At 45.5% G+C, this 105,604-nt stretch overlaps 1 protein-coding gene across 4 annotated transcripts; it reads right to left on the bottom strand.

The window, feature by feature from the left end:
* Nucleotides 1-32,693: 32,693 nt before the first annotated feature.
* Nucleotides 32,694-82,966, bottom strand: HNF1B (HNF1 homeobox B). 4 transcript variants are annotated; one of them, XM_073235260.1, is made up of 9 exons: nt 82,139-82,880; nt 77,448-77,647; nt 72,558-72,822; nt 70,865-71,100; nt 52,446-52,606; nt 47,643-47,775; nt 43,834-44,028; nt 41,361-41,479; nt 32,694-33,650 (listed from the first exon to the last, which is right to left on the bottom strand). In XM_073235260.1, exons 1-9 carry the CDS (start codon nt 82,480-82,482, stop codon nt 33,630-33,632), a joined length of 1,674 nt encoding a protein of 557 aa, XP_073091361.1. In that variant the 5' UTR covers nt 82,483-82,880; the 3' UTR covers nt 32,694-33,629. The 4 variants fall into 4 exon arrangements, with proteins under 4 accessions (XP_073091361.1, XP_073091363.1, XP_073091362.1 ...); XM_073235262.1 differs by having other exon boundaries at nt 72,558-72,744; nt 82,139-82,879; XM_073235261.1 differs by lacking the exon at nt 41,361-41,479 and having other exon boundaries at nt 82,139-82,912.
* Nucleotides 82,967-105,604: the final 22,638 nt, after the last annotated feature.

Below are 105,604 nucleotides of genomic sequence, written 5' to 3'. Positions count from 1 at the left end.
CTTTGCTTCTTCTAACTCTGGACCTTTTACACAATCTCTTCTTCTTGGCATGTCCTCTCTCTTTTTTCCATCCTGGAAAACTCCTTATATTCTTCAAAACCTCTCATCTGTGAAACTTACCCTGAATGTCACCTCCTTGACACAGTCCATTTTCTATCTTTGAGTTCTTATGCCACTTCATAAATACCTCTATTTTAGCTCTTTTCCTTTTGGTTTATAATTCTGTTCCCACATATGTCCTGCACCACACTTTGAGCTTTTTAAGAGCTGCATCTGTGTCTCATTTATCTTCATATTATGTTGGCCTAGCATGGAGCCTGTTACATAGTAAGTGGCCCATAATCCTTGCTGAATTAATGAAGTAAAATAAGATAGACAGAGATCCCTGAAACTGCCAACCTTGTGTATTTATGAAAAGACCTATGTCTTTTGCTTGGTGCTTTGTAATAAATTTTGGCTAAATGAATGAACAAAGTCACATGGAAACTGTCAGGCTTGTATCACTTCCAACCTTGACAATGTCCAGCTGACTCATAAAGGACCATGCCCTCCTGGGAAAAACAAAACAAAACAAAACAATTTAAAACCATCGTCAATAAAAGTGGTGAGGAAATTGGATCATGGTTTTGTGTAACTGGAATTTCTCCCAAAACCAGTATGGTCTGACTGGTAGACACACATGGTTTCTCAACTGTAGCAAGTGAGAACACAAAGTCTCCAGCCCTGCAGTGGGAGCTGTTGAGATACTTTGTTACGCACAGAATGATCACACCAATGCCCTAAAAGGATGTTTTTGAAAATCTTTTTCTCCTTCACTCCTTGCTTATCTCTCAGCAAACTTTGTTATTGTTGTTTTCACAGTGTGCTCAGCATGGACGAGGGCCTAGGGATGTAGAGATAGCTAAGACACAACCCTTGTCCTCAAGGAGCTTAAAGTCTACTAAGGATAGAGAGCTCTTTTCAAAAAGAGAAAGAAACTTCTCTAGGCACTATAGTATGAATTATAGGAGGTAAGGGAGTAGTTGCTCTGTGGTGGCTTTGTGGAAAGTTAGGAAAGGTTTGTAGAGAAGATAAAGTTTGAATATACCCTTAAAAAATAAGATGCAGACAAATTAGGTGAGGCAGGTAAAGCTATTCTAAGTAAAGGGAACAGTAACAACAAATGTAAGGAAGCATGAAAAGAGCCTGTTGCGTTTGGGGATCTGTTAGTGGTTCCACAAAACTGGAAGCAGATGATGTAGCAAGAGATGGAGCTGGACAGGTGAGTAGGACCAGCTCGCATACACCATACCAAAGAGTTTGGACTTGAACTTGTAGGAACTGAAAGCCAGTAAAGGAAGTTAAGCTAGTGATATAGACAGTTTATAATTTTAAAAAATGACTCTAGCAGCAACATGGAAGGGAGGCAAGTCTAGAGTCAGGGAGACTAGGAGAATATTGCAGTAGTTGTCTAGTGAGGGAAGAAGGCAGTAGCTAAAGGGTAGAGGATAAAGGAGCAGATCTAAAGGACATTAAGGTGGTAAAGTTGATAGGTCTCTCTTAGTGATTGGATGTAGGAAGATGGGGAGAGGAAGAAACTTAAGATAACTCCCAGGACTCAAAACTCAAGTGACTGCGTGAGAGTGGTTCTGTTCAGGGAGGTGGGGAATGGAAGGCTGGGTTTGTGTGAGGACGATATAATAAGTCTACTTTGGAATAGGTTGAGTTTGAGATGTCTGTGGGACCCCTACGTGGAGTTTCTATTGCTCAGGAGCTGGAAACTTCTAGATCACAGCTTTAAGGTCTTAATTAAAATATAAATCAAAGAGAGGGTGACCAGCTATAGATAAACCAGTAGTCGTTCACACTTAGATAAAAACCTCACTTTTCCCGAGGCTGTTTTCAATTTCAAATTCTCAAGATTTACCAATACTCTAGTACTTTAGAAATCCAAACTTTTATACTTTTTTACTTATCTTTTTGGATTAAGAGTCAACAAAGTACACTTTTCAGTCTCTAATGTAGGTATAATGCAGTGTAAATGTAACTACTCAGATAGTCTTGCAGTCAAGAGAGAATTCAAGTAAATCTTGCCAGGACCAAAGCTGACCTCATGGTGGCACTCCAGCCTTGACATAGTAAAGGACTCTGAAACCATCTTACTAACCTCTAAGGGGACTGTCCACATTGAAGTAAAGAGTTGGTATGAACTCTAGGTCCGTAGGACACACAGTTAAACTTCCTGGGAAGAATTTACAGCCATGCTCCAAACCACTTACAGGAAGGATGTGCTTTTCTGTTTTTAAATTGGCTCTGACCTAAGACTGGACCGATAGTATAGGTATATAATATGATAGAATGTCTCCATCCAAAAAAAAATTTTTCATCAAGGGCTCAAAACTGACCAAAATAGTGTTCTCATTATCATTTATTAATAGCTACCATCTGTTGGTGCCTACTGTGTGCTGCATACAGTTCTGGGTACTTTTCATATTACACATGCCCATTGAACACTCACAACAACCCCCATGGGATTTATCATTATTTTTGTTTTTCTGAGGAAAAAAGTGAGGCTCAAAGACAGAAAGTAGTGTGCCTCCCACATAAAATAGGTAGTAAGTAGCCATGCTCCAAAACCTGAGCTCTTTGAGCAAGGCTGCATTGCCTCTCGTATCATTGATGTGAAGAATAAAGCAGCAATAAATAAAACTTTTTTGGGGTGTGTGGACTATTTGGCATGATGTGATTTAAGTAGTATCATATTTAAGGATATCTAGTGAGGATCCCTACTGTGAACTTGAGGCTTCTTCATGAAGCTCTTCACCACTTATGAGAAACATAGGATATTCACATGGTCATAAAGTATGTCCCACAAGGTATTTATTAATTACAAAAAGAAAAATAGTAAATTTACAGTGGAGAAACCTTGCAGCCAATTCTACGTTAATGAAATAATAATAAGTATAAATGATAGAGCAATGTGGTCAAAAATCAATATTTGTGCCACAGAGAGATTATTTTATTTTTATAGTGGAAAAAACAAAGGGGCATGGGAGGATTTGTTGACAGGATCGGTCAGCAACAGAACAGAGGACTCATTTCTATCTTTGATCTCCATGTGTGAAAGCCCAAATCCCATAAAGGTTTTCCAAATGAAACATCTACCTTTCTAAGGGTTAGAGAGTTATCAGTGAATCCTAGACTCTATATAAAGGGAGACTCCCAAAAGAGAGATACAAATAGTAAAACTCCAGAATAATGGTATTACACTGACCAAAGACTGTAGAGGTGGGAGTTAGTTGTCCTTACTCCTACAATGCTTAATCAAGAGTGTCAAATCATATTTTTAAAGCATTTTTTAAATGCCTTACAGACTTCAAAGCTGTAAAGCTTCTCTGGATCTCTTGGGATTGATGTCAGCATTTTGTATATCCTTAGTCTAAGATAATTGCCCATCTGCTTACTTTCTGAAGAACTGTTCTTTTAGTGAGAAGGAGAAGATATCTGGAGAAGCTTTTTGTTTAACATGTCCGTGTCTGCATGATTTACAGTATAACTCTAACCAGCCCTGTAGCACCAGCAGACCAGCTTCCTTCACTATTCATCATGTTTCCAGTGACTTTAGATCATCAGCTCTTCTGGGAGGAAATACCTCCTCCTTAGAGATGTAAAAATATTATGTCTCTGATCATTCCCACAGGAAGAATGGTATTCATCCTTATATGCCTATTGTTTTCCAGGGGTCAGGAAAATCCAGATCTAAGGGATTTTTTTCCCTCATTATTTTTGTATGTCATTACTCTTGGAGCTAAAATCTAATTAAATATATCTAACACTTCTTAGGAAGAGTTTTGTTATCCAATTGCTTATAATCACCAGAACACATTTGTTAAAATATAATCATGCTACTTAAAAGATGTACAGAGTTGGGTAACTCAAAAATCTAAAAGAAAAACACAAATGTAGACAAATACACAATGAACATTATTACAAAAATCTACTTTAAGTCTCTATATTAAAACCTTATTAGGTATCTAAAACACTTTTAATGTGTCTACTTTTGGCCCAGTAATCCTACTCTAAGAATTTACCCTAAATATACACTTCCAATGAGGTGAAAATATATATGCACAAGGTTAATTATCACAGCATTGTTTGTATTTGTAAAATATTGGAAACAATTTCAATGCCCATGTAGAGAAGAGTGGCTGAATAAATTATGGTACAGGCACATAACAGAGCACTATATATCTGTAAAAGAGAATGAGGAAGATGTCTGCAAACTGATATGGAATGATTTCTAGGAATATTATTTAGTGAAAAAGCAAAGTACAAAAGAGTATATGCTATGTTTTGTATAAGAAAGAAAGGAACATGAGAGAATATCCATGTGTCTGTTTTTGACCAAAAAGGAAAACAGGAAGAATAAACCAGAAACTAAGGAGACTAGTTACTTACAGGAGGTGGGTGGGTATAAAAGGGTAATGGGTGTGGGCACTGAGTAGAAGATGGAGAGTGGCATTCAATATTCCTTTTTTTATGGTTCTGTCTTTTGGAACCATAATAATGATTCATATACTAAACACACACACACACAGACACACACACACACACACACAGCAGAAAATCCTAAAAATGGAATACAGACAAATCAATCTAAGAGTTTCAAATGAATAATATATAATTACATTAAAAGCAGGTGAATGTATGTGGAAGGGGAACTAACTCAACCCAAATAAGTTTAGAATGTAATTTTTTAAAAATTATATACACTTGAAATAAAGAACAAATTAACTGTAAGTGAATATTAAACTCTAATTGGTTTGTTTTTTTGAAATGGTTGGGTTTTTTTGGTAGCAATTCTAAAACTACTTTCTGTGTATTCTTGGATTGGGTAAATAAGTAAATATATTATGGACAATGAAATTCAATTTTCTCACTGAGAGAATTACAAATATGGAAAGAGAGAGAAGTGTAGAATGAATCCTATAGGGTTGGATTAGAATTGGACCAGACAGTATAAACTCATAGTTTTTAATATAAATAGATATGCATGTGTGTATTTATATAATTTCCTAGCTTTGTCCATTGAGAAAGCCCAGAAGCAATGACCCTCCAGGAGCAATGAGTACACTACTGCCCAGAACTTGTTTTAAAATTTTTTTGCTACTAAAAGAACCAGGGTTCCTTGGAGAACTGGCTGATCCCAAAGCTAGAGCTGGGAAAGAACAAGAGAAACCTTGAAAACTGTATTTAGTTAGTAAGTTAGGAAATGTTCAAACTATGGTGGGATGTTCAGCAATACTGAAAGGACCTACTAGCCAAATCTGGGACAATTAAGCATAAAAATAAATAATGATAGTAATGTGTTATAATCCATTGAATAAAGTAAGAATACACAGGTATTTAAATAAATAAGAGAGTAAGAAAATAAACGTGGGAAAAGGAAAAGTGAGTCCTTACTGTAAAATGTCAACTAATAAATGTAGAAGGGAAGATGGAATTAGAAAATCACTATTTGGCAACTGTTACAGTAATAATTGAATCATCAATGGATGGAAAACTAGTGGTTGAAATTTGGATGAGAAACAGGATATTTACATTGACACAAAGTATGTTCTCACAAGATACTAATTACAAAGAGAAAAGTAAATTTGGAGTGGGGAAATCTGAAGGAAACCATGTTCAACAAAATGATCAAAGTAAATGATAAAGCAAATGTGGTAAAATATCAGTGTTTGGGAAATCTTGTACTATTTTTTACAACTTTTCTATCAGTCTGAAATGTCATCAAAATAAAAAGCTGAAAGGTAATTAAAGCACTTCTAGGGAGTTTGCTAAGCAAGACAAAAGCTGTAATCAATGTACAGCCGGTTAATTCTGCCTCCCGCCACAACAGAACAGCTGATGGAAAACCATTGCTGGGGAGTAGGGCATGTGGTAGAGCAAAACTTTATTAGGTGTTTCCTCACACAAAGTGTTTTTAAAAAATATTTTGCTTTTTAAAAGAGAAAGCCTGTTTGAAAGAGTTTTTGAGAGCAATTTTTAAAAACTCTCTGTTAGGACCAGAGACAAATTCTGCTATTAGTTGTTAAACAAACCCAAAAACTCCATGTAGAATTCAATCCCAGGAGACCTAAAAAATCAAAGAAGTAAAAAAATAAAGAAAAGGAGTGATTCCTGTTCTCCTCCAAAATAGTATATTTAAATAGAAATTTCTGATTATGATGGCAGTTACAAAGTTTTAATGTTTCTGATGCAAAACTGTTTTTCTTTTTCTACCACGTAGAAATAAGATTGTTGAAAAGAATTGTCTTAGGTAATGAGGTGATAAACTTGCCAGATACTATTCTAAATATTGTTTACCTATTAGTCCATTTAATCTCACTGCAACTCTGTACAGTCCATACTCTTGTTTAGACACAGTTTACAACTGAAAAAACCAAGGTCCTCAAACTTGCGTGATGAGCTGTGCTTTTAGTGTCTCAGCAATTCTCTTCATAGCAACTCAGGCCAAAAGAAATACCTAATTATTCCATTTACTAAGTTGTTTGATCCAAGTATCTTAACACATATTTATGATTTCACAATTTAGTAGCCATTAAAAATATATTTAAATTTTGAGAAATATGGTATTCCTATTTAATTTTTAAATAGTCACAATTACTTGTTATTGGCATATATGAGCCTGTTGAGTGTTGCACAACTTCTCAAACCTTGAGCTCAGATTAGACCCTGCCATACTCATTTCCTGTTCCATACTGATACTCATGAGTACTTGTTTCTTGTCACAACTACAAAAAAAACCAGCTTTGCAATGATCTGACATCATCAAAAGGGTAACAGTCTGATGTTGAAGCCATGATCTACCTCATACACTCATCACTGTGTTGCCCTTGAAAATTGAAATAGTGATGTGATCTACTCAACACAGTTGTTGAGTATCACTGTATTGACCTTGAAAATTAAAAACGTTCTATGTTGCCCCATGGGCTTCCTGCTATAGCACTGTGTGATGCCTTGGGGTCCAGTTAGAGAACTATGGATCTAACAGAATTATCATTCAGTTTTGGGGACAAAATTCTTAGGGAAAAATAAAAACTGGAATGTCATATTTGATATTAGTGAATTAGTGTGAATGTTAACAAATTGTATAAAGAGTTAACATTTTTAAAATCTTGCTCCCCATGTATCTTTTAAATGTATGTCACTTGTTTTGTTTTATCTAATTGCTTTGGAATAGACTTCTATTTTGCAGATAACAAAACAGAAACAGCATCACCTGGAAAGAACAACAAAATATTATATTAATGTCACAGAAGTCAAAGGTAAATGCTTGCATTAAAGGAGTGGAGAACACGAACGGTACATGGCAGATGTTTCAGCTGATAAGACATGTAATAAAAATTTTTATACCAACAAGTGCATAAGGTGAACTCAAGGAACTTTGCAAGTTTAACTGAACCTCTCTTCTAAGCAAATTTATTACTTGAAAATTTGAATGTTTTAAACTGGTGTACAAGGAGTTTGGTTGTTTTACAAAGGAATGTTGAGATTCCTTGGTATGTTTAAAGTATGATGTGGTTCACTGAGATTAAGATGGTACCTTATTTTTTTAACACATTATTATTTTATAAAATATCTTTGCTTTTTATGTTGTGTTTTGAGTTTTTTATCTTTTAGGAAGATAGGAAGCAAAATATTCACCTCCTAATTATATGCAAAGGGAAAATGAAGCTCAGAGAGAAGCAAGAATTTATTTAGCACCGTGCTGTAAGAAATTAGAAGACATCACCTGCTCATTTGGGTTATAAAAAGTCATGTAAAAAAATCATGTATGACATGTTAGAATCTAACAGTTCTTTTCACAATAAGGTGATGATATATAACAATCAATAAATAAAATAAAAAATGCCAATTTCTACATGACCTGTGTTAGAGTCAGTGTATGTGATTTTTGCTCAAGACTGTAAGTCTCAATACTATTGACTGTACTAACATAGTCAAGATAATGCCAGCCAATAGTATCTTATGGGTGATGTGATTGAAATAGGCTTAATGAGAGATGGAAGGAAATGTTCACTCCTGTTTTATTCCTATAGCCATGATAAAGGGTTTGCTTTGATTAGTGTAACTTCAGCTTATATCAATAAATAGCATGAAGAACCGAAAAAATTTCACTTCACTTTGACATCATCATTTTGATGGCAGATTGACCCAACAAAGCTGGGGTTCCCCGAACATTGAGTAAAACACCTCTGAGACATCTTTGCAAAGTTATTCTGCATCCCAGACTGAAACACTGTGATTCTATCTTCCTGGGGTCCTCTGCTGATCAGAGAGAAATTGCAGAGTACCACCTCCACAGCCAGTTAGCTGCTATCTTGCTCCCCTTTTTTTCGTTGTTCAGGCTGAGTACCTGGGATTATTTAAGGTAGAAATAAAGACACTTCCCTGGGTCCTTGGGAAAAGCAGGGAAATCTAAGACAATCTCAGTAGAGAAGTGGTCTTTTCATAGAAATGAATACTAGGTCTATTGTTCCTCAGGTGTCCTGAACAACTGTCTGCAAGACTTGTGAACAGTATTTCACTATCTAAAGTTTCATTTAAATATCATGATGAATTGGCTGCAAAAAAGGATGGGGAGGCATGTGGAAGGGTTTGTATAACAATGAACCATAAATCATCTCTGGTACAGTGCTCCTATCACTCAGCCTGTGGGCTTGCCAGAGGAGCTGCAGGGAGAAAGATGAGAGGGAACAGGGTCTTCCAGCTGTGGGGCTGCAGCATCCCTCAAAGTGGGAAAGCCATTTACCCCCAACCAAATCCTTTCTGACTATCATTCACTTATTCACCCAGGAAGTCTCTCTCAACTAAGTACCTGCTATGAGCAAGGCACTATTCTACTTGTTGGGGTGGGAAGGAGAAGGGAGGGGGAAGTAGTACCAACATGGGTGAGATACAGCACCTGCCTTGCTATTTATTAGACATGTTTATGGCAAGGACTCTGCTCACTCCTTCAGCATCAACACTGGTACATAGTTAGGGTGTACCTCACTATATGAACAGATGTATTTTAGAGACCTTCTGGCATTAAAGTGAATTTCCATCAAGTGAATCTCCTACATTCTTCTTAAAACTGTCCTTCTTACTCTCATGGGACATGAGAATTAGTTTCCTCCTTCCCCACATTCCTGTAGCCCTCTCCTTCTGTGTATATAGTTCCTCAGGAGGCCTTTTTGAGGAACTGTCAAGAGTGGAAAGTGGAAAGAACCTGGGTTCTGGAGGCGGGCAGGCTCAAATTAGAATCCCAACTCCACTACCTGTTAGCCATGTGTGATCTGGGTTTCTTAACCCCTCTAAGCCTCAGTTTCCTGCTCTGTAAAAGGGGATACAAATAGTTTCTAGTTATTAGAACTCTGTGAGGATTACATGAGATAAAGCATGCCAGCATTTAGAAAAAAGCCTGCAATATAGTACACGTTCAGGAGTTGCTATTAGGTGCTGGTCATTACTATTAGGTGCCTTACTGATGATCATTTCACAGATGAGGAAACTGAAGCTCATAAAACTTAAATAACATTATAACATGGAGAAAGTATGGCCCTGCCTTAGAGAACTCTGGAGTCATGTACATCTCATTCACTTTGTTTTTTGCCATTTATTATTTATACAAATAATTGAATTTCTCTTAGCCTTCTTTATTTATAAAATGGAAATAATTGCTAGTAATATCTACCTCACTGTTTATTATGAGGATTAAATGAGATGATGTGTGTAAAGTGCTTGGCAGATAGAATGCACTCAGAAAATTGGAAGCCACTATTACTACCATAGTTACCCAGTCAACAAATTGCAGGACGTGAATTTAAATGCAGTGGATCTGACTCAGAAGTACTTGCCCTCTTCGAATAACTTGCCACCAGCTTCACTGCTCTCTGAGCTAAAATTCTAGACTTGGCAGGTACAATCAACATTTGAAAGGCTTTTTTTCAAATGCAATAAATTAGTTTATTTTCCTCTTTTGATGAGTGTTTTATATTTTTTCACAAATATGTACTTACACATCCATAATGTTGAACTAGCCTTTCCCTTCTCCATCAACAGAATATATATACATACATATGTGTATATGTGTGTGTGTGTGTGTGTGTGTGTGTGTATTCCTCTCCACACCCCCACTGCCTAATCTCATAGTGGAATAGCCAACATCTCAAAAGGAACATACTACTGCCTTCACCCATATGGACTGCTCAAAACACGCCTTTGGAAGAAATCATCATCCCAGAGAAAGCATTTCAGGGATTTTCTCGCAATAAGGAATAGGATTAAAACTCAAATTCGTGGATGAAAACCAAGTGAAATGGAAAGGCAAGAGCTTGCCTTCTTCCTCCAGCAAGCTCTGCCTTGGAATACCACCCCTCCCCATCACCAAGATGGGAGAGAGCCCTGCCTAGGGTCAAGGAGTGGTGAGCAGGTTAGCAACAAGGGCAAAGAGGGGAGGAGACAAGAGAACAGAAAGTGGAAGCACTGGCTGAATGCCTGAGCATGTTTCTTTGCTGAAAGAGAATGGCAGGACAACATTCAAACTGGGAGAGAGGAGGGGGCAGGGGGAGAGGACAGCTAATGGATGGGGTGGCCCAGCAGGAGTCAGAGGTCATGAGGGCACTCAGTTAACTAATTGGCCACTCGGTGCATATTCACCTTCTGCTTCTAGCCTACAGCTGGGCCTTGAGAGAAAACCCTGGGGTTGAAGTTGGTCTTATTTATTTATGCCCCAAGATTTGAGGTCAACTGATGAAAAGCAACTGAAACCAAAAGGTGAGACAAGAACCCTCTTTTTTTTTTCTCCAGAAACAGTTGACCACCTTTGCAGAAGGGACAACCTTCTGTACAGTAAAATGCTAAGGAATCCACTTCATTCATTCATTCTTGTATGCATTTATTCATCATCGTCATCACCATCCCCATCCTCTCCATATGTTAACTGGATGCCCCAGGAAATGTTAAGCTAGTTACATTTTGGATGGGAGAGAGTTACAGACACCTTTAGCTTGGAACATAGATGATCAGAGGTAGGCCTGGGCTTTAGGGATCATTTAGTCCAGCTCTCTGGTTTCATTCTTAAGGAAATGAGGAAAGCAATCTGCTCAAACTAACAGAGAACATTGCCAAAGAGGGAGCAGAGCTCAGGTCTTCTCACTCCCAGTTCAGAGATTTTTCCATGACACTTTCCTCAGAAACTGTGAAAACTTGTGCAAACTGGTGTGGTTAATAGCTCAGCCTCTGGGTCAGACATCCTGGGCTAGAATGCTGGATACTAGCTCTGGGGCTTTAAGATAGCTACTTAATCTTTCAAAGCATCAATTGTTCATTTGTAGGAAAACAGGGCTGGTATGTGGGTTAAATGAGGTAAATGCATATAAAGTGAGCATACTTCTATAAATGTGAACTATGACTCTTACTGCTGCTATTACTCCAAAGCCTAGGAGAGACTGTGCATATGATGATAAACATGTAACACAATGGATACCAACTCTGTCTTCCCCTATAATTTATAATGCCTTCTAATGGGTTGGAAAGCAACCCGTTCCAAGATGAAAATCCTCATTATCCTTCAGTTAAGAGACTTAAGAGGATAGGCAGGAAATTTTGGAATTCTGTCTAAATTTTCTACAGAGCTGTCCAAATTTGGAATGAGCTGACTTGTGATGAATCAATACATACAAAGGGCTTAGAACAGGGCCAGACACATAGCACCCAGTAAAGCTTAGGTAGTGTTGACTGTAATTATTACTGGGAGGAAGGGAGTTCTTTGCTACTTGCTACTGCAGAAGTTCAAGCTTAATATTGGCTTACCCTCTGTCAGAAATTTTGTAAGGGAGATTCATGGATTGGATGGAGGTTGGCCAAGATGAGGTCCCAGTTCTGAGAATTTTCTTATTAACTTCTATGTAATTTAATAGAAGCAGTTTGTCTAGCTCTTCCCAGAGCTCTGAAGCAGAGCATCACTCTGGTGCCATTGCATATGGACTCTGGAGCAGATAAAAAGATGAAAATATGAAAGAGACATAGACCCTTTATGAACCTTAGCCCCCCCACCCCACAATGGGGCTTTACGTTATGGATACCAGAGTGTCACAGAGTGGAGACAATGAGCTTCTATCCCAAATTTAATTTTGCAGCTCCCTTTTGTCACCTGTTCTCTGCACTTCATTCATCCATTCATTATTGTAATATAATTTACAATAAAATGACAGTTCTTAAGTGTTCAGTTCAATGAGTTTTGATAATTTGTATATGTTCATATAACCTCAATTCAAAACAAGGTACATGACAGTTCTACCGCCCCAGAAAGTTCCCCTCGCTCCTTTCCATTCAGTCCCCCCAATCCCCCTCTTCTCTCCCTTTAGCAATTCTGACTTCTCTATCACCCTAGGTTTGTTTGCCTGTTTTGGAGTTCACATATTTTTGTATTTGGCTCCTTTTGTTAAACCCGTTTTTGAGATTGATTCACATTGTTCATATGTCAGTAGTTCATTCCTTTTTACTGAGTACTATGAATATACCACAACTTATCCATTTTCCTGTAATGGACATTTGATTTTTTTCTAGCTGTTGGCTATTATGAGTGAGGCTGTTATAATTATTCTTATATATTTTCCTGAGCCCCATTGCATTTATATTTCACTCATAAAACATATACAGAATAGTTCAAAGAATGGATACCCATGTACCAGTACCCATGTTTAATAAAATTAACATTTTGCAATGTTCATTTTATAAGAAGAAGGTTTACAGATTTAGTTGAAACCAACTCCATAACCCTCCTTGCTCCTATTTCACTCTCACACTTCAGAAGTACCACTTTCCTGAAGTTGGTTTGGGTCTGTTCTGTGTTTTTGTGTGTTTAATATAATACATATGTATGTCTGGATCTGTTTTCATCTAATATGCTGAATTCTTAGTGGACCCTTTCTGTTTGGAAATCCATGTCCTCTGAGAAGTTTTTCATGTATTATTTATCTGAAAATTTCCTCTCTTCTGTCTTCTCTAAACTCCAGTTATTCAAATGTTGGACCTCCTGGGTTGGTCCTCTAATTTCATTTCTCTCCTGTGTTTTTTTCTCTTTGTATTTTTATTCAATTTCTGGAAATTTTCTCAATTTTATTTTCTAATTCATTTTTTCATTGATGTTATCATACATATTTTAAATTTCTAGTATCTTTTTATTTATTTTTTTATTCTCTGACTTATTTATTCCTTCTATAGTTTCCTGCTCTTGTTTTATGGATGTACTATCTACTCTTACCTCTCAAAGAAAAATAATTATAGTCCTTTTTATTTGTTTGGGTTTTTTAAATTTATTTGTTTTTAGTTTCTTGCACAGAATCTATTTTCTTCCAGGTGGCTTTTTCGTGTTTGTTTTGGTCTCTAGCATTCATGTGAGAAGCCTTCCTTAGGAGTCTGGTGATCCTTGGACGCTCACGAATATTTAAACTTGGTTCACTAAAAAAATTGATTGAAGGCTCTTAGCTTGAGAGTAGGGATGGCCAATTATAAGGCTCACTGTAGGGTTACCTGGCTGGGCCATTTTCTTGGGGGAACACCTGATGTCAGAAGTGTTAAGCTTTTTCTCTTGGACTTATCAGAATCCCTAAAGAAGCATTTCTCAATGTCTTTCCTGGAGGGTATAGGCTCCCTTCACTTCAGCATGTGGTATATAAACATTCACTTAATCCTCTTGTTCTCCATATAAACTGCCCTCAGCTTCATCTGTTGTTTTCTTTTTCAGAGATTTTTAGTTTTATTCTTTTCAAAGTTCTGACTGCATGGAACAAGGAAGGAAATTTGGGAAACCTATTGGCTTTTCAAGATCTCCCTCCAATCTTGATATATTTCACTCCGTCCTCATCCTCACTGCCTATTTATTTGCTTTCTAGCTTTGAAAATTTTATTGCTGTAGCTCCTCTTCCATTCACTTTATCCTTGTGAATTTAGGCATTATGTAAAAGAACCTTTACTGTCATCTTAAGTTTTTGGAAGAAATGGCAGTATGCTTAATCTGCCATCTCTTACTGTGATTTTAAGTTGCATTTTTCAAAATACTGGTGAAGTTACGTACCTTTGCTTATATTTTTTGTCCATTTGTGTTTCCTTTTCTGTGACTTGCTTATTCATATTCTTCATTCATTTTTCTCTTCGGCTGTTGGTTTTTTTCCTATTATTTGTTAGAATTCCTTATAAAATCTGGAACTTATCCTTTGTTGATAATATTCATTGAAAAAATATTCTCCCACTCTGTGGTGAGACTTTCAGCTTGTTTATAGTGTTTTTTCATTTCAATATAATTAATATATTAAATATAGTAAATCTCTATTTTAATATAGTCATATTTATCCTTTATCCTATTGTGCTTTTGGGGGTCTTGCCTAAGAGATCCTGCCCTACCCAAGGGTACAAAACTATCCTCCAACATTTTCTTCTAAGAGCTTTAAAAACTTACTTTTTCACATCAAAACCTTTAAGTTGCTTTTTATATTTAGTGTGAGGTAAGAAGCTAATTTTATTGTATTTTTCCATATTGATCATTGTTTCAGCACCATTTAGGAACTGGCCATCATTTTCCCAGTGATCTGTGATGCCTGCCATTGCTGGAATATACCAAGTTCTCATAGGCATGGGTCCATTTCTGAGGTCTCTATTCCATTCCATTGGAGCTCTGTGTCAAAGTCACACTATTTTAATTACTACAGCCTTATTAAATGTTTTCACATGTGGTAAAGCAAATGCCTCCTCTGCCTTCTTCAAAATATCTTAACTATTCTTGGCTCTTTTCTATCATATTTTCAGATTAGCCTATAGGCTTCCTCTACACAGATACAGCTAATTTTGGATTTTTATTGGAATTGTGTTGAATTTATAGAGTAATTTTGGACTTAAAAAACAATATTGGGTATTTCCATCCATGAGCATGGTATGTTGCCCTATCTATTTAGGCCTTCTGTCTGCCAATAAAGTTTTATAATTTCCTCCATTGGATCAACACTTCTTTTATTATATCCATTGCTACTACCTTTTAGTTTTTGTGGGTATGGTGACAAGAACTCTTAAAGGTTACATTTGGTAATTAGTTTATGCAGTTGCATAGGAATGCTTTTGATTTTTTGGTATACTGATCCCAAATTCAGAAATCTTGTACAATTTGTTTAATCCTTCTGATGATTTGCCTATAAATTCTTTTCTGCAAGATTGCTGGAAATCTATCTTTAAGAGGTAAGTAACTTGCTTAAGACTACACAATTAACAGGTGGGAGACTGAAACCAGAATCTTCTGATTCCCAGTCGAATGTTATTTCCATGATTCCAACTTTCTTTCTAGCTATCTATCTGTACTAATGCTTGTGTACCTTTCTCAGATAACATACTGCATTTTAAAAGAGATATTGTTAAAACAAGGCCTTTAAACAATTAAGTGATTCTAATAGCAGGAGTTCTCAGCAGATACCCTATTTCTCCTAAACAGAAGACAGCCTATTTATAATTTTTTAAAACAGATTCATAGACTCTTATTGTTGAATGACTTTTTACCTTATCCAGCTCCCCATTTAATGTAGTTAGCACTATACTACATCTCTGAGAGATCGTCCTACAGCCTTTACTAACTTCTGGGGTGGGTTCACCTCATTGACAACCAACTGAATAATTCTTATGTGGATACACAATCTGTCCACTCATCCAGAAAGCAGCGTGTTCTCTCCTCTAACACCTCTTTCTGTATTTTTCTCCTGAGATTTTCTCTTTGAATCTATTCATCTCTAGGATATTTGCTATTGTCTGAATGAGGTAGTTTCCAGACTTTTCACTGTCCTTATTATTTCTCCTCCTAGTGTTTTCTAGTTGGTCAATATCCCTCTTGAAAAGTGATGCCTAGAGTTTAACTTTAAGGTGGGGTCTAATTGCAAACAAAGTGGGACTATAATGTCATGTGACATAATCTGGACACAGTTCCTTCCATTGATGCAGTCTAGATTTTTGTCATTTTAGCAACTTTGGCACATTGTGGATTTATGTTAAGTGAGAGGGTTAACTAAATCTGTATATTCATTTGAACTACATTACTGAAATGTGTTATTTATACATTTAAAAAGAAGAAAAAAGCCCTGAGAAATATATATGTATATATCTTCATTAAATTTATTCATTTGGGTTCCTCCTTCATTATCAGCCATCTACAAATGTGATAAACATGCCTGCTGTATAGAGTGAGGTCTGCACTGCAGAATGCAAGGAGAGGCTGTCTTGCATTGTCCAGTCATTCAGGCTAGAAGCTGTAGTGGCTTATTTGGCTATTTTTTTTTTTCTTTGGTCCCTTGTTCCCTTTCCTGCAGCACTTTGGAGCTCTCTAGGTCAGGACAAGGTCTATGGGGAGGCAACAGGGATAGAAATCTACTCTGTTATGGAGTCAAATGGGGCAGCATCTGAAGCTTGGAAGCTGCCAGCACATTACCAGGAAATACCTTGTTGGTCATGGGCAGATTAAGTCACTTGGGGCTGCTCTCCCAGGGCAGGATAAATTTAGAGCATTGATACTCTGAAATTTACACTATAAACTTAAAATTCTATTTCTTACATGAAACCAGAAATCTCTTAAAACTTCTTAGGAAATAGGAGAACCACAGGAATGGAAAGGACGGCAGGAGTCAGAGTGCTCTGCTCAGCTTTATACCACCTGATTCAGTGCAGCTACCACCCACCCTTCTATCTGACGAGAACAAATGAATTTTGGGATATGCTGTTGAGACTGAAATCCTACCTACCCAAAGTTCCCTTGCCCTGTCCTGCTTACAGATCTATACTTACAAATCAAAACCTTCCCTCACCCAACATATGTTCCTCATCTTCACTAAATATTTGTGATTTGGCCTGGACAGTTTGTACGAAGACAGTGCTGGGTGACTCTGTACGGACAATGCAATAATAAAACTTAAACGAATAAATGGCATGCACTATGTGGCACTCATTTTCTAAGCTCTTTCTATACGTTAACTCATTTTGTCTTAAAAATAGTCCTTTGTGCTAGAGATTATTATTATCCTTGTTTTACAGATGAGGAAACTGACATTAAGTGCTTGCCCAAGGTCACACATCTAAAAGGAACAGGGTGGATTGGACTCCGGGTGGCTCAGCTCTGGTGTCTGGGCTCTAAACCACCATGGGTGCTGCCTCTCTGTAGTGTGAAGCGAGCTGCAGTGGAAATCATATGCATGGGGTCTGCAGCCCAAGACCTGGATTTCTACCCAAAAAGCTATTCTTTGCCAGGTGATTTCCTTTGATTAAAATCACCAGGAACATTACTTTGTTAGGGTAGAATCTTCCAGTAGGTTTTAGCCCCTTTACAGATAAAGAAGCATAGGATTGGAGTATTAAATAATGATCTCAGGGTCACATAAAGAGTTAAGTGACAGAATTAGGATGGGAACCCAGCTCTGGGTGACTTTGGTGCCCACACACCTTCCCCTACTCTATGCTGCATCTATTGTGGAGCCATATCTTCAGAAAGGGCCTGGACACTCTCAGTACCATCTTTTGTGTAGAGTGGAGAATGTGTGGGGACCATTCTTCAGGGAAAAATCGTCATAATCATCAGAAAGTCTTGTTAAGGGTCTAACTAGGTGCTGGATGCTACAGTGTGGGGATTACTTTTCAAGTCTCAAAGTGAGGGTCCCTGAAAACATGTGTGTTTCATCACTGACCTGGCAGAAGAAGCTGAACAGTAAGTAAGCCTAAGTAAGGAAGTCCTAAGATAGGTTTCTCCAACTCTAGAGCTGATTGGTTAAATTAGTTTACTGCTTCTCATACACCTTTCTTTGCTCTTACTTTTAGATCAAACATAAACATTTGCTTCAGAATGTGAGTCAATGGCATAGTTCCTAGAGAACCATGTTGGTGTCTGGCATCACTGTCATATGCACATTCTGTGTACACCTGTGCATGGGCACATGCCCACTGCTGGCATGGATAGCACACATACCCCAACACCACATTTGCGATGAGCAGTCACTGGAAACAAGGGGAGCCTCTGGGAGAGCAGTGCGTGGGGTTGGGGCCTTGGTCCAGGGTGCATTGATGTGGCCGGTTATATCTTGCCTTGCTGGGTGGAGCCTGCTCTCTCTGAACTAAGTCTCAGCTAGGGCAGTCTTTCTAGAGGTGTATCCAGGGGTCTGGGGACACCATTCTTATCAGGCCTGCCCAACACATCCCCTGGTCTTAGACTGGCAGGCAGGCTGGCAAGAATACCCCTCTCACAGCCCCTGGGTAGGGTGGTGTGTGTCCGGCCAGCAGCTCTACAGCAACAACGCTAGGGATGCTTCCTTAGGACAAAAGGGAAAGCGTGTTGCTGCCCCGTGGCCAGGCAGACAAGCAGCTGGCTTTGAAGTCCCAGGGGGGATTTGCTCAGGCTGGGGTTGGGAGTCTGAAGGAGCGACCTGCAGGCCTCCCCAAGCCTGGCTGTGTTTGTTAACTCCGCCTGCCCGCCCAGGTCTGCTGTGTTTGATGTCAGGAGAAGCAGGAGGAGGGGAGGCACACTGGGTGAGGCGGGGGGGGGGGGGGGGGGGGGAAGGAGTCCTTCGAGGGACATCTTTCAACTTTTGCTGAGCCTGAAGTCCTGCTAGGAGCAGAATGCCCACCAGGCCTGAGTCCAGAAGAGCCAGTGACAGCCCTGCGATGGAAGGAAACACCTAGACCCCTCCCTTCAAGGTGCTCTGCTTAGGTGTGCGGTTTACCCTGGGCGCTGCCTTTATTTGGGCGGCATCCTGTAAAAATGAACGTTGGGGAAGACTTGACAGAAGAGGGGCCCTAAGGCAGCACCGGTGCCTTCGGGGGCCACAGGCGGGAGGTTCCCAGGTGCACAGGCCTCCTCCGCGCCTTCCTCCCTGCACCGACGGCCTCCTGAAGCCCGCCCCGCGCCCCACCCCTTGTCCCCTCCGCCGCCAAAGCGGTGCTGGTGCCACGGTTTGCCTTTCCCCAGGGACAGAAGCTGTATGTATGGCGGAGTCACTGGCCACCTGTCCCCTCCCCCAAGCAATTAAACGCACTGGGTGAGGAGCCCCGTGGGTGGGGCAGAAACTTCTAGAGAGCAGAAGCCTGGGTAAGGCAAAGCTCTCCCTGGACGGTTTCTCCCGGCTTGCCTCAGGATTTCACTCCGTTCCAAAGTCTGTCTATAGCATTTCAAGCTTGGGCCACAGGAAAGGAGACAAGAAATAAAGCCTTATTATTAACCATACAATAGCCATGAACAGCTCGTCCTCTCTCCCTCTCTTACTCTCTCCCTCCTAAACCCCGCCTATCTGCAATGAATGTGCACATTTCTATAAGATCCTCACCCCCACCCACAGCCCGCTCCCTAGTCTGCCTCTACCTGCCGACTCCCCCTACCCCTGCTATGCTGTCATTGAGAAAGCTTGTTTACGATAAGACCTTGAAATCTGGAGTTATAAATCCTTCCAGGAAGGCCACCCTATCTCCATGCTAATGCTTGTGGTGCCGCTGAAAGGAGGCTCACCTGGTTGTGACCCATCCCCTCGTACTCCCCGGATTCCCTGCTCCTCCTCTGCAAACACTGGACAATGGGCAAATGGGAGTTACTTGTCTCAACAGGTGTTAGCCTGGGCTCACTTTCCTACAGGGTGATAGGGAGGTCACCCTCTAGCCCACCCACTCTGGGCATTCCAGTGATTGTGAAAGCCCACCTTTGAATATGACCCTCCCTTTGGTCTCCATGACTTCATTTGCATGAGGCCAAGCCCACCACAATGGCATGAGATGTCCTCACTTTAGCTCCTGAGTCCACCAGTCCAAGAGCAGGCAGCACTTGCATGGTCTGGCAGGGACCTGTGCTGCCTTAGTTTTTCTCAGGCCTCTGTCGTGCAATGGCACTTTGTGTAGTAGTCTTGCATACTCAGCCAGAAGCCCCTTGAGGGAAGAGATGGTTTCTCATCCATCGCTGAACCCCTCGGCCCAGCAGATTACACACACATGGATATTTGGTAAATGACTTAGATGAATGCTGTCAAACACATCACCAGTAAATATTTATCGAGTGTCTTATGTGCAATGACTCTGCCATGGGTTAGGGGGCACAAAGATTAATTATTAGCTGCCATTCCCACTCTTGGGGGGCTTATGCTAGACTCAGAAGACAGAGAAGCTTTACTTGCCAGGAAGTCAGAAGAAGGAGCTGGAGCTGGGGACTCCAGGGAATCCTCTTTGGCAACCAAAGTTTGCCAGAAAATAAACTTACTGCAGGTACACCCAGACCCAGATACCCCTTCACTGTTGATCTCTGTGTATCCCAGGGCCAAGCTGTTAGCTCCCCAACTATCTGCACATGTAGCTTTTCCCTATGTGATTTCAGTGTCCTCGTTTCAAAATACGAATAAAAGTGAAAAAGTAAGTCTCTACTTGGAAAGAATTTGTCAACCCTTTAGCCCTGAGGATAAAGCAAGTGAAACTTGTCCCCACTGAGCTCCAGCTGGAACCACACTTCTAGCTGTGCCCATGCTGTTGGGTTTGGGCTCCCCATAGATTCAAGGCCAGAGCTGCCACTGCCCTCAGGGGGAAGGAAGGAGGAGACAGAGGTGTTTGCTTGGAGTTCAGTTAATGCCATCACATCTTAATTGAGTGCCTTAAATGTTTGCTGAGTGCTGGGTTGGCCATGGAGAATAGAGGAAATAATAATGGGGGTATAACCCCTCCTCTTGGACGGGGGTCTTATTTCTCCAAGAACCTGGGAGAAGAAAGACAGCAAGTTGATCTCTTGGGATCCATGGGTCAGCCCAGGCGATGTGAGGGGCTGTTGCTGTGTCTCATCAGGGAACTTTCCCCACGCAGAGTGAGGGTCTGCAGTGTGCATGGACAGTGGGGGCACTGTCACTGGGTGGCATTTTCTGTGTGGCTCTTTTAAGTCATTGCTTCTAAAACTCCTCTACTGAAGTACCACATTAGTGGCAAAGAAGAGTGAATTCATAACTTCTCCAGGGGCCTGGAGTTTTAGATCACTGCAAACAGGAAATTTCTTTGAAGCCCTATATTTTGTATTAAAACTGAATGTAAATTTTATACTTTCTGCCATGAACTATCAATTTGCTTTTATATAAAAATGCAGCTGAAGTTACTTATCTCTGAATAAAATTGATGCCCCAGGAATATGAGCTATTTTTCCTGTGGCTTCTTATATCCCTAGGCTCACTGCCCTATACCCCAGCTTGAGAAACATGCCTTTTAGGACATCAGACCCATACCTGTACAACTCCAATGTGGGTCTCTAACACACTTGCATGGCCCACACCCTTGATCCCCAAACACTCCTTTGGGTCTGTTCTCTGCTGTTCTGGCCACACGCTCCTCCAGTCTGACTCCCAGTTACCAAAAGGTCACCCTTTGTCTCCGGGCCTATCCTGGTGCCTCCAGCAGGATCTGGAGAGCAGTGGCCAGTAACAGTAGTCCTCAAATGTCCAAGGGCAGTGGCTTTAAACCTTTGTACAGCTTCTTCACAGGGAATGGGCAGGCAGGGGCAGCAGTAAGCATGAGTTTCTGAGGGAGGTTGAAAACAACTGTTCAAGTGGATACATAATGAACTAATTATCTACAGGGTCCTTGGTTAGGTGTTGTCCTTGCAACTGCCCTGGCAAGACTTTAGCACCACACCCCACCTTGCTTGCCCTGACATACCTGCTCCATCTGTACAAGGAAACATGGAATCAAAGCTGCCTGCGTATCTGATGAGGTTGAAGTTAGGTTATCTGAAGTCCATAGTAGGTTTGTTATGGATTCATAACATCAATGGTTTTCAAATTTTAGGAGTACAACCCATTGATTTATTCATTCATGCATTCACACATTTCTTTTTTCATTTCAACAAGCCTTTCTACAGAATGTACTATGCGCTGGGTATTGTATGAGATACTGAAAATACAGTGGTGAGCAAGAATGACATGGTCTGGTCCTCTTTAGAACTTAAAGAAGAGGACACAGAATTAAATGACTGAACTCCAGGGAAAGGGTGAAATAAGCTCACATGGGGCACTCTTTCTGCTGCTGACCACTCCTGCCCTTGGACATTTTGCCCAATGGCATAAATACACAAACAGCAGGTCCTGGATGAAGCCAGGGTAATGGTCAATTGTCTGTCATTTCTCATATGAAGGTAAGAAAACATAAAATGAAATTCTGTCCCAAGTCCCCCCACCTGCTTAGCTGCCCCCAGAGACAATGCACCAAACTGTAAGTATACAAACACACTTGAGGGTAAGGAAATTCATGATTTCACTTAATCCTCACGTCAGAGCTGTGACACAGAGTGGCACGGTTCTCTGCCATTTCACAGATACAGAGCCTGAGGCCTTAGAGAGGTGAGGCAGCCTGTTGATGTTCACCCGGCCAGGACAGAGCTGAGATGGGGTTTACAGAGGAAGTGGGGAGGAGTGAGACCCAGGCGAGACCTCCTGAGTCTAAGGAACAGCGCTGGGTTGGAGGCCTCTAGTAACTTGCCAGACAGACCCCCATGGATCTGGAGACACTGGCCACCGCCCCTTATCTTTCCTCCCATGACAAGTGCAGATCTGATGGCTCTCATGCTAAAAACTCTGGACTCTAGAACTCCCCTAAGAGCTGGTGGGACAATGGAAAATGTGGGCTTTGGAATGTAACCAAATGACACATAGCCCTGTTCCCTCCTCCCCAAAGACTGACCAATGACTTCTAAACAAGTGACTTGAGTGTTCCTAAGAAACCTAGTGTGGTTCTGGCCACTGCCAGACAAGGTATTGTAGCTCTTTTCCACCCTTCACCTTTGCAAGTATCTTCATCGAAGCCTGCACTGCCATTTAAAGGAAAGTTCAGCTAAATCTGGAGTAAGTTAGCTTGTATAGCTAATCATGTTTAGGGCCACCTATGACATTAAGGCCTCCAGGAGAGTCACCAAAAAGTCTGTGAGGTCTGCTAATTCCATTGCAAGCGAGGAATGTGTTTATTCTTCCAAGGGGCAAAGATCCCCCACTCAAAGTGACGCTGCCACATTGTGTAACCAGGAACACGAGTTGTTACTGATGTAAACAAATGGCCAGGGGCAGACCTGCCAGGAGCCTGGTCTCCTTTTCCCAGAGGTGTTTCTTATGAATGGTTGTGCCCAGTGAAGCAATTTCCTGCCCTGTAAACTTCTGCCCAGCAAACCACATCTCCTATCTATCGCTGCCTGGCTCTGGGTCATAAAACAATTCCCCAGAGTCCAATCAGAGCCCAAGCAGGAGTCCTTGAGTAACAGGAAAATTACCCTCCACCTGCAGACGTAATGACACTTTGCAAGCTAGTGGCTTTGCAGTTTCTGAACGTAAACATCACATGCCTTACCCCATGCCTTACCTCTGCTCATCTGAGATGAGGGGCCCACGTATTTGATTCTCAGGCCCTGGTTCACTCCTAGGAGGCACTGGCTGGCTAGTGACCCATTACCTTGACCTGAGAACCCTGCAGCCTGGAGAACTTATTTCACTATGTCAGAGCACGATTTACAGCACCAGAGTAAGAGAAGCTCAGGCAGAGTCCCAGGCATGCAAAAGACAGAAGATTTGGCCTCAAACAACACTGGAAACTCACTGATTTGGACATTCACTTTGCAATTTGTGGTCCTGCAACCAGGAATGTCTCCCCCATCTGCCTGGTGAACTGTCACTCATTCTTCATGACACAATTCAATCATCTTCCAAGGAACCTTCTCTGATTTCCACCAAACAGAATTTCTTCCACTGTCCTATGGCTCTACCTTCCAACACCTACACACTGCATTACAATCACTTGCTAATTTGTCTGTGTCCCCAGCCAGGCTGGGAACTCCTTCAGGCCATCCTGGAATCCCAAGCACCCACTGGATCCCTCAGCACATGCTACACTGGCTCAAAGTCAGTGTGCGAAGAGGCTTGTTGAATGAATTAGTGAATGAGAAAGTATCCTATGTCTCTCCACTACATTTAGATGCTCTGCATATTGAAAATGTACGAAGAATACAATCCAAGGAATGAGGACCTAGATTAAGCTGGTGAAGAAAGGCATAACCTAACGTTTCTGTTTTGAGAAGTTTGTGATCGAGGTCACCTTTCTTCGGACCATAGGTATATTTGCAGATGGGGTACAGAGATCAGACCCAGGGGAAGATGGAAGTGGCTTGTTGAAGCTATTGTTGGTCTTCCTTTTTGAGTCCCAGCCCAGAAGCCCAAGTGGGTTCTGAGCTGTCTACCTAACCCTAGTGCCACACTAGCTGTAGGCATTACCCAGGATGTCCATCTTTATCTCTTTCCTTTCTCCTTCTCTCCATTTGTAAGTAATTACAATGACTTGCTCCTTCCTTAGAAGTCGGGGAGACACCAGAGAGTGGTGGAGATAGTGGTGGCAGGTGTGCATTTGGGGCCATTTTTCAGACATAAAACTAATAAATTCCATTGCACACATACACACATTCATTCATTCAAAAAATATTTACTGAGTGTACAATATGTGCAGGTACCAGATGCTGGGGACAAACTAGTGAACACAACCCCAAGTCCTGTCTCTGCTAGAACTTACATTCTAGCTGGGGGAAGGCATTCAGTGACAGTGAGGATGGAGCCCAACATGTTTTGTCAGGGTGTGGTCCTGGAAGGACTGGATGCTAAAACTAACACAGAGCACTTTCTTACGTGCCGGCAAAGGGCACTTTGCATCTCCTTTAATTCCTATGACAACCCCATTTTCAGATCAGGAAACAGATTCAGAGAGGTCAAGCAGCCTTCCCAAGATCACACAGCTAGTAAGTGGTAGAGCTAGGATTTGAACCTAGACCTGTCTGACTCCCCAGCCTGAGCTCTTAACCACACTCTATGTAGATGCAGTAAATATTTACTAGCTGAACAAAGGGGTGGATGAATGGTTAACTCTAACTACAGTGGCAGCCTGTTGTTTTGCTTCTACTATAAACACATGAGCAACATGTTTAAGTTTTTCATTTACTTAATGATTCAAGCTTCTCCAAAGTGTGGCTCCTGTTGAAAATAGATTTCATAAAGATGAAGAAACAAGTATTTTTCTTGTTACCTTTCATGTTTCCTGGGCAAGGCTATCTGTTTTACAAATATAATGACTATTTTTTTCCAGTTTTATTGGGAAATAATTGATATACATCACTGTGTAAGTTTAAGGTGTGCAGCATGATGTTTTGATTTACCTATACAGGCACACCTCGGAGAGATTGTAGGTTTGGTTCCAGACCACCACAATAAAGCGAGTGTCACAATAAAGTGAGTCAAATAAATTCTTTGGTTTCTCAGTGCATATAAAAGCTGTGCTTATACTATATTTAGTCTACTTAGTGTGCAACAGCATTATGTCTAAAAGAACAATGTACATACCTTCATTTAAAAATGCTTTATTGCTAAAAAATACTAACCATCATCTGAGCTTTCAGTGAGTTGTAATCTTTCTGCTGATGGAGGGTTTTGCCTCGAGGTTGGGTGGTGGCTGTTAAAGGTTGGGGTGACAGTGGAAATTTCTTAAAATAAGACGACAATGAAGTTTGATGAATCAATTGATTCTTTCTTTCACAAACAGTTTCTTTGTAGCATACCATACTGTTTGATAGCATTTTACCCACAGCAGAACTTCTTTCAGGATCCGAGTCAGTCCTCTCAAACTCTGCTGCTGCTTTATCCACTAAGTCTATGTAATAATCTAAATCCTCTGCTTATATTGATAATTTCAATAATGTTCAGTTATTTGAAATTCAAAATTTGAAATTATTTGAAATTTTGAAAATTCCAAAATCTTTAATTATTTCAATAGTCCTCACAGCATCCTCACCAGGAGTAGGATCCATCTCAAAGAGCTACTTTCTTTGCTCATCCATAATCAACTCTTGTCCATTAAAGTTTTCTTATCAGAGTGCAGCAGTTCAGTTGTGTCTTCACGCGCCACTTCCAATTCTAGTTCTCTTGCTGTTTCCACCACATCTGCAATTACATCCTCCACTGAAGTCCCAAAACCCTCCAAGTCATCCATGAAGGTTGGAATCAGCTTCTTCCAAACTCCTATTCATGTTGATATTTTGACCTCTTCCCATGAATCATGAATGTTCTTAATGGCATCTAGGATTATGAATCCTTTCCAGAAGTTTTTCACTTAACTTCACTCAAATATATCAGGGGAATCACTATCTATGGCAGCTATAGCCTTACAAACCATATTTCTTAAATAATAAGACCTGAAAGTCAAAATTACTCCTTAATCTATGGACTGCAGAATGGATGTTGTGTTAGCAGGCATGAGAACATAATTTATCTCATTGCATATCTCCATCAGATCTCCTGGGTAACCAGGTGTATTGTCAATATTTTGAAAAGATCTTTTTGTCTGAGCAGTAGGTCTCAACAGTGGGCTTAAACGATTCTGTAAACCATGCTGTAAAATAGATGGGCTGTCATCCAGGTCCTGTTGCTCCATTTGTAGAGTATAAGTAGAGTAGATAATTTTTAGGGGCCCTAGGATTTTTGAAATGGTCAATGATCATTAGCTTCAACTTGAAGTCACCAGTTGCATTAGCCCCTAACAAGAGAGTCGGCCTGACCTTTGAGGCTTAGAAGCCAGGCATTGACTTCTTTCCTAGCTGTGAAAGGCCTAGGTGGCATCTCCTTCCAATAAAAAATTGTTATACTCTAGAAAATCTGTTGTTTAGCATAGCCACCTCCATTAATCAACTTAACTGGATCTTCTGGGAACTTCCTGCAGCTTCTCCATCAGCACTTGCTGCCTCACCCAGCACTTTTCTGTTATGCAGGTGGCTTCTTTCTTTAAACCTCATGAGCCAACCTCTGCTAGCTTCAAACTTTTCTTCTGCACCTTCTTCACTTCTCTCAGCCTTCACAGAATTGAAGAGTGCCAGGACCTTCCTCTGGTTTAGGCTTTGGCTTAAGAGAATATTGTGCTGGTTTGGTCTTCTGTCAAGACCCCTGAAACTTTCTCCATATCAGCACTAAGGCTGTTTAGCTTTCTTATCATTCATGTGTTCACTGGAGTAGTTTTTAATTTCCTTCAAGAACTTTCCCTTTGCATTCACAGCTTGGCTAATGTTCAGCACAGGAGGCCTAGCCTTTGGCCGCTTTTGGCTTTGACATGCTCTCCTCACTAAGCTTAGTCATTTCCAGCTTTTGATTTAAAGTGAGAGACATGCAGCTCTTCCTCTCACTTGAACACTCAAAGCCATTGTAGGGCTATTAATTGGCCTTATTTCAATATTATTGTGTCTCTGAGAACAGGGAGGCCTGAGGAGAGGGAGAGAGATGGGGAATGGCCAGTTGGTTGAGCAGCAGTCAGAACATACACAACATTTATTAAGTTTGCTCTCTTACACGGGCACAGTTGGTGGTGTCCCAGACAATTACAACAGTAATATCAAAGACCACTGGTCATGGATCACTATAACAAATATAATAATAATGATGATTATGATGATGAAAAAGTCTGAAGTGTTGCAAGAATTACCAAAACGTGACACAGAGACACAAAGTGAGCAAATGTAATTGGAAGAATGGTGCCGATAGACTTGCTCCATGCAAGGTTGCCACAAACCTTCCATTTGTAAAAAAACATAATATCTGCCAAGTACAATAAAGTGAAGCATAATAAAATGAGGTATGCCTGTGTTGTGAAGTAATGATAAGTCTTAACTGAAAAGTTGTATAAAAGAAACTATAACATTAAGTTCTCTTTTCTGGGTGTGTGGTGAAGTCACTGTAATTGTTCCTATAACAACCCACAAAGGTATCAGGTCCTAATGCCTGGGAACTGTAAATGTTACCTAAAAAGGAAAAAGAGTCTGCAGATGTGATAGAGGAAAATTACCCTAGATCATTCATGTGGGTCCTAAATGCAATCACATGTATCCTTATGAGGAGGAGGAAAAGGGAGATTTGACACAGGCAAGAAGGCAAGGTGACCACAGAGGCAGGGACTGGAGCGACGTGGCCACAAGCAAAGGAACCCAGCAGCCGCTGGAAGCTGGAGGAGGCAAGCAACAGATTCTCCCCTAGAACCTCTGAGGGAGTGTGGCCCTGCTGCCTCCTTGGTTTGGCCCAATGATACTGATCTTAGACTTCTGGCTACCAGAACTTGGAAAATATATTTCTGGTGTTTTAAGCCACTATCATTGTGATAATTTGTTACAGCAGTCACAGGAAATGAATATAGTCTCCTGGAGAAGGAGGCAGCAGGGAGAATAAATCTTTAACCACAAGTATAGGTGATTCAGAAACACACTCCAGCATCTTTTTAGCCAGGATGAGCAAAAGAAATCCTGCCTTGGAAAGCAAAGGTATAGGGATCCCCTATGAAAATCAATCCACCTCCTTCCCCGCCTCCAGCCCCTGTCTCGGCTTTGTGTTTCTTTCTAGTACCTATCAATACCTGGCACATGGTGTATTTATTTATTTTGTTGGCTCCCTCCCAGTAGAACATGAGCTCCATGGGAAAAATGACATTTTTAAAGCTGCTTTTCTCCCCATGCCTAAAAGAGTATGTAGTACACAGTAAGACACTCAATAAACATTCGTTGGCTGAATGACTGGAGGTCACGTTACTGCTGCCTGGAAGCCCTGACATCACATGAGGGACGTGATGACAGCAGACATCACAGCGTGAGGCACTGCCACGATGCTTCCTAAAGGGCCACTTGAAAAAAAATACCTAGATAGAGCCTTTGTCTAGCTTAACACTATTTTAAAATTTTCCACAGCATCAATTTCTATTGCCTACTTTGTTCAGGCTCCAGACTGTAGAATCATTTCCGATGCCTCTCTTTCTCATATACTCCCCATGGAAACCAACAGGAAATCCTGGTGCCTTCAAATCCTCCACCTTCAAGACAACGCCTGCAGTCGGACCACCTCTCATCACCACTACCTTCAGCCTTCATCTCAGGCTTGGATGATGGCAAAGGCTTCCTGACGGTTTCTTTGCTGTCACTCTTGGCCCCTCCCTGCAACTCACTGGCCAGAGGGATTGTTCTAGAACACATGTCAGATCTTGTCATGGCTCTGTTCAAAGCTTTGATGGCTCCCAGCTCCCTCAGGGGAAAAGCCAAAGTCCATACACCAGCTTACAGCAGTCCTTACACAGGGTGATGGGGCCCTGTGTCATCTGCCATCAGGCCCTAGCACTCCGGTCACCTCCCTGACCCACCATGTTCCCTCTCACTCTGCTCTGGCTAATCTGGGTGCCCCGCTGTATTTTCCATAAATTTTTACAATTATCAAATGTGCACACACACATTTACTGCTTGTTTCCCCCACTAGAATGCAAACTTCATGAGGGCAAGGGTTTTTATCTGTTTAGTTCACTGATGTATCCTCACAGTCTGTAACAATGGTGCTTGGTACACAATAGGTGTCAGGAAATATTTCTTGAATTAAATAAATGCGAAACATTATTTTGGACTAGACGATGTTTCCCAAAGCAAAGGGATACACAGAAGGTCTTATAATAGCTCAGGAAGTCAGGCATGCTTTCCTGCTACTGGGATTTGTTTTGTTTTGTTTTTTGATCTTTTAAAAAAATTAGCTTTATCTTTTTATGTATTTCATGATTGGGAATAATTTAATGTAACTGGTTTATTAAGGATATCTAGACAATAGGACACAAGAAAGAAACCTGCATTTTGGGACTATGACAGCATGTATCTGGAGAGAAGATGAAACGTGGAAACTGCAAAGAAATATCTTGTATTTGTGTTGTACGATCTGCTGGTATAGACATGCATAAGCAGATGCAGGAAGCCTGCATTTGGTGCATCCTGCTGTTGATACTGGCCCCTTCGTGTTTGCTCTGCTTATTCTTCCTTACAAAGTGTTTCCTATAAATATATATGCACATACCACTGTACACATAACCAGGAGAAAATGGTCCTTCAGGTATGCATGAAGTCCTGCACACCCCAAAGATTCATTTATAAAATACAGACATGTTATAAATCTTGGCTGACAATCTAATATTTGCCAAACTGGAATGACCTCTGCACCAGAGAGGGGCAGGCAGGAGGGAGGGAGGAAGGAGCAGGCAGGAGGGAGGAGGGAGAGAAGGGCTTCACAGGCTTTTGGTTTAGCTGATCGCAAATTCTCATGAATGTTCTGCCTGTTTGGTATGGTTAGGAAGCATCAGAAGTATTAAAACATGAATATGTCATGTATCATTGCATGGTCCACTATAGGCCATGTCTTATTTTCCAGAGCAGGTTTCAATGGCTTTTCTTTGAATGAATTCCTAATCCAAGGGGGACACATCAGCCCTGAGTTTCCTCGGGAAGGAGCGTCCTCCTGCCTCTATGCAACCCACATCCGCGCTTGCGCTCTGGGCTCCTCCCCCGTGACGCCCCTCCCACCCTTCGGAACACAAAGCCAGCTCCAGGCCCCGCCTTCAGGCTCTCTGTGGCCCTCACACTCCATCACCAGATCACCACATTTTACCTTCTTTCCCTAAGAAGACAAAGACTCCCCAGGCAAGCCTCTCCCCTCTCCTCAGGCCTTCCCACCCTGACTCACCCTCGGCCACTGCTGGACTTGCCGTATACCATAGAAATGAACAAAATAATTTTACCAAGAACTGGCAGTTTTCTTTACCAAGTGTCAAATTTGTGATGAGGTAATCCGGAAATATCAACCAAGCACAGAAGACTACATGAAGAGGCACTCTGGGATGAGAGAATGTGAACACATAGCACTCACAACCTACAGACACTCTTCTAAGCATTTAACCAGTATTCACTCATTTAGTTCTCAACCAACCTTAGACAGTGGGCACAATTATAATCACCCAATTTTATGTAGGACAGTGGGGATGAGGTTCAGTGGAGAACTGGGGATTCTAATCAAGGCATTCTGGCTCCACAAAGAGTGTCAAAGACCTGCCTCCAAGTGTGGTCCAAGGACTCAGATCCCCTGGCTGTCCTCATTGTGTCCTTATCCACCTGAATCCAGCAGGGAACCCTCAGGTTATCTCTGCCTTTGGGAGGAATACTTCATTGTTTGATATGGAAATGTTTAATGTGTTTTGTTTTTAAGCCAGGTTTTCATTCCTTATCCATGGATATTAAAATGAAATCTGACTTCCCCAGAGCTCGCTCTAGAAAATGACAGCAGGTCATGGTAAAAACGGAACCATCTATTTGTTGGCATGGGCTTGGGGTATAAAGAGAGACCCTGGAAATGTTGGCCCATAAGGTTCTGGTGGAAGGAACGGGGATTTTTAGTTGCAAATGAATCTTTAAAGTGAGTCATTCCTCCCTGGACCCATACACAGTGGGCCTCCTTGCCCACCTTAGAGCCAGTAGGGAATGGTCCCTGGAGGTTCAGCAGGCAGTATTGACCCTCTTGGGGGCCTCAGTTACCAAGGTCATTCTCTACATGTTTTGGTTCACATAGGGTATGGTTAAGTAGTCTCTAAAGACTTTCCCACCCGACTCCTCTCCCCATCCCCAACCTTCTATCTCTGCCCAAATGACCTCCCGGATGAACAGGGCCTTCTAGGTTCTCAGGGATAGTGCAATAATGCGAGGTCTAAAATGTGTCAAATGTGGATACTTGCTGTCCCAGAAACAATGAGAGTCCAGATACAGGGCTCCAGCTGAAGCTGAGGTTTGAGGGCTATCTTCCCTTCCTCTCCCTGGAACTCAAAGGAGCCATTCAGTAGGTATCTCAACTAATGCTGGGGCATCTGGGCCTCTCTTGCCACATGGGTCTTGGTCTTAGCCCCAGCCCTTCTCAATCCAACCATGAGTTTTCTCTTGACCACTTCAGTGTAAATCACATTGTCCAGGGGAGCCAGGAACCAAAGGAGGTCAGTATTTCCATATCTATCCATCCTTGCCCTGGGCACACAGTAGTACTCAGTAAATTTTCCCAGCTCACTGAGAATTGCATCTTCTACTATATTGGGATTTTGAAAAACCTGTTGTTCAGAGCCTGCTCAGCACAATTCCCTTGCTTACACCTTGCCTGGGAAATCCTCTGTCAAGAAGCAAGAAACCACATGCTGGTAGGTCTATTCTGTACAAAAGAGTAGACACCAAAGAGGATAGTCCATCCGCCCTCCTGGAGTCAACATTGGATTATTTCTCACAAAGTCCCTGCTGGCAGAGTGTCCAGGCCTTTGGCTTTTCACCTTTTGGACTACTTATATTCATTAGCATTCTCACCAGAGAGGCAACCCTGGACAGGAGGCAACACCCACAAGAGCTCATTCTCCTAGGGACTAACAGCCCCACAGAAGGGAGGAAAGGCTGGAATTCATGCTTAAAATGAAGTTGAAGAGTTACCACCAGCTTTCCATTCTTCCTGCTTTTTATGTCTTCCTATGATCAATAGTCACCAAGTATTGGCTCTGTTACTTTACTCCTGTGAGTTACAGGGCTGAAAAAGATGTTGGCTCTCATGATGTGGCCAGATGCCCTCCAAGAGGCATGTGGAGTCTGCCTGGGGATATTGACTCTTCATACCTTAGCAGTAAAGCCAGCATGGAGACCTGGGACAGGCAGCAGTAAGCCCAGGGGTGCAAGCGGAAAATTCCAAGGAGACCAGGGGCCAAGGCTTCTTGGTGGAACCGTGGCAGGGGAAGTATCAGAGACAGAAATATGAGACTCTGGGCAGTGATAAAATAAATTGTTTTAATGGGAGGCTTTCTGAAAGGCCAACTTTTTCTTGTGCTATCAAACAGTGAGTTTCCCTGCCTTGGGGTGTCTTGGGGGTGTACTGGCTGAGCTCCTAGCCCCACCAGAAGCCAAGACGTTACTCTGACACTGTGTTCAGCCCCTCCAGGGATCCAGAGGTGTGTCTTAACAACAGGAGATTAGAGTTAGCTGGTAATCAGTCCAAAACATACAGTCCCTGTGTGTGTACAGGCCTGAGGGAGGGGGCAAAGGCTTCACTTCCAACTTAGGATATTTCTCCATGGGGAAAGAGGAAGGGAGCAAATCACTTTGAAAATTCAACTCTGACCTTTGCAAAGGAAACTAATAGACACTTTTGTATTATATACAGGGCAGAGAGGAGAGGAAGTGGAGCGGAAATTGCACTTAATTACAGTAGTTTATAGTTTACATCTATTGGACAGATTTGCTTCTTTAAAAGAAATCTCAAGATCAGTTGGGATGGGGTCGGGGAGGGAGTTTGCTGATATTTACAGTGTGTTTGGCTCAGTTCAATAGCACGCGGCCTCCTCTCCTCCTTTCAGTAACAGATTCAAGTTTTCACATCAGTTTGTTCGATGAAGAAGCAAATGTAGACAAAACAGCTTTCTCTCTTCCTCTTCCATGGTTTCCTGTCCCCGGCCTCCAGCGTGGATGGGAGCACGTGACATGTTGGGAGAGGCATCGTGACAATACTGCATAAAAGGGAAGCTGGGCTTCGGCTCGCACCTCTCTGGAGTGGACTGTCTGAGGAGCCAGCAGAATGTCAGGAAAGCAGGGACCTCTCACAGGTGTTTGTCAGGTCGTTGGGCTTTCCTGTGACAGCTGCCCAGAGGGGGATGGTGTGGAAAATCGGGCCCTTGTTGCTGTGCACAAAGTAAGTGATGGGTGGGCATCACCAGGCTTGGAGAGGACACTGCAGAGAGAGGAGAGAGAGCTCAGCTGTGTGCATTTGGCAGGGCCATGGGCCATTAGTTTGACTTCTCCAGGGAGCTGATACCAACTCAGGCAGCAGAGGGCTGGGAGCGGGGTCGCTGGGGACCTAGTGCCTGCTCAGCTCTGCAGTGTTGGTCCTGAAGCCCATCCCCTTCAGGAAAACCTGGGAGCTGGCTCTTCCTGCCACTGCAGAAGAGACAAGTAAACTGCTGCCGACCTTGAAATAGTCAGAACTCGCAGACCTTTATCCTGAGGCTGGGCTCCTCTTTCTGCAAAAGTGGTTTAAGGGCACTTGGTGTGGTTGCAATGGCAGCTGGATGGGGAGCTTGTGCCTCTCACGGAAGTAAGGATACTCTTCCTAAGATCTCTAAGAGCAGAGGTCCCCTAGATCACTGCTTCCCAAACTTTCATGCACCTACAGGTACTGGAGATCCTGACTTAGTAGGCCACGGGGGGCCTAAGAACCTGCTTTTCTAATCAGATTCTAGGCTGTGCTAATTCCACTGCCTGCTTTGAGCAGCAAGGCCATAAAGCACATGACAAAAATCACCACTCACTCAAATGATCCATCAGGGAAGGAGGGTGGGAAATTTCAAGAAACTCAGAGGACTGGAGCTGAAGGCCTGTGATGTGAGGCTTCCAGGTGGGCCAGGGCCAGGAGATCCCAAGACGGATGGAGAAACCCGCTGGGAGGCATCATACTGCCCATCTTGGGGGAAGTGTCCCCTTCCAGAGCCCTGGACCTCAGTCACTTCAACTGTCATGGAACATTCTTCCTCTCAATTTCCTTCCAGGAAGCCTCATTTTGCTTCCCTCTGTCCCCTCCTTCCCTGCCCCTTGTTTTGGCATCTAGAGGAAAGGTTCTGCCTTACTCTTTCCACAATCACCCTCAAACACACATGCACACCCCCCGACCACTAACACTAAAGGCTTCTTATCCCATTAATCAGTGCTCCCAGTCATAGCCCTGTATGAAGTTGCCAATACGTCCATTTTACAGATTAGGAAAACAAGGCTCAAAGAGAGTCAGTGAACTGCCTAGGGTTTCAGAACTAGGAGCACGTACAACCAAAAATTAAAACCAGTTCTGGGTGACCTCCCAAAACGTGGTATTTCTATTATGCCCTGAGGTTAAGAGTTTTCTACTCGCTTTACACTCTTGGTCAAGTTACTCTCTGTGCCTCAGTTTCTTCACCTACAAAATGAGGTATTAAGGGGTTAGGTGAGCAGATACACATGAAGTATGCAGAATGGGGCTGGGCACAACAGTCTCATTGCTGCCGCCCTGCACAGGGTCCTCTGTCCACACTGCTCTCGAGTGCTCTTCAGAGTGGGCTTGAGCTTATTCATTCTGAGAGACAGGCTTCTGACCCTCTTAAATTCTTGAGGCCCCCTGGTCAGGGCCCTCTGATACCCTTTGCCTCCTCTTCCTCCCTCTACCCACCCCCATTCTTGAGGCTCTTTACTTCCCACTATCAGCCTTTTTCTAATTTTCAGATTTCAGGTGGAGGAGAGAGAAAATGGCTTGTGACCTTGCAGGTTTCAATAGAAGAGCAAACAAGAAAGGCAGATAAGGAGACGCCAGCAAGATTCTATGACCTGTCATTAGGGATGGGCTTCCCAGCTATCAAATGTTTGCTCACATAATAAAATGGTGGCAGAGCCCTAAATGTTGTCAAAGGAACTAGAGTTATTTGCCCCCTTCAGAGTCTAAACACAAACAGTTGATAAGGGGTACACTGTGGTCCCTTAGAACTGAGGCCCAGCACACCCAGCCCCACGGGGGCCTTGCCCAGGGGATCTCTGAGTGAATGCGGAGCCCTCTGTCTGAAAGGTGTGGTAGCTGTGCAATTGTTAAGGGCATCCTCATTTTAAGAGCATTTGTTACATAATGTTAATAGCTAACATTTCTCAAGGTCCTACTGTGTGCCAGGCACCACACTAAGTAAGGGTTTTACTGTATTTTTGCATTAGATTCTTACATAAACCCTCTAAGGCAGGTAATTTTTACTCCTTCATTTAACACCTTTTTGAGAGTCTTCTATATGAGCACTTTTTTAGATACTGGGGGTGCAAAGGGGAAAAAACCCTGTCCACAACCTCACAGAATTTATACTCTAGACAGCGTTTTGAACAACAAACAAATGAATGCATATATATGTATATAGTAAACTAGCATTTTAGGTAGAGACGATTACTCTTTAGAAAAATAAGCATGGGAAGAGGTTAGGGTGACCTCAGGAGAAAGGGAATGATTTAGGGAGCAGGATCCAGAGGGGCTGTTTGAGGTGGTGGCATTTGAGCTGAATGAAATGAGGGAACAAGCCTGTTAAAGATGTGCACTAGAGAAGGCGCCAGGCACAAGATACCTCAATGCGGAAGTTGTGCTGCAAGAGCACTTCAGGTCTACTCAGCTGCAGCTGGGGGAGAGAAGGAGGAGAGGAAGGAGGCAGGCCTGGCAGGGCTGGCAGCGGTCTGCTCACACGGGGCCTTGGAAGGCTCCATCTGGTTGCAGCGAGAAGCTACTGAGAGTTTTGACAGGGGAGTGACATGATTGATTTCCCTTCTTAAGAGATAATTTTGGCTGCTGTGTGGTGAACAGACCATACCCACCATTGCGGGGCAAGAGATGAAGCAATGGGAAGTGAGGGGCTGCTCAAGAGATGAGGGAGAGACAGGAAGGAGCTGGACTGATGTGGCTGTGATAGGTGGTCAGATTTAGGATGCATGGGAATGATCCCAAGCAGAGCCTACAGATGGACTAGATGTGGGGTGTGGAGAGAAGACTCAGGGGGACTCTCAGTATCTCCCCTGAACAACTGGTACCACTTTTGGAAATGGAGAAGTCCAAGGAAGAAACAATTTGGGTAGGGAGAAATGGGGGCAAATGCAGAGTCCCTATTTTGGGCAGGTGCAATTTGTCATATATATTAGGTGGGCATATGTACATGCCAAAGGTGTACTGGATTTTTGAGTGGGTACTCAGGGCAGAAGTCTGTATTGGAGACAGAATGATAGGATCCATCAGTGTGTGGACCTGACCCAGAGCCTGGGACTAGAGGAAACCATCCAGTTGTGAAATAGGAGAGAATGAGCCTCGGGGTCTCCAACAAGTAAATGCCGGGAAGACGAGTTGCCAGCTAAGGAAATGAAGGGTGCCACAGGAGGAGAACCAGGAATGGGTAACATCGTAAATTCCAAGGGAAACAAAAGGGAGCAATCAGTTATGTCAGAGACAGAGGCTGGGCTCTGACAACTTGGAGGCCCTGTGAGCTGGACAAGAGAGGGTTCAGCGGAGGGTGAGGGCAATGGCCAGTGGTCTTGAGAGGGAACTGGTGGGGGAAGAGGGGGAGACAGTGCATACAGAACCCAACTCTATTATTATTAAGTTAGATTACTTATAGCTTTATTAATTGAAAGTAATGATTAATATTCCGGTTTTACAGAGGAGGGAACAGAGGTTGAGAGAGATTAACGAGGAACTTGTCCAGGGTCTCACAAAAGAAAAGCTATGGTCCCACCTTACGAGTGCAGCAAGAGGGAAATAAATGCCCTTTGCCATTTAAAATCCTCCTTCTGAAGCTCAAGTGACATTCTGACTTGCCACCAGGGGAAATCAAGTCTGACCCAGCTACCATGGACTGCGGGGACCAAGCCCAGAGTTAAGTGTTTTATAAACTTACTTCATTTAGTCCTTTCAATGATCCCATGAAAGAGGAATCATTATCTTCACATTACCCTTGAGAGAACTGCAGTTCAGAGAGGCTAAGATGATTCTCTGAGGTCACACAGGCAGACAGTGGCAGGATTTTGAGCCTGGATCTGCCTGCCTCCCAAGATGGTGCTGTTAATCGTCAGACCACATCGCTTCACCACCAGTGGAGACAGTTGGAAGGGTGGGGAAAAGCTGCAGGGGATTTACGACGAGGCTGCCCACCTCCTTGTCAGCACCTCTGAGTGGTGCCTGCTCTGGGGGCCCTCTACTGACCTCTCTGTAAACTAGGAAGTGAAGCAGTGGGCAGGGAAGTTGTGAAAATAGGAGTCGGCTCAGGGCCTGCCCACACTTGTTCTAACCAAGGTCGGTGCTTGCTGTTAAGTCTTGTTTTCAGACTGGCAGGACGTTGTTTTTCAGGAGCTCAGGCACAGACCCACTCAGATGGTAACTGGCCAGCACTCAAACATCGGAGGCAGATGGGGAGACAATTGGTCTGAAAAGAACAGATAGTGGGAGCTGCAGAAGGATTTCGGGGAGAAAGGCCCAGCCTGAGCTTACTGAAACATGATCCTCAGGGCCCCAGGGCACCTGTCTGGACACTGTGGAAATACTGTGATCAGACAGGCGCAAGGTCAAATCCCGACTTCAGCCTTATACCTGCATAACCTTGGGTCATTTTTTATGAGTGATTAAAAAATGGATATTAGAAGGTGTGTGTTGTTAAATGGACTTGGAGAAAACCAAAGCTGAAGTCCAGCTCAAGAGTTATTATTTGTGTGAACTTGGACAGATCTCTCCCCATCATGGGACCTAAGTGTTTTCCTCTGTGAATCAGGCATAAAAATATCTACCTTGCAGGAGAGGAGGGAGGGTTAGGCAGGAAAGATGAGATAGAAAAGCATGGGAGTGCTGCTTGACACATGGCAGCCACTCAGACCAGTTCCAGCATCTGTCTCCCTCCCTCCCTCCTATTTATGGAACACCCACTATCACCCAGGAAATGGCTAAACACCAAGGTCTTGGGTGCCCTGAGAGGCCCCTGGGAAGTAGACAACAGGGCATCTACATGTCTGCAGGAGAATGGGAAGCAATGAGTTAAATATTGCAGACAATGGAAAGTGTCTCCTAAAGTATGACAGACAGAAAGGAGAAGGAACAGGGAGGGAGTTACCACTTTGAGTACTTGACTATGTATCAGCCACTATAAATATTCAGTGAGATGGGGGTGGAATTTTCCCCGTTGAGATAAAGAAACTGGCTCACTTCAGTGAAATAACTGCCCAAAGTCACGAAGTCACACAGCGGATGAAGGAGCTGGGATTAGCCCAGGTCTGTTGGCTTTTCCTAGCACCCTAGTAAGCCTTGCCCAGGACGTATGCTTTGGACGGAGCAGTGCGGCGCGGCCCCACTGGCTGCCCACGTCAGCACAGGAAGGAACCTGAGAAGCTCTGCCTTGGGGTAACTGCTTAATCCAGACCTTCCCCCTGCGCATATTAGACCAAGAAACCCCGCTTTCCTCACACCATGTGCAACAGACTTGAAACTCCTTTTGGAAAATAACGTTAAAACAGAGAAAAAGCAGAATTGCCACCAGGTCCCTTTTGGAACTCACTCTGACGCTCTGCCTACAGAAGAGAGTTTGTAGCCCTTCCTTCACTTTGACCCCCTTGGCCATCGGGACAGCCCTTCACTCTCACCGTACTTCATTCCACCTCCCCTTTGGTGCATAGGAAGAACATCTCCTGATCAGAATATAGTAAGTGGGCTTCATTGTCACTCTTGTTCCTGGCATTTAAAGACCACAAAAGCAGCAATTCCAGTGGGTATTTACAGGTGGGTGACTGGAAGGCAAATACTGTTTAAGTAGCAGGAGCCTAGGATTTAGAGTCAAAGAGCAAAGTCTGGAGGTCTAACTCTAGGATTTATCATCTGTGTGATCTTGAGCAGGTCACTCTCCCTCTCTGAGCCTCAGTTCAGTTCTTTGTTCTCTTAAGAGGTTTCAATAAAAAGAAAATGATGAGACAAGTGTCCATGAGAAGTACAAACTGTAAAATGCTACCTGAATAGTTTTATCTTTACTAAGTATAGTCATCATCCTCACCATCCCAGAAACAAGTCTATTGCCAGACTCGTGAAAGGTCTGGGGACTTGTAGGCAACGTCACAGTAGCTCTAGAGGGCTGCTCATGCAGCTTCAAGGTTGGCTGGCCCCTCTGTCCAGTGGAGGGGAGAAGCCATCTGGGGGCCGGTGCAGCCTCTCATGGAGCATCTTGAAGCATTTTGATTAAGAGACCATTTCCGGAATTCAGAGGACTTGTTTCAACAAGCAAGCATCAAAGTCAACTTGGGAAAGACAGGAATAATTAATCACGGCCCTGTCTTGGGCTGACCAAGCGGCAGATGGATTGATAAACCTTTCAAAGAGGAAGGTATTCCCAAGCAGGGCCGCTGCGCCTGGCTGCCCCCCTGATTGAGATTTGTGAGCACAGATAAATGTTTTCCCTGCTCACTACAAAGAGTGGGAAATTGCACGGGAGTCGAAGGGAAGGGCAATGGGGGGCTGTCCTTTCATCTTCCACTGGGTGAGAGAAGACTGGCAAAGCAGGTCCCACACACCTCTCCCTGTCCCTCAATTCCTGGGCCCAGCTGCCTGTGTGTGTGTGTGTGTGTGTGTACATGTGCCAGGCACTTAATCTATGTGTGTGTGTGTGTGTGTGTCCATGTGACAGGCACTTAATCTATGTGTGTGTGTATGTGTGTGTGTGTGTGTGTCCATGTGCCAGGCACTTAATCTATGTGATCTCATCGAATCCTCAGAACAAGTAGATAGTATGACTCTCGTTTTAAAGATGAAGAAATGGAGGTTCAGGGAGGTCAAGGTCACCAAACAAGTGGCACAACCAGGAAGAGAACTCACCTGCTCCACAGCGCTGCCTGGCCAGGGAGAGGCGTGGGCACAGGGAAGAACAGAGAAACTGAGCCCAGGAAAGAACATGCTTGGAAGCGCACAGCAGTGGATAAGGTGTGATGTGTGGGGCGGAGATGGATAAAGACCATCGACAAGACCAAACTCTGCTGAGAGCCTCTGACGTGAAGTTCAAGGTTATCACCTACTTATCTGGTGATCAATACAGGCCAAACAGTTCCCACACTGCACAGACCCCCAGCTCCTAAAAGGCTCTATTGTATTATTCTGGAATTGTCATCTGTGTTCAGACATCCTGTCCTGCTTCTAACTCTTGGTGACCTGTGACAGCCTAGCTGCACACACTGCAGCGAGGAGGCAAGCCGCCAGCTGTCTTCCCTCCTCCAGCACCTCCACATGGAGGTAGGAGCTCGTCCCCAACTAAAATGGTAACTAAGCCTGTAGATCCCCACTTCTGGGTCACCAGGAAGCCAATTCTAAGTTTCTTGACTAAATACCAAGTAAATGCTGGCCCCTGAAAGGCCAGGCTGTCCCCTGGGGAGTCCCTGTGCATGGCAGAATTGGGTCATTCTCTAGAGCATCCAGCATTCTGGGCCCAGCATGGGTCCCGGACTGGGGGACTCTGCTTCAGGACCCCTGACTCACTGCTCACATTCTCCATTGATTTACTTGTGGAAAATCCTTAAGGATCCTTCCTGCAAAGCATGAAACTCCACACAAGCTGTGAATTCCTGAGCCCTCCTTGGAAATACCTTTTCCCTGGATCACTGATCAATCCATGGGGGCATAATTACTCTCTGAACCTAAAGGCTCTGTATAACCAAGGCTCCAGCGATTCACCAAACTTCAGTCTTCATCTAGCACTCTTGTTGGGTAAGCTGGGGGAGCAATAAGCCCCTTTAGCCTTTGGCCTGTGACTCTAGGGATTCCTTTCATGAGGAACAGGGAGCCTCGGAAGGACAGATGGACATATGGCTGAGTCCACATTTGCCACATTGCACATCAATAGCCTTAGACACCACCCCCCCAACACCTTCCTGCTAGCTTTACCTGTTTACTGGAAGGCATGTTGGTGAGCGTACTGATGCTGCTGGTATCTGTGACCACCATCGCAGATGGAAACCGGGAGGTATGGGAATACTGGGGGGGTTCCTGCTTGTGTGTGTACACTGGGGAGACAATGAAGACAAATCAGGGTGCAGATCACACAGGTGTATGCACAGCCACAGACTCCCCATCCCACACCACAGCTCCTGTTCACAGCTTCACAGGGCGGGTAAAAGGGGGTAGAGGGAGTGGTAGTTTGGGGAGGCAGTATGATGTGATAAAAAGAATGGCCATGTGTTTAAATCCTAGCTCCCTAATCAAATTACTTAACCTCAGTTTCCTCACCTGTAAAATGGGAATGATACCTGTTACAGGATCAAAACAAATCATGTTGGGATAACTTTGTACAAAATAACTAACTGAACAGCTTTGCAGAGTGCCTACTATGTAGTGGTGGACAGCACTTCTGTGGTGGGATTACTTCGATTCCCCTGACTTTCTGTAAAGCATTAGATGCCTAGGCATCAACAAGTGACTCATAGGCACCTGAGATTTTAAATAAAAAAAGGTTCCAAGTGGCTGGCAAATATGAACAAGCTGGCCAGCACATGCTTACCCTTCTGTCATGGCTCAAGCACCAAGTCTCATGCTAGCCATTGTAGATGGGTTAATAAATTGTAATTACACATGAGTAATCAATGGCATAATTCTGGGATGTTCCAATTTGCACTAAAATGATATCATAGCCTTTTGACATCACAGAAATGATAAATAAAGGACCATTATCTATCACAGAATAATAGATAAAGGGAGACTGGATTCAAATAAAACCTCCAGGAGCATGTGACTCATTTTTCAGTTTTTCTAGTATTCATCCATCAAGTTTAGAACCTTTTGACTCATACTAGTCATCCATAAGATTTATAGAAATTCCAGGTCATATGACCAACTAATGAAAGCATGTGGATGCTTGGCCATGAGGGAGGACCAGGTTGTTCTACCAAGGAGCACTCCAGTAGGGAGCAGGGGTAAAGGTCACTGCCTGCCGCCTCAGCTTGCCTTTCCCAGAGGGAGGCTGGGGCCCCACAGGCTCTCTCTCTGTAGCAGCTGGGCCTTGGCAGTCCACAGGTCACTGGTGGCCACTCTCTGTCCGTTCCACCCAGCCCTGGCCACTGAGGAATCCTGCCTAGTGAGAGGGCAGAGGCAAGTGGCAAATACCCTTCCTGGGTGGATGGGAAATCAGGCACATGTGGTCCCAGACCCTGCTACAGGCTGTGGCAGATTTTTTTAGAAGCTACACACACAAAAAATGTGATTGGAATGTGAGATGGTGCTTAGAAACCAGCTCTGCAGGCCTGAGGCAGACTAGAGCCCTGAGGACAGAAGAAGGCTGAACTTGACTGTTCTTCCTGTGATCCACAGCTCTGCCTGAGGCAGCCAGGGGAGAAACTAAAATCCTCTTCCCCATTCTCGCCTCCTTCTATTAAGGAGTTTCTTACTAAATAATCACTTGCACTTCTGTACCTCTTTGGTTACCAGGCACAATTCATACCTATTTTTATTTCAACCTCATAATCATTCTACATGCATATTATTTCCATTGTATGGATGAAGAAATTGAGGCTGAGAATGGCTAAGCAACTTACCAGTGGTAAGTCTCTGAGCCAGGATTTAAATCTAGGGCTGCCTGATGCTAAAACTATCACTGAAACATAAATAAAACTATGTCTGAAGCAGGGAAGCCATCCTTTCACAATTTCTCCCCAAACTTGTAGGCTGGGGGGTGGGGACCTGGGGCTCAGGGCTGGGGAGGGTGGCAGAGATGTAAGGGCTGGGGTAGTGGGCCTGCAAGTGGTTGAAGAGTAGACTTAGGGTAGGTGTAAAGACTGGTTGTGAGAAATAGCCTCTGTATATGGGGCAGGAATGCCAATGTTCCTTGTGCAGAATGACATGCTGGTGGTAATTTTCACCTAAGTTCATGGTTCTTTATTTTAGAGATGTTTAACGTAAACTTGATTAGAGGGGTGTGTAAATTGGAGGGCATAGGGACTCTAAAAGATTCTTCAATTTCAGGTAAAGCAAATAGGGTGTAAAGTATAGGCCAACTCTGATCATGGGGATTTTGCATTGAGAAGGCTAAGCTGAGGCTCCTCGGGAAAAGGTGCTGCAGTTGGCTGGTGACATCTTTCGTGGGTGCCAGCGTGGGCAGCTGTGACACAAGCTTCACATATATGCTACCCTTGCTCTCAACCTCCAGTTCCTCTTCTAACCTTCCGCTGGGAATCTCAGGGGGGGAATAGACAACGAGAAGAGGCACAGCCCATATAGGTGTATGCTTGAGAGACTGTCTTGGTTGATGATGGATAGGGAAAAGTGACCAAACCAACATGCTTCCAAGAAGGTTCAGACCCAGACCAGGCAGCAGGTGGCTGCTGAGGGCCCCGCGCACTCCCTCCCCAGCAGGCCTGGTCCTTACTGTGCGGGTTTGGCAGCTGAGTCACAGCCGCCATGAAGGGCTGCTGGGCCATGTGGCTGCCCGGGCTCTGCTGCATGAGGGGCTGCTGGTGAGGGCTGTGCAGCTGCTGGGGGAACTGGACGGGCTGCAGGGCTGCCAGGCTGCCGGCCACACTGTTGATGACGGGGACGCTCTGTGCTTGGGATGTGTTGAGGCCTGTGGGAGCAAGAGAGAGAGATCAGACATGGAGTCAGGGATGAGGAGAGGTCAGTGGATGAGAATGGCACATCGACAGCTCTTGCTATGTGCCAGGCACCCGGCTGAGCCTGCTACACAGGAGAATGTATGGGAAATGATTTTACAGATAAAGAAACCGAAGCTTGACGAGATTAAGTGACTGCTCAAATTCCATAGTGAGTTATAGATGGAAAGGGTTTTAAACAGATCTGACTGAGGCCTAAGAGTCTCCCAAAGTCATCCTGTGGCCTCCCAAACTTAGGTGCCTTGAGGCTGTCAGAGCCCTGGGAAAGCTGAGTCTACTTGCCCACTCCATCCATGCCAGACTCTGAGAGGGGCTTGCCCTGCGCCCTCAGGGCAGGGCCAGGGGTGTCCACTCTTAAGGTGCAGATTATTGCCCAGATCTGTCTGTCCACGAGAGGGCAGGAGTGGGCAGGGACCCACATTTTGATTAAAAAACAACAACAAAAACCCCCAACCTCCAGTCCTGGGAATATGAAGCCTGAAGACCCTCATTTACCGGACTTATGCAAAGACCTTGAGAGAGGTCAGGTGCTCATTTCCTTGACTGGATCAGAGAGAGAACACAGCCAGTCAATGTCAGTTAATCTTATCTGACAGCGTAGGGCTTGTGGCAGCAACTGGACAGGTATGGGAAGGAGGAAGTAGTAAGTGAGAGGTTGTCAGTTAGAGTGGGTCCTGCCATCTTTCTGTTCTGGCTGTATGAGGGCCTCTGTGTTTCTGCACTGTCTCTTTAACCTGAGTCCTCTTTAGAACCAGGGCCAGCCTGCAAAGATTGGGTCCCCGCTACCCACCCAGCAGCTGCTCCCTGGGTGGGAATTTGGGGAAGCCATCTCAGGCAGGGTGGGAGTGGAGACAAGAGGATCAGAGATGAGACACCCAATTTCTTTCCTTTGACCTTGCTTTGTGGGAAATGGGGAGAAGAATGGGATGCAGAAGGAAATCCAGGGAAAGGTCTCCCATAGGCAAATGCAGACGGACACCTAGAGAGCCTTGCCTGAGGTGGAGAGGGTTCCTAAGCAGACTCACAGAAGCCCCCCGTGGAGAGAGCACAAAGGCCTCAACAATCGCCTATGCAGAGCTTTAGCTGATAGTATTATCAGGAACCTAAAAGGCAAGGCCCCAGAGCAGTAGTGAAGGGAGAAAAAGCCTCTTCCTGGCCCTCCTGGCAGGGGGTGAGGATGGGGCCTTGGATCAGCAGAATGGTGCTATTGCCACTTCCCCAGGGGCTCAGCTTCTTGCTAAGCCAGTGTCTCACCTGATACCCTGATACCCTGTTTCGCTCTCCTACCTTCCAACTTATGGTCTCATCTCCTAGAAAGCCCCATGGTTTTGCCATTTTCTCAGGAGCCCATTACTACTGCTCTTTTGAGAAATCTCTGCCGAGAAAAGCAAATTATCCTGTCTGGAGTGGAAGACATTTGACGACATAGTTCTGAAACCTGCCTGTGCTTTAGAATCACCTGGGGGGAGCTCTTTAAGAAATACACATTCCTAGGCCCCACCCAAGACTTAATGAGTCAGAACCTTCAGAGGTGAGGCCCAAGAATCTTATTTTCAACACAGACTGTGATCCTGATGTGCCTCAATTCCAGGATCAAGAGCCACTGATGTCATTCTAGCTCCTGTGGAGTGTAACTCTTGGCCTTTACATCTGTTTTCTGGGCACTGGTTCCTGCTTAAGAAGCATGCTATCCAGCTCAGGAGCTGAGGAGATAACAAGGAAATGGCACTGCCAGGTAATTTGTCATCACATCCTACATGGGCTCTGAAGCCCTGAGGCAGGCCCTGAGGCAGGGTATACTCAACAGGACGAGTTGGATAAACGATGATGACTGCAGTTAGGTCCTCAGCCTGCCACCCCGTATGGTAGGACCACTGTGTCTCAGCCAAGTTTTCTGGCCATTTCCTTGGTCTTGATGCTCCCACCACTACAAATACATACACACACATGCCCTTCTAAGGGTCATGCTCTGGTGTTGGCCAGCTGCGGTAGGAGAGTAAGAGTATTGTGAGAAGGTAGAGAAGTATGGGTGGAAGAAATTAGGAGGGACAAAACTGAAAAATGTGTAGTAGTGCCAGGGAAGATTTAGTTCAGAGAGTACCTAAGAAAATATGTAACTGTGTGTGCCAGCCAAGGCTAATGTGGGGAGAAAGAAGGTAAATTGGATGGTTTGTACATCATTTTGGTTATGGAAATAAAGAGGTGGGATATCTTACCCATGGGCCTTTTACTCAAATGTTCTGGAAGGCAAACTGGCTGGTTTCAGGTATCCTATCTCATTTTAATCTCATTCTCGATCCCTGGCATTCATATGTTTACCATACTCCTGGAGAAGGCCCAGTGAAAAGGCAGTACATCTAAAATAATTTTTTATTTTATGAGTCCTCCAAAGGCTTTTTTATTCCCATTTCCCTCTGCAAAAATAAAAGCAGAGTGTATCACTTTCAGATGGCTAAGAATAGAGCAAGAGCCACACATACTCATTCTGTCCATCTCTGTGCCTCCCATGGGTCTAGCCCTGTTTTGCCCTCAAAAAAGCTCATAAGTCATCCTCTTCAGAAGGGATCTGAGTTGCTACCCCAGCTAGACCTGATCTAAGGAGAGAGGAGAGAAGGAGAGGAAGAGGCAGGACAAAACAAGGAGGTGGTCAACACGGGCGTTCGGCACCAGGGAGGCCACAAGCACAGTGGGCAGTACCAGGTTGAAAGAAAGGTGCACATTGTGCCATTGAACACATCTTACTTCCCAGGAATACTTTGCAGGGTTACAAATGAAGGCTGAGCCTGAGCTGTCATGATAAAGCTAAAAATACTCTGAAAACTGTTCACCTTTAAAACCCTGAGAGAGGCACGCACAGACAGCCCACCTCAGCCTTCCTGTGCCGTAACGGTCCATCTGTGATGGGGCTCAGGCTTCCTGTGGAATACAAGCCTCCTAGAGCTCGAAGAATCCCACCTTCCCCAGGCACGGGCTTAAATAACATATTCCTCCTTAAAGACTCAGAGATGCTATGACAGTTCCCCTCAGAGTTCCTTCTCACTCTATTTTCAACACTGGCCAAAGAAGTCTCCTGACCACATAGAATTCTCCATTTAGAAGGAAGCCCATCAGGTCTTCCAACACAAGGGAACATCAGCACAACCTCCTGGAAAGTCTCTCATATACTTAGGAATACAAATGAACACTAGGAAGAAGTATAAGCTGCAATACTACACACATCTGTTTATAGACTTAGAAGCATGTATATACACACTGTCATCTGAGCACCTCAGCGACCCATTTTACAGACAAGGAAACTGAACCTCATAAAGGTCAGTGATTTGACCCAGAAGGCATAGCTGGCATGCCACAACCCAGATTCAACTCTATTCCATAATTTCTCTCGTTTATGGCTAAACAATCCAAATACTATTGAGGAGAGAAATGAGGCTCTAAACAAGCTGAATCAAATCTACAAGTGGTGGGTGAGTTTGAATGGGGTCTTTTAGAAGCCATTTTTAATCAGTTGACCCACTTCCCATGTTTCTTTTCCCTGCTCCCAAGTTTTCTGATCAAGAACAGATCTTACTTTGTGCAATGGCCATGACTCCAGAGAGGGGGGTCATGATGAGGTTTTGAGATTGCTGGGGATTATGGTGGGACAGGCTGTGGATGTTCGTCAAGGTGCTGACAGGGGGCAACCCACCTCCTGAGACTGAGATCTGCCGGAGAGAAAGACAAGAGCAGCGTGAGTGCAACCGAGACTGCAAAGCGCAAACTCCAAAATGACACGACTTAGCAATTCCTTGGCACAGCTAATTCATGGATTCCTTCATTCATTCACACAATAACAGTTTTAAACACCTACTGTGGGATAGGCACGATTCCAGGTGCTGAAGATAAAGCAGTGAGTAAAATGACCAATAATCTCTTCCCTGACGGTGCTGTTGACTACCTTGGAGTTACTAGCCTGCTTTAGAGATTCTTCTGACCTTTAGTATTATATGATTGCTGCTTCCTTACTTTGGAAGTACCCTCTGTTCTACTCTCTGCCTTCCATCTTATGGGTGTTAAAGACACATAATGGCTAAAAATAATGACTGAAGAAACGTCCTGGGTTCCCCAGTGAGAGCAGATGAGGGCCCAGGCTGGGGCACAGGGAAGCTCTCACTGACTATAGGTCATGTAAGCACTGCTCACATGTTAATTCACAAGCCTTACTACAGTCACATGAAGTGGATACTTCTGCCATTTCCAACTCATTGATGAAAAACCCAAGGCTCAGAGTAGGTATATGTATGTTGCCTAAGAAGAGCCACTAGCAAATGGTACATCTGGTATTCAAAGCCAGATCTAACCCTAGAACTCAAGTCTTACCATTCATAGAGGACTTTCCTCACTCTCGTAATTACTACGAAGGTTTGGGGGAGATCAGCCATTATTGGGCTTCTTCAATTTTTCTAAATCTCCATTATTCACTAATTTTTTTTTTTTTGGTCAAGGATCTGATATGATAATGACAAAGCCACCAAACAATCCTTGGGCCTTAGGCACCCCCATTCTGTTTCACCATTATTTTTAAAAGACAGATTAGTAACAAAGAGCTACTGATTTTCATGTGTTTACTTCGTACACGGCCACTTTGAATCCTTTTATCTAAGGTTGAATCTTTCCATTTATTCCTAATTAATGTCTTTCCCTTATTGATTTTCTTCATTTTTCCAAGCATATAATGTCATAACAATTATGCTGACAGGGTCTCTTCCTTGCTAGTACTAATATGTGTACATGTCTTACTGTGTTGGTTAGAAATTTCTAAAGAATATTAAATAACAGCTGTAAGAGATGTGCTTTCTCTGATTCTGATGCTATCAGAAATACTTCCAGTGTTTCCCCATTAATATAAGGAGCTATCGGTTTTACACACACACACACACACACTTTTTTCATGGCAGAGGAGCTTACTATTTATATTTTTAAGATAATTTTTAAAACCATTATTAAGAAACACATCCTCCTGCATTCTGAATTAACCCAGACATCATTAATGGCACCAGGAACACTGAGAGATGCTTACATGAGACATTTCCCTCTTCCCGCCTCTCATTACTCAGAGCTCCACAGATTACAGGCCTCACACCAGTGCCCAGGTAAGACACTATCTCCTGCCCTGCCCTCTGGTCAACCCCACAGCTTCCAAGGTTAATTTGAAAAAGAAAGAAAGAAAGAACCAAACAGGTTTGTTTGTGTTTTTAAAATGAGCATCAAGAAGTGAGTTAGAGGTCACGTGACCAAGAAGGAATTCTGACCACATCAAACAAGAGAGAACCAGCCTGTTCGCTGGACTTGTTTTTCAAAATGTCAGAGTTATAAAAAAAAAAAAAAAATAAGTAACCTGCCTTTGGACTTCCCTTGGGTAATACAATCCTTGGAGAAATCAACGGAGTGACAGTAATCTCTGCCATTCCAATGTCTGATTTTAACGGTGAAAGAGAAATGTGGATGCCAATGATAAGACCAACTTAAATGGGTGGGCATTAGAGTTAGTCAAGGGCTTTCGCTGCTTGGCTGCACTACATGATGACTGTACGCATAGGGAAGGCATTCTTATGATTGCGCCCATATTACAAATTAAGAAACTAATCCAGAAGAGTTGAGAGGCTAGCCTAGTGAGTGAGGAAGCCAGGCTTCAAACCCAGTTTGGCTGGAGTTTAAATCCCATCCACTTACTATTTTGGGGTAACTTGGGTCGGTTCCTTCCTACTCTACAATGCCACCATTATTTTCCATTTGCTTCCAGGACTGACAGAAGCCAGGGAGCAGCAGAGGCTGTCACGATCCTTGCAGTGATAATTGGGAGAGTGTGAGTTCATGAATGCCGAATGCCATTTGGAATACTTTCACTACATTAAGTGCTTTCCTGCCTGCAACCTGTGAGGTTAGTCTTATCGTCGCTATTTGCAGACAAGGAAATGGAAGTTTAGAGAAATTAAGAAATGTGCCCAAGACTTGGCTATCTGCCTCCAAGCCCTGAGCTTCTCACAGTTAGGCCATACTGCTTTGGTACTGTGAAAGCATCCAGTACGTGCTTTTTAAAAAAAGCAAGTTTCAGCACACATAAACTGCAGCCCTGAACCTGGCCAGCTTTCTGTCAATGAATGCAGTTTGCACATGGGGTGGGGGACAGAGAATGCACAAGAAAGCTCAATGGGATCAGCATTTTTTCCAAAACTAATCCCTGGGGGAGGATTTCAAATGCATGTTCTATAGAGTTAGCACACAGGAAGTGACCATTCCTTGTCCAAGGCTCACTCAAAGAACAGCAGAGCTATGAGCAATTTTCATACCAACCCCACGATGCAGGCATTATTAGCCCTCATTTTACAGATGAGGAAATGGAATTTCAGCAACGTCCTTCCTACTGCTGACAACTAACAGAGCCCAAGACTTAGATACTGGTTCCTGTGCCTGTGTTATTTTTAACCACACTCTGCTCTTGCTGTGGGGGACCAAGACCGGTGATGGGCTTGTTATATATTAACAGAAAGCACTCCTGAATTTGGGCAACCAGTGATAGTGACATAACATATGAACCAGGGTGTTGGAGACTAGTGAAAAGCTGGTCACTGCAAACAAACTTCCAGGTGTTTGCTAACGTTGAGTGCTGTCTTAGTCAATCATCAATCCAATAATATCTGCCCATTAGGGCACTGCCAGGCAGAACAGGAAGAAAAAAGCATGTCTGCAGGCTGCCTGACAGCAGCCCTGGCCTGGGGGAGGCAGTGTGCCTCAGGAGGAAGAGGGGTGGGGGGAAACCCCAAAGACCTTCAAGCAATAGGAGCAGAGACTTGGGAGTTTTCATCCACTGAGAAGTCATGACCTCTACCACAAGGCCCCCTTCCCCAGGGAAGCCTGGGCAATCCTTACCCTGAACTTGTTTGGGTCTCAAAGTGACTCTTGAGAACTCATGAAGACTTGTCTGTGCTTCTCATAAGGTAGCCGACACAAACTGTTCTTCATGAAGAAGCGCTTAAGGGATGGGGAAAAGGCAAGGGGGTCGCCCAATGCCTCCCCCAGGACTGCGCTGTCCTTTAGTCTGCAGAGAGCACCACCAGGGAGAGCGCTCAGCCCCTGGAATGAGAGCTGGCCAGGCCCGCACTCCCCCTGGAGACTACACTTTATTTTTCCTCCAGGGAGCTGGGGACTCAATCACCTGTGACTCACCATTCCTGTGTTGCCTACACAGCACACATGTCAAGGCCTAAATTGGCATCTGCTCCCAGTCCCCTTCCCCCCACTCCGGTCCCCACCTGCCTCTGGGTCAGACACCTTAAGGGAATGTGTGCGGCTCCAACTTGAGGGTGGAAGCCAGGAACCTGTGGCTCCTCCCCTGCCTGAAACCCAAAGAATAGTTTTCCATTTCCTACCCTGACCAGTGTCGTAATACTTGCTCTCCCTGCACCTGTGTTGCTAGAGGATTAGAACCTTGAAAATTCAAGTTCAAATAGTCTACTCCTCACCAGGTATGCTAAATGGACATCTGGGTGTGAGCTGTGGTTCTCAATGCAGAAAACTTCGTCTGAGGAGAGTAACACTGACAGTAACAACAACACTGCCATGCATTGAATATTCACGATGTGATCCGTGTGCTGTGTATTTCCAGTGCTAACCCATGTGTTCCCCCAATCCTATTGTTACTACCCCATTTTACAGATGAGAAAAAGACCTAGAGCAGTTCAGCAACCTGGCCCAGGCTACACAGCTGTGAAGCGCTGGAGCTGGGATGTGACCCAGCTCACAGTGACTTCAAAGTCGGTGCTTCTCCCTCACCCTGTGAGCATCGCCCCACCCCACCTGCCATTCTGTGCTGTGATCTTCTCTGGCATGCCATCCAGAGTCCTTCAAACTCCTAGCTCAAAAAGCCTTTCCTCACCTCCTGCCATCCACCAAATCCTGCCTTAATTCTTCTGGCCAGCACTGGGGGTGGTGGAGAGAAAGAGGGGACCTGTTTCAAAGTGAGGTGCTCTCTGGGTTAAAAATCTGGCTTTGGAGGCCTTAGGGGGGATGAATGAACATTTTATCAACACAAATGACATTGGCAGCCCCAAAACAAATAGTGTCCCACCCAGCTTGCTCCTTTATGAGGCATTCAATCAATAGAATGAGAGCAGAGCTCTGTCAGATTTATTGGCTGGGTTCAAAACGAACGCCTCTTCCACCCTCTGAGGGCTGGGTCACCAGTTCTACCTTTCCACTCCAACTCTGGATGTCCCCCATTTTCCCCTGTGGGGCTACAATGGTTCATTGTTTGAGGCAGGCCTTGTGAGAAGTTGTGTTTGTTTTGCCTCTTATCTTATCAGCTCCAGAGCTACAATGGCCCAGGTGTACTCACCATTTTACCATCAGGTGAGAGGAGATTGTGGCCTGGGTCCAGGCTGGTTGGAGAGACTTGCTGTAAAACCGACTGGCTGGTCACCATGGCACTGCTGCCATGGTGATTGATTGTTGAGGAGGAAGTGACCTCATTGTTTCCCTGCTGGCTGTAGCGCACTCCTGCAAAACAGGGCAGACCCAACGTAAAAGCAAATGTTAGCGCCATGGGCCCCTCGGATGCTGACTCAGCTCCCCTTGTTTTTACAGGAGGAGGATAAGAAAACAAAGTTGCCTTCTCTACCCCTGTCTACCCACAAGAAATGAGAAATATTGCTGTCTTTCTCTAGGGTACAGTTGGCGTGGCCTCTACTTGAATTCTGGAATGTAAGCTTCACAAGGGCAGGACATTTTTCTCTGGTTTTGTTTGCTGCTGTATCCCCAGTGCCTTGGCACTTGAAAGTCTCTCCATAAATATCTGTCAGATGAATGAATGAACAAGCAAGTAGATTCTGCTCAGTGTTGTTTCAGCATAATTCTGTCAGGATTTAGGGGTTGAGATTGACCTTCTTTTCCTGGCTAGAGTATTTCTTTTGTTCTTCAAAATGCCTTCCAGAAATGTTTCCCAAGCATCTCTTGGTTGTGTGGAGCTGCAAGGCATGAGTAGAACCACTTTACAAAGAGGACCCTTGTAAGGGCCATAGCAAAATGCACCAGTTTGTGTGCACCACTCTTTCGGCTGAGTCCAAGAAGCCGGTGGGGACACAGGCAGAGTAGGCAGGATGGGCTGCAGCTGGGAGTCTGGCTCTGCAACTCACATTCCTTTGAAGGGTCCCACCTGGCCGACTCCCAGGGCATGGGGGAGGCACATCTGCTGGGAGGTAGGGCTCGGGGGGCGCACTCCTCGGTGGGAGGTGGTGCTCAGTAAATCACTGCAATTTGGTCTGCAAAGGGGGGCAAACCAAGCATGTTTGAAACCTCACTGCTCTGTCTCTCCCTCTTGCTCAGGAGCCAAAACAGAGGTCTGTGCTCATGAAAGGGAAAGTGCTGGGCAGAGACCGGGCAACTGAAGGATGCTGAAGGGGTCCAAGTCCTGTTCTGCCCAGTTCCCCAAGATGAACCATCACTGTATAAAGTATACTGATTCTGTTGGTCTGCTGCCCCCCTGCCCTGACTCCTGCCCTCACTGGAGCCCCACCATCCCAAGGAGGCTACAAAACACCCCCAGCCTCCTCCCCAGGGGCCCCACAAGCTGCTATAACCAGCAGCTTCCAAATCACTAAGATGAAACTTGCCAAGAGGAGACCTAAGCCAGTTATCCTTGGATTGTCCAAAGGCTGTTACCCAAGGCTGATACAACCTAGTGCTTAAGAGGGCTGGGAGCAGACAAACAAAGGCTAGGGCAGGCTTCTGACCTTCAAGAGCACCTTGTTTGACTGTAAGTGGCTTGATGTGTGCCCTGTGGGCTACTTCTGTTGGTTGTTTTTCTCATCCTTGGATTCAAGGGGCTGCTAGTGGGGGTGGTGTTGGCAGTGGGACAGCACTGGATTTCAGTAGTTATTGGTCTGGGGCACTACATTTTGGGAGGAACAGGAACTATGAAGTGAAAAAGAAGAAAGGCTTCTATGTCTTCAAATCAACACCCCCTGCCCAGCCCTGTCCATCTCCCTGTGCACCTATCTGTAGCCCCCTATGCCTCCTACTTACCACCCTCTACTCCATCCCATTGGAATATATTAGGTCCTTTTTCTCCACTCACATTTGCCACTGGGTTCCCAGCAGGATGCTTCCAACAGCTCACAGTGTTGTTATATAGAAGAAGAAAGATCTGAACTTTGCGAGCTCAGAAGGCAAAGCTACGTCCAATGGAAAAGAGGGAGGAAGATTTTAAATCAATAAAAAGAAGAATTTTCTAACAAGGCAAGACGGTGAGAAGACTGTGGGCCCTGGAGTTGGACAAACTCATGCTCACATCCTGACTTTGCTCTTAACAGCTTGGTGATCTTGGGAAAATGACTTCTCTCTCTGCCTCAGTTTCCTCTTGTAAAATGGAGAAACTGTTGTCTTCACAGGGGCTATTTTTTTATTAGAGGCAATATCTATAAAGCTCCTAGCATAATGCTAAATAAACAGCAACTCTGCATGGGGAGGGGGCTGGTGTGGGGATGGACCCCAAGATATTTGCCTGAAGACTAGAATTCTAGACAGCTTAGTGCAGATTCCAAGTACTGGATGGAACTACTTTCCCATGGAGAATAGTTCTCAAAGAATCCTGCTCTGATGGACCCACCGATGCTTTGCCCTGGAAGCAATTTGGGAGAGTGGTCTGGCCCCTGCCCTCTTGTTCTGTCCTTTTAGAGGAACTGGACTTCACCCTGTTTTTCTCCTGCCCTTTCTGACTCCCTGACCAGCTATTTACCTCCCCAAGATGCCCTGCTCCTGAGAGAGTGGTGATAACGCTGGGAGTTGGGTATGTTTTCACCTCCCAGCCTGTCCCCATCATCGATTCAGTCTCAAGTCAAACAGACTCCAGTTTTGGCTTATTTAATTTGGCTGCAGGAAGAGGGCCAGCCCTCTGATGATCAAATATGGGTCGTGGGGAGTCTTCTCCCCTACCACAGGCTACATAATTATTTATTTAAAAATAATTAACCAAGGATATCTGTAGGAAACAAAAGACTTCTTTACGGGGGAGCCTGGCAGGAGAGAGTCAAGAGCTATTTGTTAGAATCCAGGCAGTGTAGCCCAAGGCTGCCGAGGTTTTCAAACATTGTTTTCTCCCCCAGCAGAACTTCAATATATGAGCCAAATAAGGGTGCAGCTGCTCTGTTTAAAGACAGATGGGCCTAGACCTCTGCACCTTCCTTTAGAGACCACTGGCTGGGGGACACCACCTGGCTGGAGTTAGGGGATCCCCGTTGGATCTCAGCTCTGCCCTCAACGCACTGGGTGACCTGCAGCCTCCTCACCTTGAAGCCAGAGGACTGCCTGCGGCAGGGTGGGGCCGTTATCCTGGGTAGCCTGGCAGGAAGGTGGTGCTCATCGGCTCCAGGTACACCTGTAACCTTTCCCACTGATGCTCCTCTCTCCAGGAGTTGGGCAATCACTCTGGAGCCTCAGCTACCCTTCTTAAATGGGGGTGTGGAGGGAGGGGGTGTATCACAAGGTATCTCCTGGCGACATACCAGAAATAGGTGTTCTTATTAGAGGAAGGATAGGCCAGGTCCTTATGTATTTCACAAACTCAGAAGAGTGCTTGAATGGAGAACAGAAGTGGAGTAGGCTCCACAGCCTGGCGACCCAATTTTAAATTCTGACTCTGCCATGTGTTAGCTGTGTGACTCTGGGGAGCTTAACCTTCTGAGCTTCTGTTTCTTTATTGTTAAAAATCTCCACCTCTTAGGTCATTGGGAAGAAGACCAAATGAGTTAATGGATGTGAGAGTACTCAAACCATGTTTGGTACATAAGTTGCTCAAGACACATCAATTCCTCCTACATTTGGACTATCTTTCTCTGAAAGACATTTTTAGGAAGGCTGATGTTCATAAAACTTTACTGAGCACCTATCACATGCCAGGTCCTGTGCTAGGGAGCCTGTGTTAAGGTGTGGAATGGCATCTTCCCTTTTTCCTTTACCATTGCAAACTTTAAAAAAAAAAATGAATCTAAGACAAGGGCTCTGATTTAATGTTGACTGGCCAAAGATTCCAGGTTAATAGCCACAGGAAAGTTTCACAGGAAAAATGATAATGCCAAAAGGTGTCTATGCGCCTTCCTCTCACTTCCGGCTCAAGTCACTAAGTGGCCGTGTCATCATCACCAACCCTATGAACAGAGGCATCCTAGCTGGAACTGAGAAACATCCCTGAGGCCCAGGTGAGGAGGTGATCGACTTTCACCTGTTCCCAGGCCTCAGTCTCATGGGTGCTGGGCCATTTCTGAATCTCCAAGAGCATGTGAGAGGGAGACAAATGATTTGGTTTCCATCCAGTATGGCTAGAAGTGTCATACATGCAAGAAGCCCCATTCCAGAAAGTCGGCATCTCCATGAGCTGCCTTCTGCATCAGCACCCAGCACATCAGCCTGCTGCAGCTCGGGATTTCTTTCTAAAACAAAGTCATACCATATGTCCTGTTTGGAAACCTGCAGTAGCTCTTCACTGCCTTCTGGAAAAGTCCCAATACCTATGACTGGCAGAACTGGACCTCTATGACTCCATCTGGCCTTACTGGCCACACCCCTCACCACATCCCATGCAGCCACGTCAGGGCACCAGCCATTATGCACACAGGCCCGCCATATCCTACATCTGTGCCTTTGCTTATGCTGTTCCCTCTGCCTGGACAGCTCCTCCCTTCTTCTCCATGTCACATCCTGTAAGGGGGCTAAGTGTCACCCTCCTCCATGAAGTTCTCCGTGATTCATTGTGACAGTTATCTGCTGTGCCCTTTTGTATTTTACAGGCAGTGGAGACTCTTCCAGCTGGAGTCGGTCACCTTGTACTATATGCTGATGCTATGTTTACTTCTCTTTCCTTCTGAAGGAAAAGGTGGCTTTTATTGTGCTTGCATCGTCAGAGCCTAGCAGAGGGCCTGGAACTGTGATATTTGCTGAATGAAGGAATGAGCCTCAGCTGCTTTGGGTATACATGCCGCAGAACAAGGGAGCATCCACTCTGGCAGGAGAAAATAGAGTCAGTTCTGCCATAACGTTGGTCTTGAAAGTGCAGATCCCTTCCACTTCTATTGATTTATTAGGGAATAATTTGAATGAACATGAGTTTCACACTTAAGGTATTTGGAAATCTGCACCCAGCCACGTGGAGCAACACAGGAAAACACTAAATGCACTTGTGCACACACACGTGAACACATGCCTACACACACACACACACACACATACCTTCAGACATCTACCTGCTAACATCTACCATCAGTTCACTGCATTTGCTATTAAGCCACATCCATCCATGTCTGGAATTACAACTTTCCTTCTGATTTCAGACAACCCTTCATCCACCACTTCATAATAACTCAAAAGCTTTAACTCTCCAGCCCCCACTTCACAGGGAAACTTCAGGACTTTTCAAGGTAAAGTGCCATATTTATTGTCGCATGGCATTTATGTATTTCCTAACCATTTATTGGGTGTAAAACTCTGCTGATGTTTTTATTAGATTCTAATCTTTTAAAAAAATGTCACTGAAGAAGTTTTCGAGTAGTGTATCCTTAATCCCATTTTTTCTTGTCCCATAAGCCCTGTAGTTTTTATTGCATGACTTTGCAAAGCATGGTGGTTTTTATGATGTGAATGTCAAGATCTATAGAAGTGGCTGTGCACCTGTGTTCAAGGACAAACACAACTGCCTTACAGGAGGACCCCAGAGAGGAAACTGCTCAGGGTGAAATTAACCACATAGACTTTCCAGAAACCTGTGCTTCAGGGGTTTAGCACTATAGCCCAGAAAGTCCTGGGTATCTAATTCAGCTCTCTAAGAATGTCTAAAAACAGTTGAGACCCAATTCCACAATTCCAGAAATCAACAGCACACCAGTGTATAGACACTTTAAACTAGTCCTTTCTGTCTCTCTGTCTTGGTGTCTTGGGCTGGTCAACTTTTGAGCCTTGGCATTTTTATCTATAAAATGGGCTTATAGACCTCCCTTTCTTAGAAGCCAAAATGATGAATGAATAAAATAAGATTAGCAATGAACTGGGTTTTCCTGAGAGAGAAAACGCAGGGCAAATAGAGGAGCAATGTCAGCAGGGAAACATGGCTAGCATTGCTTTTAGTAAGAAGAGAAGAGGGAGGTGGGCCCTCCTGGGCAATGTGAGGCTCAGCTTGCTCATGTAGTCTTTGGCACTAAAGCCTGAGAGTCCCTTTCACTGGGGTCTGCCAGCAGCACCCAAAATCTGATGGGATGCCTTTCACCCCTGACAACTTCCTATCCCTGATAATGCAGGAATGCTCCTCTGGCTGGTGGACCTCTGCCAGCACAAGTGAGCGTCCCAGCCACCAACAGAGTAAACATTACACAACTAGCCCGGGCTCTGTCACACACATTCTTCCCCTGTGTTTCTAACCTCATGCAGAGCACAGCCCAACCCTGTTAGGTCTGGAAACTGGGAATTTAAACTCACACAGAAGGGAGTGTGCAAAGAAGAAAGCGCTCCCGAAAGGAAACAACCATGTCCATCAATTCTGAGCAGACAGAGCTGTCTTTCTTACGAAGTCAAGATGTAGGGCTGAGAGGGGCCAGGAGGAATCCGGCCAGTCTTGATGGGCCTAGTACTGCATCCTTAGAAATCTGCGCCCTGCCCCCCCTCCCAAACAGCAGTCACTTGCTTGAGGAAAGAGGCTGAGACACAAATGATTCAGCCCAGTGAACTTCTGAGACACTCATTTGGGATCAAAAAACATGAACAATTCCCCAGCTTGAAACTCGGACCTCCACAAACGACAGCTTTCCAATGAGCACTGCTGCCTCAGTTTCCTCATTGGTAACACAGGACTATCGCCAGTTCTTACTAACATTTCCTCCTCTCGGAGGATAAAGATTAACGTTTGCCAAAGAATTTAGGAGATTCAAAATCTGAAAGCTTGGGAGGAAAAAGCTGATGTGGGATGAAAGCAATTTAAACACTGGGCTAGTTTCAATTCCAGATTTCTTTCTACCTGCGGTGGCTTAGTTAGAAGTCCAATTCATAAGAGGAGAAACACAGACAGGCCTGTGGGGATGGTAAACATTCTTGAACTCAAGGAGTAAAAGTTGAGTGATACTTAAGGGAAGCCCACCAACTGGTTTTCTTATGAAAATCAAAGCAAATGTAACCAAGAAAAGAAAAAAAAAAGTCTTCCATCAAAAGCATCTTGGCTGAGAACAGAAACTAATGTGCATAGTGCTCCTGAGAAAACTGCACATGTGGGGAGGTGCAATGCAAGCTCCACCTGGGCCACCATGCCGGGTCCTTACCAGAGAGACAGTTTCTGCAGGCAAATATCACACGGTTTGCAATGAGCACTTCTGCCTGCAGGTGAAGGAAACCGGGCTGCACTGGAGAACTGGAGAAATCCTTATACACCTGAGTGTTTTATGCAGCCTGCCTCTCAGTATGTCACAGATGCTCATTTGACAGAGTAGAAAGCTGAGGTTTAAGGAGGACAAGGTCATTTTCATGACCTCTTATTAAGGGTCTCCCAGCAAGTCAGTGGTGTTCTGAAGGTGACCTTTCTCCCTCTTCCCCCTAAGGCCCCAGATTGACTCCAGGTATGTTGAGCCTTCCATTATGACCCACAAATAGTTTGAAATTATTTTGTTGACTTGTTTCTTGGCTACATCTTTCACTGGAATGTAAGCCCAATAAAGGCAGGACCTTGTCTCTCTTCTCCGTTGTCTCTAGCACCTTGCACAGAGTCTAGCCTGTGTTAGGTATGCAAAAAGTATTTGTTGAATGAGTAACTGATGAATGAATGACCTACACTTCGAATTGGCTGGAGGGCTGCACACTCCCTTCAGAATATCAAGTTGAATGGTGGAGAAGTAACAGTGGTATACACTTATCCTCTAAGTGTACTAAGATACACTTATCACCTGTTTTTTCTGAAGTTAGCAGGATGCACACATTTTAAAGAAGGAAGAAGGGGGACTGAGAGAGGAGAAAAAGTGCTTAAAACAATCAAAATAGAAATAGTGTTGACACATTTGGGCCATTTCATGTTTTGAGGCCAGAGGTGGGTGTGCTGGGGAGTGAGCACGGTGCAGCAGGACTTCCTTTCATGCCTGAGATCTTGGACAGGACTTTATCTAGTGCAAAAAGGGTCAGTGGGGTGCCTGTGGGGAACCTACCTGTTCCTTACTTCCTGAGGCCCAAGAATAACTCCCATTACCTAGGATGCTTTCAGGGAGATGGGAATGGGTGCATCCACTAGCACAGGCTGACCGTTTCCAAAGGTTTGGGGCTATGGATGGGAACCCCAAGTTTACTCTCACCATTAGAACCCAACTGTGGGCTCTTTGGGTTATTTGAAGAAAGGATCAATTAATGGGGATTCACTATGGTAACATGAGTAACTTTACCTTTTTCTCCAACGGAAGCTAGGGTGAAACTAAGAAGGGTTAATGGTGGACATCATTAGGCCTAGGGGCTGCGGGGACAGACAGAGCCCCACTGCAGTCTGGCTCCTGGGGTCTCTTTTCTGAGAGGCTGCCATTGCAGGCAGGGCTAATGTGGCTGCAACAAAGGGCCCAGGCTTGGCTGACGAGGACAGTGATGATGCTTCTAGTGGGTCTGGACAGCAGGGGAAGGCCATAAAACCATCATCAGACTTAGCCACTGGGTGTCCACACAAAAGTAAGGTCCTATAAACAGACATCTGTACTGTGACTGAAGGGCTAATAAAATTGCCTTAGAAAAGAGAGGGTTTCCACTGTGACCTATTCATAAGCAGGGCCCTACTGGGAAATGATACCCAGGGAGAAGATCGTTTGAGGCCTGGCAAGTGTCAGAGTGGCTTCGTTACGGGTGTTTGCCTAGCCAGAGCCCAGACCCTTCAGCGTCGTTGCTGAGGACAGCTCCATCAGCACCATTACCATCATCATCATCACCATCATCCTGACAGATGGCCACTGGCCACTGGCTCGTGGATGCTGGTCCCCAGGAGCACCGGCATTGGGCACTGAGACTTTGGAAGGCAGCTGATTACTGGCTTCCGCTGAAGGGGAGCATCAGTGCTCAGGGAACACCTGCAGAGAACTGGTGGCTGCCTGGGGCTGGAATGTCTCCTTTCTGTTTCTCCAGATGACTCTGATTCACAGAATCCAGTCCCTTTTCCAGACCTCAGTTCACACACACAAACTCAGAAAGAGGTCTCTCTAGCTCTTTTATTGTCCAAAGGATGCTGATTAAGAGATTATAAAAGGAACTGATCTAGTGGAACATTAAACTAGCTAGTAGAACTAAAGTTCATAGACTAGACTAAACTAGGAAACTGAACTAGTAGAAACTAAACTAGTAGAATATTAGGGAGAAAAAGGAATAATATGTTCTTTGAAAACTTCCTGGTAGCATTTAATATTGAGGGTGTGTGTGTGTGTGTGTGTGTGTGTGTGAACTGTAGTCTCTGGTTAAGCAGTACTAATGGAGGTAGAGCTGGACAACATTGTTTCTGGAAGAGGGAAAACATGTTTTAAATAAATTATACATACATTATGTAAAATGAAATGAATTCCACACTCAATTTAACTCTAAAACTGAGTAACAGATTACAAAACAGGGAGTTTATGCATCAAGCTTTTGGACAGGAAGCCCTCTATAATAGACACATTCATTCCACAAATCCATGGGATGTCTGCCATGTGCCAGGCACAGGGCTAATGACTGGAGATGCAGTGGTGAAGAAAGCCAGGTCAGGCTCAGATGCTGGGACAGCACCCAATTCTACTACATGGAACACATACATGGTGAACTTGATTTTTAAAGACTTTGGGGAATACCTTCTTCACCGTGAGAATAAGACTTCTGGTGAACTTGGTTTGTTTCATTTCCTTTAATAGGTAGGGATGCAAACCCTATACTTAACCTGGCAGTAAGAGTCTCAAAAAGAAAGAAGAGAAGGCTCATTTCTGTTTCTATTCGCAAAACATCTGTTATAAAACCTCTTAACCACCTACTTTGTGCACACCTTGCAAACTGGGAGATGTTGTTCAGAGGTTTTCCACCCTTGCTGAACAAGAACTCATTGGATTTCATTGCCAACCCAGCCCAACAGGTGCTGACCAGAAAGAGTGTTGGGCAGGGCCAGAAGGCACAGGCGTGCAGGCGGCTGCCACTCAAAGACCCTGAAAGTGTTAACCTCCAGCAGTTAGAGGTGTCTCGTTTATACCCATTATAAATCTGTTTATTGTGACTAGCCCCACCCAATCTGCTGGCGCTGTAAAGCCCTAATGGTCCCTAATAAAGGTGGAAGGCTTCTAACAGCACACAGTTCCTGAAATGGGGAAGGAGTGAGGGAGGGAGACAGATGACAAGCTTCACAGTAAAATATCACACAAGCAGACCTCCCTCTGCTCCCTCAAGCCACAGAGTCCTGGGCCGCAAGAACTGATGCTACACAAAATCTCCAAATAACAACCTGTCAGAGCCGAAAGCTTCACCACCTTCATTTGCCAGAATCCTCGAGAAGGTAATCCTCGAGGTAATCCCTGCTCATCAGTGGCTCAGGCCTCAGAATCCTAGTCCAGGGCCCCTCACCCCAGCTGCCTCACCTTTCCTAGTTCAGCAAGAGGCTGTCAGGATGAGCATCAACCCCTTCAGAATCCTCCTGCTCCATCTAGCCTAGGGATGTCCCGGGCAGTACATCCAAATCTCTTAGGGAGTTTGTCAAAACTTTTCATGCCCGACCCCCAACACAAATTCTGATTTTAAAAGGTGTGGGTTGGGGAGTCATGGGAATTTTTTAATGAGTCCCCCAGACACCTTTTATGTGGCCTGGGAAAGGAATTCGTGGACCACAGATCTTGCCAATGCTTGTGTTTCATTTTTTTGATGTCCCAAATGACATGCAGGGTTCATGAAAAGGGAACCTTCCAGACTGAAACTGCAAACCACACTCTTGTCAAGAACCCAGGAAGATTCAAATCCCTGAGGGTTCCTGAACCAACCCAGTAACACCTTCCTTGTCTAGCACTGGGTGCCGTTCATCATATGTAAGGCGCACAATGGTCCTAAGAAGATAGGTTTGATGGGCCCTAGTTTATAGCTGAAGAAACTGAGGCCCAAAGAGACTAAGTAACTTGTTTGAGGCCACCCTACCAGATAATGACAGAACCATAATCCAAGCCCAAGCCTGTTTGGGTGCTACACCTTGTTACCCAGACACACCCATCTGAGTGTGGTCCTAACAAGAGACTGCCTATAACTAGCTTGCACTGGGGGATATAGACTTCCCTTGGGAAGGTCATTAAATGCTAAAGATCGGCTGCATGGTGTTCCTCCAGCGTGGGAAGGACATGTCAAGTACGTGTCCTGAGAAACTTGGCTTTTGACTTCCTGAAAGCATTAGAGAGACTGAGCCTCACTGGTTGAACTGCTCAGAGGCTGAACTCCCACTAATGTACTTTTTTGGGGGCTGCTGAAACCAGAGCAGAGGGCAATGAGAAGGTATCTTAAGCAGACACATGCTCACAGGTTGAGGGAAGTGGCTTCTAGAAAATCAGCCTTCTGCAGTTTCTGCAACTTCCCATCCTCACTATAGGACTGTGTCCACCCTCTCCTTACCGCTCTTTCACCTGAACGTTGGGGGAGCTTCCCCCCTAAGAACAAAGGCCACTAGGCTTCTCAGATTTGGCTTCTACCTGGAAAGTACCACATCACCTCTAATTAGCAGGTTCCCAGGGCTAATTACTATCAAGCAGGGTACTCATGCCTGTTTTAATTAAAGGAGGAAAAATGCCCTATTAGGTACAGGAAATTCAGGGTCATTTTATGAACCTGACCTCCTGCTACATGGTCATGAGCCGCTGGACCCACACCATAATCCGTGGTGCTCCCCACCTTTCCCTTGTTGTTTAGTGTATTTGCAGCAAATGCCTTTTGGATGTCATGGAGCAGGCCTTGGGAGAACAAGAAATTATCTCATTCAGGGTGCTACAAGAAGCCACCCTGAGTCTGCTGCAGACACCAAGATGAGTATCTAGCTGAAAATTCTCTAAAAATCAGGATTGAAAGAAACCTCCAGGAGGGACAAAGGGAAAGAGGGGAAAAAACAAACAAATTAAAAAAATAAGCCTCTTCAAGGAATAGAAATAGCTACCATTTATGAGAGCCTGCTATGTCTAAGGTGCTTTACATGTATTATCTCATTTAATCCTTCCAGTATCTGCATGAGTAGGTGTCCCCATTGAACACATTGAGAAACTGAGGCTCAGAGATCGCAGAAACTTGCCCAGAATCACAGAGCTAATAAAGGGCCAAGTAAAGGTTCGAATTCAGGTCTGCCTACATAGCCCATGATTTTATTGCCACAACCACTGGATACATAAAAGCATTTCTGCAGAGTATCTTCAGTGTATCTTAAATGCTGGAGTTGCTGATGGTTGGGCATCTATGGCACAGCCTAGGCATTGGGATTTTTAGAAGCTCCCCACTTGCTTCTAAAGTGTGGCAAGGTTTAGGAACCACTGTCACAGAACGGGGGTCAGCAAACTGCGTTCTGCAGGCCAAAACAGCCTGTGTTTGTATGACCCATGAGCTCTGAATGGTTTTTACATTTTTAAATGGCTGAAAAAGAAATCAAAAGCATGTTTTGTCACATGTGAAAATTATCATTAATTCAAATTTCAATCCCCATAAATAGATTTATTGGAAGGCAGTCAGGTTCCTTCCTTTACCAATGGTCCATGGCTGCTTTACTCTACAAAGGCAGAGGTGAATAACTGTGAAAAGAGATAGTATGGTTGGAAAAGCCTAAAATATTATCAGGCTCTTACAGAAAAAGTTTTCCAATTCCTGTACTAGAGTTCTTATGAACTGCTAAGATGATATTCATTTCATACATAACCATACACACACACACACACACACACACACACACACACCCATTTGTGTTCTACTTCTCTTTGAAAAGGAGATAGAAGCATAAGGCCAGATCTGTGACTTTGCATCAAGCAGTTAAGCTTCAAAGACCCTTCCTTGCACACATTTCTGCCCCTCTCTGCACTTTTGGTGCTTAATTCTCTCCAAATTCCTGTCAGTTCCCATCAAACCTTCAACAAATAGATTCCAAGGGCACTTCTGTAACCTGCAGGCTGGGGCTATCTGCTTGCAGGCAGCTTCCTTCCTCCTCAGAGCTGACTGGAGGCAACAAGGAGTCCTTGAATCCTCTAAGGGTCCTTCAGGGGGATTAGGCATGGCCAACAGGGCTGCCTACAGCGACAGGACTTCAGGATCTCCTGGCCCCTATAGCAGGGGCCACAGCCCCACCAGTACAGCAGATGGGTTTCTTTGTATGCAGCCTGGGGTTGGGGTTGGTCCACTATCAGGGGGAGGTTGCCAGCAGAATGCTCTGAAGGCTGGGCCTCTTAATCTCATTAATATCCCGATTGTCTTCCCCAATCTTGAGGCAGCCGATGGGGTGGTACCACAGATAAAATGACCTTCAAATTTAACAGATAAAATGGCAGTCAGATAAAAGTCCCTACAAAGAACATTGGAGCCATGCCCACCAGTGAACTCCAAGTCAGTATAAGAATGTTTCCTAAAATAGCAGATGCCCAGGCAGGATGTGCTTCTCTTCTGAACTGAAATAATCTACTACTTAGGGACCCTGGGGCTTTTTTACTGTGGGGACCTTTGTCGGGGAGATGAATATTTTTACAACTGCCCTCATAAACCCCCTTCCCTTATCTGCTGCCCAGGGAGGGGGCGGAGCTCCAGAGGTGAGCTGAGGTGTCTGCCCTGTCTCAGAAGCCCCATTAAGTTGTTAAGGCATTTAATGCCCCAGACAGTGCCGAATGCAAGGGCAGTTCAAATCCCCACCCAGATGTGGAAGGGGTTGTGAGAGAAGGGCTTTGATTTCTTCCCTGGGCAGGGTGCAGAAGCCATCTTGGTCAGGGGCAACAGACGTCAGGGGGAGAAGCAGTAAGCCAGCCAGATGGGGAAACCCCTACCCTTACCCCACCTCCCTGGCCGTGCTCTCCCAAAGCTTCTCTGCCATTCAGGTGGCAGCCACAAGAATGTGGGAGAAGAAGGAACTGCAGGGGAAGGAACATTGTGTGTGTGTGTGTGTGTGTGTGTTGGTTTTTGTGCCTAGCAAGTTCTTAGCATCTGCAAAACACAGAGAGATGGTCAGTGTGTAAGAGTTCAAAACTTGTCTCTGCCACTTACTGACTATATGAACTTAGGCAAGTTACTTACATTCTAAATACCTCACCTTCCTTGACTGTAAAATAGGGGCAAGTATCCAGATTGTTTCCACCCTGCAAAGTTGTTGAGAGGACTAACTCAGATGATGCATTTGGTGCTCAGCCCAGGGCCTAGTACCCATGAAGTGCTCAAACACCAACTGCTATAATCATTTACGTTTAGTGACAACCCCACCACTGGTCAATTTCAAGACTTCCTTGGGTCCTACAGGTATCAGTGTCAGGGAAAACAGCAACCACACAGTTATCCCGGCCCAAAGTCTGGTTTGTCTAAGACCCAGGGTTAGATTCTTGTGGATGACATGGGAGGTGATGTGGAAGGGGATGAGGGGGAGGCAGGAAGTAGGATCTTCTGGTTTTCAAGCTCTGCTCTGACCATCAGGGCACCCAAGTCCCCTGGGCTTAGACATGAAGGAGTAGAGCTTAGAGGGAGGGAGGAGGAAGCATCCACAGAAGTCAGTGTGTCCTCTTAGGTAAAGAGGGTATCTGTGGGTTATCCTGGAGGGGCTTCTTCTAGCCTCTGTGCCTCACTTTCTTTCCAGGAGAATGAGCCCCAATCTCCTTCTCGAAAGGTGGTGCAAGAGTGAGGACATTGTGTGTGGCGTGAATGAAGGCTGATGGAGACCTCCTGCCCCTGCCCTGCTGTCACAAGGCGGCCAGGTAGCTTGCCACAGACTGGAGCACAGGCTACAGTGAGCAAGGCCAACACAGATCGTGCAGGCGGATCCCATGGCTTGGGCCAAGGCTAGCCCAGCTTGCATCCCATGCCAACTTCCTCCTCCTCCTTGAGCCAATCAATACAAGCACCAGTCTCCAACCAGTCCTTTTCCTTGCCACAGCCCTGCTCTCTGACCTTTTGGGGGCCTTTCTCTTGATTCTGCTCCAGAATGGAGGTAGGGGCCATCACTCCGGGTCTGCTCAATAGCCTCAGAATGGGCTGTCATGGGGCCTATAACCAGAGACAGCTCCTGCTGGCGAGAGCTGGAATGGGGGGCACCAGATAAAGGCCTTCCAGGCTGAAGATAAATGGCTGCCTGCAGCCTGCTACAGTAACATCAGGCCCCCAAGAAGAGCAAACAAAGGGTGCCCCTGTGACACTCACTGGAAAGATGAAGGCTCATCAGTGGCAGCCAGGCTGGTTCAAAGCCCTAACTTAATTGTCAATTAAGCATGCATAAGGGAGACAAAGCTGTGACAGCCCTGGGCTGCATGCTGGTGTGTGATTGTAAAGCCGGGAGGAGCAACGCTGCAAACAGCTGATTCTGCTGACAGTGTGTTTGTTGGCACCTTGTAACCAATCAGCCGCTGACAGAAGCAAAGTGCTCCTCCTGCCTCTCCTATTGTGCCGGACATTCCAGGACCAGGGTCACACTGTGGTCACTGTGGGCAAGTGGGCCACAACGCAGTAAGCGTGCCTGGGAGGGAAGGAGCTCAGTTAGAAAAGGGATGCTCTCCTCTCCAGGAAGAAGGTTCAAGAAAAGACTTGCCTCAAGGGTGCCTCCAGTCCTCCAGCTCAGATGTGGGTGTTCTGTTCGGAGGAAAGAGAGGGGAGGGAGTGTGGTGCGGGACTAGGACCTGTCTCCCCAGTGCAGTTCCTAGGGTTGCTAGTGCCACCTCTGGATGCTGGTTTCTCCTGGCCCCCACAGAGCCCTTTTGGCATTCTGTGTCTGGTTACATTTTAGGCTTGGTTAGAGGCCATATACCTTGGTTCTGGAATGCGTGATGGGAAGAGCACAGGGAGACTGCAGACCTAAGTCTCCCCTGAGTGCTGGGCACCAGCCTGCTGGCTGCTTAGCCCTGGGGGCATTCCCTAGGAGCCCACCACAGCTCCTGAGAGGAGGATACAGGACCTCAGCATCTTGCACCGCAGGCACCAGCCCAGTGGCCACCTCCATTTCGAGACCCAGGGCCTGGGCACATCTTGCTGCCTCTTAGAAATAATGTCCCAGTGTATGAAATTTAAAAGGAAGTTAGATTTCTGTTACCTGTCAGTTCTTTCCACTGCTGTTTGTTTAGCCCTCTGCAACATTAAGATCAACGGTCACAGTAGTTATGGTTTATTGGGAAAGATGGTGTGTATACATTCTCTCATTTGTCCTCACATGGACCCTATGAGGTAGGTACTATTTCTCTATTTTATACACAGGAAACTCAGACTCAGAGAAGTTATATGAACTGGCCACACTGCAGTTATAGGAATTAACCTGGCTGGTTAGATCCAGGATTCAAAACTAAGTCCAGAGAACCTGGGCCTGGACAAGGACTGTCCTGATGAACCCTGAGTGGAAATTTAGGTGGGAAAGGCAGCCACTGAAAATAAATAGTATCCCATAATTATTGCTATGTAAATAGCTCTCATGAAGCCCCAAAGATAATCTTGATACGCCACACTGGCACAAGTCTTCCCAACCAGACAATAAGCTCCCAAGAGCAGGGCACATTTGGCTTACTCATCCCTAGCAGGGCTCTGCTCTCCATGCGTATCTGTGCTCTGGGCAAGGCCACAGTGGAGAGCCGGCAGGCCTGAGTTCTGGTCCCTGTTCTGCTACCATACTCTGTGTTACCTTGGCAAGTCCTACCTCTTTCTGGGCCTCAGTTTACTTCTTTGAAATTTATTCTACTCCTAACCCTCCATGATTTTTAAGAAGATCAAGACTTCTGGGGACCCCAGGGAATACACTCTCCCAGTGAGACATACATTCTAAGATTCTGCCCAGAGGGCTTCCTGAGCGGTACTTTCTATGCTCTCCCAACACAGGGTCCAGTTCCTGCTCCTGTTCCTCCAGCCCCAACTCTGTCTCCTGTCAGTATACAGAATGCCCAAGCTAACGACCCCATGGTGACCTCACCACAACCCCAGCTTGTCAGAAAGCTGCTGGGCCTTTGTTTGGCTTGCAGGCTCCCTGACTTTGGTGTGGAGATCACAGGTCCCATCACAATAGCCATTGTCTTCTCAATAATGCCCCTGGCCCAGCCACGCCTCCCACAGCTCCCCGATTCAACGCCGTGGATCCCGGCGGGTAGCAAGTGCTCCAGTCCTGCTCAGTGCGGGCTACATGCCATTTGCCACTGCCCTCTGTTTGCTCTGTGCCTGTGTATGGCCTAACCATCTCATCAGAGAACTACATGGGCTGGACTTTTCTTAGGACTGGCTTTTCCCAGGCTCCTGCTCTATCCTTGGCCTCCTCATACTCCTAACCAAGACCACTGTGATTGTGTGTCTGGGGCCGGGCACCAGCAAGCCTTCCCTGGACTCCCTGGCTCACCATCTCCCCTCTGTCCATTCTCAGGGCAGAATGTTTGCAGCGAGGTGTCTCCCCCTCCAAGGCCCATGGCCTGGGCTCCAACCTGGTCACCGAAGTCCGTGTGCCCTCTGAGCCCTGCTTTGCATTTCCGTAAAGGGGCTGTTAGTCTACCATCAGGTCAGTGTTCTTCTGCCCCTCAAGAGTAATCCATGCTTTCCCCCCATGTGGCCGAACCCCTCTTTTCTGGGAAGCAGATTCCAGAAGAGCCCCCAATCCTGGCCCCGGTTCCATGCTGGACAGTTGCAGGCTCTGAGATCCTTGAAGAGTTGACGCTAGGGCGGCACAGTACCAAACAAATGCTTGGCCATCCCCTCAACACTACATCCCTTCCAGATCTTGGGCCTTTCTCAGAAGAAGGGCGACCAGCAGGCAAGGTGGGGACAGGTTTAAGAACCACCCCTAAGTCAGAAATGGTGCTGCAAGCCCTTCCCCAGAGCAGGCAGGAGACCATGCCATACTCTATCTACACAGGCACGAACCATGCTCAGTAAGCACTCCAGTTCTGGGAAGCCAGCTTTCCTGGAAGAACTTAATTCCGGGGGAAGAGTGCTCACCCCCAGCCTATGCCTGACGCAGTGCTCAGTGTATAGGCACGCTTTCCCACAGTGAAGATGTATGACCCCATCCTGACAAGCCACACCCCACAGCAGAGGCATCATAACCCAGGCTGGGGCCTGGCATATAGCCGCACACAGTAGGCACTCAACCGGTTTTGGCCACCTCATCACTGCAAAGATTCCAAGTGACTGACTCCACCCTAACTCAGGTGCAGCACCAAAGCCAAGGAGCAGAGACTGCCAATAGAATGGTCCTTCCCCAGAGGCCCCTGGGCTCCTCCTGCAGGGACCAGACAGGGCCCTGGGGTGGGATACGGGCAGGGGATGGGGTGACCCTGCTTGCAGTTTGCATCTGGCACACCAATAAGGCAGACCTCTTGGTTAGTCTGATGGCAGCACTGACCTGCTGAGTCAGCAGCCGTACTACCAGACAGGAGGGGGTGAGGGGATCCCTGGAGGCCGCACAAGGGCTCAGACAAAACTGGACCATAGCCACATACATTATTTTCACAAAAATATTCTGGCAACAAGAGGAGGCCAACCCTAGGACCATCCAAAGCATTTCCTCCTCTGAGAAATCCTGACCCAGATGAGACCTGTGGGGAGAAGCAGGTAGTCAGGCTGCCAAGGCAATGGGGCCCGGGCCCTGCTTACCTGACAGCTTGTTTGGAGGAGAGGCGCTGGGCTGGTGGTGGGGGGAGCCGTGGGAGAGCAAAGGGTTCAGGCTGTGCGTCTGGTTCGAGCTGTAGGCATCCATGGCCAGCTTCTGCCGGAACGCCTCCTCCTTCCTGCGGTTTGCAAACCAGTTGTAGACACGGACTTCGGTGACCAGGTTGGAGCCCAGGCCATGGGCCTTGGAGGGGGAGACACCTCGCTGCAAACATTCTGCCCTGAGAATGGACAGAGGGGAGATGGTGAGCCAGGGAGTCCAGGGAAGGCTTGCTGGTGCCCGGCCCCAGACACACAATCACAGTGGTCTTGGTTAGGAGTATGAGGAGGCCAAGGATAGAGCAGGAGCCTGGGAAAAGCCAGTCCTAAGAAAAGTCCAGCCCATGTAGTTCTCTGATGAGATGGTTAGGGGGAGGCCATACACAGGCACAGAGCAAACTGTGCTACCCTGAAAGTCAGGGGCTTAGGCTGCTCGTGCAGCTCCTGATGACAAGAGAGGGGGCCGAGAGGCAGGGAATTCCACAGGAAAGTCCAGACTGGGCCTCCTGACTCCTTCTTATGTTTTTAGTCTTCACACCCTACAAAAGGTGAAGGAAGTCCTTTGCTAGCTCTGAGTCCCTTCAAGGTACTCGGAAAGGATTCCTGGTTTTTGTGGTTTGGATGCTCTAAAACGGCACCAGGGAAGTGAGATTCCTTATTCAGACGGTAAGAATCTTCTCCAAAGGGTAGGCAAGGTGAGGTAAAAGGAGGACACGCAGAGGTGGTTGGTCTCCTGTCTCATCATTACTGACCAAACCTCAATTACAGGTGTGAGAGAGATTCTCAGTCACTCCTGGATGCTGCGGGCCTCTCATTAGCTGGGGGCCAGAGCACCACCTGAGGCTCTGGGAAGGGCACATGCCTGCTCTCCCTGGCTGCGCCCTTCCACTGCCAGAGCTGGCCCAGCCCAGAGACCAGTGAGAGCCCACGGGTCTTGGCCAGAGTGAAGAACAGATTTATTTTTTAGAAAGTCAATGTTGGAGTCAGGAAGGATAGATAGGGGTGAATAAAAAAGATATGCCAAGGATTTCCAGTAGTTTGCTTTAAAATTACATGCAATTGTTAAAATACAGAAAGAACTCTAACCGGTGTGGCAACTGAGCGGACCTGACCAATTCTTGCTCTCCCACCAACTTGCCTTTTGGACCCAAGGATGTATAACACTGGCTTAGGCCAGAGCCAGTCTGGGGCTAAGGGGCAGTTTTTCCCTGGTCAGTATGGAAGTCAAACACAGGATTCTCATTTCACTGCCATCATATTTTAGACCAGCATTCTCCAGAGTATCTTCCCTGGAATAAAAGTTCAGGTGGGTGTTTTTAAGTATCCCCCAGAAAAAGAAAGAGTCCATGGTTAACAATCATTATAACAAAACTAAGTGAGTATCTTGACTGCAGGACTTCTTAGAGCCTTCAACATATTAATATATGTCATGACTCGGTAAGAGGAAGTATGCATCTGATGTTTCTCAAACTTATGTATTAATTTATATATAAATTAGGGTTCTGTGGAATATACTTCAGGAAACCCCGACTCAGCCACACTTGTCTAGAGGACCAGTGTCCTATGTCCCAGGACTGAGGGGATGGATCCCGGATCCATGTGCTTGCCTGCCTGCTCAAGGGAGCTCTAGTGGCATTACCTGTTGCACTCCTCTACCAAGGCCTCCCTTTCCTCCTTGCTGGGGTTCTTTTGCCGGTCGTAGGCCTGGTACAAGATTTGCTGGGAAGCGGGCCCCCATTTGAACCGGTTGCGACGCATCTTCTTGTTGGCGGGCTCAGAGCAGGTGTCATCGGATTGCCCAGGCCCCTGGCTCTGCTGACTGAACTCTGGAAAGAGAAACAGCAGCTGATCCTGACTGCTTTTTTCTGTCATATTTCCAGAACTCTGGACTGTCTGGTTGAATTCTGAAAAGAGAAAGGAGTAGATTTGATAGGGTCTGTAGCCTTCACTCAGCAAACAGACAGATAGACAGACAGACAAAACCACCTTTATTCCTCTCCCCTATGCTTTGTGATCTGTGATTGTGGGGGGGGCGAGGCAGGGAGGCTCATGACAGGCCCCTCACTACCTGCCTCTGTTCGCTCCACCAAGGCCTCTTTCCTTTCTTGAAGGAGCTCAAACATGGCTAACCATTGTTTTAAGAGCAATTTTATTTTTCATTGGCTCACTGGCCCTCAGACAGGAAGCAACTCTTGAATCTTGATGTCTTATATATTGATATCAGGGGGATGAGCTCAGACAAGTGTCAGGTCTAAGGAAAACTGCTCACAGGGTACAATTTCCTCTTAAATAAAATATTCAGAGACTGCAAATAGCTCTCCCCATCTCACGTCTCTCCTCATATATATATCCTAGGTATCTGCATTATGATGTGATGCTCTTAGAAAAACCCCAAATCTAAAACCTTTTGACTATCACCTTGCAATAAACACAGCTGGAGCTGTGTCTTGGAAAGAGAAGAAGCTCTTCAGATCTCAGACAATTTCAAAGGTAACATGGTATGTCCACACACCACTTTGATGAGGGAATTAGCCCATGAGGGAAAGGTCTTACAGATATGCCTATACATTTGAAAGACAGCAAATACAAAAGACTGAAATCATAGGACCTTTCTAGGAATGGTGTTTAAAGAATTGGAGATACATAAATGTAGATGGACTGATGCTCTGTCTGTCCAAATCTCAGGGCTCAGGTACAATCTGCTCCTCAGTACATTTTTGTCAAATGAACAAAAGAAAGGTGGCAGTGCACGCAGTGGTGATACCCTAGCCCATGTTGTTTAAACCTGAGTTGATGTTTCCTTCTGGAAGAAGAGAGCTCTCTCGTTGTCTTCCTCACATCTGCGTGAAGCAGGGTTCGTCAGGGTGACTGATTCCATTTTACAGATGACTAAGCATAGAGGCTAAGCACCCTGCTGAGTGAGGACACATAACAGACTCATTTCCTAACTCCTGGTCCCATGCTCTGGACCTTGATGTTTTTCTTTCTTTGAGTCACTCCCACAGGTTTCAGAGGCAACTAGATCCAAAATCTTCCAAGTTCAAAGTCAGGCTACTATTTAGTGCTTGAATCCCCTCCACAACATCCTACCATATCTTCTAGTCTACACACACCCCCAGCAATGGGACACCTACTACCGATCTAAGAAGCCATTTCTACTTCGGTTCATTACAAGGAGCAGTGGGCCCCTAACCAGTGTGGACTTAGTACCCCAGCCGCAGGAGGTGTTGGGCTTTGTTTAACCAGTTGCTGATGGGCCAAGTTAATGAGCTGTCTGCCTGCGGGTGGACTGAATGAGTTGCTGGGGCCTTTGATTTGGGCCCTTCCCACTTTGGAAGATTCTCTGGACATTTAGGACTGTGCTTTCACTGGTTCCCCATAATTCCTTTGGAGACCTGACAGAGTCTCTGCCAAGTTTACTGGCAGGAAGTCACTGCCTCAGTGGGATAATACAGAGCCCTGGCCAAGTGACTAGTTCCCTGGTATCTCAGCTCCCCACCTGTGGAAGCGTGAGCACACTAGACAGTCTTTTAGAACAGCTACCCTAGGCTGGGTAATGCTGAGGAGCAGAATTCCTATGGAGGCCATACTTGTCAAAGCACGTTCACACCTCCTGCATTATTTGGGCTTCATAGCCCAAATAGCAGCCACCTGAGTGCAGCTACTTCATTTAAAGGACAGTCAGAGGAGGAGAGAGCAGTGCCCTGCTCAGTGTGGTCTGTCTACGGGTCTTCTCTCCTCTCTGTGGCCCTGTGGAGTCACCACGAGAAATAGCTAACTAACGCCAGTGTGGGTCATCCCAAGCACCCAGGATCAATGGAGTTCCTTCATTTGTTGTGGGAAGACGTGATAATGAGCATGTTATCACTACGGTTATCATGCACCATTTATACAGTGAGGTATTTTACAAAATCCTCTAAATGTGTCCCTTTATATAATTCTCACTACTTCTCCAGGCAAGAAGTCATCTCCATTTTATAGTTTCTACTTATATTATTTCCTCCATTTTATAGTTCAGACCGGTCAAATGGCTGGCCCAGGGTCCCATGGACTTGGGGGCAGGGGCCAGGATGTGACCCTGGCTTGTTGACGCTACGGCCAGTCAGCAGCCTAGGCATCACCTCTCACTAAAAACAAGACCCAACACTCCACCCACAAAACCATCAAATCCAACTTAGGTGGAGGTAACAAAACCGTTTTGTCTGTGGTGAGTGCGAGACTGTCTCTGTGTGTCTGCTGCCCTTTGAGAGGACAGCACCTACACTGTGTTCACATCCCAGCATGTGGCAGGATTTGCCAGGCTGACTTGCCTTCAGATGCTCAGGAATCTGGTTCTATCTACCTCAGGGCCTCAGTTGTTGAAGAACTAGCCCTCCCCATGTCCTCCAGCCACCACCAACTCACCTCCACTTCCTTCCAGATTAATGGGGGAAGGTGAGGCAGAGACTTTTCATTGCCCATAAAAATTAGCTTGGAGAAATTTATTAGATCAGGAGCCTTGATCAGACAAGGAGATGCTGCTATGCTTATATTATTTGTTGTATTATTTTTAGTTTTGCAAGAAAATTTATCATGTGTCATCCCTTTTTATTCTGCCCTCCCTTTCTACTTCCACCCACCTGCATTCACTTGTGCCCCTTTTTTATTCATCTCCCTTCCTAATTTTTATCCCATGCTTGTGTATCTCATATTCATCTTTTCAAGAACTGGTTCAAGCGGTACATTCTCTAGGAAGCTTTCTGTGGCAGTTTAGCAATTCCTTGGCTGCCCCTTGTGTATACCTTTATAACAGCTCTTAAAAAGCAGATGTCATTATTTACTGAAACATCTCCTCTCCCTCATTAGGTTGTAAGCCCCTGGAGAAAAGGACCTGTAATCTCACAGCCTAGCACAGTGCTTGGCACTAATAGGTACCATAGAATAGTTATAGAATGAAGGAACACTTCTTAAGCTTTATGTTTCATGTGACTTTAAAACAAGACAATAATAAAAAAAAATCTCTTGCAGAGACTTTCATAAAATATCCCTTTTCAAGCAGCTTGAGAAACTTTCTGGGGCTTCAGTCTTTTTAGAAGCTTCCAGCTGGCCTTCCACACCTCCCTCTCCTTTCTGAGGGAACGGTCCATGAACAGAGAGAGGCAGTTTAAGCTGGGATGTTCAGTGAGGCTTGGATCAGAATGAGGGCAGCTCCCAAGGGTTCTCTGCCCTTTGGAGACTGTGGCTCCTGAGAATTCCCTTGGATTTTCCAGGAATTATGAAGAGTTGCATCATGTCAGAAACACAAATTCTTAAAGACCTAGTCACCATGAAGGTGGATCAACCTGGAGCTTAAATTGGGCCTCTTCCTCCAAGCAGGAAAGAGTTCTCACTTTGCTTCTTCTAATTTATCTATTTAATGCTTCCAATAAAAGAGCAAACAACCACAATGTAAGATGGATGCCTAAAATCATTCCTTCCACCTTGAAGGCCTTTCTAGCCCATGGAACACTGAGAAAATAAATACTGAAACAGTCACTTCAGAGCAGTGTGTGATGGAAAACAAGAGTGATTTTTAAAAGTGGCCATCCAGTGAGAGGGAAAAAATCCAACTATGAAAACTAATACCTTGACAAAGACAGAGAAGCCCATGGCCCAGAGGGTAGTATGTGGGAAGAGTGAAAACTTATACAAAATTTTCCTAGGAAAAGGGCCAGATTGAAATAATGAAAGTATAATGTAAAAATATACTTCCCTAAAATAAAAACTGTAGGTCATTCATACTCCTGTCATTCGAACACAGTTGAAACTTCCCTAGACTTTAAAACAAAAATCTCTCAGTACTGTTGAATGGAACAAAGGGATGGAAAGGAAATCTGGGCATGGGTAATGACAGGAATTGACTGATCAGAGTTCTAAATGCAGGCACTTTTCCTGTGGCCTACCTTAGCCAGAAGTAGCTCCTATGTTAGGGTCACCAGTGAGCTCTCAAAGCTCTACTCATTTTGGTAAATGTGAGTCAACATCTGACATTGCTTCAGAACTCAGTGGCGCCCCCTAACCCCAAATAACAGGGTCATGTTCTGAATGTATCTATATATAGAAACATTTTCTATTTTTTTATACTCTCTCCAGAGGGGAGGAAAGTAACAGTAATAGTAATCAATATCATTGACTGTGACGTCTTCCTTAGGAATTGTTATCTATGGCACATATGAAGGGAAGCTGCTTGGCTTAATTTGGGGAAGATATTCCCCTGTTACCTACTTGGTTTCAAAGAGAAGAATATTGGAAGCAGGGACCATGAAATTCAAGGGACGCTGCCCACACTGAGGGACTTGGCTGGGTGGTAAGGAACCAAGGGAGAAGAAAATGATATAAGCCAATCCATCGTATAGCAACTATGAAGGCCAAGTCCACCTGCCAGCTCCCTTACATCTGCCAAGTGCTATGCAGGCCTTCTCGATGACGGGGGAACTGAGGCATCCCATGGGGTCAGAGTCAGGGCCAAATTCATTCTAGGTTGAGGTAGAGATGGGATTAAAGCACTTACGTCGGAGGATCTCCCGTTGCTTCCGGACGTACCAGGTGTACAGGGCAGCACGCTTCTGGGTCTTCATAGGGGTGCCTTTGTTGAGATGCTGGGAGAGGTGTGACTGGTTCAGGCCGGTGACATCGACCACCTCCCTCTGCGGGATGTTGTGTTGCTGCATGTACCCCTTGATCATTTTGGCAGCCCTCCAAGGGTCCTCGCTAGACAGATAAGCAAGGGGTTAGGATGCTGGTAGAAGAAGTCTGGGAGAAACATTCTCTTCCTAGGGGTTTTACCAAAACTCTGATCTTCACCTATTTCTCCACCTGCCCAAGCTTCATCCTTGGTAGAGATGTGAGGCCAAAATAGAACTTAAATAAAAGAGGAGATGAAAGTTCCTATGCAGTACACTCCATCCCTTTTGTCTCCAATTAGGAAGGCAAAGAGGAAGATGACATGCCACCCGCAGGAGTGGGAAAATACTACCAGCATGAGCTCTCATTAAGCAGAAAGAAAAGTTCCAGTTTCATTTTGCTTTCCTTCATTTTCCTGGAATGTGAAAAACTAAAAGGCAAGAGGTCCTCTGGAAAGTGGAGATGCCATTCGCTTGGGGCTGGGCTGGCTGATCTACAATGATAGGGGGCAGTGTCGGTTTCTAAATTCACCTAGACCTCTCCCACATCATTTTCCTTCTGGATGGGTGTCTCAGTTTGTCTTACAAAATTGGAATAGAACATTTGTGTCCACCTCCTGAGAAGAAAGGAGAACATCTTAGCAAATGTCAGTTTTTAGAGCTTTAAAAAAGTTTTAAGAAATGCAATGATGTTCTTCCCTGGAACTAAAGAATCACTTCACTGAGGTGAGGCAAGTTAAAAAAAAATTTTTTTTCCATAGCCCCGCCTCCCCAATAAAACCTAATGGGGATGGATAATTTCAGTTTCTGAATAAGATATTAACAATCCCAAATGCCATGTTTTCCTCTATTCTTACTATTCTTCTCTGATATGGCAAGAGTATCTGGAAGGCAATGTTTCTCATACATTTCAAGCTTGGAATGAGAACTTGCTTATACTTTTTATTTCTCATAAACACAGGAATACAGAAAGCTTCTTTAGAGCAATGTATTAGTACCTTTGAATTTTATTTATTTAAAATGTTTATAACTTTGCCAATATCTTTGCTTGCTTATTGAATTGGTGACTTAAAAGTGAGGTACATAATTTAAAACAGGAAATTAAGAAAATAGTGCACAGTATAGAACAAATGTATTAAAGAAGTAATACATCCACATATACTATTTGTTTAATGCAGCTACATATTTAACTTAAAGAAAACCCCAGCATCCCTTTAGCTATGTTGATGTGTACAACAGCCTGATAGAACACGAAAAATTATATCAGATGAAACAATAAAAAATTATATAAAGCAGAGGCCAAAACAGATAGTGTTGCAAATGAAATTATCAATTTATTTCTAAATGGTGTCTGTGTCCAGTAAAATTAATTTTGCTTAATGAATCCAAAAATCTAGTAATTAAACCGAGATTTCTGTAAGCATTTACATTGTGTTTATTTTAGCAAGTCTTTGATATTAAATTCGAGAGAACACGGGCTTGGACAGAGATGTTCTTGAGAAGTGCAAACTTTTAAGATTAATTATGTATAAATCAACACATTTCTCATGTATTTGTAAAGGTACTTCCAAGTAATACAACATAATAAAGTAACAAAAAGAAAAACGAGAAAATGTGTTCTAAACATGGAGAACTCACCTTGAGTAAGAGAAAAATAATGTTAACACTTTGGACATAACCCTGTAAACATCAGCAATCATTTAAAAGCTTATTTCTAGCAAATATATCCACAGTTACTTTTAGGGTGAAAGAACACTTTCAACGGATATGAACAATAGCTTCGAAAGTTAGAAAACATTTGGATTTTCAAGGTTAATTGCTTTAACAGAGTCTGACTATTTCTGTTGTGTTTAAATTTCTTTACCTGTGTTCATTTTGTGTCTAACAAACTAGCAAAATAGTGTGTTGTTCAAAGAACGAATGGTTCTGTGGGAAGAGTGAATTAGCTTAATTGGAAAGGTTAAAAAAAAAAGCCGAGGGAAACTATAAACTGTAGCAAAGCTTTTAACCCGCATTAAAGGACTGGAGTTGGGGGTAAGATGGCGTAGTTATACCTTTAGAACTCTGATCTCAGAATTCACCCGCATTCGGGAAGAGCCTAGAGACCTGGTTACGATTTTAAATTTGAAAATATAGCTCCCTTCAGAGGCTTCCAACCCGGGTAAATAGACGGATCCGCAGGAACGCGCGCGGCCATTGTGCTCGGAGCGCAGGTGTCAAACGCCGGACCCCCATGCCGGCACAGGCCCAGCACAATCCTTTTCAGACAATGACTTGGCTGCCCCCGAGCAGCAAAGCCCCGGACCCCGGCACAGTTCGCCGCGCGTGGGTTGAGAACCTTAACTTCGGCTTCTTAGGGGGCAGCCAACTTTCCAAATGCCACCGGCGCGCCAGCCTGGAGGCCGGCTCCCACCCAGTTACCGACCTGCCTTTCTCGCATTTCCCTTCCCGGAGGTATAAAGAGCGCCCGGCCGCTCCAAAAAGTGACTTTCTTGTTCTTTTCTTTCCGCCTTAGGGGAACAGGGTGGGCAAAAGGGGGAATGCGTTGTGTCTGGCGCCCAGGAACCGACTGCGCAGTGACCTGGGAACCTCTACCAATTTCTTGAAAAATTACTTTAATTAAGTCCGATCGCTCCCGAAGGTGGAGGAGGGAAGGCAGCACCCGCCTGGGAGAGGGAGAAAAACTTCGGGGTCTGTCCGGCGTCCCCACCCCAGCGAGGTCTCGGGCCTCTAGCCTCCCGCCCCGCCCCTTTGGAGCAGGGTGCTTTGCAGGGGGGAGAGAGCTGAAGTCGGGGCCCCGGGGCCCGGCCTGCGCACGTCGGCGGCCCTGGGGCTGTGCGGGCTGCTGGGCGCTCCCGCAGCCCGGGTCGGGCGCCGCCGGGGCTCCGGGCCGCGTAGCGGGCTTGGCTGCAGCGCCGTGCGTGTGTTCTGCGAGCGGCAAGCCGCCCCGCGTCTGCGTTTTGATTTCCTTCCCCCTCTAAGTCGCGTTTACAACTTCACCAATGAATAACCCGCCTCTCTTTTCAACCTAATCACGACTCTGTGTATCTTTCTGTTGATGATTTATAGAAATAAATTAATAACACCCTAACTCCACGTGCTACAGTTTATGTTACATCTCTGCTGCGTCCAGCCGGGCGCTGGGCTGGGTGCGGAGGGGTGCCTGGGTTGTCTCTGATTCCCGGATCCTCCAGAACCCGGTTAGAAAGCGGGTGCCTGCGGGCAGGAGGGTATGTCTAGGCCTAGTGGGCCCCCGGGAGGCAGGCGGCAGGAGCTCGGTTAGTCCGCCAGGCCCTGGTCAACCTCCAGGCCTCCCCGGCGCCCCAGCCACTCTTCTTCCGACCCCTCTCACCCTACTGCGCCTGAACCCTGGCCAAGGAGAAACTGCCGCCACGCAGGGAACCCGCGAAGGAAGAACCTCAAACCTATGAATTGCAGCAAAATAATTCTGAGGAAAAGAAATCTAGAAGTCTCCCTGATTGTCTCTGCTAGAGAGTCAGCTGCCGGGTCCCCAGACCGCAAATTCACCTGCAAGGTCATATCCCATCCCAAACTGCAGTTTCGGGCTTGCAACAGTGGCTGCCAGAGTCCGGGACGCGACTCGGTCCTGGACCCTGCCTTGAACTGCGGCCCTGAAGTGTCCGAGGCCACGCGAGGGGCTCTGTCCTAAGGCGGAGTGGTCGGAGAGACTGGCGGTCTAAGGGAACCGCTTGGCTCCTTGGATAATTAGTAACCAGCTGTCAAAGCCCTAGGCCGGTCGGCGAGGCCCAGCGAACGATCCTAGATCGGGTGATAGACTGTCCATCAGCCTGCCTGAATTCCCCGGGGACCCCGAGGTATCCACGGCGAGATTCGCAAACAACCTCCTTTCTCAGACTGTGACCAAATCCTTTGCCAATTAGGGTCTTAGCCGCATTTGCCCCTCGCTTGCTTAGATACGTAGTTTCTTTTGCTCCGTGCGGGTCCACCCTGACCCTAAAACATGCAAATACTACTTTTGCAAAACTAAACGGCTTTGGGGATTCCGGGTAATCCTAGGGCCTTGCATGGGCTCTGCAGATGGGAGTGCCCACCAGAGAACTCGCCTCCCAGATCCCGGCCCCGGGTGCCGCCAGTCCCTCTGCAAAGAACAGCAGGACGTGGTGCCCGAGACCGGCCTGTGTTTTCCCGGACTGGAGAAGCGGCGCCCGGGAGAAAAGCTTGGCCCGGGATTTGTGCGGGCCCAAGCCTCTGTTCCAGGGAAATCGCCACTGGTTCAGTGCACCCACTTGCACCTTCACTCGCGTGGGCACACCTCCGGCAAAGGGCTCCGCAGCTCGGGTGCTCCCAGGCTGAGCCGCAATCCGACCCGGAGGGCCCCTTGGGTCCAGGGCGCTGGCCTGGACAGGGGGAGATGAAGCCTCAGGGCTCCGGGGACCGGGAGGGGTCCAGGTGCTGGGAGAGAAACTGAGCGCCCCCCGAGGGACTTCTCTGGTGGGAAACAGGCTCGGCGAGAGTGGTCCGGCGCAGTGTTGCTCAGGCACAAGGCCCGGGGCTCCAGGGGCTCGGGCGTGTACTCCACACCTTGGTCCGCGCCTACCTGAGCATCCGGTCCACCTCCGCCCTCTGCTCCGCCGCCTCCTCGGTGTTGAGAGCCTGCAGCTCCTTGAGGATGGGAGGGGTGTCATAGTCGTCCCCGTCCTCGGAGCCCTCGTCCCCGGACAAGCGACCCTTGGCGTGACCGTTGGTGAGAGTATGGAAGACCGGCTTGGTGTCGGGCTCGGCAGCGCTCCCGGGGGACAGGGGCAGAGTCTCCAGCTTCACCCCGAAACTCGGGGATGGTAGCAACTCCTCCAAGGCCTGGACCAGCACCTCCTTGGTGACCCCGGAGCTCAGCAGGGCGCTCAGGAGTTCTTGCTGGAGCGACGTGAGCTTGGACACCATTTTCCAAGGACAGAAAAAGAAGGGAGTGAGGGGGTGGGTGGGTGCGAGAGAGGAGGGTGGAGGGGAGTTTCAAAATCGAACCCCAAGTCCAGGAACCCCCCCACCCTTCAACTTCCAGACACCTGTTACTCCCCGGGGTCCCGGAGTCTCCTCCGAGAGGAGTCAGAAAACTTCTAACTTGCCATGATCGCCACCATTAGGCCATATAAGATATGCAAATTAGTGGGGAGGGCCTGGCTATCGGCAAGATGCAAATTGTTGTGGGGAGAGGGGAAAGCTAAGGGAGAGAGAGTGAGCTGGAGGAGCAGATGTGGAGAGCTGGAGACCCGGGCGGGGAGCAGGGCTTACCAGGGTCCATTGTACTCACGCTGGGGGGGGCCGAAGATCTTCTTGTACTGGTTCTGTTTATCACCCAAACTTTGGCTGACCTTTGGACTTGTTAAGCAAGTAGCTTGCAGCCTAGCGTGGAGGGCTCCGGGTCTGTTCCACCGGCTGTGGGTCTGGTTTTAGTCTGGAGAGAAGAAATTGCACTTCTGGGGTTCAGGTGAGAACTGGAAAAAGTTGGGGTGCTATTGGAGAAAGGAGGTGGAGGAGGATACGAAGAGGAGAGCCTCCGAGGCGTCCTAACCGACGCAGGTGGTGGGCAGAGAGAGCCCGCAGGGGCGGAAGAGACATGGACCACTAGGAAATGCACGCCAGGGCCTGGGGAAAGGGGTCATTAGGCGGGTGAGTTCGGATTGCAGGGACCCCAATGAATTCTACCTGGGTTACCGCCCTGCAGGCCCCAATGCCTCAACAGCCGGGCCTGGAGGTTTGGATTTGAGAACTGCCAGCTCGCAGGGCGTAGGCAAGCGGGAAGGAGGCCGGGAGAGCCCGTGGGAGGAGGCGCGACTAATTTATGGCCGGAGGGAGTAGCCAAAGTTGAGCTCCCCAGCTGGGCTGCACCAGCACCCAGCCCGGCCAGGCCGCGGGGACCTGCCGCCTGGGCCACGCTCTCCAATTTAAACCCGGAATATCAAAGCACCTCTGCTTTGGGGACAAAACAAGAATGGCGGGGCCCCTTTTCTGGCGGTGAAAGCAGAGCTTGCCTGCAGCAGCGTGGACAGTTGGAGCCGCGGCCCCGGGCCCACTGATTTCTGGTTTATTGGCAGCTCCAGGCCACAGCGGTTCCCCGGGCCAGGGACGGTGCTCGGCAGCCGCGAGGTCACGGCGGCAGTAACGGGAGGAGGCGCAAGTTGAGAAGCAGCCAACAAAGCCGCTGAGGGAAAGAAGTGTTTTTCCACCCCTCCAGGGCAAGGAAGGGCGCGGGGAAGCTTTCCGCACTATCAGAGTTTCAACTGCGTCTCCCCGGGGTGCCCAGGGGAAAGGCAGGAGGCTTGGGGCGCCCCTAGACCTACAGGCTGAACCCGACCAATAGGACAGGGCAAGGGGCTTTTCCGGATCCACTACTGGCAGACCCGTAGCTCCTGGGGCAGAGGGCAGCCCCGCCCCCACTGCAAGCCTCAGTTTCCTCACCTGTGAAATACTATGCCTACAGCGCAGGGGGGGTGTTGTATGCATTAAATGAGACCACCTGAGAAACCCCTTGCTCTGGTGACAGAGTTCACACCGTTTAGTCCGGAGAGGCAGCAAGCAAACCAGTAATCAAAGCTAGCACCACTGGAGGCTTAGGGTTCTCAGAATCAAGAGGACCTAGCCCTGGAGTTGGAGGGACTTAGAGATTAGGGACAAAACTTGAGAATCAGCAGGGAATTTGCAAAGGAACTTCTAAGCAAATTTTCCTACCTTTCCCACCTTTAAAGGATAAGTAAAAGGAAGCTGGGGTTAGTTTGGGAAAGGAATTTCAGAGTGGGGGAGGAAGGGTTAGCAGCTCTCATCTGCTTGGTTGGGGATCAAATCCCCTCGGTGCATGGAGGCTGAAACCCCACATGTGGCTGATCCAGGTTAGACTGCTAAGGAGCTAGGCTGCCTCTTTTCAATTGGGGGTCTGCTACCGATACTTGGGCTCCCTGCCCTGGGAGCCAGAAAGAAGCAGGGTTGGTTGTGTGTATGGAGCCCTGGTGGAGACTTATACTATCTCAGTCTCTCATTCCCTGAGAAAAGGGTAGTAAATTCATGAAAAAGAGGGCCCTTCATGTCATCTTACTGTCTTCTAGTCCTTGCCCCTCATAGCTCAGCCCAACCAACGGGAGAACATTCTCAGCCTAGCCACCTCCCCGCAACCAGGATAATGAAGTGTTAGAAGTAAATCTTCCTGGAGAACAATCTTTTTCTCTGTCTCTCACTTGCTATCATGAGAGAAGCAGTCAAGTGCAACGCTGATCAGTTTCTGTGTCTAGCTGGGAAAACCCATTAAAAAACCAGCAATCACTTCCCTTTTAACAACAAAGCTTTGATTTGTGGTTTCAACTACTATGTGTCCAGTCTGACTCTCTGCTTCCTTATTCCTCAAAACTGAGGTGTTAGTAAACTTAATCTCCCCGCACCCCGAGCCAACTATGTGAATGTACAGCAAGTCTCACAGAGTACAGGGCAGCTTCCTGTGAATGACCAGAACCGTCTTCCAGCAACTTCCTGTAATCCTCCTGCCCAAATCTACCTTGTGTGTGCCACCTGGTATAATGTGTTCACCAAGCAGCTGCAACTACAGATCTGTGAACAGATCCACTACCTACCCCTCCCAGTAGAAATTTAAAAAGAAAAGTGTAGGTACCCCAGTAGATAGGATGTGGGTCCTAAATGCCAAATTAGTTACCTCACAAAACCCTTCGGTTAAACTTCCCTCAAACAGAGGAAGCCAAGTACAGTTGAAATACTCTTTATGCTTCACATAGGATGGTATGGGGATGAACTGATTTAGTAGCCCCATTTTAAGGAGGGGAAAATGAGACATTGTGAGGAGGATGCTTAGAGCCCCTGAAGTACGTTAACAGAAGGACTGAGACTGGGGCTCAGGACTTTTGAGCAGGACTTTAGGATGAAAGAGAAAGGTGCCTGTTCTTACTGTTTCAGGAGATGGGAAGTTGAAAGGGGTTTGTATGAAGGAGAACTGGAGGATCCACAGCAGAAAATAAAGGGTAGATGTTGGAATCAAACAGACCTAAATTTGGGTCTCAGATCCATATAACCAGTGGTGCCACCTAGGCATGTTACATAATTTTCTGATCCTCAGGTCCCTTATGTGGAAAATGATAATACTCTACTGTGTTTTTGTGAGTTAGTAATTGCAGGTCCTGGAGTATGACAGGCTCTCACTTGTTTAGAAAGAAACAGCACATCATGAAAATATGCAAAGGAGTGAGGCAGCTCATCTCTTTGGGCTCTTTTATTCTTATTCCCAGTTTCTTCAAGAGATACACGGAATTTGAAAAGACTGTATAAGGTTCTTCCACTCAATAAGTCTGCAGTTCAAATTCCAAGATTGTCTATGGGAAATGCAGTTCCTGGTGTAAGGCCATTTAAAATCCGATGCGCTCATCATTCTATAAAGGTTTTCTGAACATCCTCTTGGCAATTTCACAGAATAGCTAATACGGTTCTTGTGGGCTCACCTCTCCTGTAACTCCTCAGCCTAAGTGATAGTCCGTTTCTGCTCTTGTGCGCAGCCTTCCCTCTATGTGCCATGGTCTCCCTGCTTTGCCTACAGCAGGGACAGCTCGGTTCTCTCCGTCCTCTGCTTCCCCACTTTCTGAGGTTTTCCCATTGATCTGGCAAGGCTCTAGAAGGTCTCAGAATGAAATTGTCTCTAGAGTGAAGCACAAATACCACCCTCTCTTGGTCTGAAGGAGGTTGGGAGCCTTATCGTTTCAGAGCACATGCTAGACGGTGATGTTAGGAGCCTGAGGTTCCAACTGTGGATACAACACTCCTTTCTGGTGACTCTTCGCCTTCCGAAAGGCTCTGATGAGCCCCTTTCTCTGGACTTATGATTCTGCTTTTGAAAAATGGCCAGTTGGTGATGACCATTTAACTATTCTAACTTTTCTGTGATTTGAAACTCCCAAAGAGCCCTAAATTACCAGGGTCTTCAGGCAGATGGTGCAAGAGCTCAGATCACCCTTGTGTAGTGCTGGCCACGGGGCTCTTGACCTGCAACAAAACACAGCACAGTTAGCTCCACTAGGGCAGACACCATCTCATGTCTTACCTCCGGTGCCTGGACAAGTGCCTGACACATAGCAGATGCTCAACAAAACACCTGACGCATGAAGGAAGGAGCGATCATCTCCCTAAGGATGATTGTTGTTTCCTTATTTGTACTTCTCCCTTTTCCAAGTTGTCAGCAATGGAGTTGTGGTTTAAAAAGAAATGCCTTTCTCAGACACGAAAAGTATGTGCCATGTGATCCCATTTTATGAACTTAAAAAATGGGAAAAACTGACCCATGGTGATATAGATTCAAATGGAGGTCACTTCTGGGGATGTGTTCACAGGGATGGGTGATGAGGGAGCTTTCTGGGGTGCTAGAGAAATTCTATGTGTTGATCGGGATACCAGGCACTTTCTCAGACTACACACTGAGGATTTATGCATGTTGCTGTTAAGTTATAACTTTGTAAAAAGTAAATTTCATAAATAATTCCCATCTGTAAAATGTAAACAGTAGAAGTCACCTCCTTACTGCACCCCGCCCCCGCCCCCTCAGTGTTTCCATCTGATGTGTGGCCCTCCAGCTGCTTTTCCAGTCATGATGTATAGTTTATCACCATTAAAACTATAGAGTGGTATATTCCAGGGGCTGGCAAACTTTCTATAAAGGGCCAGACAGTAATATTTTAGGCTTTGTGGGCTATCCAGTTTCTGTCACAACTACTCAACTTGGCTGTTATAGATTGTGCATAAATATGTGTGGCTGATAGAACTCTGTTTATGAAATCAAAGGGCTGGCTGGATTTGTCAACCCCTGGACAAAGCACTTATATAGGTAGAGATCCATAGAGCTTAGAGTCATCCCAGTTTCTTTCTTCATCCTGGGGATGAGAAAGCAGAAAACAGATTCAGGGAGGAGAAATGACTTTGCCAAGAGGTACAGCACAGAGCACTAGGGAAATCCTGGTTTTGGAGCCAAATGGACCAGCTGCTTTCTTGGTATGTGTGGGGGGTGGGGCTTTGGGCAAGTTATACATAAATGGTGGTAATAATGGGATTTATGCCTCATAGGGTTAATGGAAGAACTAAGTGAAGTAACAGAAAAACACCTTGTATGGGGGCTGGCATAAGCAGAGCTTGGTTTGAAATCAAGTGCTTTGTCAGCCATAGCACATGGCTCAGGGACTCCCTCCCTGCAGCCTTCCGTCCCTCCCTCCCTGCCTTCCTTCTAGAATACACAGCCTCTGGGTAAGTTCACAAACATTACCAAGTGTCTCCTACATGTGAAGTCCTCTGGGGAGAGCTCTGAGCTAATAACAAATGAATACGGAAAGATCTCAGATCCTACCAGCCCTCAGTGTCCTTCCTAGAAATCCTTTCCAGCTCTGGGCTTTTATTTTCCAAACATGCTGCTATCAGATGATCTTTGCCAGGGAAACTGCTAAGGGCAGAGATTTCTCTCATTTTGAATCAACAACCTACATCCTTCTGCTGGGTCGTTTTTAGAAATAGGGTGTTCCTGGTAGCTTGTAAAAGATTAAAAACTAGCAACCTAGTGTGATATTAAACTAATACTATACCTAGCATAGAGAGCCTTCACTCTTGAGCAAGAATCTGTTCCTCCTACTACTACAACCATGAAAAGTGGATTGGCAGTGGGCCCAGCACACAACAGGTGCTCCATAAATGTTTATTGGATAAACCACATGGGTTAGGCTATGGTATTTAGAAAAAAACGAAAAGCAGTAATCTTCACTGAACTTTCTTGGAATTTGTTTTCAAATTAATACGCAAGTGTTAGCCAGGTGCCTGTGCTACATTCTCTCAGTAATTCCTCCCCACAAACCTGTGGAGGGAGCACTGTCATCACCACTTTAAGGATGTGGAAACGGAGCCACCGAAAAGGTGAGGCCTGGCCTGGGGATTGCCACATGGTTCTCCTGTGGAACCCTGGACCCGAACCGAGGACCTCCTGACCCCGTAGGAGGTGCCTCCCTTCCAGCTCTTTTGCGTCTTCCAAGCCCTTTATCCACCCAGACAGAGGGGAGAGCACATTGAAACCCTGAACAGTCCCTGCACGGACAGAGATCTTGTGATTGTGTAAGAGAGATCAAAGTCTTTCTTGTCTAAGAACATACCTGCCACATAAGGAATTACAATATTTGTACAGTGCTTTATGGTGTGCAAAGAGCTTTCTGTTTTCATTTGATCCTTCAAAATAGTCCCACAAGGAAGGCAAGGTAGATATTACCATTCACATTTCACAGATGAGGAAACTGAGGCTAAGAGAAAAAATGACCACTAGGAGATGCCAGAACCACCGTCCACTGACCTGAGTCTTCTGAATGTAGGCTTCACAACACTGTGCTTTATATGACAAGATACGCACAAAGTGCAGCCACAGAACAGACACAAGACCAAGGAATAAGACACAGTGAGAGACCCCATTTCCACTTCCCATGCCATGCTTGAGTGGTGGAAAAGCTGAAAGGAGCCAGGAAAGGCGCTGGGTCCAGCCTATGAGTCAGGAACCACTACCCACTTGGTGGTACCCTGTGGTTCCCCACCTACACCTCCTCTCCTCCCACTCCTGCTCTGCCTGCTTGTGTCTGGTCAGGAGTGTTGTCCATAACACGTGCCTTGGGCATGACAGTGGCCACTGGGCCTCACATTAAGGGATGTATCCTTTAACGCTCTGGTCACTAGATACAGGCCCTGCTTCCAGGCCTGGGGTGAAGCCAGGGCTGCTGTGGTAGGTGTTCAGCTGTTGAGATAAACAAGATTCAATTCCTGCTCTAAAGGAGCAAAAGGTTATATAGTGGGAGTGATAGACATGCATACACTTCATTTGTACTGCTAATGAGAATGGAGCAGAATTTACAATAAATACTGTGCTGAGTGCTTTACATAAAGCATCTCATTTACTCCTCATAACAGCCCCATGATACAGTATTATTCCTATTTCTCATTTTTTTAACTGATGCTTGGAGAGCTGGAGTTGAAGAAAGCCTGTTGCTTTCACTGTGTTGAAATTCAACATCACTGTCTGGCTTCAAACATTTTCTGCGCTAGCCAAGGGGCAGATGCAATAGGGGAATCAGAGTGGGGCTAGGAGTCAGGCTGATCTGTGTTTGAAATCTGTCTTTGTCACTCCTTAGCTGTAACCTTGGGCAAAGTGCCACTCTGACCCTCAGTTTCTTCACCTTTAAAAAGAAAAACGGTGTAGAATTTGGCAGGAAAGAAAACATGTGTGAAATGCTTGGCACAATCAATGAATAGAAGCAAATGCTAATGAAGAGGGAAACCAGCTAACTTCCATGAGGGCTCACAGCCCTTGAAGGGTAAGTAGGATTTTGACAACAAGAAGTCAGAGAGCATTTCAGGCAGGAAGAAAACCTGAGCAAAGGCTTAAAAGTCAAACTAGATTCTGCAACTTTCGTGAAAATTAATTTACAATTAATGAGCAGCAGGACTCTTTCCTGATTCATTCTGTCCCTTCTGATAATTGTCCCTCCTGTGACCTTCTGGGATTAACTGAGGGCTTACTCCTTTAAGAGGCCCCGCGTAACCCCAGGTTGCGTTCAGTGGTTCTCAGCTGAGGGTGGTTTTGGCAATGTCTGGCAGGCCTACTTTCTTGGTTGGCTTGGGGCTTACTATTCTGTAGTCATCATCTTGCATTTTTACCTTTTTTTAAACAATTTTACCTTTAAATTTCTGTTCTGTAAATGAAGACTGATGGGCCCTGGAGCATGCCCAGTGGCTTGGAGACTCAGCTCACAAGGTTCCACCTCCTACCACCTCCCTGACTTTCTGGGATGGGTTTCTGGCTCCAGTTCCTCCACGACCTTGTGTCCCTGGCCCTGTCAGGCCTCTCTTTACTCCCATCTGGCAATGATTGCTGCCCTTTGGACCCTTAGGGGGCCTGACTGTGGGCACAAGGAGGTTGGGATAGGGTGCCCAGCTCTGTGGTGTCTCGGGGCGGGCCATGACAATGGCTATCCCTGACCCATAGAGCAGCAGGGAGGTGACTGTGCGAGCCTTCCACCCACCCCATCCTTGTACTAGCCCTGGGGCTGCCTGTCTGCTCTGGGTTGGAACAGCAGCTGTGAGGAGGGTAGATGCCTGGTTTGGCTTCCATGCCCTCAGCTGGGCACAGCACAGCAGTCCAGTAGCTGGCGAGAGCTGAACATGCAGCTGGTGGGCTGAGAGCATGGGGGTTCACTGAGTCCCAGAGAGGCATTCCAGAGCGGCGTTCCGGAGGCCTACCAGGGTCTGCACTGACTCTGCAGCAAATACATACTCATTTAGAAACACTGTTGTTTCTCATACAATTCTGCAGCAAATACATACTTACAATAAGTAGCAAATAAAAAAAAATAGGAGAGAGAGGGTAGGCCACTGAACAAATGAAAAATCTTTACATTTTAGCATCTTTAATGACACTTTTTCCCCCTACTTTTTGAACACAGGGATCCCACATTTTCACTCTGCACTGGGCCCCACAAGTTACGTAGTTGGTTCTAATGTCCGGAGACCTCTTGTATTGTCATGGTTACAGACTGCCGCAGTGTCTAATGGGTAGAGGCTGGGGATGCTGCTATGCAATGCACAGGACAGCCTCTGAAACAAAGAATCACCTGGCCTGAGATGTCCCCAGTGCTGTGGGGGAGAAACCCTGGGCTGTGTGCTCCTGCTTTCTGCTGCCGGGATCCCCTGTGCATCTCTCTCTCTTGTAGCTCTTTGCCCATGTGGTCAAAATGGCCTCACCACCAGTCCAGATGGGAGCTCCCCAAAGGCAGGAATGCATTTTCATTCACCAGGTTCTGCCCGACACAGTGCTGGCCCATAGTAGGTCCCCAATACTCATCAACTGGACTGACCAGCAGGGCCTATAAACTTACCTTATCACCTTTCAGCCTACTATTTTGTGTTTGTTGGAAGCATTAAACCACTTTCAGCTATTCTAAGGCACCACATGACTCCATGTTTTCTCTCCTCTAAATGGATTGTAAATACCTGAAGAACAGGAAATGAACTTTGTAAAGTTCTGTGCCGCTCGGTGGTGCCTAGAACAGTGCACTGCATATAGCAGGCACACTGCAAGCACTTGCTTACTAACTTCTTTTCCTCTGGGTTGATCCCACCTTTCTGCAGGTCCAAGGCCCAGAATACATTCATTTATTCATTCGACAAACATCTACTAAGAATTTACTATATGTGAAATGCTGGAGATTTGAAGATGTTAAAGGCACAATTCCTATCCTCAAAGAGTTCAGGGTGTCAGAGAGTATTTTCACTCCACATAGTTAAGCATCACATTTGCTGAGAAATTAGCCTTCAGAAGGCTAATGATAGCCAAGAGCAGAGAAGAGGTCCAGTGCTAACGGAATGCCCTCCAGCCCTGTTCGGTCTGGCTAACTCCGCTGCCTGCAGCCCTTCTCTGTCTGCTCAGGAACCTGTCTGCGGCAGGCACTGTTCTCCTGTTCTCTGTACTGGAGCCCCGTCAGGGGACCAGAGGCCCTGTCCTGATAGCACTTTCACTCCAGCGCCCGCGGGAGACAGACACAAAGCAGCTGGACAAGTAAACCCAGGGTGCGATGGAAACAAATCAAAGAGCGTGGAAGGTGAAGGGGGAGTGTGGGAGACCCTGCTGCAAGTGAACCCTTTCCAAATAAGCGACAGAGCGCTGAAGAGCGCACTCAGGGTAGCTGACAGCACTTCTCAGGCCAGCAAACCTCTGTGTCATGGCTCAGGCCCTCTGCCCAGACATCCCCTTTGCAGACAGTCAAGGGCACTGACTATAAATAGGAATGAGTTGAATAGAGTTACTCAGTTTTTAAGGGGCTTTTCCTTAAAGCAGTGATCTGTAAATGGTTTTCCTGCTTGCTGCTCTCACTTAAAAAAAAAATTTGAGCACCTCAACCCCGTGATTTGTATTAATTTACTACATGTGCTACCATTACTAATATTCAGCTCATTAAAAAGCAAACACAAAAATAGAAAGGCCATGGAGTTAATGTAAATATAAGACCGATTATTTTCATCCTGTAGCCACAGTATATCACCTTGGGCACTCGAGGACTCCTGTTCTAATGGACAAAAGTGCTAAATTTATTTTATGATATGTGAAAACCTGGCTAGAGGTTACCAGATATCTGCCTTCCAGGAATGTTTTAAGATTTGAAGAAAAGGAGAAATTGACTGGCGGTATAGGATGAGAGAAAGTAAATAGGGAAGGAAAGGGGGATAATGAGAAAAAGAGACAAGATTAACACATTTTAAAATGGAGGGAGAAAGATGAAAGGAGGGAAAGAAGGAGGAAAAAAGTAAAGAAATGAAAGAAAAGAAAGGTAGGGAAGAGAGAAAAAGAAAGACAGGGCGAGAAAGGCAGGCAGGCCCAGAGTAAAGGGAAAATGGCCCCAAGACACCGCTGGACAGAGGCAGGTGGAGGCCCTCTGCCCGGCCTTCGCCCAGACCTCACAACAGGGTAAGAATGTTCTGTCACAGTCCGTGGGCTGGACCTTGGCCCCTTCCTGCACACTCGGCGTCACTGGCTAATGAAGTGGACATTGTTTTCGGGTCCACCTCTCTCACCCTATGGCTAGTTCCCCTCCAAGGCCCTCACTTAGCAGTGGTGTCAGGAGTGATGTGGAGGCTGACCTTTTCCCATCACTGTCCCGCACACCTCATTAACTTCTCCCTGAAGTTGGAGATGACAATTATGGATTAGAAAAGCTGACAGGCTCTTCAGAGAGCAGAGGAATGCTCAGTTTCCCAGAAGTTCCTGACCTAGGAGTCCTCTCCTAAGGGCCATGGGAGACAATCTTCTGGTTTGCAGAGCCATGAAAGAAAGTCATCTTTGAATCTCTCAGAGAACCCTGAGCACTTTTTCCTTTTTAGACATTTGCTTCAGAAACAAAGGAATAAAAGACAAGGCGCTTTAAGGTAGAACTGATTAAAGAATACAAAATAAAAGAATACAAAAGTATTATAAAAAATTATACAAAATGAAAACCCAAGCAGTGCTTAGTGAGTGAAATATTCCTATTTTTGAATTTGAGGTAGCCCTAGGCAAGGAAACATGCAAATATTTGTTGACTGAAGAAATAAATGAACGGTGAATTTTCACAATAATCCTGTGATGATGTGAGGTGGGTAGAGTCTTCATGTAAGTGGGGACGCTAAGGCCCAAGGAGTTACGTGCCTGGGTTATGCAGTGAGTGAGCAGGTGGCAAAGTCCTGTCCTTCACTGTCACCAGGGCTCTGCTTCCAGGCAGTTGTCTCAGTACCTTTGGGAAAATGTGCTTGAAGCTCTGGTGATGTCAGTCCATTAGGTCATATATATTGAGCACCTATAAGAAGGCAGGCATGGTGGTGGGTATGGGGTGGGGTGGGGTTCAGCTTGTGGGGTGAGCCTCTGCCCTCAGCAGTCACACAGGCCCAGAGGGGCTCCTGGAGCCCGTGATAGCCACACTGACCCTTTGGCTCATCATGTGCACTGTTGTTTTCCATGTCTCATTAGAAAATACTCTTCTAATGTACCTAAGCATTCACTTTAAAAAAAAAGACATATTTTTTAAATGCAAAACTAATAAACATCATCATATGATCCAGCAAGCCTACTTCCGGGCATATACCCAAACAAATTGAAAGCAGGGTCTCAAAGAGGTATTTGTGGGCCCGTGTTCACAACAGCCAGAAGGGGAAACAACCCAATGGTCCATCAGGGATAAATAGGTAAGCAAAATGTAACACACACAGACACACACACACGCATGCATGCATGCACGCACTAGAATATTATTCAGCCTTAAAAAGGAAGGAAATCCTGTCATATGCTACAATGGGCATGAGCCTTGAGGACGTCATGAAAGTGAAATAAGCCAGTCACAGAAAGACAAAGGCTGTATGATTCCACTAATATGAGAAACCAAGGACAAATTCATGAAGACAAAAAGTAGAATGTGGTTGTCAGGGGCAATGGGGACATGGGGAGTGGAGGATTAGTGTTTAGTGGGGGCAGAGTTTCAGTCTTACAAGATGAAAAAAGTTCTGGAGATGGACGGTGGTGAAGGTCGTACAACAGGGTGGATGGATTCAAATACTACTGAACTGTACACTTAAAAATGGCTAAGATAATAGATACATTTTATGTTTGTTTTACCATAATTAAGAAAACCTAATAGACATGACAAATATAGCTAGAACTGTATAAGGTAAAACGAGAGGCTTCTTTCTCACCCATTTACCACTAGCTTCCCAGTTCCCAACTCTTTCTCTAAGCAATTGCTATTCATTTGTCTATTTCCTTCACGTATACTTACACAGATGTGTAGGGGTGTGTATATGCTTTTGAAAATACATTTTCTATTGTATATTCAAGGGCAGCCAGGAGAGGCATTTAAGCACATAAGCAGAGGGGATGACTTTCTGGGTATAAATTTCCTTTCCATTCCTTACTGTGACCACAGCTAGTGACTCGACCTCTCTACATCTCAGTTTCCTCATCTCAAAGTGGGCACGCTGTTATTGTTGGGACTTAACAAAAAGAAGAGTGGCACATGGGACACATACAGTATGGGCCGACTACAGCTGTTCTATGGAAGTTCCCCCCGTCACCAGGGCTCTGTGAGCAGTCAGGGTTCAAGGAAGTCTGCAGTGAGGGAGGGGAGGGAGGACCTTCGAGGAGACGCTATGCTCGTACTTGTATGCATCATCTCTCCACAGAGGGTCCAGCTAAGAACAGGTTATTAAGAAGGGGTATCTTTATCTTTCCAGCTGTCAAGAGCAGCTGTTAAATACAGATGCCCTTTTCAAAAGAGCAGATCCCTGAAGTAGAAACTCATAATGTAAACTTTTCAGAAGAGGTGACAGAGCAGAATCCAGAAAACATTTAGAACTAGGGTGTATGGATAGGTAATTGTGGGAAGACACTTGGTAGAATATGTCCAGCACTTGGAGTCAAGACACCCAAGTTCAAGTTCTACCTTATAGACTTGTATAACCTTGAGTTATGCATGCTATAAACTCTTTGAGTCTCAGTTTCCATGCCCAGAGAGTGGGCATCATATTACATATCATCATATTAACATATCACCTTACTGTGATGATCAGTGTGACTTTAGTGTGACTGCAAGATTCACTCATATGTGAGCATAAAATGAAGCAGTATGCAAAAGTACTTTGCTCTGAGCACTTTGCTCAAGCTCTGAATGGGTATAAATGATTATTACTGACTTTTTATGTCAGTGGATTTGTGTCAATGTCCTGTCACTCAGGCCTATGCAGTACTGTAACATTTTTTCTTTTTTAAGAATGGAAATAATTTTTTTGTTCATGATAATATAGAATCATTGTAAAAATTAAAGCAAAATGTTTGTTTCCTTAACCTCAACTGCTGTTGATACTTTTTAATCCTTATTTATTTAAAAATATCTTGATATATTAAGTGAAAACAATGTTTCAAACATTTTTATAATGTAATACTATTCATGGCTTATGAATTACTGTCAATCAAGTATTAGTGATGAGAATAAACAAGTAAGATATTGCATTAAGATCATATGATCTTTTAGGGCTTTTACAGTCCTGAAATTCTATCAATCACTTCTAAAGAGCCCTCCTGTATTTAAACTAGAATAGTGTGCTACTTAGGTTCACATGGGTAAAAACAGAGATAATATAAGGTAGATTCAGAGTTTTAGTGAAGATTAAATTAATTCACAGTGATGTCACAGAGTGAGCCATCAATAAATGTTAGCTGCTATTTCCAATAATAATACATTAAATATATTTTGTTCCCTGCTTCTGTTAAAGGGCTCACCATAATGGATTATGCTGCATTAGTTGATCTGATTAACCAGTGATTACTTGAGATAAATGAACTAGATGGTTTTGGGAACTAGGATTCTCAACTTTTAAGGTTTAAAGGCAGAGCAGAAGTAAGGATGATCATATAAAGATTCTCTGAAGGTTGGAAGTGGAAGACAGTGATGGGCAGGTGGTCAAGCTGGGTGATCATTTGGGGATTTCCAACCTGTGCTTACCCACTGTGGCTTCTTTGGTCTAAACTTTAACTATTACTGAGATTTCATGTGACTTTCTCCCCATCTCCATGTCCAAAGCTTCTTTAGCATGACTGCAAGATTCACTCATATGTGAGGAAATTGCACATTTTTCCCTCTCTACCAATGATGGGAAACTTATTATATGAACCATCTCATAATTCCAGAGCAAAAACATTTTCTCCCCTTAATCTAATTCTAAGGTCTTTCCCCTGCCCTTATCAGATAAAGGGGTTACTAAAACATCCATGGAACTTGGGACATAACAAGAGGCATATGGTTTTGTCATGTTTAAAAGTTACTGTTTAAAACAATATTCACTACCACAGGGGAATTTCTTCTGTATCATGAAAAAGCTGTTAAAACACACACACACACACACACACACACACACACACACACACACACACACCCCTCCCTCCCAGCTTTCAGTGAATGGTATAAGTAACAATTGTCACTTTACCCACAACAAAAATGTGTCACCTTTTAGGCAGTCTTTGAGGTTTATCTTCTAAAAACTGTTTCGAGGAACCAAATTTTGGTTTGGTGTTTTTTCTCTGATCACTGCTAACTGAGTCAGGATTTCAAGCTGTTTGCATGAGGGAGCTTTAGATATGGTTATTTGTGTGGCATTGTATCAAGGCCTTCAAATATTTGCCAGGAGGTTTGGTGGAAAATGTCTAGACCAGTGCAAACACTAAAGGCCCCAGAGAAATCCAAGAGGCTCAAAGGACCATTCAAGAAACCCTGCTCTGTCCTATTGTTACTGCTCTGAATCTCTGACAGACTGGATGAGCCCCCTGAAGTGATTTGCATGGGTCCAAGTCAATGAAACCACCACTAGTTTCATTCATTCCACATCTATGGGAGGTACAGTGGAAAGCCACTGACCTTACAGTCAGGAACATTGAATATCAGCCCTAATTCTGCTCCTTGTTTGCTGGGTCACTTTGGCAAGTCAGTGACGCTCTCTGGGCTCTGCTTTTCTTATTTGTAAAAGGAGATGATTGAGCAAAATGATCTCTAAGATCCCTTTCTTTGATCCTATCTAGCTAGTAAGCACCCCTTGGGTGTTAGTCATTGGACCAGACCAGCAGTGGAAGATAACAAAAGAAAAATAAGATAAGGTCCTTCATCTCAAGAAAATCTGATTTAATGTTTAATCTTCTATTATTTCTCAGTTCCTAGCATTCTTCTGGAAGCTCATAATCTCACAGAATATACATGGCATGGTCATAGGCAAAGACACAATAAATCATTTATTGATATTACAATGCATGATGAAATACTATGGTCTATATTTCCAAACTTTGTGGCCATCCTAAATTTTTGTAACGGTGACCACACACTCAGAAGGCCAACATGTAAATAAATACACCTATAATAAAAGTTACTTCTATGTGTAACAATAGCCATAATATATTAAGCCTCTACTATGTACCAAGCTCTCTGATAGATGCTTTAAAAACTTGATCTCAGAAATCCCCACGACAATCTTGTAAGGTGTTATCTCTATTTTACACACAGGGAAACTGAGTCCTTAAGTGGTTAAGAAACTTGCCCAACATCCTACGTGTAGTTAAGAGGCTCCAAATTCAGCTTTTTGTTTCCAGAGTCTAGTCTCCTGGCCCTGGCCCTCTGCCTCTGGGTGCAATATATTGCATTTTACAAAGCACATCTACACATCCAGATTTTGAAGATGATTAGATTGGAGCACTAGGGAGCTTAAGTGGTGTGCCCCAAAACCCTTGACTAGAGAGTGGCAAATGTGGGACTTGAAACCAGGTGCTCTGACTGGAAACACGGAGGCTTTCCCCACCTTGCAACAGCACTTGTGCAGTGTACTCTGGCCTGCGTGGTTTTGTGAGATTTTTTTTGAGCATGCCACAGTATCCCCCATTTCCTATTGCTTATACGCATTTCCTGTTTCCTTCCTCACACCTGCTTTTCCTGCTATCTCTGCTAATTCCATAAATGGGAATTCCATCTGTCTACCTGCTCATACCCCCAAACAAGAGCTCATCCTTTTCTCTTATACCTGTATCTTGCCCTTCAGCAAATCCTGTTGGATCTTCCTTCAAAATAAACCCAGAATCTGACTTCTTGGTACCCCCACCATCATCCTCTCAGGCACATCAGTCATCTTCCCCAGTGTCTAATCCTGGTCCCTCTGCTTCCATCCTTGTTCCCTATCGTCTATTCTCCACATATCCACCAGAGGGATTTTGCTCAATCAAAAGTTACATCATGTTCTTCTTGTCTGATGAATACCCCAGTGGCAGCCCATCTCACTAGAGCATGAGCCCTCTGTGATGTAGCTGACCACAGCCACAGGGCGTCTTTGCTGTTCCTGGAACACACCGGACACATGCCTGCTGCAGGGCCTTTGCACTTGCTGTTTCCCCGCCCCGAGACAATCTCTCCTAGATACCTGCCCAGACCACTATTCATCTCCCTCAAGTCAGAGTTTGTCATCTTCTCTGTGAGGCTTTTCCTGCCCACCTTTATCAAACTGTAGCCCATCCCCTACTTGGTATTCTCTCGCTGCCATGCTCTTGCTTTTCTCTTCTTCAAAGCATTTGTGCTCACCTCACAAGCTATGTATTGAACCCATTAATACTGTTTATTGTCTGTTTCCTCAATTAGATGTAAGCACCATGAAGGCAGGGACTCATTTTAGGGGTAAAGGGGGCGGTCTGGTTCATTCACTGCTATAACCTCAGCATCTAGAACAATGCCTGGCACTTAGTAGGGCTTAGTAAATGTCTTTTGAATGAATGAATGAATGAACAAACAAACTTCCCTGGTTCCTGACAGGTATTTGAATTTCAGCCCTGCTGGGCATCATCTTTTCATGACCTGCAGAGCAGATCATATTTATCTCAGTCTCATGGCCAGTCTTCCAAGAGACAGGTGAGATTTATCCCTGCCTCTTCACCTGAGCCCAGATCCTACCTAAGAAGCTGTCCAAAGAGGCTGGGTGACAGGCTGCAGCTATGGTGGCTTCTGCCCTAATCCCACATCCTGTGAACCTAACAAGGGACATTTACTAAGGTGTCATCCTAGACCCCTTCATGTATGATATTCTCACTTTTAGGAGTTACGCAGATCCTGAAGGTCAACCATTCAGCTGATTAAATATTAATTATTCAAATGTGCCTGGTAGCATAGGAAACGTTCAGCCAGCAATGAAACAAGGGTGAATCACGGCAGGGGAGCAAGCCCGTAGTAATACCTCTCCTTCCCCCCTCCTCTCTCTAGGGGTAAATGCCTCTAAAGAGCCGCTGGGTTTCTGGGTTGAAGAGAGGGGAGGAGTACTGGAGGGGAGGCGAAGCTATTTATTTTGTAATTTGCAAAAAAGGAGCCATGTATCAAAGTTTCTGCTTGAGATATTTAACGATATAATTGCCATTCACAATTTCTTTAAGGGTAATGGTGCTTGCTGAAGATGAAGCATGTGCTTCCACTTTGTGAAGGAGGAAATAGCCACACGCAGAGGGGTCATGGTTTTCCAAGGGCTACAGCAACCTGATCAATTCTACTCCTCATAGCAAGGGACAGTCATGTTTGCCTCCATCTGCCTGGCATGTCCCAGACCCTCTGGAGGGGCACATCATCGGAAGTCACCTCCTACTACATCATGAACCACCTGCTACCAAGCCCCCAGCAGTGGTGAGTCCAGGGTGAGAGCCAAGCAGGCACAGCTGGGAAGATCCTTATACATGACATCAGGAACCCAGCTCTAGTGGTCCTGAGAGGTCATCTGGAGCACCCTTAGAGGTACTTGCACATGGAAGCAGAGGTGCAGGGAGGACAATGATGCTGGGCCCCGGCCACGTGGGGAGTTGGCGTCTGGAACAGAGTCAGAGTTCTCCCTCCCTGAGTGCCCACCTGGAGCTATGTCCAGGGTTCTCAAGCGACCTTGTGACTTGTTGGTCTCATACTCTAATTTCCCAGATGAGGGAACCAAGACCAGTAAGGCAAAAAGAACAATGAGGCCAAGGAGGACTTAGGCCAGAGAAGATATTCAAAATGGACCTTCACCCCTTCAGGTTCTCTTGAGTTTTTGAAGCAGGTCTTTCTGCTTTCCTTTCCTTCAATGTCAGAGTAACTTACACAATAATTCTGTCTTGTCCCTGAGGAAGCAGCCTTGGGAACTTAAAAATGCCTAAATTCACTGAACCAAGTTAGTTTCTTGTACTGTCCCTTCTGTTCCACACCAGTGTTTCTGTCCAGAAACGGGGTCAGTCTGGTCAGAATGGGGGGAAGAGGCACAATGGACTCCCTGCCAGAGTCATCACTCAGCAGTGAGAAAAGAGGGACACCCAGAACAGTCTCCCCAGCACAGATTCTCCCAGTGTTCTTGGAGTACAGCAGGCACTTAACAAATGTTTCCTGGGGTGCTTCACTAGGTGCCCCACTGGAAAACTCATAAATGACAAACTGCAAAACGGACTTATGGAAGAGTTTACTGATCAGCCAACTGCTCTATATCCAAATCATACCCAGGATTGTGCAATAGTCAAGAGACAGAGGTGTGTTTTGGTCTTACCATCAGGGTCTTAAAATCTCACTGGGTAGTCAGTTTTATCACACATGGCACAAATTGAGTAAAATGCAAGACAGTGCCCATGTGAGACCATGTAACATTGATAGGCTTGCCAGAGTGGATTTAAAAGCAATCTTATTTCATCATCATGCCAATGTAACAGTGATGTTAGTAGTAAGAGCTGCCTTTCTTTGAGCAGTTACTACAGTTACTACAAGGCACATGCTAAGCACTTTACAGATGTTGTCTCATTCAATCTGCACAACAGCCTTACGGGTTGGTAGCATCCCCTTGCCCAAGGTCACACAGCCATACTGTGGTGCCAGAATTTGCACCCGTGGCCATCTTGCTCCAAAACCATGTAGTGTTGACACCTACAGCCTGTACTCAACCTTCTATCCCACTCCAGGCCTCAATTTGTATGTGGTTTCTTTAAATATGACTCAGACCTTTGAAACTCTCCTCATCCTCTGGCCACCATGTCTGGTCCAGACCACTGTTTCTCAAACTCACGTAATGGAGTCCAGAAGAGTAAGAAAGAAAGGGGAGCTGCTCGTGATCTGTGATCCATTTGCTTGCGCCCCAGCTGGGAGTGGGGGGAACCTGTCCCATTATTATCAGTCAGGAAGAACAAGCGGGGAACCACTATTCCCAGTCACCCCCACCCCCCCGTGCTCTGCTCCCACTTTGCCCACGCCCTTCCGGCTTTCCTGTCTTTAACCTTGCTCCCCTGAAGCCTGTCTTAAACGTTAGGGATGAACTCACCTCTAAAGCTTGGGGAGCCAACTCTCCTTGATGTACCAGAAGTCTCCTGGGTTCCTCAGGATACTCCCAGTTTTTAATCCCGTTATTTTCCCCGAGGATTCAGAGGTTGTGGCTGTCGAATCACTGCTCCACCTTGTGGTTACACCTGGGAATTGCACCTCTCCTGTTGTGCTATCCTCGGCATTGGGACAATGGGGTCCCGGGCATACAAGTGCTGGGTTTCAATCCTACCCCTCAGTCCCACACTCACTCCGTCTCCTGGTGTTATGTGGAAGTGCATCACGTAGACAAGCCCATTTGGCCTTCCAAATTACTACCTGGTTTCTGGGTACATGGAAATAAAATCACCCTGATGCTACTACTACTACTGCTGCTGCTACTACCACTACTACTGGTACTACCACTGTCACCAACACAAGCATTGCTACAACAGTTACTACTACCATTGCTGCTGCTGCTGCTACTGAAGATTAGCTGCACTTGGCTCATGATATTTTACTTAACTTTTCCCATTTAATTCTCATGACAATCTTTGAAGTAAGAAATATTATTATCTCTATTTTACAGATAAGATAACTAAGCCTTGGAGGGTCCTATGAATTGCCAGAATTCCCAGCAACAGGTGAGTCAGGATACGAGCCCAAAGAGTCTGCATCAGAGCCCATGCACTTCGCCCCGATGCTAAGTGGTCTTCCTGGTGTTGAGCTCTGGAGTCAGGGGAAGCTGGGTAACCAGGCAAGTTAGTCTAATCTGTAAAATGGGGTTTCCACTTAGATGTATAGTGTTCTTTGAGGATTAAATGAGAGGATGTATAAGACATGCAACAGAAAAGTTGCACATAATCTATCCCAACTCCCAGTGCACCTAACAGACCTATCTTGTGACTCTACTCCCACAGTCAACAACAGGTCCTCTGCAAATGTTTGTAGGATGACTCTCCACTCAGGCCGTACCAACTACTTGTTAATCACTCATTTGTTCATTCACTCACTTATCACCCAATTTTTGAGCACTTATTGTATGCCAGGTACAGTGCTCGACCTGGGAGGTAAGAAGGTGAGGAAAGCAGGTAGTCACTCCCTTGGGGAGCACGCCCTGGTGGGGCTTCCTGTGCGCAGACTACAGGGTGTGCATAGAACAGTGAGGGCGGGCAAGGCACAGAGCTTCTATTTGGAAAGAGAGGCAAAACAAGGACAGCCATGACCAGGCACAATGATGACGAGGATAAACTTCCGAAGAGACCAGGGAAAGGACAGCTCACAAGGCGCAAACGCTCATCAAAGCGAGGAACCACACTGGCGGGCTGGTCGGAAGAAGCTTGGTGCATCCCAGGTAACAGTGCCTTGTCACTGACTAACTCTTCTCACGGTTTCCCTGAAGACGGGGAGGCCTGGGCCTTAGAGCTTCCTCTGGAATCGGTAAGAGATTGTTCACCAAGTGGAAATACTCCCACTGTATGCCAGGCACTGGGCTGGGCTCTAATCCTCACCACCTGCGAGGGGCCCACATTTCACAGATGAGAAAATGGAAGCTCACAGACATTCAGCGACTTACTGAAGTGACTGAATATGGAAGTCAGGATGCAAACTTGGATCCATTTCCTTCCAAAGGCAAATGCTTTCCATCACAGGACACGTGGTCTCTCATTTACTGAAAAAGCAGTATAAGCCCAGTGAACTTTTACTCCCACCTGACCACCCAGGGGTGGGGCTCTGGTGCAGCATGTCTGGGGCCTAAAGGAAAGGCAGTGTCCTCAATGGAAAGGAGGCAGGACTCGGTGCCACACAGGGTCATTGATAGCAATGGATCAAGAGCCTTTGGGCAGTGTGGCTTAGCGAGAGGCTGCAGAGGTCGGTGTCAGACTGCCCTGGGCTTGAGTCCCAGCCACACGAATCTTTTTTAAGCTCTTTAAGCCTCTGTTGCCTCATCTGTAAAATACAAGATCAACTAATAGTATCTACCACAGCATTAAATCAGTTCCTACAGGAGGAGCTCCACCAAATGCATGTATGTGGTAAGTACTTGGTGCAGGTTAGTTATCAGCATCCTTTAACCTAAAGTGCCAAGGCAAGTGCTGAGGACATTCCAAGTGCTCAGGGTGAGTTATCCTGCTTCCTTTTCTCCAGGTGCTGACAAAATCCAGGCCACCATACCCCTCACCTACAAGTCAAGTGGAGGTTTCATGAGCTTATGAATTTTTATAAGGTTCTATTTTTGCAATATCATGTAATGCTCCAGTGCTACTGGACTCGTCAGCTCCTGACCTTTCAGTCGGTGAGGCACTTCCCAGAAGCAGAGCCATAAAAGCCGACTGGTTTTCTCCTGGGCACGTGAGTTTGTTTGGTGCTCCCCCCACCCCTTTTCCATTTAAATAGTGATGTCATATCCCAACACCCTCTCACCTCTACTGAAAAAGACCTACGCGTGACTCTGTCCTGGGTGCTCAGCAGTCCCCAGAGAGGAAGTTGTGGCTTCAGCAAGGAGCAGGCGTCATGAAACCGAGAGACAGCTGACAGGGTGGAGAAGCTACTCAAGGTGGAAGGAAAAGAGAGCAACACCCGCGTGTGTTCATGAAGCTCAAGTCAGTTTTTTGTTTTTTGTTTTTTAAGGCTTGCTGTTAGATTAGTGGTGTAACAACAGTCAAGGAAACAAACAGAATAAAGCACCCACCCATTTCTCTCCCTAAACACTAGCCCCTTTTCCTCTGTGACTTTCAGTTTTTACACACATTTTAATGAAAATCATAACCATACTGTAGGCTTCATGTGGACTTCTCTTTTCCCTGAATGTTATTCCGCCTTTCCCACACTGCTGCACTGCCTTCGTGCGTCCGATGGAAGCTATTGCCCTCCTTTCTGAGATTCACGTCCTGGTCCCAGGCAGTCTTAGTGGTGTGACAGTCACCAAGTCTTCCGTTCAAGCCTTGGTTCTGCCATTTGCTAGCCATGTGACCTTGATTCAGTGACTGCCTTGTGCTCTGAGCCTCAGTTTCCACATCTGTGACAGAGTTACTGTGATATTTAGAGGCATGTCAAGACTGGTCAGTGAATTTCTTCAACAAATGGCAGCTGTTTATAATAGAGATGTGCCGTGTTTACCTTATTGTCAGAAAGTTCTAAACACGACCACAATGGACATCTTTGACAAATTTTCTTCTCCTTTGAATTCCCTTTTGGAGAAGAGTGCCAGGAGCTGGATTATTTAGCCCAAGGGTGTAAACATTTCTGTGGCCTTTGATATGAAATGCCAATTGGTCTTCTGGAAAGCTGATACCAATTCACACAGCTGTTGGTGATTTAATCTGTATTTGATCCAAAGCTAGCAGAACAGGAAGGTGTAGGGACTGGTACTGTTAGTAATGCATTCAGGAATAAGCAGGTTCTTTGGGAACCAAGATTTAGCAATTAGTGGAAGTTTGATGGTGGAAGCCAGGAATTTGCAAGATAGTGTGAAAGTAAAGGAAATTAGGCTGGGCCTAGTTACAGACCAACTGCAGATATTTACTCTCTGGGTATTCAGTAAAGCGTGTACAGTACTCCAAGTGAGGCTCAAGTATTTGATATTGAAGTGCAACTCTTCCCCAGTTCACTTCTGGTTTAAAGCCAAAAATGGAATTTCTGCTTAAGTCTTGCATTTATGGTTAACTCTCTTCTTC

Source organism: Manis javanica, chromosome 4, assembly GCF_040802235.1.
Source record: "Manis javanica isolate MJ-LG chromosome 4, MJ_LKY, whole genome shotgun sequence".
NCBI classification, from domain to species: domain Eukaryota; kingdom Metazoa; phylum Chordata; class Mammalia; order Pholidota; family Manidae; genus Manis; species Manis javanica.
This window is presented reverse-complemented; position numbering and strand designations above follow the sequence as displayed.

Excerpts from the sequence above, each read along its gene's own strand:
- HNF1B (XM_073235260.1), bottom strand. The coding sequence starts at position 82,482 with ATGGTGTCCAAGCTCACGTCGCTCCAGCAAGAACTCCTGAGCGCCCTG. Across the intron at positions 77,648-82,138 it reads GAGGTGGACCGGATGCTCAG|CGAGGACCCTTGGAGGGCTG; the intron begins GTAGGCGCGGAC and ends TTATCTGTCTAG. Across the intron at positions 33,651-41,360 it reads ACATGCCTTCCAGTAAACAG|TGTCCTCTCCAAGCCTGGTG; the intron begins GTAAAGCTAGCA and ends CTCTCTCTGCAG.